General features: G+C 40.9%; 9 protein-coding genes across 17 annotated transcripts in view; 2 read left to right on the top strand and 7 right to left on the bottom strand.

Annotated features, from left to right (window-relative positions):
• LOC133647170 (mRNA (2'-O-methyladenosine-N(6)-)-methyltransferase-like) overlaps window positions 1-17,290 on the bottom strand; it is a 33,907-nt gene extending 16,617 nt beyond the window's left edge. For 2 of the 4 annotated variants that reach the window (XM_062043318.1, XM_062043315.1), the window contains exons 1-9: window positions 17,162-17,290; window positions 15,635-15,786; window positions 15,435-15,559; window positions 15,020-15,360; window positions 14,788-14,942; window positions 767-914; window positions 614-697; window positions 443-542; window positions 196-355 (exon numbers count right to left, since the gene is read on the bottom strand). In XM_062043318.1, coding sequence (XP_061899302.1) covers window positions 196-355; window positions 443-542; window positions 614-697; window positions 767-914; window positions 14,788-14,942; window positions 15,020-15,360; window positions 15,435-15,559; window positions 15,635-15,758 — 1,237 coding nt within the window. In that variant the 5' untranslated portion in view covers window positions 15,759-15,786; window positions 17,162-17,290. The other 2 variants (XM_062043319.1, XM_062043317.1) reach the window with 2 other exon arrangements.
• Window positions 17,291-17,432: 142 nt separating this feature from the next.
• LOC133647213 (haloacid dehalogenase-like hydrolase domain-containing 5) lies at window positions 17,433-23,402 on the bottom strand. The gene is made up of 9 exons (XM_062043320.1): window positions 23,160-23,402; window positions 20,806-21,000; window positions 20,593-20,705; window positions 20,433-20,526; window positions 18,777-18,810; window positions 18,526-18,700; window positions 18,261-18,437; window positions 18,000-18,174; window positions 17,433-17,936 (listed from the first exon to the last, which is right to left on the bottom strand). Exons 1-9 carry the CDS (start codon window positions 23,220-23,222, stop codon window positions 17,736-17,738), a joined length of 1,227 nt encoding a protein of 408 aa, XP_061899304.1. The 5' UTR covers window positions 23,223-23,402; the 3' UTR covers window positions 17,433-17,735.
• An 11,637-nt stretch (window positions 23,403-35,039) lies between these two features.
• Window positions 35,040-42,515, bottom strand: LOC133653822 (pre-mRNA-splicing factor ISY1 homolog). 2 transcript variants are annotated; one of them, XM_062053581.1, is made up of 11 exons: window positions 42,342-42,515; window positions 41,819-41,841; window positions 38,238-38,289; window positions 38,089-38,154; window positions 37,965-38,007; window positions 37,777-37,889; window positions 37,602-37,719; window positions 37,406-37,528; window positions 35,594-35,697; window positions 35,412-35,504; window positions 35,040-35,213 (listed from the first exon to the last, which is right to left on the bottom strand). In XM_062053581.1, exons 1-11 carry the CDS (start codon window positions 42,342-42,344, stop codon window positions 35,106-35,108), a joined length of 846 nt encoding a protein of 281 aa, XP_061909565.1. In that variant the 5' UTR covers window positions 42,345-42,515; the 3' UTR covers window positions 35,040-35,105. The 2 variants fall into 2 exon arrangements, with proteins under 2 accessions (XP_061909565.1, XP_061909653.1); XM_062053669.1 differs by lacking the exon at window positions 42,342-42,515 and adding an exon at window positions 42,158-42,180.
• A 1,765-nt stretch (window positions 42,516-44,280) lies between these two features.
• LOC133647159 (pyruvate dehydrogenase [acetyl-transferring]-phosphatase 1, mitochondrial-like) lies at window positions 44,281-46,600 on the top strand. Its single transcript, XM_062043306.1, has 6 exons — window positions 44,281-44,452; window positions 44,578-44,778; window positions 44,836-45,246; window positions 45,313-45,404; window positions 45,475-46,022; window positions 46,085-46,600. The coding sequence occupies exons 2-6, from the start codon at window positions 44,608-44,610 to the stop codon at window positions 46,357-46,359; spliced, it is 1,497 nt and encodes a 498-aa protein (XP_061899290.1). The 5' UTR covers window positions 44,281-44,452; window positions 44,578-44,607; the 3' UTR covers window positions 46,360-46,600.
• A 150-nt stretch (window positions 46,601-46,750) lies between these two features.
• On the bottom strand, window positions 46,751-78,135 carry LOC133647132 (RNA-binding protein 39-like). 5 transcript variants are annotated; one of them, XM_062043299.1, is made up of 17 exons: window positions 77,963-78,010; window positions 77,450-77,510; window positions 60,093-60,157; window positions 59,254-59,421; window positions 59,106-59,152; window positions 58,846-59,013; window positions 58,695-58,754; window positions 57,203-57,320; window positions 56,971-57,123; window positions 56,687-56,833; window positions 56,541-56,606; window positions 53,528-53,732; window positions 53,381-53,467; window positions 53,199-53,310; window positions 47,275-47,380; window positions 47,127-47,205; window positions 46,752-47,058 (listed from the first exon to the last, which is right to left on the bottom strand). In XM_062043299.1, the coding sequence occupies exons 5-17, from the start codon at window positions 59,141-59,143 to the stop codon at window positions 46,955-46,957; spliced, it is 1,443 nt and encodes a 480-aa protein (XP_061899283.1). In that variant the 5' UTR covers window positions 59,144-59,152; window positions 59,254-59,421; window positions 60,093-60,157; window positions 77,450-77,510; window positions 77,963-78,010; the 3' UTR covers window positions 46,752-46,954. The 5 variants fall into 5 exon arrangements, with proteins under 5 accessions (XP_061899249.1, XP_061899259.1, XP_061899283.1 ...); XM_062043290.1 differs by lacking the exon at window positions 60,093-60,157 and having other exon boundaries at window positions 77,450-77,507; window positions 77,963-78,039; XM_062043283.1 differs by lacking the exon at window positions 60,093-60,157 and having other exon boundaries at window positions 77,963-78,037.
• An 8,394-nt stretch (window positions 78,136-86,529) lies between these two features.
• LOC133653759 (tRNA-splicing endonuclease subunit Sen2-like) lies at window positions 86,530-100,856 on the bottom strand. Its single transcript, XM_062053459.1, has 12 exons — window positions 100,371-100,856; window positions 100,203-100,269; window positions 100,079-100,118; window positions 89,923-90,159; window positions 89,711-89,855; window positions 89,563-89,637; window positions 88,252-88,302; window positions 88,039-88,183; window positions 87,495-87,531; window positions 87,324-87,435; window positions 87,132-87,221; window positions 86,530-86,999 (listed from the first exon to the last, which is right to left on the bottom strand). Exons 1-12 carry the CDS (start codon window positions 100,539-100,541, stop codon window positions 86,940-86,942), a joined length of 1,230 nt encoding a protein of 409 aa, XP_061909443.1. The 5' UTR covers window positions 100,542-100,856; the 3' UTR covers window positions 86,530-86,939.
• A 3,312-nt stretch (window positions 100,857-104,168) lies between these two features.
• On the bottom strand, window positions 104,169-106,938 carry LOC133653705 (MKRN2 opposite strand protein-like). The gene is made up of 4 exons (XM_062053329.1): window positions 106,736-106,938; window positions 104,726-104,775; window positions 104,486-104,654; window positions 104,169-104,405 (listed from the first exon to the last, which is right to left on the bottom strand). The coding sequence occupies exons 1-4, from the start codon at window positions 106,936-106,938 to the stop codon at window positions 104,183-104,185; spliced, it is 645 nt and encodes a 214-aa protein (XP_061909313.1). The 3' UTR covers window positions 104,169-104,182.
• Window positions 106,939-107,861: 923 nt separating this feature from the next.
• On the bottom strand, window positions 107,862-123,648 carry LOC133647123 (MKRN2 opposite strand protein-like). The gene is made up of 4 exons (XM_062043252.1): window positions 123,386-123,648; window positions 108,691-108,737; window positions 108,456-108,624; window positions 107,862-108,383 (listed from the first exon to the last, which is right to left on the bottom strand). Exons 1-4 carry the CDS (start codon window positions 123,595-123,597, stop codon window positions 108,137-108,139), a joined length of 675 nt encoding a protein of 224 aa, XP_061899236.1. The 5' UTR covers window positions 123,598-123,648; the 3' UTR covers window positions 107,862-108,136.
• LOC133647114 (E3 ubiquitin-protein ligase makorin-2-like) lies at window positions 123,515-141,751 on the top strand. Its single transcript, XM_062043241.1, has 10 exons — window positions 123,515-124,050; window positions 130,827-130,955; window positions 131,029-131,156; window positions 131,225-131,401; window positions 131,481-131,656; window positions 135,375-135,440; window positions 135,517-135,665; window positions 135,735-135,845; window positions 141,124-141,268; window positions 141,348-141,751. The coding sequence occupies exons 1-10, from the start codon at window positions 124,025-124,027 to the stop codon at window positions 141,513-141,515; spliced, it is 1,275 nt and encodes a 424-aa protein (XP_061899225.1). The 5' UTR covers window positions 123,515-124,024; the 3' UTR covers window positions 141,516-141,751.
• The last annotated feature ends 1,701 nt before the right edge of the window (window positions 141,752-143,452 follow it).

Here is a 143,452-nt window from a genome sequence, read left to right as displayed (position 1 = left end):
TAGCTGAGGATTTGAGCATAGCTAAAGGTTTGTTTTAAGGAAGATTAAAGATTATACCTTTACTATTTTTATATTAATTTCAAAGATTTTAATCATTTTTATGTGCAGCTTTTAAATAATTTGATGTGCCTAGTAGTGCAAGTATGCCCTCAGTCATTACATAAGTATACTCTATTAATGTGTGTGAGTGTCTACCTGTGGGTGGGTCCGGCAGCAGACTCAGGTGTGTGTGTCTCAGGCGACGACTGTACTCTGAGGACAACTGGTAGATTTTGGAGCAGATACCCTCCACTGAGTCTTTGGCGACAGCGGTTACATGAGGACCACACTGTTGCCTCAGGTGCTCCAGGCGGTCCTGTGCAGTCACATGACCACAAGTCAGGTGTGGAAGTCACTAAAGCAACAGGGACCTTAGCAGAAAGTGTAGAAGGTCAAAGTTTACCATGTAGTCCTCTTTGCTGGCAGAGTGATCCCGGCGCAGCCAACTCATGGTGTCTTCTGCGTTCCACTTCACCACCTTTCTGCTCTCTGGGCTGGCGTTCCTATGAAGGTCAAATATCAAATTGTTAGCCTCCTGTCAGCTCCAGTGGCTGATTGACTCACAGCGGCCTACCTGGAGTCGATCATCTTCTTGGCAGCTTCAGCGTATTTAAACAACAGCTTCCTTGCCTCTTCCTTGTACTTGATACGAGACAACCTGCCAGACACAAGAAATCATCACTATCATCACCATTATTATCATAATCACATACTATGATACACATACCTGATAGGAATGTCGTTCATGACCTCTCTGAACATGGACGGAGATATGATGGGTTCACAGTCACTCGGCAACAAGGGGTCAAGACCTTTATCAATTACTTTTCTCTCCAGCAGCCAACGGTTAAACGACTCTCGGGGCGGATCAATACCTGTCACAGACACAGACGTGACTTTCCCTTTCACCAACATTTGGAAAACCAATTAATGTCAGGTATGCAGCAAGTGAGTCAACAACATTTTGAGATTTGGATGCAGTCATTGTCTAAACTGCATAATTGTCCATGGCGCATGTGCATGTAATTTTTGTAAAAAGGATAAAAACACATATTTAAAAACTAATTGTGTGTTGCTGAATTGGAAACACTGATCCCTCCTGCCATGTACTGTTATTTTCTGACAGACTAGCTGCATATGAGCTGTGTTAAGAATAAAGATGCATCCAGTGTTTACCCTTGATGTATTTATGTATTTGATTGTGGCGGTGCACCACTGCAACATATTAGATGCCCCACCTTAAAAATGAGGGTTTTGTACGTCAAAACAAAATAAAGATATACAACGTATTTTAGCATCCAGAAGCAAACAAACAGTCTGACGGTATTTTTAGCTTTTATTGCCAATTTAGTGCTAACAACAGGCTTAATTCCAACAAGTATTCCCTCTGTGCACACATGTCCGCCTCAGTGTTTCACTCCTAGACCCTTAACACTTTCTCATTCTTCGCCAACACTGTGTTCACAGACCATGGGAAAATGAACATCATGACACACAAACATACACATTAACACCGGCAGGTTGCGCACTACTATATTGACGTACATTTATCACCATAAGAGTGCTGCCGAAACCGGTTGTTGAGATGACGTAAGCCATACGCACAGGGTTGTCTGGATCGGAGATGACACTGGCGGCTTTTAAGGAGAGGAATGTTCTTAGCAGCGTGAGGTAAGTGTGACGTCAGGCTCTCTGCAGCTCGCTTTCGTCGCAGACATGAAGCGACAGAAGTAAAGAGTCTCTAAACATAAGTACAGTCTACAATAACATTAGAAATAGATGCTAGATATGTTTCCAGTCATTTTAATATGGAAAGAGTGACAAAAAAAGATTGGAGAAATCTCTAAATAAAAATACATTTTAAAATAAGCAGCAACAATGGAAAAATAGAGCAACATTATATTTAGGAAAAGATATGTTAATACTATAATCAGTAATTGTTTTAAATGTATATATATACATTTGGTTTGCCTTTTTAAAGAAAATATATGCATCATAGTAGAGCTGAAACGATTCCTCGGGTAACTCGAGTAATTCGATTACAAAATATATTCGAGGAATTTTTGCTGCCTCGAGGCGTCAAGTTTTTGTTTGTTTTTTACGGCATTTTGCCTCGTTTAGTAGTCAAAACTCACGTTTCGCACGGACTGTTTAGGTATTGCACAGCGTGTTTACGTCAGATCATACGCCCCCTGCACTGCACAACACCGCTCCTTTAAATATGCTTGAGTTTAGTAAACTTTTTCGCCGACATAACTCGCAATGGCAGACGTCGCAGAAAGCAGTGGACAAGAGCCATAGCAAAACGAGGGAATTAAGAAGCGACAAAAGTTGTCTAAGGTGTGGGAACACTTCACACTAAAATCGGAGGAAATCGCAGTCATATGCAAACATTGCTAAGTGTAGCTCGCATACCACAATAGCACAAGTTCGATGCTGCAGCATCTGTCGAGAAAGTATCTGATTGAGGGACGTCTAGAGGCGAGGTAAGTCATCTATTATCAAATGTAAACGCAAAAGTTGTGTTAGTAAAATAAATGTTATTCATTATGATAACCAGGATGTGTTCTTTCACTCCCGCAAAGTCATCAAATGCCGCCAAAAGGTGTTGACAACTGCGCTGTCGTCTTCAATTAGCCTTTCATTAGTAACCACGCGAAAGTAGTCGTGCAAAGTTATTCGGGTTATTCAAGTCATGCAGCCACATGCTACTTGGATAGCTTGCACACACTATAGTCTCTATAGCATAGGCGCCAATCTACATTTCTGCCAGTGGGTGCTCGGACGGGCAGTACATTTTTTTTGGTTTTTGCTTGGTGGTGACTCACCACTGGTTGCTCATTTCAAATGCAGTATTAAAGGCACTACATAATCCACTTTTTATGTTTGATATAATGAAAACTGTTATTGTTTTATTTTTGATACTAAGAATATAGTTTTATTTTAACTTTCTCAGGGAATATTAATTTTGAACTAATTTTATATATATGTGTTTTCATCTCAAACATGTTATGATGGCAAAATGAACATTGATTACTATTTTGCATGCAAAGAATGCAATGAATTGTAATGCATTCTTAAAATTTAAAACGGTTGTTGTCATTATTAAGTGGTTTGTCTTTTTATATTGTTTATGTATTGTTGGCAGGTTAAAAACAGCTCAGCGGATTTGCGTGGAGAGACCACCATTTAAACGGCACCATACAATAATCATCAAAAACGCACGACAGACAAGAACTTCGTTTATGCGGTCACACCACACAGGGCTGTGAGCGCACCTGTTTTTATTAGCACACACAAATTGGCACAATCAACCACGGACGCATTTCAGCTGTGCGTGTCAGCCTTCAATAATGAAAACAGGCGTTTAGGAAATAAGACAATTAGGCCAAACGCAATAATTGAGGGCACATCTTAGCACAGACCTGGGCATTCTGCGGCCCGCGGGCCGCATCCGGCCCTTTGTGCGTCCCTGTCCGGCCCGCGTGAGGCCAATTATAAATTACAAAATAAATTTTAAAAAGTATCTATGTCGAGTGTGCAATACAACGGTGCTGCTTTTGTTTTGAAAATCGTTATTTGTATTACTTCCGTGTGGACGTATGCGTGATTGTGAGTGAATGTGAACAACTGCAATTACAAAATAAAGTTGAAAAAACATCTATGTCCTGCGCGCAATACAATTGTGCTGCTTTTATTTTGAAAAGTATTATTTATGGGCGTGTGTCCGTGTGTAACCTGCGAGTGAACGTGCACATGCAGCGACAAGTGATGCACGGTTTACACCCGAGACGCCAAAAAGAGAAAAGTTGATGAGGAATGCCGTGTTTTCAACACATGAACTGCAAAGCAACGTCCCCTCACCTAAGGTGCGTGCCTGCGCAATTGCGCACTGCTCAAGCGTCCGCTGCGCGCAGCAAGTATATGCCGCGCACCAAATCAAATCCCATCTGAATTATAAACAAAATAAACATATTTATTCTATGGAATTTTGCAATGCAACTTTGAGCGACAGTGACAACAAGCAGCCCTAATGGTGTTCGTCAACACCGTTCAATTATTGTAACGTCTATCGAGATGCTTCGAGGACAGGAATTATATCGATCACTTTATTGAACAAAACTGTTTATATTCGGACATAACCACACCAAAAACATGAGTAAAACAATTCTATCTCGAAAAACTAGTCATTTTCTGCCGTACAAACCAGGCCAAAACCAACTTGTCATCTGTCACCAACACGCATAGCACTAAACCACTGGTGCGTTTAAGGCCACACAAAAAGTCGGACAACTCAAACACCACACAAAGTTACACTATGACTCCTCAGTCATACGTGTGCTTATTTTACTGTCATTTATTATTAATGTTAATTTATATATATTAGTCATGGAATGCTGTTACACACACTATGTTGAAGTATTACTATTATTATTATTATTATTATTATTTATCTTACGGTATATATGAAAAATTATATTGAGCAAAATTTAATTGAAATATTGTCGATGTGGCCCTCCAGCAGTGCTCGGGTAGCTCATGCGGCCCCCGGTAAAAATTAATTGCCCACCCCTGTCTTAGCATATATAATTAAACCTTGATTAAGCAAAAATATTGCTCCGGCCCGGCTGCACCAAATAATAATATAAATCCATTTAATAAAGTCAAAATACAAATAAGGCAACAAGAGAAGTATCCCACACTTCTCTTTTGTAGAGTAAATTTGCATAGCCGATATGGGCATCTACATCAACAATATGATTTGCCTGAGAAGCTGGACAGGACAAAAAATAAAATTAAAAATTAAGCAAAAATGATTTATTCGATTACTCAATCGATCGAGATATTCGATAGAATACTCGATTACTAAAATATTCGATAGCTGCAGCCCTACAGCATAGCATATAATGTGGTGACGTCATATTGACCACGCCCCCACTGCCACAGGTATCTTGGACCCTAGAGGAAAAGTCTGCCATTATCTACCAAGTAGCACCAAATCTATATAGGTTAGATATAATTATTGAATAAGTTTAAAATCTAGGGTACGATTATTAATTAAGTGTTAATATTTAAGTGGGCCCAGGGCCCCTCTGTAGTGGAAAAGTTGGGCCCTGAGGTCAAAAACATTAAGAACCCCTGATCTTTAAGACCATAACTGGCTTTTATGACAGAGTGACAATGTTTTTAGATCTCTTTCAACTAAGGATAAAAAGGGCATATTATATGTTATATGCACATTGTACACTTTTCATTAGGGGTGTAACGATTCATTTTAACAATGTTTTGATTCATAATTTAAGGTTGCCAATACGATTCAGGGATGATATTAGTTGATTTAGAACGATACGATCCGAAATGAATCAGTGAGTTGATATCAATTTAGTAACTTTTTAACCAAAATTCTACCAGTGTCACTGAAATACATTCTGAATACTGTATGTAAAGTTTTGTACATTCCTGTTATTTCTTGTAAGTGAATTACAGTAGATTACAGTTGTTAAAATCACCCAAGTTAATTACAGTGGAATCTGGATACATATTTTCATGCCCAGTGGTCATGTCATGTATTTCCTTCAGTGCAGCTTCGTAGCGGAAGGGGGGAATGTACAAGATACGTGCAATAATGCATTGCAGTTCTAAAAATCAGATTGTTCACACTTTTAAAGCAGGAGTTTAAAATCATCTTACGGATGGTGCACAATGCTTGTTTAATGAGGGCAGTCGTTCCTTCTCCTTAAGTTTTGCCGCTGAAGTTGAAGTTTGTCCATCTTATTTACCAGACACTGAAAATGTTCCAGTAATATAACCAAAAGAGTTAGGCTTCCTTTGCCAACCATGTGCCAGAGTCTATGGTGAGCCCCCCCACCCCTGCCGCACGTTCGTTTCAGCTTGTCGTTGTCCGTTTTCCCCGGTCTGCAGCTGTCCGAGCGTCTGGTTAACATGGACTCGAGCATAGCTGGGTCAAAAAGTCAGAAATTGCTGCGCTCTCTCAGCTTTATTGAGGTCGCCCGATCATCACCTTTTCAGAGTATGTCCTTCGAGCTCCGCACAAGACGTTGAGGAAAAGACGTAAAAGCACAAGGTCGACCCGTGGACCTCCGCAACTTCGCCCTCTGGGGAGTGCCATCATGGATCTTTTGCATAATGTTTAACGTCTTTATTTATTTAAAACTGCTAAAAACAACTTTATATAAAGCCTGTCGTTCGAAAAGCCAATGTTTTCTTTTCTAGTATCGATAAAATAGATTAATTACCTTTTAAAACTATGTTAGATCGATAATATCTTACGGCACAGCAACTAGCCGAGCACAGATCAATATTCTTGAATCTTTATCGTTACACCCCTAATTTTCATGTCAGATGGTACAACTAGTGTTTAACTATGCAAAGTTATTACATGTATAAACTTGCTTGCAAGCTATACAGGTGTCCAAACAAAAGACTGTTTAAATTAATTGCAAAGTAAGTTGGCACAACAGGAAGACATTTTACTAAGTCAGTGTTTCTCATACTTACATATAATGGGGCTCCCCAATACGAATACATTTTGGTGCTACCTGTTAAGAATCCTCCATGTTCATGCACATCAATGCAGTATCTTGATTTTTATGTTTTGCATGTATGGAAAATTAGACAAAAAATCTTTTAAGTCTTTTAAGACTTGTGTGACACAAAATGTCACTTTCTGTCTCCAGTTTTGCTTAAGTATCATGTCTTCAAACTCGGCTCCTCATTCCTGCGAGAATATTCTCCATAGACATATGACTAGTGCTGGGCGATATATTGAGTTCGTAAGATATATCGATATATTTTCAAACAATATATGAATTAAGAAAATATCTTAATATGATATAATTTATTTCACATTAAAATGACCAAACACTGCTTATTTGTTGTGTTCTTTGGTTCTCCCCCGCTTCCCACTCCCTTTCAACACTCCATAGGCTACTTAACCCCTCCCTTTCCTCCTTTCAAGACGTGCTTGCACGTATAAGAACATCCATGGTTGGATGGTTGTTTACTATGATGAGTCACGGCAAAACATTAGGGACAGGCCAGTCAGAGGCAAGATAGGGCAGGTCATCGAACCAGGAAGGGAAATCCCAACAGACATCCCAAATGACGACGAGAGAGCCGTAGAAGAGAAGAGGGAATATTCAAGCGGTCGATTTATATATTTAAAAAACTAGTGGAAGATGGCAGAGGGATTCTCTTCTTTAGATTTTTCTTTTAACGATGTAGACGACGTCCAGGAAACCCACAATGCGTATACTTGGCCACATTTGGATAAATGTATGCGTCTGGATAAAACATTAATTTGAATTGTTTTCCATGTAAGCCCAAATCAAAACCGTTCTCGAGTTACCAAGCCGGGCATATTTCGCATGAAAAATGCTGCCAAAAATGTATGGCGAAGTGAAGAAGATCATAGCCGCACAATTAAGTCAAGTCACTTACTTGGCGCTGACCAGAACCATACGTGTGTGACAGTCCATTACATCGTCGACTGGGAATTAAAAAGTGCCTGCAAATATATTTTTTATCTGAATTTAATACATTTTGTATTATTTGCACAGCGACGTTATTTATTTTACGTAGAAATAATATTTTTCTATTTTATTTATGTTATGTAATTCTGTGCTACTGAAACAGTTTATTTTCTGTGCTGTCAATACCCACCTTGACTAACTGGGTTAATAAAAGTGCCACAGACGGTTTACAGTACAGTTGTCATTCACTTCAATTTCAGTGAATCTCGCTCAAAAATGAATATCTTTATATGTATACTTTCACCGGAAAATATATTGAGATGTATATCGAATATGGAGTTTAAGTAAAAATATATCGAGATGTATGTACTTTTTCGTCCATATCGCCCAACCCTACATATGGCGAGCTCCACACAGACGTCAGTGTTTCCCGTATATGAATTTATTTCTGTAACAGGAAAAATATAAAATCTTATTCATAACTAGGAATGTAATGATAAACAGTAAAATGCTAAACCGTGGTACAACTCCCGAAAGTTAGTATTACCGTTTTTAAATTCAAATTATCGCGAAACCGTGATTGATAACACTTTAAGTCACGGACCGGTGATACTACTAATTTGCTGGAGAAGCATGCCAGCCTTAGCTCATTAGCGAGCTTTAAAGGGCAACTATACTTTTTGGGGGGAATTTTGCCTTTTACAATCCTTATGAGAATCAAGAAGACAAACTGATTTGTTTTTGTGTTCTAACTTGTAATAATCGGCTTGTTCCAGGTGGTTAGCAATGCAGCTAATGGGATTAATCCATTCTGCCTCTAAATCACTTTGAAAATGCCTCCAAAAACCGCCAGCAAGACTTCATTTATGTTCCATAACCTGTATTATAACCAAGTTATAGCTATAGCATTGTTATTTTAAGATCAACACCGAGGAACGGTTTTGCTAGCGTAGTAACACATTGCCTTACTGTGTCTCTCCTTCTCCACTGCGGGGCATTACAAGATCATAACTTTCAGCTACAGCACAATTACAAATGCTACAACAAATACAAACGACACAACACAATGACAAAGCTGCAACACAACAGCAAAGGTTTCCTCTTGTTAATTCAACCTAAAGTGTTGGTTGCACTTTATTCAAATAAGATGTACCGTATTTTTCGGACTATAAGTTGCAGTTTTTTTTATAGTTTGGGGTGCGACGTATACTCCGGAGCGACTTATGTGTGAAATTATTAACACATTACCGTAAAATATCCAATAATATTATTTATCTCATTCACGTAAGAGACTAGCCGGATATCAGCACACATCACACACACGTCAACCAATGAAAATTCGGCGCAGGCGGGTCATGGCAGAAGTGCAGTGTGGGAAAAGAAGATGCTACCTGGTACGGTACTACTTCCACCATTTCAACATTGCCGGTAACTTATAAAAACAAAGGGCTGAACAAAAATGGCACCGAAAAGGAAATCATATACTGCAGGTTACAAGCTGGAAGTAGTGAAATATGCAGCAGGAAACAGCAATCGAGCAGCAGAAAGAAAGTTTGGAGTAAACGAGAAACTTGCAAGGGACTGGCGAAAAGCGGAGGCTACTATTACTGAAATGAAGAAAACTAAAAAAGCTAATCGCGGGCTAAAAGCTAGGTGGCCACAGCTCGAGGAACAAATTCACAAATGGGTGCTTGAACAACGTGCTGCCGGGAGAGTCTTGTCAACCGTACAGTTGCGTCTCCACGCCAAGGAGATTAATATAAATGATTTTGCGGGAGGACCTTCTTGGTGTTACCGCTTCATGCAACGCAATCGCCTCTCTACCAGAGCAAGGACAACCATGTGCCAAAAACTGCCAGCAGACTTCCAAACCAAGGTAGACAGTTTCCGCAAGTTCACAAGCACAGCTTCACGGCAACCGGGAGAATGCGCCATGCAACTTTTCTGGATGTCATTGGATGGATCGACAAAGCATGGCTTCAGTGACAACCGAAACCATTCTGTCCAGATTCGAAAAGGCTGGAATAATTGGAACTGCAACTGACGATGACTCTGACGTGAGCGACGTACCGATAAAAGAGAAAGTGGCGCATTGTCTACCTTTGGAGTTTGCAGAGTTATTTAGAAGCGACACAGAGGAAGAAGATTTCATGAGATTTAGCGATCAGGAGTGACAGATTGTTTGGTAAACGTATAGCATGTTCTATATGTTATAGGTATTTGAATGACTCTTACCATAATATGTTATGTTAACATACCAGGCATGTTCTCAGTTAGTTATTTATGTGTCATATAAACGTACACTTATTCAGCCTGTTGTTCACTATTCTTTATTTATTTTAAATTGCCTTTCAAATGTCTATTCTTGCTGTTGGATTTTATCTAATAAATTACCCCCAAAAATGCAACGACGTATATGTTTTTTTCCTTCTTTATTATGCATTTTCGGCAGGTGCGACTTATACTCCCAAAAATACGGTAAATATATTGGCCATTAATTGTATACATGCTTGTTTGTATCCATAATTCATTTAACATAACAAATTCCAGACTATAAACCACTACCTTTTTCCTATGCTTTCAACCCTGCGGCTTATAAAACCATGTGGCTAATTTATGGATTTTTCTTCGCTAACGGCCATGTTATGTGTTTAATAAACCCAAGCAGACACTGAAATGTGTTATTGTTTGTACTATCGCGAAAACTTTTGGAGGATTTTGGTCACTACAAGTAGTCTGGCTTGAAAATGTACTTCCTGTTTTAATGCCTTGAACCAGACGTAAAACGGTCCATAGCGTTTCTGCTCAATAGGATTCTTCATTCATAACTACAATCAATGTTTGTAAGTTGAACAATTTAACTAAAATAATTCTTCCTTACTAAACCGTCCCATGTGTGATGTCTGTAGGAGTGTGTTCATGCATATTTCTACGTGCTATCCTAATTTAATGAAGCTAACGTTGTTAGCATTAGCTAATACACTAACAAATTTACGAGTGTCTGTGTTAGTATAATTAACTTACAATAATGTCACTGTGGAGTTGAGTCTGTTTAACTGATTGGAGAGCTAGCTTCTGCAGCTAGTAGGTCCATGAGGATGACTCCTGTTTTGTTTGATAAGCTGTTTTACTGCCGTGTTACAGGCACATTTTGGAAACAATTAAGGTATGTAAATCTGTGTAAATAACTCATTTCACAACGTATATATCTGTGGCTTATAATCCGGTGCGGCTAATATTGGGAAAATATTTTATCTTATAAAATGTAGTGGATTGTATACCGGTGCACTCTACAGTCCGAAAAATACGGTACTTCCAAGAAATAACAGGACTATGGGAAACTTCACCTATAGTGTCCAATGTATAGTATTTTTTTCCCAACAGTCACACTGGTTGATTTTACTGAATCGTTTCGGATTATTATCGTTCTAAAAAAATTAAGATTGTCCCTGAATTGTATTGTCAATCACAAATATTGAATTGTTAAAATGAATTGTTACACTCCTACTGTCGGATATTAGTTGTGTACATTGAACATACAAACTGTGCTCTCTTAGAACAGAGTGATCAACTATACTTTAAGGAATAATGACAATAGGAAGTTAACTAGCGGGAAGTTAAATAAACCTGAGGGGACGCACACAAAATCTGTTTATCATTAAAAAAGCACTCTCTAACCTTTACAAATTAAAATGGAAGAAGATTAAGATATTTAAATTATCAAATAAGTGGCTCTTAAGAAGCCACAGCAATATTTATTATTTATTCTGCCAATGAACGTATATTGTGTGTCAATCTATTTTATAGTTTGTTTTAAATAAAACATGGTTCAAATATTTCAGAATTTGTGGATAAGTAATTTTTGAGCAGATTCAAAAATTGTTTGTATTCTGTCACGTGAATTCTTCCCGGAAGTGAAAACCAGTGGTGGTCAACCAAGCAAAGATGCAGCACAAATGATCTGAGTACAAAAGAGGCTTAAATCTTCCTGCGAAAAGAAGATACAAGCAAAAAATCAAACTATGCAATTGAATAGATCTCTATACTTTTATCAAAAAACGATTTGTCAGGTGATAAAGGATTAGACGTCAGTCGTGTTCCCAGACATATCGAACTATTGTGCTCCAGATGTCATTCTACACGACAAAACAGATAGAAATTTGGAAACTCATGGACGTCTACAACTTCTTTGTGTGTGGCTGGGTCAAGGAAATTGGTATCAAGACTTTTCTGGATAAATATGCATCGTTTTGGCTCAGGCAAGGTTGCATTTAACTTCGGATCTTCGCCATGTTTACTGCTGTTGCAGGCGCAGTTAATGAGTAGCGTCTTTTCCCCCGTCTTTATCAAAATATAACTAAATGTCAACATTGTGTATGGGCTGAAAGCTTATATTTATGATTGTTGCCTTTGGTAAAACCTTAACTATTTTAGGATTTGCTCAAATTGTATTTCTTTTATTTAGACTTGCCGAGTTGATGCTTTTCGAAACACTCGTAGCGAACGTGTTAAAGAAATACAAATAATATCAAGATAATACTTAAATGAGAAATAACTGTTAAAAGTATATCAAACAAACCTTTAATGAAGTAATCACAGCAAACTCAGGCATTCTTCAACTCTGCTCCATTGGACTGGAGTGTGTTCTGCTTTTATGGTCGTTGTTTGGTAAATGCTTGCAGTATTCCGCCCTTTTTGATTACCTCAAGAGGATATGAACGATTTGTACAGCCGAAAACAAAACAAGCATAGTGCATTTTTTCCTAGAGAAAGGCTAACTGGCGCTTAGTACCTATTGAGAACAGAGCTACCTTGATCACCACTCATATTTAATTGGTTGGACTTGAGCCGGACGTGACGTCAGTAAAATACAAGCAATACTTTGATAATAATAACAACCATGGTAATTTTAGTCACAATAACTGTGATATGAAATTTTCATATGGTTACATCCCTACTCATAACTAATCTCCAATAATGACACAAAGTATCGTCTGTAAATATGATGCTTCTTTAGCCTTTATGTTGGCCTATTACATTACAAACTACATGATGACATCAGCAATAAAACCCTTGTTGTCTCTTCGTACTTTTTAGCCCAAAAATTTAAGTTTTTTCAGAGGGGGTTAGAGAATCTGGAATTTCTTTCCCCAAAATCGCACAGCCCAAGCAAGCACACAGCGTCCATAAAAATTACATGCACATGTGTCATTGTCAATCATGCAGATTGATGTAATTTATCGACAAAAGTAGTTTTATCTGACACCGCCACAGATAAGATTGCAGTCCTGCAGGAAACACTGTACATAAAAACAACAATGTTATTTATAAGTTTAAGATTATAATTTACTAGGGATGTAACGGTATTGTAACTATCAGGGATGTGACCACGCATTGAGAAAAAAAAGAGAAACATTTTTAACAGCGCGATGCGCTGCCACACAAACCCCAAAAGAACATTTTGAAAATCTGGGGCCGTACTTATCAAGCTTCTTAGAATTACTCCTAAGAAGTCTGCTAAGAGTTGACTTAAGAGTAAATAAATTCTTCGCTGAAAGCTGCACTTAAAAGTTAGTTATCAAGCGTCTTACTCACACTTTCAGCGAAGTGTAGGACTGAATCTTAAGTGTCTCACTCAGAGCTGAATTACGACATTACTATGTGCCGTAAACGGAATTTTAGGTGACGTCATTTCTGTGTCCATAGAAATGACCAATCACGGAAGGGAATCCGTTGTCTAAGAATAAAGAAATATCTTGGAAATATTTAAGCGGACAATGGGAGTGTATATTTTGACAATAAACTACAAAATAATACAAAACAAACTAGTCCCCACCGGCACTCACGCTACCGCTCCCTCTCTTCTATCGCCCACACACTCACTGACGTCACTCACCTCACGGCCACACACATACGCTACTGTCATAACATTTTCTTTCCAATTCATTAATTAGGCAACTAATTTGAAACTGGTGTGGGTGGCTCTATATATACTAGCCCACTGCAGACACATGCAGAAATCAACAAGGAATCGAAAAGTATTAAATCTGTGACAAAAATAATATCCGCTCTGTCTAAACGATACCGTTTGATCAGCTGCTCGTCATCAAAAAAAAAAAACATTGTTCCGTTCCCTGAACGTTCGCGCACGTCTCTCTCGCCTCAGTGCCATCCCCTGCTGGCAACTCCTAACCACTTAAGACACCTCTGAAGGTCTCTTAAATATCGTGGAGAGTAGGAGTGATTCTTAGACTTAAGAACGTTGATAAAAAGCTTTTATTCTTAAGTTTGAGAGTAGGACTAAATTTCGCAAATTCTCAGGACTTAAGTGTAAAATGGCACTCTAAGAAGCTTGATAAGTACGGCCCCAGGACTACATTTCCTGCAATTGGGTGCATTTCTATACTATATTTTACCTTTAGATTTATTCTCATCTACCAACCTCTTTTAGCTGTCTTCTTGACACAAGTCTCATGTAATGTACCACAATTTTTTAAAATGTTTTCAGTAGATAATTGACTAACTTTATTATCATTGAAAATGTAATGTAAAATTCTATAACTTGCATGTAAAACTCAGAAAATTCTATAACATGCATGTAAAACTCAGAAAACGATTTCCATTTGGCAACTCCATCCTTTAGCCACAACCCCGCGGGTAATATACTTCCGGTGTTGTAACCTCTATTTACAATCTGCCACGTCAATAACAAACCTTAAAATGATCAAAATAGGTAAATATTAAATGTTATTATAAATGTGCCCGTTACTACATTACATATATACTTACATCATGTACGGTATATAAAACCCTAATGGAGGAGTTTGGATGTTTTTAGGGGCTCTATGGGCAGAATTGAACAGCTCCCATAGCAGACTTTTGATCGAATGTATTTAGTATTTATAACGCGTTAAAAAAAAAATCCATCCGTCGTCATGTCTTTCATAATGATTGCGAACAATAAGCAAAATTCCAAAAAAAGTGCAGTTCCCCTTTAATATTCCTGCCACGTCATTTTACACAATAAGGTATTTTTACCAAGCCTTTTTTGACAATAGCACAACAACATTGTTCCGTGGCCTTAATACTGTGATGATATCATACTGTGAGCGTTTGATATTGTTACATTAATATCATTTACATATTGTAAAGTTAGGAGTATAACTTTTCAAAATACTTATAGACGCCAATATCCGTAAGGAAAAATTTGAACACCGTGAGTGCACACACTTTGTGTATGTGCGTGTGAGTGTACCTTCTCTCTGGTGGCACAGCTCGTGATAGTGCTGTCTCAGTTTGGTGACCAGCTGAGCTCTCTGAAGTTCCACCTCAGGGTGGGGGGGCAAGTGGTTGGCAGGAGGATGCTCACGGATCACAGCGTTGGTCTGGATGTCCAGATCCCAGTAGATACTGTCCAATAAAAACAAATCCGGGATGGGAGGATTAATCCCATACCTGTATAAGTAAAAAACAGCATCATGTCTTACATCGCTGGCTTGTAAGGAGCAGGGGCGGGGCTCGGTGTTGCCGACGTGGCCGATGGGGTTTGTTTATCATCAGGGGCGGTGCTCCAGGGTTTGACTCCCGGGGTGCTGGGAGAAATGGGTGTGGTAGGCTCAACCTGTAAAAACAAACATATTTGTAGAGGACTCATATTCCCACAATGCCATTTCAATTTACCATCCCCTCTTTTATCTTTCACCTTGGCCCGTTTCACACTGTTAGGTGCCCCAGCCTGCTCATCGGAGCTCCGCCTCTTCCTCTGGCCATTACCTAAGTTACTGTCTCCGCCCTCTGCAGACGCCGCATTCAGGCCTAAGGGGTCAGACTGCAAGCACACGAGCCATAAGAAGCGACAATCTTCAGTTAAATATAATAGAGGGTTTCCCCTCTCCAACTTACAATGACATCATGCTGACCCAGCACTGGCACCTCCCACAAGCTCTGATTGGTAAACCTGTTGAAATAATATGGTCGGTTTTCCCGCCGTGACCAGCACTTGGACCAGCCAGCTTGAATGAGCTCATCTGTAGGTGAGACAAGTGGGACACTCAGACAAATAGGTGAAAGACAGAGAGGTGGAAGATGATAGACAGATGTACCTGGCAGCTCAGGTGGTTTTGAGGTGGTGGGAGAAAGGGGCGGTCCTTGCGAGGAGGCGGAGACAGTGGGAGAATGCACTATGGCCGCCTCCCCCTTCACCGTTCCTTGGCTGTCATTGGACATCTCAACTGCTTGTCAGAATGACATGGATCTGCCAGGAAGACACTTCAGTAAAAACATTGTATCAACGAGGGGTTTATTGAAATTGATAGATGTAAAATAAGTCAAGGTTCAAGTTTTTATTCGTCACATCCAGAGTACACCACAGTGAAATGCTTTTTTCCATGCTCTTCAGATATTGCGTACAGTGTGTTCCAAACACTAGTTGCTGAATCTAATACACTAAATACAAAAATTTGAATAGCTCTGATGTACATTAATTACAAGACAATAAGTTGCACAATAAGTCCCAGTAGTTATGGTAGAAGTATCAGTACAAGTAAAAGTACAGTAGTCACATACAGTGCCAGTGCAATGTCAAATAGTATAACAGTATACACAGTATATACAGTATAGGACGTAATAAATATTAAGGTGTCTACAGTTCTTTTGGCAGTCGTTTTAGTGTTTGTTTTCTCAAATGACAATTGAATGATTCAAAGATTTGATGGTACCTACTTATATGTGAACTACTAGCCCAGTAATCATAAACACTTATCGTGAGCTGAGTGTAGTGTGAGATCAACAAATTCCAAAAAACGTACATAGCATTTTGTGTAGACTTGTCAGCATGGAAGGAATAGGCAAATAGTGTAAATGAAGACCTGCGTTCAAACAATGTTATTGAATTAGCATTCGATTGACTAAAAATAGTCAGAGACCAGTAATAATAGTGTATTGAATAGACCATTGTAACCGTAAGTTGAAATGCTATGTGTGTTGGCTTCATCAAGGCAGTAAAACTGAGATCTGCGCTAAGCCAGTCACAACAAGCGGCGGACAGCGGCTCCAAGCGCTATCCACAGTGGACAAACACTCACAATGGCTCCGTGAAAGCTCAGAGGTGGTCATTTCAAACGCCGAGTGAATACATTCGATCAATCTTGCTTGTTTTCCTTCTCGGCTCCAGAAATGAGCGCCATGGTTACACGCATGCGCAGGGCAGAAGCCCTAAACAAACACGGAGGAGGAGGCGAAGGAGGGAAAGGGGGGAGGACAACAAAAGGCTGCGACTGGAGCTCCCGATTTCTGCCGGGAGAGACGGAATCATTGGCAGTCGAAACCAGCCCCCAGCAGAGCCGAAAGAGACAAACGTGACTTTAAAGCACTAAGTGGGAGTCGTGCAACGTTTAAGTGCAGTCATTAACTGCCATCTTGTACGGCCGGAGCTGCTTTTTAGGCGCCACTTCATAGACAAGATGGCGGACACGCCCCTGCCACAGCGCTGTGCGTCCCGCGTACGATTTCAAGTCCTTGCGACAAACTCAGGCATCCCACGAGCCATATGTGTGGTTCAGTTTAAAGCTGGAACCTTCCGCCGCGTTTCTGTTCTGTTAGAGCTGTTCTACTGGTCCGCCTTCCCTTACCTGGACTGTTTGAAATGCAGAGAGTAGCGAGCTCTGCCTGTTCGTTTCGGGTCCTCCGCTCCGCTCCCTCCCCGCCTGCGCAGACATCTTTACAGGGCTAGCAAAGAGCGACTGCGCAGGCGCAAAGTCTGACCCACTTCCTGTTCTAATATGTCACGTTGGCGTCGCCATATTGGGCAGGTCTGGACTTGATGATGACTTTAGAATTAATACGTTAAGAATCACAGCACCCACAATTATATCGTTTATTTCTATAGTATATTTCGTCAATTTTATTGAGATATACTGAAATATAAAATGCACCAAGTATTTTGCATGATTCATTTATATTTGCATTTCCAGACAGATAGTAGAGTACATTTACATATTTTCATTAATTTATTACAATGAGAGCTATTCGGCTTGTAAACGTTAAGTTTTTATAGCTGACATAAATAAAGACTTCAAATAAGTCAACTAATTAACACAAACTAGTTGATTAGTGACACTGTTAATTTCTAAAATGTTTTCTCAAAAATAAGTGAAATTAGTATAAAAAGTCCAAAATAGGATATGAGGTCAGGAGGTTGAATGATTATAGGTCAAACGTTGCAGAGCTCTGCTGCTGGAGCACCAGGTCGACGGCAGCTTCCACATCTTCCACCACGAAGCTCGGCTCCATTAGGTCCGCTTCCATAACGGTGTCCCTGTGACCGTAAAAGTTGGACTGGCCATCATCGTACCTTTCCTGGCCGGGCGCAGACGACCGAGCTGGGCTATAGACACCTGTGCACACCTGTGGACAAGAACCTCGTCAGCACTTGATTCCGTCACAAGGACATGTCGTGTCTCCACTTACTAGTATGGAGCGACACTGAGCAGCCGCGAGCGCTAGGTCCTCCTCCACGGCCGTCGTCACCTGACTTCCTGTGCTCTGAGCAAACATCCTGGCGGGAGGCATCATGGCCGCGTGCTGCTGAGCAAGGCACCGATTGTAAAGGTTGGCGCCGTAAACGTCTGTCATTAGGTTGTCACTGCAAGACACCCAGACAAGTCTACATGTGTTGGACTTTGTGTTTCACTGCAGTTCCCGTTTTGTCAACGCGTCATGACACCCTACCCAATGGCGTAAATGGTGGCCAGTTTGTGGTTCTGGTTTTGCAGTCTCAGTACGTGCTCGGCGTACTGATATGTTAGCAGACCGGGTTTACCCAGAAGCGCCTGGTACTGCAGCTCTCGTCCCGTCAGCTTTTTGTAGACAGACTCCAGACACAGCATGAACATTCCGTGACCGAACCTGTGGCAAGACAAGAAGTCAAAGCGGTCCATTATGATAACATTAGCTGGAACTGGACAGGCATGTATTACTCAATGACACTAATTACCGTGGAGATGGCGCCTCAGCCATCCACACCAGGTCCATGTTACATGCAAGCACCGGCAGCTGGGTCGACAGCTGTGTCTTGTAAGCGAAACCAGGACTTCCATTGGTCAGAAGGACGTCCACTAGCAGCTGCAGGTTGGTCTCCCATCGGACCGGCTCGCCAAACAGGACCACGGCTGCACAGCCACAGGATTTGTTTCCATATTTATTGCCTCATTGGCCACATGTAAACATCATCAATGTGTTTTTTACCTTCAATTTGAGGGAACTTCTGCAGAGGAGTGGCCTGAAACGCAAAACAAGTTTACTCTCTTGCAAAGATATAAACAACAGTCCATAGTCTTAATGTTTTCTGTATTGCAGGGGTCTGCAACCCAAAATGTTGAAAGAGCCAAATTGGACCAAAAAGACAAAAATAAAATCTGTGGTGCCGCAAAAAATTAAAAGCCTTAAATAAGTGTTATAATAAAGGCAACACATGATGTAAGTGTCTATTAGCCTACTATCAAAGGCTGACGCAACTCTCCGTTGACAGAAATGTATTTACATTTTTATTCAACACATTTTTGCAACATTTGAAATCATTAGTAAAATGGAGGCTTCTCACAAGATGATAACTTCTGGAAATTACTGGCTCAGAATGGCCAAAGGTATAGATGTGTGTGTCCATTTTTAAGGAAACGGCAGGCTGTCTTCCTCTAATGGATTTATTACAATCTTTGCAAGCTGGGTAACGTTTGCTGTGGTCTGGAACAACATGGCACACTATCAACTATCAGAAATGCAGGCAATATTACATACAGATGTGTCATGAGACATGCAAATATAAATTAAATACACAGTGGACATAAGTAAAGGAAATTAAATTAGCTCAAATATATCTACAAACGAGGCATAATGACGCAATATGTACATACAGCTAGCCTAATAGCATGTTAGCATTGATTAGCTTGCAGTCATGCAGTGACCAAATATGCCTGATTAGCACTCCAGCAAATCAATAAAATCAACAAAGCTCACCTTTGTGCATTCACGCACAGCATAAAACTTTTGGTGGACAAAATGAGACAAAGAAGGAGTGGCATAAAACACGTCTTTCTGTCGCAGCATCGGAGAAAGTTGTACATGTAAAAAAACTACGATGAGTTTAAGGAACGCTGAAATTAGTAGGACAAACGGTGCTTGCCAAATACTCTCATCAGTGAGCATGTTTAATATAAACAGTGGGATTTCTAACAATTAGGAATGTTTGTGTCCTGTTTGTTTTCCTACAGAAAATATACTAAAACAAAAAATATATATATCTTTTAATCTTTTTCCATTTTCACACATCTCTGGAAGAGGTCCAGGGAGCCACTAGGGCGGCGCTAAAGATGCGGCTCTAGAGCCGCGGGTTACTGACCCCCGCTTCATTGTAACAGAGAGAGACTGAGTGTATACAAAGTAACATTAATAAATAGTGCTGGCTAAATCCGGGCTTTATAGAGAGTTTAGTACTTTATTCAACTTGAATTAGATGCGTGTTTTGTACTAAAATGAACTAATACAACACTATAGCGCAAAATAACAAATGTAACAATCAAATCATATTTTTTTTTGTAAAATGTATGTACGACTGATTACAAGCCCAGTACTGGTAACCCAGGGTGCCTCTGTGGACAATACCAAAATGGGGTTATCAGTGACCGCGCAGGAATGGGCTTGGAATAAGTTTGTGGGGCCGGTCCTGCCCTGCTTCAAAAAGGCCACCATATCAAGGACTATATACTTATAGATTCTAATACTAATATGTTCCCCACTGTATCTACAGCGACCATGTTTATAGCTTGTACTCAGTGCCTTTCTTTCACATTTAATTACAGTTTAAAGTTTGTTGCACATGCAGTTAAAGCTATGGAGCAGACATACGGAGGGTGTGGGTCTCCGGTTGTGGTCCACCATGTCCAACAGGGGGTGATGTTCTCTAAGCTGCTCAATGCTGATGACCTTCTTGAAACCCAAACTGAGCTTAGGTCAGGACAAAAACACCAACGTATAACACCTTCAACAAGTCAAACATTAAGGATACGTGCTGGCGATGTCTACAACAGGTCCTTGTCCCGAGACCAGGACACATTTATCATGGAAGCTCCTCAACATTTCCAAGGGACTGTAGGACAGAACTACCTGTTCTGGGGCAATCTAAAGAGAGACATAGAGAGTGGTCACATGGTGTCACTCTTTGTCCAATCACGAACCAGAAAAAACAGTCATCCAATGAATCCTAGTGTAAGTGTCCCACCTGAACGTCCAGCAGGCGAGACAGCTGATGCGCCTTGTGTTGTCTCTGACAGCTTCCTGCATTGGTGACGAACACTACGGGAAACAGGAAGTTGTTGTTCTGGTCCAGAAGTTTCCTGAAGGCCCGTCTCGCTGCGGGGATGAGAGAACCTCCACGGACCAGAACGCCATCCACATCAAAGAGGAGTCCCGCCCGCTGGACATTGTAGAGCAGGGATGTCAAACTCGTTTTCATTGAGGGCCACATCGCAGTTATGGCTGCCATCAGAGGGCCGTTTGTAACAGCGAATAATGTACAAATTTGCCTCTGGATTTTGCTTTTAACTACTGTATCTAAACTGTTTTAAGTAAACTGTCGATTTTACAGTAAAAACTTTACATTTACAAAATTTTACTGTAAAATATAGTGGTTTTTTTCTCCATTTTTTACAACATTTTACGGTAAATGGAAAAATAGTACCACTGTTTTTTGGGGGGGGTTTCACGGAAAAATCTGGCAGATTAGTTGCCAGAATTTTTGTGTTAAATTTACATTGGTTTTTACAACATTATATTGTTAATGGCAAAACAGTACAAGTTCTTTTTTTATTCTGGCAATTTAGCTGCCAGTTTTTCTACCGTAAAAACAAATGTACCGTTTACGGTAATACACCGTTAAAAACAACAATCGTAGATTCTACAGTCAAAAATTGGCAGCTCAGTCAACAACATTTTTATGCAAAAAACAGTAGTAGTTGTTTTCAATTTACAGTAATATGCTCTAAAGAACAACGTAAAATTTATTGTCATTTGTATTAATTGGATGGGTAGTTTGCTGTAAAGTTAAGTATTTTTATTTAGACAAAAACATGTTCGTAAAGTATGATAATATACTGTAATATTTGTTGCAATATTGGATACTGTTAAAGTTTAAAAGGTATGCACTTTCAAGCAGTACATATATTTTGTCTGTCAAAATGAAAACAATCCATTACATTTAGTGAGAAAATATGAAGTACTTTATTGACACACTTCCAGGTGTTTGCGGGCCAGATAAAATTATGTCGCGGGCCAGATCTGGCCCCCGGGCCTTGAGTTTGACACATGTGTTGTAGAGTGAGGACATGATGAGCACCAGACAGTGAACATTATTCATTAATCATGAAGTGTACAAAAATATGCACTTGGAAGTTACAAGCAGCCTTACAGCAGACCTGCCCAGTTGGCTTCTGTCTTCAAATCAAACTTTTCATAAAAAAAATAAATAAATGCTGATCTCATAAAAAACATGAAGAGGAGTAAAGGATGGACATGAAAATTACAAGCATCCTTTCCGTCTCAGCTTCTGTCTTTTAATCAAATTTGTAATTTGAAAAATGCTCAACTAATAACATAAAGGACAGGGATGGACATGAAAGTCACAATCATCCCAGCAGACCCGTCTAGTCAGAGTTGGCTTCTGTCTTCCAATCAAACTTTTCATTTGAAGAAAATGCTCATCTCTTGGAAACATGAAGGGTGAGGATTAACATTGAAGTCAGATGCATCCTTATAGCAGACCTGTTTATTCTGCTTCGGTCTCCAAATTATACCTTTCATTTAAAAAAGCTCATCTCCTGAAAACATGATGGGTAGAAAAAGATGAGCATGGATGTCACTTGCAGCAGACCCGTCTAGTCGGCTTCTGTCTTCAAATCAAACGTTTTATCTAAAAAAAAATGCTCAACTAATGACAACATGAAGGAAAAAGATCGACATGAAAATCACAAGAATGCCAGCAGACCCGTCTTTTGTCTTTAAATAACATTTTTAATTAGAAAAATTAAGTGGAGAATATGATGCACATGGAATGATGCTTTCAGCATACCCATCTAGTAAGAAGTGTTTCTCCCTCTACGCGACCTCGAGCAGCGGCTTTAAATCCCACTAAAGGTGCCTCAAACACTGACATGAGCTATTTGTTTACATGTGAGGGCCCCCAAGAGGCCCCCAGGTTAAATGCTGCTTAGGGCCCCAAGACATCCAGAACCACTTGTCTTAAAATTCAACCTTTCAGGACTCATTATATATGTATATATTATATAAAAATATAATATCATATAATATATCAATATATCGTATACTGTATATATAATATGTAAATATTACATATATGTTATATTTTATATTGCTACTACGGTACATTTTTAGTCTACTTTATACCTGCATAATCCTTTCCATCCTTACACTTTCCATCCTTAGTAACTGAGCTACTGTGTGGAACCATTTCCCTTGTGGATCATTAAAGTTTGTCTAAGTCTAAGTCTAAGTCTAATTAGTGCGTTAACATCCATGAGATAAAAAGATGAAAGTACAACCAACATGACAAACACTGACCTGTCTGCTGGCGGCACAGCGAGATGAGGACCTGAGCCCCTGCTGCAGACGTGCACACCACATGACATCTGGCTGTCACAATGGCTGCGTGCTGCTCTTATGACAGCTGGAGTGTGACAACATTTGTGGGCGGAGCTTCGAGCGCTTGACCGGTACACGGACGCATGGAAGACGTTGGTATGTTGACGTTCCCGGCCAATTAGCGAGTGGCGAGCAATAGCCACTGGCAAACTATCAAGGGATAGGTCCTGCCCAATGACAGGTGTGTTTCCGTCTGCAGGTCAGTGAGGCCATGCCAGTTAGCAACATGCTATCCCGACTTAGACACAACTTGCAGTCATGAATAACTGTTTTTCATTCTGGCCATCGGCTAACACGAGCTAACGGAAACACAACGTAAAGTCCAAACCGGACTAACAATGCGGCCACCGTGTTTCCAAAGTGTGCTGCCTGACATTCTTAGCGGCGCATCACACAGACACACACTTGTGTGCTGATTAAATACGGCTGAGGGCACTTTGCGCTCACATGAGGTCACATGCGGCGTTCGGCCACTCGTCACATGCTGCAGACTGCTGCAAACAATCAACCAATCAGCTCCCACATTGAAGACACATGATGCACATGCACAGCAAAGAACTTTAGCGTGGACCCAAAACCACACAGAACGATGCCTGGCTGCTCTGTGCTTACTAACACTGAAACTACGCCATGTCTCCCCATCCCTGTGGTAACCACATTTGCATGTGTGATACCCTATATTGCCAAAAGTATTTGGCCACCTGCCTTGACTCACATATGTACTTGAAGATCGATCCCATTCCTAACCCACAGGGTTCAATATGATGTGGGTCCACCTTTTGCAGTTATTACAGCTTCAACTCTTCTGAGAAGGCTGTCCACAAGGTTGCAGAGTGTGTTTATAGGAATTTTCCACCATTCTTCCAAAAGCGCATTAGTGAGGTCACACACTGATGTTGGTCGAGAAGGCCTGGCTCTCAGTCTCCGTTCTAATTCCCGGGGGATCCTGAGGCGTTCTCAGGCCAGCTGGAACACATAGTCCACCAAACGTGTCCTGGGTCTTCCCCATAGCCTCCTACCGGCCGGACAAGCCCCAAACACCTCTCCGGTGAGGCGTCCGGTGGGCATCCTGATCAAATGCCCGAACCACCTCACCTGGCTCCTCTCAATGTGGAAGAGCAGCTGAGCTCCTGTGGAATGACAGAGCTTCCCACCCTATCTCTAAGGGAGAGCCCCGCCGCCCGATGGAGGGACCGCCTTTACCCGTCATCTTTTCCTTTCGGTCAAATCTCAAAGCTTTTTAGTTAATTTGACACAAATCAACTATCAAAAGGAAACTTGACGTGTGTAAAATCATATTTGAGTGAATAATGACAGGTTGCTCATTGTTTGTATGTTCATACAAACCCCATGATGTTTGTATATTGAGACTACATTTTGTATACTTTACATCACGCTCTGAAGACTGCAGCATTACTCTATGATGTATTTGTTTCGCCTCATCTGTGTATTTATTTTTTTGATTGATTGAAACTTTTATTAGTAGATTGCACAGTACAGTACATATTCCGTACAATTGACCACTAAATGGTAACACCCGAATAAGTTTTTCAACTTGTTTAAGTCCACGTTAATCAATTCATGGTCACCTAATAACCTCTCCACGCAGGATTGGGAGGGGCGGGGGGGGCAGAGCAGAAAAGAGACGGCAGATCAACTGGTCTAAAATGTGGGTCTATTTAAAGGCTGGGTATACAAATGAGTTTTAAGATGGGACTTAAAGGCCTACTGAAATGAAATGTTTTTATTTAAACAGGGATAGCAGATCCATTCTATATGTCATACTTGATCATTTCGCGATATTGCCATATTTTTGCTGAAAGGATTTAGTAGAGAACATCGACGATAAAGTTCGCAACTTTTGGTCGCTGATAAAAAAAGCCTTGCCTGTACCGGAAGTAGCGTGACGTCGCAGGTTGAAAGGCTCCTCACATTTCCCCATTGTTTACACCAGCAGCGAGAGCGATTCGGACCGAGAAAGCGACGATTACCCCATTAATTTGAGCGAGGATAAAAGATTCGTGGATGAGGAACGTGAGAGTGAAGGACTAGAGTGCAGTGCAGGACGTATCTTTTTTCGCTCTGACCGTAACTTAGGTAAAAGGGCTCATTGGATTCCACACTTTCTCCTTTTTCTATTGTGGATCACGTATTTGTATTTTAAACCACCTCGGATACTATATCCTCTTGAAAATGAGAGTCGAGAACGCGAAATGGACATTCACAGTGACTTTTATCTCCACGACAATACATCGGTGAAGCACTTTAGCTACGGAGCTAACGGGATAGCATCGTGCTTAAATGCAGATAGTAACAAAATAAATAAGCCCCTGACTGGAAGGATAGACAGAAGATCAACAATACTACTATCAGGATACACCGAACCAAACACTGGACCTGTAACTACACGGTTAATGCTGTGCCGCCTGTCGAAGCCTAGCAATGCTGTTGCTAACGACGCCATTGAAGCTAACTTAGCTACGGGACCTCATCAGAGCTATGCTAAAAACATTAGCGCTCCACCTACGCCAGACCTCATCTGCTCATCAACACCCATGCTCACCTGCTTTCCAGCGATCGACGGCGCGACTAAGGACTTCACCCGATCATCGATGCGGTCGGTGGCTAGCGTCGGATAGCGCGTCTGCTATCCAAGTCAAAGTCCTCCTGGTTGTGTTGCTGCAGCCAGCCGCTAATACACCGATCCCACCTACAGCTTTCTTCTTTGCAGTCTCCATTGTTCATTAAACAAATTGCAAAAGATTCACCAACACAGATGTCCAGAATACTGTGGAATTTTGCGATGAAAACAGAGCTGTTTGTATTGGGATACAATGTGTCCGAATACTTCCGTTTCAACCATCGACGTCACGCACAAACGTCATCATACATAGACGTTTTCAACCGGAAGTTTCCCGGGAAATTTTAAATTGCACTTTATAAGTTAACCCGGCCGTATTGGCATTTGTTGCAATGTTAAGATTTCATCATTGATATATAAACTATCCGACTGCATGGTCGGTAGTAGTGGGTTTCAGTAGGCCTTTAAATGCTTCTACTGAGGTAGCATCTCTAACTGTTACCGGGAGGGCATTCCAGAGTACTGGTGCCTAAATAGAAAACGCTCTAAAGCCTGCAGACTTTTTTTGGGCTCTGGGAATCATTAATAAGCCGGAGTTCTTTGAACGCAGATTTCTAGCCGGTATGGTACAATACAATCAGCAAGATAGGATGGAGCTAGACCGTGTAAAATTTTATACGTAAGTAGTAAAACCTTAAAGTCGCATCTTAAGTGCACAGGAAGCCAGTGCAGGTGAGCCAATATAGGCATAATATGATCAAACTTTCTTGTTCTTGTCAAAAGTCTAGCAGCCACATTTTGTACCAACTGTAATCTTTTAATGCTAAACATAGGGAGGCCCGAAATTAATACTTGACAGTAATCGAGACGAGACGTAACGAATGCATGAATAATGATCTCAGTGTCGGTGGTGGACAAAATGCAACACATTTTAGCGATATTACGGAGATGACAGAAGGCGTTTTAGTAACACTCTTAATATCCCGGGCGCGGCGCCGCTGCTGCCCACTGCTCCCCAAGGGGATGGGTCAAATGCAGAGGACAAATTTCACCACATCTAGTGTGTGTGTGACAATCATTGGTACTTTAATCTTAATCTTAATGTGACTCAAATGAGAGAGTTGGGTCGAAGATAATACCCAGATTCTTTACCGAGTCGCTTGGTGTAATTGTTTGGTTGTCAAATGTTAAGGTGGTTTTATTAAATTGGTGCTGGTGTCTAACAGGACTGATAATCAGCATTTACGTTTTCTTAGCGTTGAGTTGCAAAAAGTTGCTGGACATCCTTTGTTTAATTTCATTTAGACACTCCTCCAGGTGATACAATCTGGCGTGTTGGTCAGCTTTAGGGGCATGTAGAGTTGGTTGTCATCAGCAGAACAGTGAAAGCTAACACCATATTTGTGTATGATGTCACTTAGCGGTAGCATGTAGATGCTGAAGAGTGCAGGGCCAAGAACCGAACCCTGGGGAATTCCACACGTTACCTTAACATACTCCGAGGTCACATTGTTATGGGAAAGTAGTAGTACTAGCAACTAGATGAAATCAAACCAATTAGAATGTGCTGTTCAGTATCGTGGCCATTGGTTGGCTCAGCCGCAGGCAGCATTTCTATATTGGATTAAAGGCATGTAAAGTTCACTAAAGTGTATTATTTAATGTGTAGAGGGCCCTCACAATGTTAGAAATGTATTTAGAAAAACAGGTTTTTAAGCTATAGCTTTGAAAATATTTGATTTCTAATTAATGATTCCTACTTTGGGGAAATGTGGTCACATCGGTCAGGCCTGGAATTAAATAACAGGGATAAACGACGGAGGACTGTACCTGGCTTTTAGCGCTGGAATTGCCATGGAAAACCTGATGTAACATTTTGCAAAAATGGTAATAAGCCACTGAATAAATACAAATTTACCTCGCCACTTTCCATTAAGTACATTTTTCATGATAAAATTACAAAATGCTTCACGTTTTTTAAAATCTAACTTGCAATTGATTTGATATATGAATTGTGCTTTAAAACTTTTGTGGAAAATTGTTCAATCAATTATAATTTTTGTTTAGAGCAAAATAGCCGATGCAACGTAATTAAAACATAAATTTGCAAACCTTCCTGACATGTCTCCGACCAGGAATCAAACATAGTAGGACCAGCACTCACGCTGGTTACGTTTGCTGTAAGATTTTACATAAAGCGCCCTGTCAAACATTGAACATGCACTTTCTCACAGCGCATAATCTGCGGATAAGGAGGGGCGGCCCTGTTTAAGAGGGCATAAGTGTTTGTGTGTGAGAAAGCTGTGTGGAGATTACAAAGACTCTAATTGCATATATCAGTGGTGTCCAAACCACGGCCCACGGACCAAGTGTGGCTCGTCAGCGTCTTCAATTTGACCCACGAGACGTCATGAGTTCAATTAAGCATTGCATGGGTGTGCTTTCAAATCCTAAATACGAGGCGGTTTCTGAATGCTGCAGATTTGTTGCCATCTTGTAGAGCAGGGGTCACCAACCTTTTTGAAACCAAGGGCTACTTCTTGGGTACTGATTAATGCGAAGGGCTACCAGTTAGATACACACTTAAATAAATTGCCAGAAGTAGCCAATTTGCTCAATTGACCTTTAACGCTGTTATTATTAATAATTAATGATATTTATCTTTGTGGAAACACTGATCATCTTAATGATTTCTCACAATAAATATATATAGAAACAGATAAATATCAATATGCAACACTTTATTTTTATATTTTCTCTAAGTGCACATTTTTCAAATTGAACATTTTCAAATGATCACTTCTAAGACAGTCTTGTGAAATCACAATATCCCATTTTAACTAGCTAGCCACTAACATTTTTTAACAAATCATGAATTACTTTGCACCATGTTTGTACAAATAATAACTCATGTAAAATACAAAAGTAAACTCTCTAATTTTTAAATCATGTCACACTTTGAACTGGACACCAAATCTGTTATCTGTTTCTTTGTCAGTTAGTGGGAAGCCTGGCATTGCATGCTGTTAACTAGTGTGTTGTACTCTGGTGTGTAACTTGACACTGCAACTCTGAGTGAGTCTTGCAGATGTGCATCAGTGAGGCGTGTTCTGTGTTTGTTCTTGATGAAGTTCATGTCAGAAAAGGCTGATTCACAAAGATAAGATTTTTCCTCATTTTTTGCGGAACCTTCTTAATCTTTTGGACATATTTTCACAGCAATCTGGCCTTAAGCTTAATTATGATAAATGTAAAATGTTAAGGATCGGAAATCTAAAGGGAACGTCCTTTCGAATGGAATGCAAAATGCCTGTTTTGTGGACAGATGGACCAGTTAACATACTTGGTGTTGTTGTCCCAGAAAATCTGGAAGATCTACGCTCAGTAAATTATGATAATCGACTAAGAAAGCTGGACAAAATTATGCAATTATGGAAAGGGAAACCCCTAAACCTCTAATAAGAAATTCTAGTTGGCAAAAAGGAACTAAAATAAATAGAAAAATATATAATTTTTATTTAATAAATAAATCTTTGAAGGCTGCCTCATACAACACAAATGGAAAATGGGAGGACTTTTTTGACTGCCCGTTGCCATGGGATGCCATATTCAAACTAATCTATAAAACCACTATCGATGTGCAAAATCGTTATTTTCAAATTAAAATTATTTATAACTTCTTACCCACAGGGAAAATGTTAAAATTATGGAATATGACAGAGTCAGATGATTGCCAATTTTGTTGTCAGGAGCCTGAATCCACCCTGCATTTGTTTTGGTATTGTCATATTGTGTCTTTGTTTTGGGTGGAAGTTGAAAAAATGTGTTTAAGGATTGGTTTGTTTATGAAGCTTAATGTGGTTTCTGTTATTTTAGGAGAGTTCATTGACAATCATGATTTAGTCAATTTAATTATAGTACTCGGTAAAATGTTTATTTTTAAGGCCAAAAACAGATATTCACTTAGTATTACTTTCTTTAAAACATTTATTCAGTATTTTCTAACTTTAGAAAGTTACATGGTTGAAAACGATAATGATGCCAAAAAACATTAAAAAAAAGATGAGAAGTCCTCAAAGGCTTATTTTGAAAGTATAATTATGTTTATAGATTATATGATATCTGTTGTTGTGTTCCCTAATTTGAGTGACCTGGACATAATCTGGAATGTACATAAATGCTTATTTTGAAAATGTAATTTTGTTTATAAATTATATGCAATCTGTTGTGTTCCCTAATTTTTTTCTGTGTACATGAATGAAGGTGTGTGTTGCTGAGTCCGACTTGGACATTATCTGGACTGGGCCTGGTTTAAAAAACCCTTTAAACAAATCTAATTTCATTGACAACCTGGTCTGTTGAAGATAAGGCCCTTTTTTTAAAAAATAAAATAAAATAAGATAAATAAATAAATAAAAATCTTGGATAAAAAAGAAAGTAAAACAATATAAAAATAATTACATAAAAAATAGTAATTAATGAAAATGTTAGTGGACCAGCAGCCTATACAATCATGTGTGCTTCAGGGACTGTGTCCCTTGCAGATGTGTTGTCTATGTTGTGGGAACCAGAATATTGGTAGCAGAAAGAAATAACCCCTTTTGTGTGAGTGGGTGTGGATGAGTGTGCATGGGGGAGGTTGTTTGGGTTGATGCACTGATTGAAAGTGTATCTTGTGTCTTTTCTATGTAGATTTAATTTAAAAAATAAAAATAAAAAATAATAATAATTTTTTTTAATTTTTTTTATTTAAAAAAAAAATATTTTTTTTTAGAACAGGCCCGCGGGCGACTCATCTGGTCCTTACGGGTGACCCGCGGGCACCGCGTTGGTGACCCCTGTTGTAGAGAATGTGAGAAAATCAGATCAATGACCCTTGAACGTATTTTGGAACAATAGCACAGCATTTATTTATATGACACAATCCAAACAACCTTCCCTAGTCATGGTACCAAAAATAAAAACATTAAAAGTGCAACTAACATAAAGGTCAATACACACTGTCAAACATAACACAACCTGATCACTGAACTTTGTATATATTATGAAAAACCATTAAAAAATGGTCTACACCTTTTTAAATCCATTCGAGTGCATAATGGGGAAAATGGGAAACACTCTCTCCACACTTATCCAAGTTTGGCACATTTAAGATGCTTGATATTTCTGATTGATTACAAAACTTTAAGAAAATTGTCACAGAAGTAAACAAGGTAGGAGTCGAACTTTCACATACTCTTAATATCCAATTATATTAATTATATATCCATTGTATATATATATATGTATATATATATATATATATATATATATATATATATATATATATATATATATATATATATATATATACATACATATATATATATGTATATATACATATATATATACATATATATGTATGTGTGTGTATATATATATATATATATATATGTATATATATATATATATATATATATATATATATATGTATGTGTGTATGTATATATATATATATATATATATATATATATATATATATATATATATATATATATATATATATATATATATATATATATATATATATATATATATATATATATATATATATATATATACTGTATACAGTGTTTCCCATAAACTGCCAAGATACCTGTGGCGGTGGGGGTGTGGCTATGGGCGTGGTAACCGTGGCATCATCGAGTAATTTGCATAATTTACTACAATGATTTGATTTTCTCTAAAAAGGCTACAAAAATGTATACTTACTAATTAATAATAACAGTTTTGTTTTAAACGTCCATCCATCCATCCATCCATTTTACAATATAATTACAACACTTTATGTACATATTTATATACAGATTTGAACAATAAGTTATTCACTGAAATATATTTATTAATTGTGGTTCTTACAAATATATATATATATACAAATCCGTGATCCACAATAGAAAAAGGAGAGAGTGTGGAATCCAATGAGCCAGCTTGTACCTAAGTTACGGTCAGAGCGAAAAAAGATATGTCTTGCACTGCATTCTAGTCCGTCACTCTAACGTTCCTCATCCACAAATCTTTTATCCTCGCTCAAATTAATGGGGTAATCGTCGCTTTCTCGGTCCGAATCGCTCTCGCTGCTGGTGTAAACAATGGGGAAATGTGAGGAGCCTTTCAACCTGCGACGTCACGCTACTTCCGGTACAGGCAAGGCTTTTTTTATCAGCAACCAAAAGTTGCAACTTTATCGTCGATGTTCTCTACTAAATCCTTTCAGCAAAAATATGGCAATATCGCGAAATGATCAAGTATGACACATAGAATGGATCTGCTATCCCCATTTGAATAAAAACATTTCATTTCAGTAGGCTTTGAAGTGGACAGCCGTGTGTGTGTGTCACTGATTTCTACAGTACTAATAGGTAAGAAAAGTGGATTTTTCACAATAGGGCCCTTTTAAAGGGAATGTACAAACAGAAAATATGCTTGGCATAAGGATAAAGGAAAAAATTGAAACCAGCACATGTACATCTATTTAACATATTTAGAATCCCGATTGTAGCTGAGATAGGCTCCAGCGCCCCCCGCGACCCTGAAGGGAATAAGCTGATGGATGGGTGGAATCATATTCATAGGTTATATCCAGAAGATTTCTGTAATAGAATCATTGATAATAGATGACAGTAAATAAACAGAATGTAGGTCAATGTATGTGTGTACTGTATACGTATCATCATCGGCGGTCACTCGTGGTCGAGTATGACTGTCCTCCTTCCTGGTCCTTGTGGGTCTTCAGGTGGGCATAGAGGCCGATTCTGGACCCGATTATTCTGGGGCAATGTGGACAAGGGAATGTAGAGGTGGTGGGTTTGGGTTGGGCCTGCTTGATGGATGCTCTCTCCTTTCTTAGTCTGCGCTTGTCTTGTGCAGCATGGCGGAGGTCGTCATTATATTGCGCGGCACCCTCACGGACAAGGTTTCTCCACATCGTTCTGTCTGTTGCCTTGATTTCCCAAGACTTAAGGTCTATGCGACACTTTGTCAGGTTTGCCTTGATGTTATCCTTAAATCTCTTCTTTTGACCTCCCGGGGCCCGTTTCCCTTCAACAAGCTGTGAATAAAGAACTTGTTTTGGGAGGCGAGAGTCAGGCATGCGGACTACATGGCCAGTCCATCTAAGTTGGTTTTGGGCAATCGTGGCAGTGATGGTGGGCAAGCCAGCCTCCTCCAGGACGCTGGTGTTGGTGCGTCGGTCCTCCCAGCTGATCCTGAGGATTTTTCTGAGACATCTATGATGGTAGGTCTCGAGTGCCTTTAAGTGCCTGCTGTAGGTGGTCCAGGCTTCTGACCGATACAGAAGGGTGGGGAGCACGACTGCTTTGTAGACCAGGATTTTGGTCTTTGCTTGGAGGTCACGGTTCTCGAAGACTCGCTTCCTCAGCCTTGAGAAGGCCCCACTGGCACAGCTGAGGCGGTGGTGAATTTCATCGTCAATGACAGCTTTAGATGACAGGAGGCTCCCGAGATATTGGAAGTGGTCCACATTTTCCAGTCGGATTTTGTCAATTGAGAGGTTTGGGGGCAGGACAGGCGCACTACTGTTTGGTGGTGATTGGTGGAGGATTTGGGTTTTCTTTATATTGATGGCAAGACCAAGCTGTTTGTATGCCTTCGCAAAAGCAGACAGAGTGCACTGTAGGTCCTCTTCTGAGAGGGCTACGAGGGCATTATCGTCTGCATACTGCAGCTCCATGATGGATATGGTGGTGGTTTGACCTTTAGCCCTGAAACGGTTGATGTTGAGGAGTTGACCGTCGGTTCTGTACATTATTTTGACTCCCTGGGGCAGATGTATGTTTGTGAGATGGAGGATAGCAGCAACAAAGATGGAAAATAGCGTTGGAGCGATGACACATCCCTGTTTTACACCTGTGTCTACCCTAAAGGGTTCCGTTTCATCTCCACTGCCACTGAGCACTGTGGCTGACATGTTATCATGCAGTAGTCTCAGTACCCGGATGTATTTGTCTGGGCAGCCAATCTTGGACAGATCCAGCCAAAGGGCCTGACGGTTAACCGAGTCGAAGGCTTTGGTGAGGTCTATGAAGGCCATGTATAATGATTGGTTTTGTTCCCGGCATTTTTCTTGCAGTTGTCGTGCGATGAAAATCATGTCTGTGGTGCCTCTGCTTGGGCGAAATCCACTCTGAGACTCAGGAAGCACGCTTTCTGACAGGGGGGTGAGTCTGTTGGCCAAAACCCGAGCGAGGGCTTTCCCTATGGTGGACAGGAGAGATTTATAGATTTATAGCCCGATTTTGTTAGCACTAATGGTTTAACAGAACATATACATATATATTTTATATACACTATATATATATTTTTTTCACAATTACCTTAAACAAAAAAGACATGCACCTGGGGATAGGTTGATTGGCAACACTAAATTGGCCCTAGTGTGTGAATGTTGTCTATCTATTTGTGTTGGCCCTGCAAAGAGGTGGCGACTTGTCCAGGGTGTACCCCGCCTTCCGCCTGAGTCCACATGGGATAGGCTGCAGCCTCCCCACAACCACAAGAGGGACAAACGGTAGTAAATGGATGGATGGAAAAAATTGCTTGTCGCTCTGAGTAGTTTGTCAGGCGTACACAAACACAAAAACAGCCCAAGAGAAGCAACTAACAATTGACAGTCATGTTGTTGTTAGGATTAAAATATACATTCAATAAAAGATCACATTAGCAGCTAAACTTTGCTAAATCACAATGAGCTGACCACACACAAAGCTAACGTATGTGTTACGTACAGGTGTAATTTCTGTCATTACGTGCTAAACGGCGGACGACGGCGTGGCGAAGTTGGGAGAGTGGACGTGCCAGCAATCTGAGGTTACTGGTTCAATCCCCACCTTCTACCATCCTAGTCACGTCCGTTGTGTCCTTGAGCAAGACACTTCACCCTTGATCCTGATGGGTCCTGGTTATCGCCTTGCATGGCAGCTCCCGCCATCAGTGTGTGAATGTGTGTGTGAATGGGTGAATGTGGAAATAATGTCAAAGCGCTTTGAGTTCCTTAAAAAAAGGTGGAAAAAGCGCTATACAAGTACAACCCATTTACCATTTAAAAGCTGGAAGTATAACTGGGGTATAACGGTGCAAACAGCCCCTATATTATTGTTACGTCTTATCACATGGATAAATGACAGTTTACATTTCATTTTCAATCACATGACCTGATGAGGATTTCAGACGCTTTTATTGGAAAAACTTTAAAAAAGAACATCAAGACAGACAACAGACACAGTTTAGAGTCCCAGCAGAGTTCGCGCTTCTTGACTCTGAGCTTGCAGAGTTTCACTGGCGTAACGCTGCAACAACTCCATCTTCTTCCTCCTCACCAGAGCCTCCTCCACCTGACACACACACACACACACACACACACACACACACACACACACACACACACACACACACACACACACACACACACACACACACACACACACACACACACACACACACACACACACACACACACACACACACACACACACACTTTCCGTTAAAGCTTGCTCAAGATGGACAAGACTCACAATAGAAGTGTGTGTGACCTCTTTCTGCGATGGAACAGGCACGTGTGCAAAAAAGGCTACGCCTCCTTCCTCGTCGTCCATCTCCTCCGGCTGTCGCTCATCCTCCTCGGGCTGTGAGAACACACGCACACACCACGAGCAGCGGTCAATTGAAGGTCACATGACCACACAGTAAGGCCAAACGAGTCGGGCGGCGTCACCTCGTCGTTTTGGACACGATAGATGCTCTCCTCTTCTTCCTCTTGATGGTTGTCTCCCGAATTACTGTAGTCTGTTCTCCACTTCTGTACTGCCTCCGACACGGCTACATACACACACACACAAACAATAATCCATTTGTGGCGTGACCAGGACGTGGGGGGGCAGTGTTAAAATTATATCAATATTTTATTTGCATTATTGGCTAGGACACTTTTTTTTTTTTTTTTTAAAGGCTAATAAAGTGTGTACGTATATTTAAAGACAAATCCATGTTAAAAGTTATTAGTATCAACATATATTTTTTTACTATACCAACTTTATTTATAAATATCTTTTTTTTTTTTTTCTTGTTACATTATATAGTTTTGCTGTGTTTTTCAATTGCTTATTTTATGACGACAATGTACTGCACTTTGTACACCCTTGCATTATTTGCAGATAGGTGAACAGTCTTTCAGGAAAGTATGTTAATTTACACATGAAGTGCACATACATGTAGAAATCATGTTAAATTGACAATACAGTTTGATATAAATTTAAAAAATGCAATATACAGGATAACAGTTAGCACTAATGCCGCTACCTGAATGCTAACATACAAAGGATAACCCTATTGACAGGCTAAAGAAAATTAGCATTCCAATCGTTTTAAAATTCTACAAACATTTAAAAAATTAGCTTTCATTGGAACACATTGACATTAAACAACAAATAAATTTCTACTTACACATGCAGTCGTGGTCAAAAGTTTACATACACTTGTAAAGAACGTAATGTCATGGCTGTCTTGAGTTTCCAATAATTTCTACAACTCTTATTTTTTTGTGATAGAGTGATTGGAGCACGTACTTGTTGGTCACAGAAAACATTCATGAAGTTTGGTTCTTTTATGAATTTATTATGGCTCTACTGAAAATGTGACCAAATCTGCTGGGTCAAAAGTATACATACAGCAATGTTAATATATGCTTACATGTCCCTTGGCAAGTTTCACTGCAATAAGGCGCTTTTGGTAGCCATCCACAAGCTTCTGCTTGAATTTTTGACCACTCCTCTTGACAAAATTAGTGCAGCTCAGCTAAATTTGTTGGTTTTCTGACATGGACTTGTTTCTTCAGCATTGTCCACACGTCGTTTAAGTCAGGACTTTGGGGAAGGCCAGTCCAAAACCTTAATTCTAGCCTGATTTAGCCATTCCTTTACCACTTTTGACATGTGTTTGGGGTCATTGTCTTTAATGTTTAATCACAAAAAAATAAGAGTTGTAGGAATTATTGGAAACTCAAGACAGCCATGACTTATGTTCTTTACAAGTGTATGTAAACTTTTGACCACGACTGTATATTTACCAAACTGTATGGAAACCAATATCGATGCTCAATTTGTATGACTTGGCCAGTCTGCTGCTTTGTATTGACTAGCTACGGAAGCCTGTTGCTCAATTAAAATTAAAGTTAAAAATTAAAGTACCAATGATTGTCACACACACACTAGGTGTGGTGAAATTTGTCCTCTGCATTTGACCCATCCCCTTGTTCACCCCCTGGGAGGTGAGGGGAGCAGTGGGGAGCATTGGGCAGCAGCGGTGCCGCGCCCGGGAATCATTTTTGGTGATTTAACCCCAAATTCCAACCCTTGATGCTGAGTGCCAAGCAGGGAGGTAATGGGTCCCATTTTTATAGTCTTTGGTATGACTCGGCCGGGGTTTGAACTCACAACCTACCAATCTCAGGGTGGACACTCTAACCACTTGGCCACTGAGTAGCTGGCCTAGTACCTCCAACTCTAATTTTAAAGTAGAAAAACCAAACCTTGCTTCTCGTACTGCATCTCAAGAGGAAGCAGGACGCCGTCGTCTTCATCTCTGTAGCCGTAATACTCGGCGTCCACCTCCTTCATCAGCTCTCCTCTGGTCTTGCGGAGATCCGGGGCGGCTGAGGGTGACATGGATGACACGAAGTGACGAGTGGGCGGCGGACACAAAGTGGAAGCAAACAAAGTACGTACGCTCTTTCTCAAACAGATCTCGGACGCCCGGTAAATCTCTGGCCGCCCCGAAGTATTTATAGCCTCGATTCCCTGGAACCTCCCTCCCCTCTTGGTCCAACATTCTGGGCCCGTAGTGCTGCGAAACAGACACACATTACAATGCGGATCATTAACGTTCCTGATGGCAACTTACCTTATAGTCGAATCCTCCGAGCTCTCGAATCCGATATTGCCAGTGACCTTTTTCTCTCAGCAGCTTGTTAATTTCGTCGTTCAGATCCCGAATCTTGAACTCGCCCAGACCGGCTGTAAGGCAGGCAGGAAGACAGATGGGGTCAGATTCGCACACGGGTAGGAGACGGCCGCACGGTTTGTACTCACCATTTTGGATTTGAGACACTTTTTTGGAGATCTCGCTGATGATCTGAAACACACACACACACTTATTTCAGTGCACATCAACACACACCAGTCAGCGTAGCGTTTGCACGGTGACACAACCAACCTGTCTCCTCCATTTCTCCGCTTTATGAAGATCGTTGCACTCAGACGCCAGGTAGGGTCTCCTTTCCTGCGAGTCATTAACAAACATGAGACAACGTTGAACAGTTTCTGTGCTCTGCCAAACCTAAGAGCATAAACATAACATCCGACCTTGAATTTTCCCTCCTCCAGCTGAGCCTGTCTGAAGCGCGCCAGGGCGGTCCTGAGGCAGCAGGGATACAGTATTACTTGTGGATCAACCGTCACACTCTTGATCACCTTGGACGGATGTGTGTGCGCGTGTGTGTGTGTGTGTGCAGGGGTGGCCCTACCATTAGGCAAACACAGGCAGTTGCCCGACCCCCCCAAACGTCTAATTAAAAACAATTAATAAAGTTTTCTTCTCTTTGAAACAAGTATTTATTCATTTTTGTCTTAATTTGTGTGCTTAAAAATCATCATTTTGACAGCTCCCCCCCTCCTTTCCATGTTGCTGCGCATGTGCACACTTGATCCAGGTAGATGTTACAAAGCAAACTTAATGGCGCGGTTTGGAACGGAGAAGAAGAGAAGGTGCAAAGAAAACGTTTTTAATTGAAAATGACCTATGGTGTCAAAGTGTTTCTGAGTAACAGCAAGTGCAACACCAGAAGAGAAGAGTGACACTTTTCATCTTAATTATGTGAGCATCAAAGCGCTCAAAATGGTGAACTATTGTTATCGATGGTCTGGTAAGAAAAATAAACTTGAGAGAAAAGTATTATTGTCAACAGTCTCTGCTCGTCCCAACACGGCCACCGTCAAGAGCTGTCTTTTTCCCACCAGTCACCCATTTCTGACTATAACAATAATAGCGCTACATTTAGTCCAACTGTACTGTACAAAAAAAGGGTCTCCGGAAAATGGCTTACTTAGACTTAGACAAACTTTATTGATCCACAAGGGGAATTGTTCCACACAGTAGCTCAGTTACAAAGGATGGAAAGGATAATGCAGGTATAAAGTAGACTAAAAATGTACCGCAGTAGCAATATAAAATATAACATATATGTGACATTTACATATTATATATACAGTATATAATATATACTGATATGTTATATTATTGTATTATATTATATTTTTTAAATAATATATAAAATATATAGCAAATCCCATTTACCATGTACAAATATTACAGTATATGTAACAGCTGCAGCAAAAAAAAGGGCAGCATAAAATAAAGAGTAGATGCAGCAGAAAATATACATTATAAACAAAGAGAGGTAGCTAATATAGAAGCGGTCAGGTAAGAGACAAAAATCTATTGCTGTATGGCGAGTGATTATACAGCTGGATGGAGTGCGGAATGAAGGAGTTCTTGAATCGAACACTGTGGGAACAAAGCTGAAGGAGCCTGTTGGAGTATTACACTTTATTAAATGTTGATTAAGGTTCCTATCAATTACAGCAACAACGTTGAGATCAGCAAGCTTTAATGGTAGTGTGAGAGCCATATACTCTTTCTGTCTGTCAAGTTCATGACGTCACTAAGGGGTTGGCTCAAGGCCAAGTGCCAGTCTACTTGGGGAGGGGCTGGGCTCTTGCTCAGGTGTTGATGAGTGGAGGCGCAACAGTTTTTGACTGTGCCAGGCTAGTATTTGTTTGCGCCCGTTTATTTTCCGTTTTGTTACAAAGTGAGTTTTATTTACGTGTAAACATGGACACAATTCTAGACATCGATTATTAGCCGGCTGCACACGTCTAAACTAGCTTCAATTTATATTCCGCAACCAGTGGCAGTAAGAGTTTAGGTAGGCTGACCATACGTCCTCTTTTCCCCGGACATGTCCTCTTTTGCGGGGGTGTCCGGGCGGGGTTTCTGAAATGCCTCAAATGTCCGGCATTTTGAGTTAGGGTTGCGTGTATTTTCAATGTACGTCCAGGGTTAAGTTAAGAAGGGGTTAAACAAAACAAACTGTGAAGGTGTGTGCACGCAGAAATATTCGTGAGGGAGGGGCAGAGACACAGAGCGAGAGAGCTAGTGAGTGGAGAGAGACATGAAAACAAGAAATGCCGAAAAGTAAATGCAACTTCACGGATGATTTGCGGAAAAAGTATTCGTGTTTTCGTCCTGGCCGTGAAACATGGGAAGCAGAATGCACTGTGTGCAAAGCAGCAACGTATGTATATGTGGCAAATAAAGGGGCCAAAGATCTACAAGCCCATATCGACACTACAAAGCACAAAACAGCTGTGCAGGGCGAGAGCTCGTCTGCTGTTTTTTGTTTAAAGGTAATTAACTTGTTTTGAGGCATTATTTATGTTTAGATTATATACAAGAGGTTATTTTGAATATTTCTACCTCTGCACTTTTTTTCCAAAACTGTGAATGTTACAGAATATAAGTGTGACTTATTTTGTTATACTGTCAAGCAGTGTTGGCGTTAACACACTTTTTGTGTCTTTTTAACGCATTGAAATCAGAAAGGACGCAGATTTTTTTTATTTTACCATTTGCGGCCCACAGCATAATGTTTTAAAGGCCCACGGCACATTCTAAAAATACTATTAAAATAAACAAAAACATAACAAAAGTGAAATAAAAAAGCTTACAGGTGAAATGTAATTTAGAAAAAGTTGCAATGTTGAAACAAAAAAGTTTTTTTTTCTTTCAAACTGTCGTTGCTCAAAACATAATAATAATAATCATAATCAACGTTATTATGAATTATTGACCTATCAAAGGTTCCGATTACTTCACATCAAATATTCCACTAAGAAAAATATTTTTGGTGGAAGATTTTGCATATTTTGTGTGTTTGCCATAAAAAACATAGTTTTGTTTGACAAAAAAGGGCGGAAAACAAACAAACAAAAATTACAACATAAAAAAACTAAAACATTTTGAAATGAGGAATAGATGTGAAGTTGATGTAGACTCCAGAGATTTAAGTGTTAAATATAAAATGTATGTATGCCCTGGCACACCATTATCATCATTTCATGACCGAAGCAAAACACTTTTTACACTTTTATACTGAAATAAATACACCTACAACTTATTCAATAAAAACATAGAAAAAACTAGCAGCAGTGGTTAAGTTTAGATCCATGAAGGAAAGAAGAAAGTGAATGAATGTTTATAACTGAATACATTTACATATGTATACACATTTGTTTTCTTTTGTATTATTATTTTTAATAAATTAAGTAACGTTTATGACAACCTTTTTCCAAAACACAATATAGAATGTGAGATATAACTGGATAATGCATACATTTGTCATTTATTTTCAAAACGCTTACAAAAAAGTGGTACCCCAAAAAAGTATTGTGGCACCCCATTTTTATGACTTGATGGGGTCCCTTGGACCCCATTTTGAAAATTCATAGCGCCAACACTGCTTTCAACAGAGGAGAAAAAATGCTTTATTTAAATAAATATATTATTTATGAAGCAAGTTAGAGTATCATTGGCAAATGTTCACCTAGTCCCGGCCTTGGCGTGTTGCCCGCCTTGGCACGCATATATGTGTCCTCTTTTTGGGGTTTCAGAATATGGTCAGCCTAGTTTAGGACTTTACCGCTACAGGTAGTTTCTAACAACAAATTACAAGTTACAATTAAGTGACTAGATTAGCCTTGAGCCCCTAAATGACTACATAACCCCCTGTGTGTGTGTGTGTGTGTGTGTGTGTGTGTGTGTGTGTGTGTGTGTGTGTGTGTGTGTGTTTTAAAATATTCTGAACAAGACATGTTTTAGTACTCACATGGCCTTTTCAGCATTTCGTGCCTGTGGAAACACACAATAAATTGTTAAATCATCATGACATAGTCTGTCTGAGTTTTCAGTTAAGCCATAATTTGCTTTCAATCTTGTACAAAAGCTACAGGCTTTAAAATGTTATTCATGAGCTATGTTTTTTTGTGTTACTTAAGACAACTTATAACCACTGCCTCACACAATCAGACTCGAATATTGCTTGATTCCACTAGAAGGTTACATATTTGATGAAGATTCTAACGAGATATTCACACACTCAATATACCGTGAATTGATTAACGTGGACCCCGACTTAAACAAGTCGAAAAACGTATTCAGGTGTTACCATTTAGTGGTCAAATGTACGGAATATGTACTTCACTGTGCAATCTACTAATAAAAGTCTCAATCAATCAATCAAATCAACCAGTGTTTTTCTTCGGAAGCTAAAGGTGTGCTAGGTTATCTGTGTGCAGAGGGGATATAAATCAAAAATTTTAAAAAACCAAACTAAAAACGTCTTCACTCACCATGGCTGCAGAGGACTTTTAGACCTTGTCAAGAGAAGATCTACAAAATGAATGTTGTGCGGCAGTGCTACGTTCTACACAAGCCACGGACCACAACAGAGGTACTTCCGTGCTAATAACTTCACTTCCGGTTGAGGCTTTGACAAGAAAAGGGACATACCGCCACCTACTGTATCGGAGTATGTAGCTTGGGCACCCTATACTTGACGTGCTTTAAATATGATACGACTAATTAAAAAACATAAACAAAATTGTTATTTTCTATTATGTAATCCTATATCTTTAAGACGTATGATGTCCATTTATCCACCAATTTTTCTACCGCTTATGACATATTACATTGTGGAAAACAATTGTTGCGTTTTGGCCTATCTCGGCCACCGTAGAGAAATGCTGGGACAGGTGCTTGCAGCCAAAGTGTTTTGTTTTTCTTTTTTTCCCTTCGTGACACAAACAAACACAGTTCCACGCATTGTTGTAAAAAACACTCAGCTATTTGTGTAATATGTGAAGATATAGATACAGTTCTTGCAGATATCGAAGAAATACCGATTGTTTGTTCTAGGACCGGAAATAAAATGTGACCAAATCTGCTGGGTCAAAAGTATACATACAGCAATGTTAATATTTGGTGACATATCCCTTGACAAGTTTCACTGCAATTAGGCGCTTTTGGTAGCCATCCACAAGCTTCTGGTTGAGTTTTTGACCACTCCTCTTGACAAAATTGGTGCAGTTCAGCTAAATGTGTTGGTTTTCTGACATGGACTTGTTTCTTCAGCATTGTCCACATGTATAAGTCAGAACTTTGGGAAGACCATTCTAAAACCTTCACTCTAGCCTGATTTAGCCATTCCTTTGCCACTTTTGACGTGTGTTTGGGGTCATTGTCCTGTTGGAACACCCAAATGCGCCCAAGACCCAACCTCCGCTGTCATGATTTTAGGTTGTCCTGAAGAATTTAGAGGTAATCCTCCTTTTACATTGTCCCATTTACTCTCTGAAAAGCACCAGTTCCATTGGCAGGCCCAGAGCATAATACTACTACCACCATGCTTGACGGTAGGAATGGTGTACTGGATTAAAGGCCTCACCTTTTCTCCTCCAACCTAAAATCATCAGCCTGGAGGTTGGGTCTTGGGCACAGTTGGGTGTTCCAACAGGACAATGACTCCAAACACACATCAAAAGTGGTAAAGGAATGGCTAAATCAGGCTAGAATTAAGGTTTTAGAATGGACTTCCCAAAGATCTGACTTAAACGTGTGGACAATGCTGAAAAAACAAGTCCATGTCAGAAAACCAACAAATTCAGCTGAACTGCACCAATTTTGTCAAGAGCAGTGGTCAAAAATTAAAACAGAAGCTTGCCAGAAGCTTGTGGGTGGCTACCAAAAGCACCCTATTGCAGTGAAACTTGCCAAGGAGCATGTAACCAAATATTAACATTGCTGTATGTATACTTTTGACCCAGCAGATTTGGTCACATTTTCAGTACACCCATAATTAATTCATAAAAGAACCAAACTTCATGAATGTTTTTTGTGACCAACAAGTATGTGCTCCAATCACTCTATCACAAAAAAATAAGAGTTGTAGAAATTCTTGGAAACTCAAGACAGCCATGACATTATGTTCTTTACAAGTGTATGTAAACTTTTGACCACGACTGTGTGTATATATATATATATATATACTGTATATGTATTTATTTTTTTGTAGCCGTAATAATGACAATAAGAGCACATTGTGCTCTTTCAGTTTATCAGGAGTGTAGTTCATTTCTAAACTTTTAAGAGCTAAACCTGAAGTGACTTGAAGGAGCGCTTCCGGGTACCTGGGTCCAAAGGTGAGCCTCTAGGTTGAAAGTTGCACTTCAAGAAACCTCATTGTATGCTCTGCTGGAAGTTGATGATTCGTTTGGAGCAGGTGACATGTTGGTGGGTGGGTTTATCATTGACTGATTAACCTTTGAAAGCTGCCAAAGGTCTCAGACAACACACCTGTGCACTACTGAGCTCGAGCTCTAATAGAACAGGGACTTAGACTTAGACAAACTTTATTGATCCACAAGTGAAATTGTTCAAAGGGAGACGCTCGTCAACACACTAGGTGAGTTCACAACCAGGAAGTTCAGACAACTGTAAGCTTTTAGTTTTTTTTGTCAGCAAATGTTTGTAAGTGTGACACAGGTAATATAAATGTACAGTAAAATGTGTTCCGTTTTATCTGAATAGTTTATCTTCCTGCTGCTGCATCAGTCAGTCATGTTGGGAAGAAGAAGAACGTTCAGGCGATGTTGCAGGTTGGGCCTCCAGCAGTGGTCTTCTGCTCCAGCTGAAATCCTTACACTACATTTCCCAGCAGGCAGCAGGAAGACCAGGACGCACCAGGAAGTGTCGCAAATGAACTCTGCTCAGATCCAACAAATCCTAAAGGTGAGACACAGGAATGAGTTCATGTTCTTCAGCGTCATCTTTGTCTTGTGTTGTCAGGCCAACGAATACAGCCACATCCTACCCAGGGGCCCCGCCTCCCACGGGGTCCTTGGATTCCATAGCAACATGTTGCCATCCAATCACCCGGGCGAGGACTATCGCAGCAGCGCCACCTGCCTGTCGGACGGTGGGGGTGTGCTGTTTGGGGTATTCGACGGCCACGGAGGACCGGCCTGTGCCCACGCTGTCAGTCAGAGGCTTTTCTACTACATCACCGTGGCAATGCTGCCGCTAAAGACGCTGGCGGAGCTGGAACGGGCGGTGGAGGAGGAGCGGGCCGTCCCGCCGTTGCTGGAGTGGTTGAAACACCGCCGAGATCACCGCTGCCCTGATGGAGGCGCCACCTCCTTCCATAGCCTGCGCACGTACTGGCAGGAGAGGCTGGACGGGGACGAGGACGACGACGAGGTAAGCGCCACATAGTCATCACCCCAAGCAGCCTCATGTAAAGGAGTCCTATCTGATTAGTTGCAGGACGTCAGTTCAGCGCTGGTCAATGCTTTCCGTCGACTAGACTATGACCTGACAGTGGAGGCTCAGGTGCACATGTCCACGTGCTCTCACAGGTTCTCATTCTGGCCTTGCTATCACTGTGTCATGCATTACTGTAAGTCACTACTTCGCCTCTGTCTTCAGAAGGCTGTCTCTCTCCTCCCCCCTTCGGGTGGCACTGTCGGGATGCACAGCTTGCATCGCGCACGTGTCCAAAGGCGTCTTACACGTGGCCAACTTGGGGGACAGCAGGGCTGTGTTGGGTGTCCAGGAAGCAGATGGATGCTGGTCTGCAGTCAGCCTCACCAATGACCACAACGCGCAGAACCCGGACGAGGTCCAAAGAATTCAGGGGGAACACCCAGGGTCAGAGTGGAGGACGGTGGTCCGCCACGAGCGCCTGCTGGGATTGCTACTGCCTTTCAGGGCTTTTGGCGACATCCGCTTTAAATGGAGCGCTGAGACGCTGAGTCGGATGTACGAGACTCGCGCAGATGTCCTGTCTGTGGTCGGCGAGGGAGCCCGAACGCTGCCGCCACACTACTTGACCCCGCCTTACCTGAGCGCCGAACCGGAGGTCACCCAGCACCTCATCACACCCTCGGACAAATTTGTAGTGTTGGCAAGCGATGGACTCTGGGAGTTGATGCACCGACAGACAGTGGTCCAACTGGTTGGCCAACACATCAAAGGTCAGACCGCAGTAGAGATTTGTGGGTACATTTTTGTGTCGCTAAACCTTGTCATCACTCAGGCCTTCAGCAGCAGAAACCCATAACTCCCACTGTGGGCATGACCCTGGCTGACCTGCAGCGCCTCCTTTTGGAGAGGAAGGGGCGAGTCCAGTCAGTGCTGGAAGACCAGAATGCCGCAACCCACTTGCTTCGCCATGCCCTGGGGGATGACGGCTACGGAGCAGTGGCGCCGAACCGGCTCACCAAGATGCTGAGTCTCCCAGTAGAGCTTGCTAGGAGGTACCGCGATGACATCACCATTACGGTCATCCACCTGAACGAGCCTGACCTTTGACTTGAACGACATGTTACTACTAGCAACACAAAGAAAAGGACACTGAAGGGGAGGTGTGATTCTAAGGGGTGGCATTGGCGAGTGGCCTAAGACAGCATTGAAAACTGCAGCCACACCCTAAGCCAACAAGATGGTGACAAAAAACTGTCAATAGCTACAAGGAACAATGTTAAACTTTGACAATATACTGTTCTTACAAAACAAGTGTACATTATAGCGGATTGGAACCATCAGTGGACAAATAAGGGACATTACATAGAGCAAATTGTCTTTGTATACATGCGTTTGTTAGGGGAGCACACAGTAGCTTTGAAAAGAGGCCTACACAGTTGAGACTTTGAAGACACTAGAAACTAAATTTTAATGATAAATTTAAGGATCGTAAAAAAGAATGTCTCTTTGTGACTTGAAAATAAAGTTTAATCAAGGGTTTTACAAAATCAACATGACTAGAAAACTGCCTCCTCACAGCTCACAGAGCTCACTCATTGGACTGTACAGGTGGAGCTCGATGGAGGCCACACCCACAGCATTTGAACCAAACGCAAACAGGAAGTAGCTTACTGTGTATCCGAACACACTAAAACATGTCCAGTCATCGGCGTGGGGGTGGGGCTAGCAACTGTGTGGCCGTGGCGGCCTCTGGAAACAGGTTGTGGTAGGTTGGCAGAGGGACATACGCCGCAGTGATCATCTTGCCTAGAAAAAAGAGGCAGGTCATTAGGTGCTATCACTGTAAGAAGATGGCTGTTATGTGACAAACCTACCTGCAAAGTATCGTCCATGAAGAGCACTGACAGCCGCCATGGCGGCGGGGAGGGATGGACACTTTACGTACACGTTTCCCTGGAGACGAGATCATTGTCAATAGGGACAACTCCATGTGTACTTTTAAAGATCAGGGGTGAAATGTACCTCCAATGATTTCCTGTCGACGTAGATGTGCACGACTCCACCGTGTTTGTTACACTCCTCTATGACATCATGCTGGATGTCAACTTCCCAACCAGGATGTTCCTCACTGACAAACATGGAACAATGTGTTAAGTTTGGTTCATACTTTGGTGTCAAGGTGGCACCACTTAGGACACCAGCTCATTCCTTACAAAATATTTTTATGTTTTGTTTGTTGTTGTAGGTGATTTAAAAATCTATGTTTCTCCTCTTGCAACAGCACATCTTTTGCCCTAGGAGCTTTCATAGCTTTTTCTCCCCAGGTGACTGCATGTCCCAGTTTGTCTAAAATCCATTGCCAAAAAGGCAGAAACCACAATATTACACACTTTCCACCGCTATGTACAGTACAACCTTGATTTACAAACTTCTCATTGTCCTAATTTTTGAACCTTTTTAGTGTTTTTATTTTGGCCTTTTTACAGCTTTTTTCTTGTTACGCTAGCTCATTATGAGTCAAAAGAATGCAATGGCAAAGAGATGTGCGATTTGAAACATTCAGGAAGTATCCACCGCACTTGTCGGCACTGCATCCCTCCAGGATGCCGCAGTCCATTCCGCTGCACGCCAAGGGAATTAACCGACACGATAAATGGATTATTCCAATCATTGTAACGATCTGGCTGTTACAAGTTAAAAAGTTTGGTGATTTTAAACTGAGTTCACCAGAGGGCTAGTGATTGTGTGTGTGTTATCAAATGAGGACAGTTCAGCTAGTTGTTTTGGCTGTTAGTAAAAAGAAAGTTAATCCATCACCCCCTTGGTATGTTTGATGTACAGTACTGTATATTGGAAGTGGAATTCTTCACGATTTGATTTCGATTCTTTGGGTGACGAATCAATTCAGAATAGATTCTCATAACAAAACCTTTCCAAAAAAATTACAAAAGCTGTTGACATACGACTTATACGCCCGGTATTGGCCTATAAAAAACACTTTTTTTTTTTTTACAATTTATTTTAATTTGCTAAATTGACATTATGTTAAATAAAAAAATCGAGCTACCCCAACTCCAGCTCAAACCCAGATTTACAATACTTAGGATACATTTACAAAGCAACAAAGACAAATACAATACAACAAAAAGGAAAATCAAAACTTAATGCAACAGTATCAATAATAATATAGTTTTTAATCCAAAAATTGGTTCTTGAAAGTGCAAAAAAAAAAAAAAGATTCGCAAACATTAAGGGTCGATTTAAAAGTGAAATATAAATTGTGATTTGGATGTGAATAATTTTTTTGAGCATCACTACTGTATAGAGCTTTACACTGTAAAGTGTACAAACTTACTAAATTCTCAACTTGTTAAGCCTGGAACCCATTACTCATTTTTACATTGTTTCTGATAGAACATGTACTTTAATGGGGTGTAGGGGGGTGGGTAGAGATAGCACCCTTGTTGATTGGCAGCTGCTCCCTACTCGTAGGGAGGCCACGCTTCACCGGTTCTCATCCATCCCCTAAATCTCTCACGTGCTGGCTCCAAGCGCCACACCCCGGTACACTGCCTCAGCTGGCAGACCAAACCACGTGAGGGGGTGGTGTGTACACTGCACCACTAGGCGGAGGAGCTGCACCAGTCAGCCAACGGCTAGGGCGGAGGAAGACCACATAGGACTCAACGGCCAAGTGTAAAGGAGTAAACCTTACAAATCCGGAGTGGAGCCCCGAAGGCGGATAGGTGCTCGCAAGACAACACCCTTCCGGCAACTCCTGCAGCAAAGCTGGTGCCAAACGTCATGCTCCGCATTCCTTTGGATCCCGTCAGCCAAGCCAAGAGGGGGATTCTGACGACTGGGCAACCCAAAGTCCCCATACCTTATGCCCAGGCTTGCGCCATGGAGGTCACAAAAACTGGTCACTCCAGCCTCGCTCGCAAGAGTGAGGACACAACACGGAAGCTGGCAGTTTACGGGTTATAAGTCCCATCTGATTGGCGTAAGTATGGGGCGCCACGGGTCAGCTTCGACGGTGGGAGGGATCATAGTGTCCCAGTGGACGACTACTGCCCGCCTCAAACCGGGCAGCCCCCGGTCAGTAGGGTGTCGGCCCGCCAACGTTTGCCTGCTTCAGTGGGTGCCTGGAGCTTAGTGTACTGTAAAGGCACGATGAGCAGACGGTAAATCTTTGCACCAAACAATAAGAAAATTAAAAAGAAGACTCCAGCTCTTCTATTTGGTAGCTGGAACGTGCGCACTATGCGCACAGGCATCTCAGATGACCTCAGAGTGGTGGAAGACACCAGAAAGACAGCCATCATTGACAGAGAGCTCACCAGACTCAACGTCAGCATAGCTGCCCTCCAAGAAACCCGGCTCCCTTCCAGCGGCTCCCTCAGAGAGGAGAACTACACCTTCTTCTGGAAGGGCAGAGAACCCGAAGAGCCCCGCCAGCATGGTGTTGGCTTTGCCATCAAAAACACCCTCCTGGCTGCAGTGGAGCCTCCCTCAGGTGGCACCGAGCGCCTTTTGTCCATCCGCCTCGCCACTGCTGCTGGTCATGTCAACATCCTCAGTGTGTACGCTCCCACTCTCACCTCATCGGAAGACACAAAAGACCAGTTCTATGGGCAGCTTGATGAACTGATAAAGGGCCTCCCAAAAGATGAGCCCTTATTCCTCCTTGGCGACTTCAATGCCAGAGTAGGTGCAGATCACAAGTCATGGCCCTCCTGCCTTGGACGTCATGGCACAGGGAAGGTAAATGAGAATGGTCAAAGGCTGCTGGAACTGTGCTCCTACCATGACCTCTGCATTACAAACACCTTCTTCGAGTGTAAACCATCACACAGAGTGTCGTGGAGGCATCCGCGGTCCCAACGCTGGCACCAACTCGACCTTGCCATCACCAGGCGCTCTGCCTTAAACAATGTCCTCATCACCAGAAGCTACCATAGTGCAGACTGTGACACTGACCATGCCCTTGTGTGCAGCAAAGTGCGTCTCCAGCCACGCAAGCTACATCACTCCAAACCAAAAGGCCGCCCCCGGATCAACACAGTACACATGTCAGATCCCCTTAAGGTGGACGCATATGTAACCAACCTGGATGAAGCCCTACAGGACCTGCCAGATCATGACGCCACAGGAAAGTGGAATGCCGTGAGGGACAAAATTTACAACACGGCCATGTCCTCGTTTGGCAAGAAAGAACATCCCTGCCAGGATTGGTTCAAAGCCCACCTTCCAAGGATGAAACCAGAAATAGAGGCTAAACGTGCAGCCTTCTTAGCACACAAGGAATGCCCAAATGAACAGACACTCACAGCACTCAGAAGGGCTCGGAACACCACCCAGCGTGTTGCTAGACAGTGTGCCAATGAATATTGGCAACAACTGTGTAAGGAAATACAGAGCTGTGCCGAGTCCGGAAACACACGCGGCATGTACAACGGCATCAAAAAGGCCCTTGGCCCTGCAGTAAAAGGAATTGCCCCCCTGAAATCTCTGTCAGGGGAGAAGATCACTAACCGGGAGGAACAGATGACCAGATGGGTGGAACACTACTCAGAACTGTACTCCCGTGAAACATCAGTTTCCAATGCTGCCCTTAGTGGTACGAAGGATCTGCCCATCATGGAGGAGCTAGATGAAGTGCCCACTATGGAAGAGCTCAGCAAAGCCATTGATGCCCTCCCAAACGACAAAGCACCAGGTAGCGATAACATCCCACCTGAAGCCATCAAGCACGGGAAACCTGCCCTGCTTCAGCCTCTGTATGAGTTGCTCTGCATGTGCTGGGAGGAAGGTGCAGTCCCACAAGACATGCGTGACGCCACCATTGTGACACTGTATAAAAACAAAGGTGACCGCAGTGACTGCAACAACTACAGAGGGATCTCCCTTCTCAGCATTGTCGGCAAAGTGTATGCACGCATCCTCCTCAACAGGCTGCAGAGACTCGCGGATCGTGTCTATCCAGAATCCCAATGTGGCTTCAGAGCAGGCAGGTCGACAACTGACATGATCTTTTCCCTTCGACAGCTCCAGGAAAAGAGTAGAGAGCAAGGCCAGCCACTCTACATGATGTTCATAGACCTCACCAAGGCCTTCGATCTGGTCAGCAGGGAAGGCCTATTCCAGCTCCTTGAGAAGATTGGCTGCCCCCCAAAGCTCGGCAGCATGGTGACCTCCTTCCATGTCAACATGAAGGGCACAGTCCTGTATGACGGATCATCCTCAGAACCATTCTGTATCAACAGTGGTGTCAAGCAGGGCTGTGTACTTGCACCAACCCTTTTCGGGATTTTCTTTTCCCTGCTCCTGTCTTACGCCTTCGACTCCTCCACTGATGGTGTATACCTGCACACCCGGTCTGATGGGAGATTGTTTAACCTGGCGCGACTGCGTTCTAAGACCAAGGTCAGGACAGTTCTCATCAGGGAGATGTTGTTTGCTGATGATGCAGCCCTCATGACTCACACAGAGGATGCCCTTCAGAGTTTGGCTGACCGCTTTGCCGATGCTTGTAAGCAGTTTGGGCTCACAATAAGCCTGAAGAAGACCAACATCAGTGCACAAGACATCAGTACTGCCCCCTCCATCACAGTTGATAACATCAGACTGGACACTGTGGACGAGTTCACCTACTTGGGATCAACAATCAGCAACAACCTCTCACTGGACATCGAACTGGACAGGCGTCTCGGAAAGGCAAATACCATCATGGCTAGACTGACCAAGAGAGTGTGGGAGAACGGAGCGCTGTCAGAACACACCAAGATCCGTGTATATCAGGCCTGCGTTCTCAGCACCCTTCTCTATGGAAGTGAATCCTGGACCACCTATATGAAGCAAGAACGTCGGCTCAACACCTTCCACATGCGGTGCCTCAGGCGCATCCTCAACATCAGCTGGCAGGACCACATCCCATACACCAACATCCTGCAGCGCGCCAAGATCCCCAGCATGTACTCCCTGCTGAGTCAACGCCGTCTCCGCTGGCTCGGCCATGTCCGACGGATGGAGGATGGAAGACTACCTAAGGACATCATGTATGGACAACTGACCATTGGCACCAGACAAGCTGGTCGCCCCCTACTACGCTTCAAGGACGTCTGCAAAAGAGACATGAAAGCATGCAACATCTCTCCTGACAGCTGGGAGGTACAGGCCATGGACAGAAATGCTTGGCGTCAGACTGTCCACAAGGGCAGTGCAGAAGCTGAGGTGGCAAGAGATCGGCTTGCAGCAGAGAAGAGGAGACGCAGGAAGTGCACTGCAGCAACCCCTCAAACCCAGGCCACCTTATTCATTTGCACAAACTGCAATAAAGACTGTCACTCACAGATCGGACTGCGCAGCCATAGCAGACGATGCCAAACAACATGACAAGACTCCAGACGCGCATCAGTATGGTCTCTCGAGACTGAGCTGCCGATGATGATGATGTACTTTAATATACAAGCTTTATTTCATAAACCCTGTTCAAGATCCAATTAAGTTAATAAATTAAGGTTGTAAGTACGGTAAGTTTGAAGCTGGAGACAATTAAAAATGTCTGTAATTTTCATCAGATTCAGTAATGAGAATTCCATGTCAATGTTTTTGAAAATGGTTCAGCTTTCAATGTGAGTGTAACAAAGTCTCTTTTTAAAACCATTAAGTGTATTTTTCAAGCAAAATATCTTCTACAGCTGTAAAGATTTGCCATTTTTAACTAACACAGGGGAAAGCAAAAGAGAAAGCTAAAAAGCAAAATAGTAGTCACGGTTCAGTGAGTTTACTCGCGTGAACTATTGTGTAGAACACACAACCCCCATTGCTGAACTTTAAAAATGTTCATAAAAGTGCTGGAAGAGACCCAATGATGGCTATGCAGAAGCATAAACGTTGGCTTTGGTATGGACCACATTCACCATTAGGTGTGTAAATGTGCGTACCTGTTGGGGTTGAACATGTTGGACAACTGGAAGCAGTGTGTGGCCAAAGGCTGAGAAGGAAGGCTCAGAGCCGGGGGGTTCATGTTGAGGTTGAGACCTGGATTCATGGCAGCTGGGAGACACAAATCTTTATTCACATGACCTTCGACCAGCTAAAAGCAAACTAATTAATGTCGGTGTACCTGAGACGGCTGCCATTGCTCCTATAGCAATGGCTCCACTCATCTGCAGTGCCTGCTGGGCAGCAGGAGGGATCTGCAGGCCCGTACCTATACCAAACAAACAGTCAGAACCAGAACTACAAAACTGTAGCAATTGTGCAGGCTAACCCTCTGCCAGGCGGGCCATGAGCTGCAAGCGTCCGGTTGTTCCGAGGTCGATGCCGCTGCGATCCAGCTCGTCGTTGTCAAGAAACGAGGCAGCGCTAGAGCCATCGCTCCTCTCTGTCACGTGCCCCAACTTCATGGGTCGACCTGCTAGTTCGAAGCCATTGAGCTGCTCCAGCGCTTTCTTAGCGCACTCTGCGTCTGCAAACTGAGTTTGACAAGTGGTCAGCCTCAGGGTTTGTCAAAACTAGGTTGGCCTAGGCCGATTTTCGATAAGTCAATTAACCAGCTATAAATGAAAATTAAAGGCCTACTGAAATGAATTTTTTTTATTTAAACGGGGATAGCAGATCTATTCTATGTGTCATACTTGATCATTTCGCGATATTGCCATATTTTTGCTGAAAGGATTTAGTATAGAACAACGACGATAAAGATTGCAACTTTGGGTATCTGATAAAAAAAAGGCTTGCCCCTACCGGAAGTAGCGTGACGTAGTCAGTTGAACATATACGCAAAGTTCCCTATTGTTTACAATGATGGCCGCATGAAGTGAGAGAGATTCGGACCGAGAAAGCGACAATTTCCCCATTAATTTGAGCGAGGATGAAAGATTTGTGGATGAGTAAAGTGCAAGTGAAGGACTAGTGGGGAGTTGAAGCTATTCTGATAGGGAAGATGCTGTGAGAGCCGGGGGTGACCTGATATTCAGCTGGGAATGACTACAACAGTAAATAAACACAAGACATATATATACTCTATTAGCCACAACACAACCAGGCTTATATTTAATATGCCACAAATTAATCCTGCATAAAAACACCTGCGTGTTTGTTATGCTAGCTCCTAGCTCCTCTGCTAGCTCCTAGCTCCATAGAACACGCCAATACAATTCAAACACCTGATCAACACACACAATCACTCAGCCCAAAAGACCGTTTACCTAACCCAAGGTTCATAAAGCTTATATATTTTTAAAAAGTTACGTACGTGACGCGCACATACGGTCAAGTTATCGAATGTTTAGCAGCCAAGGCTGCATACTCACGGTACCTGATATTCAGCTGGGAATGACTACAACAGTAAATAAACACAAGACATATATATACTCTACTAGCCACAACACAACCAGGCTTATATTTAATATGCCACAAATTAATCCTGCATAATAACACCTGCGTGTTTGTTATGCTAGCTCCTAGCTCCTCTGCTAGCTCCTAGCTCCATAGAACACGCCAATACAATTCAAACATTTGATCAACACACACAATCACTCAGCCCAAAAGACCGTTCACCTAACCCAAGGTTCATAAAGCTTATATATTTTTAAAAAGTTACGTACGTGACGCGCACGTACGGTACGGTACGTGCTATGCTAGCTCCTAGCTCCTCTGCTAGCTCCTAGCTCCATAGAACACGCCAATACAATTCAAACACATGATCAACACACACAACCACTCAGCCCAAAAGACCGTTCACCTAACCCAAGGTTCATAAAGCTTATATATTTTAAAAAAGTTACGTACATACGCAAAAAAAAGCCAAAGCTGCATACTCACAGTAGCACGTCTGCGTCTTTGTCATCCAAATCAAAGTAATCCTGGTAAGAGTCTGTGTTGTCCCAGTTCTCTACAGGCGTCTGTGTATCCAAATCAAAAGTCCTCCTGGTTAGAGTCTCTGTTATCCGAGTTCTTCCATCTTGACTGCATCTTTCGGGAATGTAAACAAAGAAGCGCCGGCTGTGTACTGTTGTGGCTGACTACGTTCGAAAAATACGTCCATTTCGCACCGACAACTTTCTTCTTTGCTTGCTCGGCTTCCTTCTCCATAATGCAATGAACATGATTGAAACAGATTCACGAACACAGATGTCCAGAATACTGTGGAATTATGAAATGAAAACAGAGCTTTTTCGTATCGGCTTCAATGTGGAAGGCATACCCGTGTTCGCCGGGCAACGTCACACGCATACGTCATCCTCAGAGGCGTTTCGAACCGGAAGTTTAGCGGCAAATTTAAAATGTCACTTTATAAGTTAACCCGGCCGTATTGGCATGTGTTATAATGTTAAGATTTCATCATTGATATATAAACTATCAGACTGCGTGGTCGGTAGTAGTGGGTTTCAGTAGGCCTTTAAGTCGGTAAGTTTTCCAGCGTCGATAAATCGACATATGCAAGTTTCCAGAGCATTGACGCTTTTTATCGGTTTAAGTAGCTGCGCACGTTTGTGCACCAGCGGAATGAAAATAAGGGGTGAATTCTCTTGTCCATCAAGTGATTTGACTCTTAGTGATGCAAAGTTTGTGTTTTGTTTAATTAATGTGCGTGTATGGCGAGCGAGACGGTCTGCAAGAGCGGTCACTCCTTTGCATTGGTTTCTGCGGCTGCGGGCGATTGTACTACAAATAAAAGTTAGTAATGATAACCTTTTTAAAACTCCCGACGGTTAATATTACCGTATTAAATTAACATGATCCAAGAACCGTCATTCATAACTGCACTTTGATACACTTTGCGTCTACTTTAGTTATAAGGAAAATACAACTCGGTTAAAAATATTTTAGTATGTGTATAAGTTCTTTTTGAGCACATTAAACAATACCACGATAAGGATAACCGTGATCATTTTGGTCAACATTACTTTATTTAGCCATTTTGTTTATTGTTTTGGTTGTGTATAATTGAGGGTACCCTAGCGCCTTCTTAAACAGAGAGAACTTATTTTATTGATTTTGGTTGTGATTTTTTGTTTAAGTTCAAAATTTTGCTTACAGACAAAGTATATATTTTAGTTTTATTTAACTTGGTATTTAAAAGTTTACAATTCAATTGCAATGTTAAAATATATTATTTACCATTATTTTTATGTATTGTCATTACATCAGTGGTTAATTTGGTCTCAAAAATATAATGGCAATAATATTGTTTATTGACAATAATTTGAAAGTCAATATATCGTCAAACAAAATTTGCTATCAGCCCAGGCTTAGAACTAGGACAAAACACAACTCACTGTGATGAAGCCATATCCTTTGGAACGTCCCGTCTCTGTGTCCATCATCAGCTGGATTCCTTCAATCTGCCAACACAATGACCATCTTAGTAACTATTCTGAAGGGAACTTTGGACTTTTACATGTTCAAGCCAGGTTTAGCTCACCCTGCCAAACGGCTCAAAGATTCCTCTCAGCATCTCCTCTGTGATGTTGAAGTGCAGCGAACCAATGTAAAGCCTCATCGGTCCTGACGATCCTTTCTGCAGGTTGTTGGCTGCTGCGGCTGCAGCGGCCGCTCTGTTCTTCTCAGCCTAGATACACAAGTTTTTAAAGCTGTAAAGCTAATGCCAGCTGGTAACCAAAAATAAATTGCTATGCTACTTTACTAATAGTATGCACATAGTTTAAAAGTAGCAGATGAAGTTAAAAAACATATCTTGTTCCGCACCTGTGAGGCCTGCACAATGATAGGAACTCCCAGCAGCCTTTGCCCAGTCAGACCAATGGCCAGAGGAACAGAACTGGCTTCCACAAACTCGATGTAAGCAATACCCTTTGACCTGCGCGAGTTCCTGTCTGAAATCATCCTGACGTCTCGGACCTGCAGAACATAGGAGGTTATGTCCTGCAGAGTAACACCCAAAGGCAACGCCTGCTTCCTGTTGGTGTGAGCTTCTTACCTTGCCTACAGCAGAGAAAAAGTCTTCCAGGTCTCGAGGTCGAATGCGGGCTGCCAGCTGCATGCAGAACACAGTCCTGGCATCTCGCTCTTCTGGAGTCAAGTTGTCGGTTGGCAACCTGAGTTCGAGTTTAGGTTTATTTAAAAAATACATGCATACAACATGATACATCACATACAACATGATACATCACAATTTCCAGTTTCTCTATTCAACATGTTCAAAAAGGAGTAGGAAGAAACCGATCTTATTTAATCCTAGCCCTTTTTCCTCTACATAGCAGTTGCTAACACTTTTGTTCTTTTCCTGTTCTCAATGTATTCACAATATAAGCAAGTATTAACATTAAAAAATTAAAAATAAATAATTAGTGAAGTTATATTTCATATGGTGAGATAAATACAATTATCTAGAAAATGAATGGATAAATTCTGATAAACTCAGCACGTTTATCATGGTTCTTCTTCTTTGTACTTTGTAAACACTTTAAGTTTGAAGAGTTTCTTGAATTGGATCATAGTACATTGATTTATTTGCTTAATATATTCCAAAATTTAATTCCACACATTGATGTACTAAAGGTCTTAGGTGTTGTACGTGCATACAAATGTTTCAAATTGCATTTTTCTGTAAGATTATATTTATTCTCTTTTGTTAAGAACTGGTGCATATTCTTGGGTAGCAGATAATAGTTTGCTTTGTGCATAATTTTAGAGGTTTGCAAATTTACTGTCGTAGAATTTCAGTATTTCCGATTCAATGAATAAAGGGTTTCAATGTTCTCTATATCTAACATTATGTATTATTCTAACTGATCTTTCTTGTAACACGGTTAATGAATGAAGTGTACTTTTGTAGTTATTTCCCCATATTTCTGCACAATAACTAAGATATGGTAACACTGGCGAGCAGTAGAGAATATGGAGTGATTTTCGGTCTAATGCATGTTTAGCTCTATTCATTATCGATGTGTTTCTTGCCCCCTTATGTTGTATATTTTTTATATGAGATTTACAGTTAATTTTATCATCAATCATTATACCTAGAAATTTGGTTTCATTTACTCCTTCAATTTCTATTCCGTCTATTTGTGTTTGACTTTCCCTTCTACTGTTACCGAATAGCATTATTTTAATTTTACTGAGGCTTAAGGATAGTCTGTTTTTGTCACTCCATCTTTTTAATTTGTTAATTCCTTCGGTTATTATTTGTATTAGCTTTCTGTGTGTTCTCTCTTTGAACAAAACGCTGTTGTATCATCCGCAAATAATACTAACTTTAAATATTTTACAACTTAACAAATGCCATTTAATATAAAGATTGAACAATTCTGGTTCTAGTATTGATCCCTGGGGTGCAACACAGGACACATTTAGCATAGTAGATGTGTGTTCGCCTAGCTTCACGTATTGTTCCATGTTGGTTAAACATGCTCACAAAACAAAAACTTCACAAAAGTTTGTTTATTTTACACATTTTAATAAAGTCTCACCTGTTTGGACTCCTTTCCCTCCTGATGGGACTTCTGCTCTTTGACCGCTTCCTCCCTTGCCTGGACACAGACACAAACCCGTTTCACAAAGTCCTCTTTCTGCTTGTATTGAATTTGTTTATGTGGTCAGCGACTGCAAGCTCATACTTACGATTTGTTATAATCTCTGTAGCGCCCTCCCCTCTCGCGACTGCGGCGGCGCTCTCTGCTACGACTCCGCCGTCTTTCCTTGCTGCGTTTTTGCTCGCGGCTGCGACTTCTCTTTCGTTCTCGACTCTTGCTGCGCCTCCGGTCACGACTGCGGCTGCGCTTCTTCCTGCTGTAGTAGCATCCAATCACAAACACGACAGCATAAATCAGACAGGCATAAAGACAGGTAACATGCTGGAGCAGATAGAATGGTGTTGGTACCTCTTGGAATGTTCCTCCCCGCCATCGGGGCTGCCCATCTTGTCGTCCTAAGCGGGGTTCGACAGAGAACAGCATGAAGAGGCAGATGCAACAATCGAGGTCAGGGAGGGGTGGGGCAAGAGAGAATATAAACAGGTGAATGAGTTACATTAAAACAGACTGCTTTGTGTGCTGGGGGAGGGGGTCAGAGGTCAGGTCAGTCGGGCAGCCGGCTGGAGATCCGGCAGCAGACAGACACGCCACAGTCCAACTCGGACTCTTCTTCCTCAGTGGATGTTGGGCTGATTTTGGGTTGATGGGACTCCTCTGAAGGGCCCTGGAGCAGACAGGAGTCTCAGTCACTCAACTAAGAACCAGAACCAAGCCCTCTACACTAGCCCTCATTGCCGCAACTACCCGGAACCAGAACCACCAGTTTGACACTACCGTCCACACCTTATGATAGATAGCAAACATATCATCTGATCTAGTACTGGCAACTACGGACACCTGTATCCAGCCAATCATGTCCTACACCACTGCTCTGACTACTTCACAACCTAACCAAGTCCCAGTCAGAGTTTTAACAAGCTTTCTTTCTTACTCTGAATCAGCACAAACAAGCCAGGCAGCTTTGAACGACAAACACACACAAGGTCGTGGCAACCTTGCTTCCGTTTCACAGCCTTCTTGGTGGACAGTAACTTCTTAGGCCATTCCGACTTCAACAAACACAAGGCCACACTTCTTGTAGCAGCGTCATCCTTTTGGCCTTCAGTGACGAGAAGCTAAAGCTTTAACAAGGTTGTCCTTACACGAAGAAGCTCGCACCAAACACCAAGCTAACAAATACAATGCTTTGCCATCCCATGATGCTCTCGGGATGAGGGTGCCATCATGTCTATGAGGAAGATCTCGTCCCATCCTCGACTGTTCATCATCAGGGGGTTTGGGCCAGTCTACTATGGGGACCATGGTAGAGCAATGCATGATGGGGCTTTTTACTACCTTCATGTCTGTGATAGATCACACTGGCATTCAGGGGAGTAGAGGTGAGAAATCGTTAGGCAAGTCTACAAAGAAAGATAGATGTGCATTTATTCAAGACAGTTGATCATAATATCACTTTCATCATGCTCAGAAGGACTGTACTGCTCTTTGTCGCAGGAAGGTCAGCACTTTTGCTTTACACACATCTCGATCGTATCATATTTCAACATTAGAAGTGAGTACAAACAGATTTTTGACTGACTATGCCTAAACAAATACACACCAATTATAAGTAATCTGTTGTTGGCACAGTACATTGGATGAACAGCCTCAATATTAGGCACAAACTAGGGCTGGAAAGGTTTATAAACAGATTTGAACAAGCGAAAACAAGTTCTGATCATGTTTTTTCTTTGTGTTACAAATTGGTTTGGAGCATGTAGCAGTAGAGTTGTGCAGGCGCTTGTTTTGAAAGTTGGATACATTGCAAGCGGAAAATAGATTTAGTGTAAGCTACGATGACAGCGGTAAGACAGTAGTGGATGAAACCGTGACTGCAACACGTAGTGGCGGCTGGCCCCTGCCTGGCGCATTTCCTTCAAGGCAATATGCTGTGAGTGGCTTAGAAAGACTAGGGATGAAGGTTTTACAGCATGCCCTGCCTGGATCTTGCCTTCTTTGGGGCCATGGAGAGTGTGCTTGCTATGCTTACTCTCCCCGTAAAGGCGGGACGGCACCTTTCGCTCCCGGTAACACATCCAACATCTCAGGTCATCCACAGAGATCACCCAGGTGTGTCAAATGGACTTTATAAACCATTATAAACGAAGTTCTACTATTAATATCTGGTTACTTTCCGTTGTGACATTGGTTCTATCTACACTTTTATTAAAAAGTAATAAGCACTGATTCTGTTTGGATACTTTACATTAGTTTTGGGCAATACTACAAATTTCTGTATCAACCCAATACCATGTAGTTACAGGGGCAGTCAGTATTGGTCATATCAATGCTGGTATTGACGCTTCAAAATTTCAAGATCTGTGAATGATTCAATTTTTGATCGCAATTATAATCAGACAAAAACACGATGGCGGTGTAATTGTAGCAATTAAATATTTAAATTATTTCCTACAACTGGTTCTGATTTAAACATTTTGTTTTTGTCCTTAATATACCAGTAGAATGGAAAAACAAGTTGCCTCTGTATTAAATCTATTATCATATATATCTTGCAGCTGAGATAGGCTCCAGCACCCCCCGCAACCCCAAAAGGGACAAGCAGTAGAAAATGGATGGACGGATCTGATTTATGACACCAAAAGACTTCCAAAGTTTGTGAATAAATAGACATGACTAGAGATGGGGGAAATAAACAATAATCATCTATTTACTGTAAATAAAGTAATGTAATGCAGACAGTTTGGCTGTCTGCAGCGAGCCACTTCCCTGTGAGATCTGACCAGTTCCTTTATTAAAGGGGACCTCTGTTCAAGGTTTGCACACATTTCCATGAACTTAATAAACATGATGGGGATTTCTTTTTACAAATGGGCCACTTTTAAAAGTACCAAGTGATAAACACTTATTTAGTGAAATGAAAAGAAATGTAAAACTGCATCAATGTACATAAATTAAAGATGCATCAATAATCGATTTTTTATGGAATTGTAGCTCCTGAATCGCAATTGAATCGTGAGTTGGCTAAAGATTCCCACCTCTACATATGACCAAAATAGTATCAATCTCAAGAGATTTCCAAGCTATTTTGAGAGTTAAAGGCCTACTGAAACCCACTACTACCGACCACGCAGTCTGATAGTTTATATATCAATGATGAAATCTTAACATTGCAACACATGCCAATACGGCCGGGTTAACTTGTAAAGTGCAATTTTAAATTTCCCGCTAAACTTCCGGTTAAAAAAGTCTTTCGATGATGACGTATGCGCGTGACGTAACCAGTGAAACAGAAGTATCGGTACCCCATTGAATACAATACAAAATAGCTCTGTTTTCATCTCATAATTCCACAGTATTCTGGACATCTGTGTTGGTGAATCTTTTGCAATTTGTTTAATGAACAATGAAGACTGCAAAGAAGAAAGTTGTAGGTGGGATCGGTGTATTAGCGGCGGACTACAGCAACACAACCAGGAAGACTTTGACTCGGATAGCAGACGCGCTAGCCGACGCTAGCCACCGACCGCACGGATGATCGTGGTGAAGTCCTTCGTCCTTCCGTCGATCGCTGGAACGCAGGTGAGCACGGGTGTTGATGAGCAGATGAGGGCTGGCTGGCGTAGGTGGAGTGCTAATGTTTTTATCATAGCTCTGTGAGGTCCCGTTACTAAGTTAGCTTCAATGGCTTCATTAGCAACAGAATTTTTAAGCTTCGCCAAGCTGGAAAGCATTAACCGTGTATTTACATGTCCCTGGTTTAATAGTATTGTTGATCTTCTGTCTCTTTCCAGTCAGGGATTTATTTATTTTGTTTCTATATGCCGTTAAGCACGGTGCTATCACGTTAGCTCCATAGCTAAGTTAGCTTCAATGGCGTCGTTAGCAACAGCATTTTTAAGCTTCGCCAAGCTGGAAAGCATTAACCGTGTATTTACATGTCCCTGGTTTAATAGTATTGTTGATCTTCTGTCTATCCTTCCAGTCAGGGATTTATTTATTTTGTTTCTATATGCAGTTAAGCACGATGCTATCACGTTAGCTCCGTAGCTAAAGTGTTTCGTCGATGTATTGTCGTGGAGATAAAAGTCACTGTGAATGTCCATTTCGCATTCTCGACTCTCATTTTCAAGAGGATATAGTATCCGAGGTGGTTTAAAATACAAATCCGTGATCCACAATAGAAAAAGGAGAGTGTGGAATCCAATGAGCCAGCTTGTACCTAAGTTGCGGTCAGAGCGAAAAAAGATATGTCTTGCACTGCATTCTAGTCCTTCATTCTAGTGTTCCTCATCCACGAATCTTTCATCCTCGCTCAAATTAATGGGGTAATCGTCGCTTTCTCTGTCCGAATCTCTCTCGCTGCTGGTGTAAACAATAGGAAAATATGAGCAGTCCTTCCTCCGGTGTCGTCACGCTACTTTCGGTAGGGGAAAGCTTTTTTTTTAATCAGAGACCAAAAGTTGCGAACTTTATCGTCGTTGTTCTATACTAAATCCTTTCAGCAAAAATATGGCAATATCGCGAAATGATCAAGTATGACACATAGAATAAATCTGCTATCCCCGTTTAAATAAAAAAATTTCATTTCAGTAGGCCTTTAATGAGAAAGCCAGTCACATGATCCATGACGTAGAAGTAGCAACCACAAATCTCTTATCAATCATAAACAACGCCAATCAAGCAGACTTTGTGAGAGCCAGCAGCTAGTACTTTGGGGAAAAATTATGATCCAAAACCTTATATTTTGGAGCCCGAACACAAGAAGGATGATGAGTAAGTTTTTGAAGCCGAGTGCCTAACGGATGCAGCTTTACTGTAACACTAAAACATCAACAGAATTGTCAGGTGCTAATAAACATGCAAACTAACCGTCGGTCGTATATCCAAACTACAAGTGGTTACCAGGTACAAAGAAGCAAAATGTTAATATCTTGAACTTTATTGAAAATTGTATATAATTCATCTCATTACGAGAATCGGAATTGATTTGAAGACATATAAAGAGAACTGCTGAATTGGACATTCACAATAGAATGTATAACACAACAGGAAGTGAACATACATGTTAGAAATTGATATGAAGTGAAAAAGAGTAAGGTTAAATAAGCCTTGCTTCTTCCTACTTCTTTTTGGACATGTAAAGAAAAATGAGAATCTGCAAGTTATTGATGTATCACATGTAAATGTATGCATGTTCAAAATAAAATGATACCATACCACAATGAAACACAATTATGTATATAACGTCAACTGGTTTTCCACTTTACAGGTACTTTAAAGCCCTCTGTCTCCAGGCCCTTATTTCCGGAGTTTGTAAACAATAAATAAAAATATTTTTTTTATTATTTGAAAAAATAAAAATTCTAACTACTGTAGTATCGACCATATACTGATGTACATGGCATCGTTACTGTCGAGGTTTGTATCTATCCACCAACGGCTCTTAATATTCAAGCACTCTAGCTTAGTTGTTAGCATATCCTCCTATAGGGCTCGAATGGGCACGTGATTTCGCAATGCATTGTGGGGCCACAGTAGCCATTTTTGTTGGCCAAAGCTTTTGTTTCCATGGCTGTAAAGTGGATCGTACAAAATAAAAAATCAGGGCACCGTACCTAGACAAACTGAAAAAGGCTTGTTAACTCGAAAAAAATAAGTAAAACTGCTGGAATTGATCCATATGAATACGTCCAATAGAAACAAGAGATTTTAGGAAGCCGCCGCCCTCGTCTAGCCAGACTTGTCTATATTTTTTCACTAGAGTCAGATTGTGCGCATAACCTATTTCTTTATCTCTTAAGTGTCCGCGATGGAGTGAGGGGGCTCAGCCTCATTTCATAAGCAGGTTTCCCTGATAAACACAAGCCCATTATTACTTTTAAATACTTTGATCACTGCGCTACTTAGATAATACACATTTATTTTTGTGCTTAACCGTGACTAAGGCAGCACGGTGGCAGAGGGGTTAGTGCGTCTGCCTCACAATACGAAGGTCCTGAGTAGTCGTGAGTTCAATCCCGGCCTCGGGATCTTTCTGTGTGGAGTTTGCATGTTCTCCCCGTGACTGCGTGGGTTCCCTCCGGGTACTCCGGCTTCCTCCCACCTCCAAAGACATGCACCTGGGGATAAGTTGATTGGCAACACTAAATGGTCCCTAGTGTGTGAATGTGAGTGTGAATGTTGTCTGTCTATCTGTGTTGGCCCTGCGATGAGGTGGCGACTTGTCCAGGGTGTACACTGCCTTTCGCCCGATTGTAGCTGAGATAGGCTCCAGCGCCCCCCGCGACCCCGAAGGGAATAAGCGGTAGAAAATGGATGGATGGAACCGTGACTAAAAATAAACAGACAAGCCTTTTTACGTGTACGGAAGGGGTTTGTAGGCCGCAGCGAGCTTGGCTAACACCAACAGCCTACTAAATGGTACGTGTAAAACAGAATAAAACATGCATTGATTCAATCTTACCAGTCTGAAAATGTTGTGAACACACTAACATGTAACTATGCCATGCGAAGGGATGTTGGATTGTCTAACAGCTGCTCTCCAGGCTATTCGCCTTCTCTTTATTAGCTCAGTAACCCGAATTTCTCGGCTTTGCTTTCATGCTGGAAATGAGAATATCAACCCAATCTTTTTTTTGCCCCCTGAAGCGATGACCACAATGATTGTGGCAGGTAATGATGCCACACGTTCGCGCTATGTTTTGAACTATTTAAAACAGGGGTCACCAACCTTTTTGAAACCAAGGGCTACTTCTTGGGTACTGATTAATGCGAAGGGCTACCAGTTAGATACACACTTAAATAAATTGCCAGAAGTAGCGAATTTGCTCAATTTACCTTTAACTCTGTTATTATTAATAATTAATGATATTTATCTTTGTGGAAACACTGATCATCTTAATGATTTCTCACAATAAATATATATAAAAACAGATAAATATCAATATGCAACACTTTATTTTTATATTTTCTCTAAGTGCACATTTTTCAAATTGAACATTTTCAAATGATCACTTCTAAGACAGTCTTGTGAAATCACAATATCCCATTTTAACTAGCTAGCCACTAACATTTTTTAACAAATCATGAATTACTTTGCACCATGTTTGTACAAATAATAACTCATGTAAAATACAAAAGTAAACTCTCAAATTTTTAAATAATGTCACACTTTGAACTGGACACCAAATCTGTTATCTGTTTCTTTGTCAGTTAGTGGGAAGCCTGGCATTGCATGCTGTTAACTAGTGTGTTGTACTCTGGTGTGTAACTTGACACTGCAACTCTGAGGGAGTCTTGCAGATGTGCATCAGTGAGGCGTGTTCTGTGTTTGTTCTTGATGAAGTTCATGTCAGAAAAGGCTGATTCACAAAGATAAGATTTTTCCTCATTGTTTGCGGAACCTTCTTAATCTTTTGGACATATTTTCACAGCAATCTGGCCTTAAGCTTAATTATGATAAATGTAAAATGTTAAGGATCGGAAATCTAAAGGGAACGTCCTTTCGAATTGAATGCAAAGTGCCTGTTTTGTGGACAGATGGACCAGTTAACATACTTGGTGTTGTTGTCCCAGAAAATCTGGAAGATCTAGGCTCAGTAAATTATGATAATCGACTAAGAAAGCTGGACAAAATTATGCAATTATGGAAAGGGAAATCCCTAACCTTGTATGGTAAAATGTCTATTGCCAACTTGTTAATTATTCCTCAATTTATTTATTTGTTTTTGTCATTACCAGCTCCATCACAAAACTTTAAGATTTATGAGCAGAGGGTCTTCGATTTTGTCTGGAACGGCAAACCAGAAAAGATTAAAAGAAAGGTTTTGAACAAAGAGTATGAATATGGGGGCCTGAAACTTCTCAACCTTGAAGCTATGTGTCTGTCTTTAAAAGCATCAATTGTTCCAAAGATGTATTTAAACATTGAGTGGTACACAAATGTCCTGTTGGACAAAAAACATGTACTGTATCAAAAGAAATTGTATCCTTTTTTTACAAGTGATCCCCTCCCAGAGAGTCTGCTGGGAAACATGGCGGGGTTCATAAGGAAACAATCCACTCATAGTGGTGTTTTCAATTTTATGTGCCAGAAAAAAGAGACAATATTTTGCAGCAGTTAATATGGATGAACTCTAATATTGTAATAGATGTAAAGCCTTTCTTTTGGAAAAATATGTTTGAAAGAGGAATCATTTTTGTCAATGATATCAATGAGAATGGTAAAATTATGAAGTATGATGAATTTAGAGCTATGTATGGTGATGCTTGCTCAAGCTTTTCATTTTATCAACTAACTGGAGTAATTGGGAAAAGATGTAAACAAATAATTAATTATGGAACTACTAAATTATTAGTTTGTAAACCTCTAATAAGAAATTCTAGTTGGCAAAAAGGAACTAAAATAAATAGAAAAATGTATAATTTTTATTTAATAAAGAAATCTTTGAAGGCTGCCTCATACAACAAATGGAAAATGGGAGGACTTTTTTGACTGCCCGTTGCCATGGGATGCCATATTCAAACTAATCTATAAAACCACTATCGATGTGCAAAATTGTTATTTTCAAATTAAAATTATTTATAACTTCTTACCCACAGGGAAAATGTTAAAATTATGGAATATGACAGAGTCAGATGATTGCCAATTTTGTTGTCAGGAGCCTGAATCCACCCTGCATTTGTTTTGGTATTGTCATATTGTGTCTTTGTTTTGGGTGGAAGTTGAAAAAATGTGTTTAAGGATTGGTTTGTTTATGAAGCTTAATGTGGTTTCTGTTATTTTAGGAGAATTCATTGACAATCATGATTTAGTCAATTTAATTATAGTACTCAGTAAAATGTTTATTTTTAAGGCCAAAAACAGATATTCACTTAGTATTACTTTCTTTAAAACATTTATTCAGTATTTTCTAACTTTAGAAAGTTACATGGTTGAAAATGATAATGATGCCAAAAAACATTTAAAAAATAATGAGAAGTCCTCAAAGGCTTATTTCGAAAGTATAATTATGTTTATAGATTATATGATATCTTTTGTTGTGTTCCCTAATTTGAGTGACCTGGACATAATCTGGACTGTACATAAATGCTTATTTTGAAAATGAAATTTTGTTTATAAATTATATGCAATCTGTTGTGTTCCCTAATTTTTTTCTGTGTACATGAATGAAGGTGTGTGTTGCTGAGTCCGACTTGGACATTATCTGGACTGCCCTGGTTTAAAAAACCCTTTAAACAAATCTAATTTCATTGACAACCTGGTCTGTTGAAGATAAGGCCCTTTTTTAAAAAATAAAATAAAATAAGATAAATAAATAAAAAACATTTTCTTGGATAAAAAAGAAAGTAAAACAATATAAAAATAATTACATAAAAAATAGTAATTAATGAAAATGTTAGTGGACCAGCAGCCTATACAATCATGTGTGCTTCAGGGACTGTGTCCCTTGCAGATGTGTTGTCTATGTTGTGGGAACCAGAATATTGGTAGCAGAAAGAAATAACCCCTTTTGTGTGAGTGGGTGTGGATGAGTGTGCATGGGGGAGGTTTTTTGGGTTGATGCACTGATTGAAAGTGTATCTTGTGTTTTTTTCTATGTAGATTTAATTTAAAAAAAAAAAAAAAATATATATATATATATATATATATATATATATATATATATATATATATATATATATATATTTTTTTTAGAACAGGCCCACGGGCGACTCATCTGGTCCTTACGGGCGACCTGGTGCCCGCGGGCACCGCGTTGGTGACCCCTGATTTAAAAGATAACTTTAGCAGAGTCCTGCATTCAGCAATGTAAATAAGCTATTCATAGGCCAGCTAGACCCACAATACATTGCGTTTACTACGTTACAGTTTCAAGCCCTATGGTGTGTAGTGTAGCATGTTTACCAATTCCCTGTTCTCCAATAATGCTACTTGCAAGAAAGTTTATTTTCCCTAATGGAGGCGAGGATTGCTAATTTAGAAGTGGCTTGCACTGTGGAGGGACATTAGCCGTGAGCAAGGACGCTACATTGCAGAGGTGGGACCAAGTCATTGCTTTGCAAGTCACAAGTAAGTCTCAAGTCTTTGCCCTCAAGTCTCGAGTCAAGTCCCGAGTCAAGACAGGCAAGTCCCGAGTCAAGTCCAAAGTCAAGACTAGAAAGTCTCAAGTCAAGTCCCAAGTCCTGCATTTTGAGTTTTGAGTCTTTTCAAGTCCTTTTAACCACAGACTAATATTTTTTACACAGATTGTGTATGCTTTTAAAACGCTGTATTTATTTATTAAAACAAGTGCATTTGAAATTGCAGGGAAAAAAATAGTGCTGACATTGCAATTCATAATAGCACTATTAACCAGTCATTTTAATAGTTTAAACAATTTTAAACATTTAACTCATTCCTTTACAGAATAAACACATTTGCAAAAACAAACATTAACATACTATTGGTTGTATTTTATGAAAATAATATAACCACAGAGTTGAGAAGGAGCAAAGATCTTCAATATTTGTATGTGAAAATCACAAAGAAATCTTCCGGGGGAGATGACCCCCCCTACAGGGGTTTGGTTTACAAACTTTCAGCCCCACCTAAAACAAAATTCACCAACCGCCACTGATTATGATGCATTCTCATTTTAGGCAAAATATAAGACAATACTTTCTTAACAGTGTAATTGTAACCAGGAATAAGTCTTCAAGTAACAATATTGAAATACTAACATTGTTGGGTAAGACAGCATTTGGTTTTATTCTGAATCCAGTGAAACAGATTGGTGGTTTTAGCTGATATAAAGACTTTCAGGTGTTTATATATGTTTATGTTTAAGTATTTGGCAGACGCTTTTATTCAAAGCGACATACATAAAAAATACATATAAAACAATCACTGTAAACATAATCATTTAAGGGAAGAATGTAATAGAAAATATCAATACAAAGTGTCTAGACAGAATAAACTCTCTGCTGCTGCAGTCTATAGGTCCCTAAGATTTATAGATATCTAATGTATTCATACATTGTTTATGTAGGATATACGCATGTATATATAACCTAATCATATTGTTTCTTCAACTTAAAAATAGCTGACCGTTTTTTTCCCAATTCTGTGGGATTATATTCCCAGTTTTGATCTCGGACGTCTGGCCATTTATAGCGTATAAGAATATTATATTATTGTTAAGCAAACTATGAATAATAAAAACGCCAAAGCATGTGTCCGTTATCATAGCTACACGTTTGACAAAAAAAGTGCGTGAAAATCAGTGGTATTCAGTGAGGTAAGATGAATTAAATTCGCTGACAGTTCATTGCTCCTGCCAAATGAATTGCACTGAGTGGAGCGGATCACCACTCCAAGATGGCGGCGCCGCGTCTCGTCCGTGCCAATAGGCAGTAGCGCTCAATGCTGCGTACCCTTATAAGATGTCTATGGTTATAACGTTAGCAGCGAGTTTACAGCCTCACTGATTTAACTACACAGCAAATAAAAGTCATGTTACTTAGCCAATAAACTTACATTCAAAACTTACCCTTCTTTGTGGAACTTCAAATGTCGAACGAAGTTGGAAGTTGTTGCGTCTCCGTCTGTAATATTCGAACTGCGTGATTTGCATACGGCAATTCGTTTTTTGTTGACCAAGTCGTAGTTTTTATACCCGAACGAAACCAACTTTGGCATAATTGTTTCTCACTGCCGCGTTGTTTGACAACTCATGTTCGGTGGTTGTCCTGCAATTTGATTGGATGAGAGCTGTGGGATGAAAACAACGTAGATCTAATTTGATTGGCTATTGTACTGACAGCACACCAGCTGACTAGCAGCACACACGCTTATAGACACAGACGTAGAAAATGAAAGATACGGAGTGCTCCCAAATAACTTTTTAATCTTTGGGTTTTGGGGAAAGTAGCAAGTCATGTCAAGTCAAAAGCCTCAAGTCCAAGTGAAGTCACAAGTCATTGATGTTAAAGTCTAAGTCGAGTTGCAAGTCTCTTTACATTTTGTCAAGCCGAGTCTAAAGTCATCAAATTCATGACTCGAGTCTGACTCGAGTCCAAGTCATGTGACTCGAGTCCACACCTCTGCTACATTGCGTTGAGGACGCTACATTGCGTTGAGGACGCTAGATTGCATTGGACGCATTTTGTTTGCTTGGAACAGGTCAAATTTGCAAGACAGCTAGAATGTGTCACCAACATGCGTCATCACGATATGACGATAGTATTAAAAGCTCCATCGTCCAAATGGATATAGTTTATAACGCGTAACCCTAATTTGCACCCAACAGCTTGTTCTTACCCGCTACAAATATCCTGCTAACTAGCTTTGCAACCACCAAATACAAAAAAACTATTTCTTGTGTTGATGCTTGGTAAGAGTCACATCAGCACTCTTAGATCTAGGTACTTCACAATCCCCGCATTGCATGGCGGTAAAAACCTGTTACTCTGTGTGCATGTCTGTACAGGAGAGTACTGGGGATTTCCCCCGAAAATGAGGTTTCATCGCTGGCTGTATTTTTTTCTTTAATTGGATTATCTTTATTCAACCGTCCTGTTCAAGTTGGCATCCGACTTACAGGGAGACTTAAGTCATAGCAAATTTAAGTGGACAAAGACAGTGAAGCACAAGTTCAAACTGAAGGATCGCAACATCAGATGTGAATGTACCCAGGACGTTTACTTACGTGAATATGACCATACGAAATATGTTTTTGAACCGAAATTTGCGTAATTTAATATATGTTGTAATTATGATAGATTATGATAACTTCTAATTGAAATATGTATAAGTACATTTTTTTTTTTTTATCATTTCCATGTCCATTCTGGACAGTAATTAATCATCTGAGGAACCAATTTAATCATGTTTATTTTTTCTGTTCAAATTAAATAAGGGTTTAATGTTATTTTATATTATGCAAAAATGTATTTGTTCACTGGTCAGGTTCTTATAACTCAGGAATGTGAGGACCCTTTGAGGAAAAAAAAAAAGCACAAAGTGCTGCCACACAAACCTCAAAATAAGATGTTGAAAATCAAAACTAAATTTCCTGCAATTGGGTGCATTTCAACACTATATATTACTTTTATATTTATTCTCATCTACCAACCTATTTTAAATTGTCTTTTTGACATATGTACCACTTAATGTACCACATGTTTTTGTTTTTCAATAGATAATTAACAATATTATCATAGAAAATGTAAATGTTAAATTCTACACCATGCATGAAAAGAACTCAGAAAACATTTCTCAATTTAGCAACGCCCCCTCGGGTAATAGACTTCTGATGTTGTGACCTCTCTCTGTTTACATCCGTCACCTCAAAAATATACAATCTTGCTGGTTACTAATAAATACTCTAGAATTACAACTGGTTCGGAACTACCAGTGTTTGGATTGTAATCATCCAAACATAATTAGCAGTATAATAGACAGCTGTCAATGTTGTGGCTCGGAGAGCGAACGGAGGCGACAACAAGTAAGCTAGCTAGATGGTTAAGCTAACTAGCCAGCTTGTTTCAGTGTTTCGGACGTCTCCCCTTCCTGCAACTCAGTGCAGCATTACAGTAAGTCAAGAGGAACAGCGAGTAGCTGAGGCAAGGGGTTGAACAAATTTTGTTTAGATCGTATTTTTATTAATATTGCATTAAAAAACTAAGAATTTATATTTTGACTCGACAATTGTTTAAAATTTTAATTTCCGCATTTTCAGATGCCTCAAAGAGCACCTCTGCCAGGGCCTTCATCCCATTAGTAAAAAAGTCCTCAATCTAGATCACTTGTTCGTCACATCATTTCTGACATTTTCTGAAAATGTAATCCAAATCTGCCCTTAACATTTTCAGCTATCTATGGCAGAATGAAAGAAACCGAGTAAAGCCCCTTGCCAGTCATCCACAATCGTTTTTGTGGGCGCAGCACACACGTGCACGCAAACACACAGATGTTGAGGCTCATAAAGTAAACGTAAAGTGACCTGGTAGAAATGATCCGAATCAGCCCCCAAATTTAATGACTTGTTCCTCGTCACATTCAGACATTTTCTGAAAGCTGAGTTAAACTCCGCCCTTAACTTTTTTGAGCAATCTATAGCAGAAAGAAAGAAATGGGAGTGAAGTAGGGCTGGGCGATATATCGATATACTCGATATATCGCGGGTTTGTCTATGTGCGATATAGAAAATGACTATATCGTGATATTCAAGTATACGTTCTCATGCAGTTGCTTTTAGCTGCGGGCATTAAACTGCATGCGTTTCCCACTCTTCCTTGTCTCTCCTTCTCACAGAGACCAAAACAAGCGCACCTTCTTACACACGTCACGTGTGCAACGTCACACGCTCCCGCGGTGCAGAGAGGTAGCGACATGGTAACGTTAGCTGTGATGCTAACGGAGTGGTGCGGGTGGTAATACGAGAGAGAGAGAAGGTGCGAATCTGGTAACAAATGGAGGAAGAAATAATTCCCAAGAAAAACAGCACGGGATCCATCGTCTGGCGGTGGTTTGGCTTCAAGCGGGAATATGTTGAACATTTATGAGGCAAAAGCGTTGCTACAAAAAGTAGCAGCACTGCTAATATGTAGCATCATTTGAAAAATCACCCGCAAGAGAATGAAGAGTACCGTATTTCCTTGAATTGGCGCAGGGAATATAGTATTCGCACGTCTAGAATTACTGCCGGGTCAAACTCGTTTCTCAAAATAATTAACGCATGCTTGGCCTTATCGCCGGTTTATTATTGAAGCTGGATCAAATTCGTTTCGCAAAATATTAATTTTATTATCGCATGTCTATAATTTTCGCCGGGTCAAACTCGTTTCGCAAAATATTTAGCATATGGCTAGAACTTCCACCGGGTCAAATTCGTTACGTCACGAGTGACGCATCTGTCCTCCTTTTCAAAATGGAGGAAGCTGATTTCAGTAGTTTACTATCGCACAAAGGAAAAAAGATAAAGAGCTTTTCAGTAGGATTTAAGGTTCAAGCTATTGAATACCGGTACAGTATGCTAAAGAGAACAGTAAGCAGCTATGTTTTATTAATATACCGTAGCTGCGTGTGTGAAATACTGTATAAGTCATTAAATCACTCCCGCCTCCTGGTGGTAGAGGGCGCTGCCGCGCTAGTGATCCTTCTTGCGACTTCCTGTACTGCAGAAGAAGTGAACACACGCAGCAAGAGATTAATTTTTTCCCTCTGCCTGAACTTCTAACTTGGAGGATCACATACAGGTATCTAAAATAAAACAGTTTTCTAAACTGGACTTTCAATCGAAGCAGGAGGTAATAATTAAAGGAATATCTCCATCGAAACAGAGACTTTTAAAACTGAAGAAAGAAAATAAGGAAGACTTCTATAAACAAGTTATCGATGCTTTTGGTCAGAAGGAGCTGCAAATGGACTCCATTTATAAGTACAGGTAAGACCATAATAACGTTTTTGTTAATTAAATGTGCTTTTCATGATGGTATGCTTACATCACACTCAAAGCGCACGCCTAAATTTTATGGATTCCTTTTGGTAAACGCCGGAGTGAGAAGAGGTTTTAAAATAATTACCGCATGCACGGCCATCCCGCCGGTTTCCGGTAAACGCAGGTGTGACAGGAGGTTTTAAATTAATTAACGCCCCTGCGGCTATTCAAGGAAATACGGTACTTGAAATTTTGCATGTCAACATCTCCGTTCGGTGCCACACCCACAAAATGCCAAAGCAACTATTTCCACATCAACACCGTGGGACATATACTATTTGATATGCAGCTCATTTTTATGTGACAGTTATTGAAATATTTTGTGTGACATCATGCACAAAAGTGCACTTTATTTGTTTTAAACTATTGTAGTGGCGTTCTGTACAAAAAGTGCACTTTAATTTAGTGTTTTGATATGTAATCTTGGTGACATCATGCACAAAAGTGCACAAATAGCTTGTTTTAAAATGTCTCTGACAATCTTGCACGTTCTGTTTTGGAATTTACAAACCCCGTTTCCATATGAGTTGGGAAATTGTGTTAGATGTAAATATAAACGGAATACAATGATTTGCAAATCATTTTCAACCCAGATTCAGTTGAATATGCTACAAAGACAACATATTTGATGTTCAAACTGATAAACTTTTTTTTTTTGTTGCAAATAATCATTAACTTTAGAATTTGATGCCAGCAACACGTGACAAAGAAGTTGGGAAAGGTGGCAATAAATACTGATAAAGTTGAGGAATGCTCATCAAACACCTATTTAGAACATCCCACAGGTGTGCAGGCTAGTTGGGAACAGGTGGGTGCCATGATTGGGTATAAAAACAGCTTCCCAAAAAATGCTCAGTCTTTCACAAGAAAGGATGGGGCGAGGTACATCCCTTTGTCCACAACTGTGTGAGCAAATAGTCAAACAGTTTAAGAATGTTTCTCAAAGTGAAATTGCAAGAAATTTAGGGATTTCAACATCTACGGTCCATAATATCATCAAAAGGTTCAGAGAATCTGGAGAAATCACTCGACGTAAGCGGCATGGCCGGAAACCAACATTGAAAGACCGTGACCTTCGATCCCTCAGACGGCACTGTATCAAAAACCGACATCAATCTCTAAAGGATATCACCACATGGGCTCAGGAACACTTCAGAAAACCACTGTCACTAAATACAGTTTGTCGCTACAACTGTAAGTGCAAGTTAAAGATCTACTATGAAAAGCGAAAGCAATTTATCAACAACATCCAGAAACACCGCCGGCTTCTCTGGGCTCGAGATCATCTAAGATGGACTCATGCAAAGTGGAAAAGTGTTCTGTGGTCTGACGAGTCCACATTTCAAATTGTTTTTGGAAATATTCGACATTGTGTCATCCGGACCAAAGGGGAAGTGAACCTTCCAGACTGTTATCGACGCAAAGTTCAAAAGCCAGCATCTATGATGGTATGGGGGTGTATTAGTGCCCAAGGCATGGTAACTTACACATCTGTGAAGGCACCATTAATGCTGAAAGGTACATACAGGTTTTGGAACAACATATGCTGCCATCTAAGCGCCGTCTTTTTCATGGACGCCCCTGCTTATTTCAGCAAGACAATGCCAAGCCACATTCAGCACGTGTTACAACAGCGTGGCTTCGTAAAAAAAATGCGGGTACTTTCCTGGCCCGCCTGCAGTCCAGACCTGTCTCCCATCGAAAATGTGTGGCGCATTATGAAGCGTAAAATACGACAGCGGAGACCCCGTACTGTTGAACGACTGAAGCGCTACATAAAACAAGAATGGGAAACAATTCCACTTTCAAAGCTTCAACAATTAGTTTCCTCAGTTCCCAATCGTTTATTGAGTGTTGTTAAAAGAAAAGGTGATGTAACACAGTGGTGAACATGCCCTTTCCCAACTACTTTGGCACGTGTTGCAGCCATGAAATTCTTAGTTAATTATTATTTGCAAAAAAAAAAAAAAAGTTTATGAGTTTGAACATCAAATATCTTGTCTTTGTAGTGCATTCAATTGAATATGGGTTGAAACGGATTTGCAAATAATTGTATTCCGTTTATATTTACATCTAACACAATTTCCCAACTCATATGGAAACGGGGTTTGTACATGAAAGTTTGTGCCACTGCTTAATAACTGTTTAATAAATACAGTTTTGGTAAATTGACTTAGTTGTGATTTCCCTCTCTGCATGAAAGTTTAAAATTTGCATATATTAATGCAGTATGAACAAGAATGTTTTGATGTAGACATCATAGAATCATCATACTGGTGTTATTATATGCATTAAGTGTTAATTCAAGGCTAAGGCAAAATATCAAGATATATATCGTGTATCGTGACATGGCCTACAAATATCAAGATATTAATAAAAAGCCATATCGCCCAGCCCTAAACTCCGCCCTTAACTTTTTTGAGCAATCTACAGCAGAAAGAAATGGGAGTGAAGCATTTGCCAGTCATCCACTCTCTTTGCCTCTAAGAGTGGAGGCAGGACTGCTAGCGCGCGCACACACACACTCAGAAGTTGAGGGTCTTATTGTAAACATAGGCACATAACAGTAGGAATGATACTGATCAGGGCCAAAATCTAACCTGTTATTCCATTTCGGACATTTCTTGACAGTTCTGTGAAGATTCGCACATTACTTTGCGTTACGTTGCTAACTGACATACATTGTAAATGATTATGTAACTTTCTGGCAGAGATACATCATTTTTCACTTAAAATTGTTTTCATATTTCTATTCTGGTCTGTAATCAATTATGTTGAATATTATAAAGTCAAGATAAAATAAAGGTTGTAGTACTTTTTAAATGCTGGAATTTACAAGTGTTAAAATGTCAATGAGTTTGGATAAATAAAATGCATTGATTTTCAAAACTTTTAATGATATAATAGGAAGTAACAGAGTCTTGTGAAAAAAGTTACTGTAAATGTCCTAATAAGTTAGGAATATAGATTAAATATAAAATTAAATAGATTTTGATGCTTTGAATATCTAAGTAGTAGGCACACTATTACACATCTCAAAATGTAACGTTCCCCTGAAAGACCCATTGCTGTGGAGCTCATCAGGCTGTCCAGGGTAACTGAACATGTGGCCAGTAAGGTGTACATTTGCTTGGTCATGACTTATTTTTGTAGTGAGTGGAGCAGTATGGTCCGGCTGAGTGTGGCACGGCAACAGCAAGAGACGCTCACCTTTCTGTAAGGAGCCTCTAGCATCGCCTCAATGTCCAGATCATCGGCCATGTTGTTTCTGCTGTGCACACACAAACATTGTATTAACAAGGATTACTGGGACATCAATTATTTACACGGTTGATTATAAGAATAATACATTGACATCGTGAACTTTATTGGAAGAGAAGTTGCAGCTCGTCAACTGCCGTGCTAATCGTGACTTTTTTTTCTTTTACTGAAAACGAAGTTAAAAGGTATGAAGATAACAGTTGAGACTAACGCAAAGTTCGGGTAGAGACAAACATTTGGGGTTCTCGGGAGGAAGAGGTTATGTTTAGAGTACTGGTCCACGTACTAGGACGGCTCAGCAGGCTCGGCTCAGGTATTGCTCAAAGCTCAAGATGCACGAGGCCTCCTTCGGCGCGTTGCTAGCTGTTAGCTCATGATGCTAGCTACTAGCAAGGCCAGCCGCCTTAACCGCCAATTCCTGCCTTTAAAGCCACAACACTGGTGAACAGACGAGAGGTTTACCTCGATGCCAAATTCCTCGTTGGTCGGTAGCAAGTCAAATAAAAGATACAAGTGTCGCCCTGGTTAACTTCGTTCCCTCGACCGTCCGCGCGACGTAACTTCGTCTTGGAATGGCGGAAACAGAGGGGGAACTCTCGCGAGACCATCTCACAAGCGCGAGAACGGGCCCACGTGCAAATTGACAGCGTTGATCAGCTTCAAAGACGTTTCAACGTTAAAAACATTTATGAACATACGTTTATATTATATATTCATCGTGCCGAATGGCTTATTCTATTTTCACCATTGCTCATGCCAATATTATTCAACTTAACATGATTTAGGCTACGGCAGGGGTTGGCAACCCAAAATGTTTTTAATTTTGTTTATTTTTGTATTTTTTGTATTTTGTATTTTTTTTATTGAACAACAAACATACATTTATAATTCACACAAAAGTCAAGGAAAGAAAGCCAAAGCAAATAAAGAGAGTAATAATATTACAAAATAAAAAATAAATGACAAAAAAAGGGCTACCTAAATCACTTTAAATGTTTTTAACAAAGATATCAATTTAAGGGCTTCTGTACTCTTAATCGTTCTCCAAGATTTGATTGATCATTGTAAACCATTAAGCCAATTAGAAAATGTAGGCCTTACTTTCATAAATCGACATTTGTGTAGAATGGTTGGAGTTCAAATCCCAGCCGAGTCATACCAAAGACTATAAAAATGGGACCCATTACCTCCCTGCTTGGCACTCAGCATCAAGGGTTGGAGTTGGGGGTTAAATCACCAAAATGATTCCCGGGCGCGGCGCCGCTGCTGCCCACTGCTCCCAAGGGGATGGGTCAAATGCAGAGGACAAATTTCACCACATCTAGTGTGTGTGTGACAATCATTGGTACTTTAACTTTAATATTTTTTACCTGCAGCATAATAATGTTGACAAACATTTCGATGTTATAGTCATTTATAAAAATACCAAATTTGTTCTCTTCTATAGTGAACGGGGACATCTCCACACCTTTGTTTCTCAGCCAATTTCTGATCTCCTCCCAAAACACATGTACACTGTCACATATTCTACATACAGATGATTGACATCCTCTACAGCTCCACATATATAACAGCCATCAACCTCCATGTTAAATTTAAGATTAAAAAAATCCTTTGAAGGGTATAGTCCATTAATAATTTTAAATAGTATTTCTTTCGGCAACTCAAAATGTTGAAAGAGCCATATTAGACCAAAAATAAAAAATAAAAATCTGTGTGGAGCCGCAAAAAATGTAAAGTCTTATATAAGTGTTATAATTAAGGCAACACATGATGGCCCTGCAATAAGGTGGCGACTTGTCCAGGTTGTACCCCGCCGAGATAGGCTCCAGCACCCCCTGCAACTCCGAACCGGACAAGCGGTAGAAAATGGATGGATGGATGATGTAAGTGTCTATATTAACTATATTAGCCTACTCTCAAAGGCTGACGCAAATCTTCGTTGACAGAAATGTTGTATTTTCTATTTTTATTCTAAACATTTTTGCAATACTGGAAATCATTAGTAAAATGGAGGCTTCTCACAGGATGAGATAACTTCTGAAAAAAAACTCTCTCAGAATGGCCAAAGGTATAGATGTGTGTGTTCAAGTTTAATCTAATGGATTTATTACAATTTTTGCAAGCTGGGTAACGTTTGCTGTGGTCTGGAACAACATGGTGCACAAACAACTATGAGAAATGCAGCCAGTATACAGATAATGTGTCATGAGACAAGCAAATATAAATTAAATAAACAGAGGACATAAAGTAAAGGAAATTCAATGAGCTCAAATTTACCTACAAACAAGGCACGATGATGCAATATGTACATACAGCTAGCCTAAATAGCATGTTAGGATGGATTAGCTTGCAATCATGGATTGGCCAAATATGCCTGATAAGCACTCCAGCAAATTAACAAAGCTCACCTTTCTGCATTCAAGCACAGCATAAAGCGTTTAGTGGACAAAATTAGACAAAGAAGGAGTGGCATAAAACACGTCTTTCTGTGGCAGCATCTGAGAAAGTTGTACATGTAAACAAACTACGATGAATTCAAGGATCGCTGAAATTAGTAGGACAAAACCCCGCCTTCTGCCCGATTGTAGCTGAGATAGGCTCCAGCGACCCCCCTGTGACCCCAAAAGGGACAAGCGGCTGAAAATGGATGGATGGAAAACTGTGCTTCAATCAATCAATCAATCAATGTTTATTTATATAGCCCTAAATCACAAGTGTCTCAAAGGGCTGCACAAGCCACAACGACATCCGCGGTACAGAGCCCACATAAGGGCAAGGAAAAACTCACAACCCCAATGGGATGTAGACGTGAATGACTATGAGAAACCTTGGAGAGGACCGCATATGTGGGTAAACCCCCCCCCCCTCTAGGGGAGACCGGATGCAATGGACGTCGAGTGGGTCTGACATAATATTGTGAAAGTCCAGTCCATAGTAGATCTAACATAATAGTGAGAGTCCAGTCCATAGTGGGGCCAGCAGGAGACCATCCCGAGCGGAGACGGGTCAGCAGCGCAGAGATGTCCCCAACCGATGCACAGGCAAGCGGTCCACCCCGGGTCCCGACTCTGGACAGTCAGCACTTCATCCAAGTCCACCGGACCTGTCCCCCCCCCCCTCCACAAGGGAGAGGGGGGCAGAGGAGAAAAGAAAAGAAACGGCAGATCAACTGGTCTAAATAGGGGGTCTATTTAAAGGCTACAGTATACGAATGAGTTTTAAGATGGGACTTCAATGCTTCTACTGAGGTAGCATCTCTGACTGTTACCGGGAGGGCATTCCATAGTACTGGAGCCCGAATAGAAAACGCTCTATAGCCCGCAGACTTTTTTTGGGCTCTGGGTATCACTAATAAGCCGGAGTTCTTTGAATGCAGATTTCTTGCCGAGACATATGGTACAATACAATCGGCAAGATAGAATGAAACTAGACTGTGTAGTATTTTATACTTAAGTAGTAAAACCTTAAAGTCCCATCTTAAGTGCACAGGAAGCCAGTGCGGGTGAGCCAGTATAGGCGTAATATGATCAAACTTTCTTGTTCTTGTCAAAAGTCTAGCAGCCGCATTTTGTACCAACTGTAATCTTTTAATGCTAGACATAGGGAGACCCGAAAATAATATTTTACAGTAATCGAGACGACACGTAACGAACGCATGAATAATGATCTCAGCGTCGCTAGTGGACAAAATGGAACAAATTTTAGCGATATTACGGAGATGAAAGAAGGCCGTTTTAGTAACACTCTTAATGTGTGAAAGTCGATGTTTGCATTTTTTGTTTATTGCAACATCCATCCATTGGTTGATAAACATTGATTGATTGATTGATTGATTTCCTAACACTTGTCCCTATCGGGATCGCGGGGGGCTGAAGCCTACAGCTTTACAGGGTCCAACCTGGAAAAGTCGACACCTTATCGCAAGGCCAACACTGATTGACAATCATTCACACTTACATAATGTATGGAAGAAGCCACCTTGTGGTACCATGACTTATGAGTATAATTCGTTCTGTGACAGCGCTCATAGCCCAAAATACTATATCCCAAATCACTATTATCCATTGTAATCAATTTAATCTGTGCTTGGCCCCCCAAAACACCACAATTTAAAAATTAACATGCTTTTACCAACAAATATTGTATCAAAAACAATATAATAGCGTAGAACCAAAAATTGTTTTGTGATATTGTGCAGTAGGGGTCTTAAATATTTTTAGACCCCCAAACTGATAAAAAGATAAAGGTGGGGGACCCCTACTCATAAAAGCCCTACTTCTATGTCCTGTATAAAATTGTTAAATCAAACTGGTCCAAAAGGTAACTTGTTGTTGTTGTGCAATACTGAGATATTATTTTATTGTGCCGCGAATTGAGTTGCTGTGAAGAAATATGGGGAAACAACTACAAATGTGCACTTCATTCACTAACGGTGTTCCAAAAAAGAGCAATTAAAATAATACATAATGTTGGATATAGAGAACACTCAAACCCTTAAAAGCCTACTGAAACCCACTACTACCGACCACGCAGTCTGATAGTTTATATATCAATGATGAAATCTTAACATTGCAACACATGCCAATACGGCCGGTTTAACTTATAAAGTGCAATTTTAAATTTCCCGCTAAACTTCCGGTTCAAAACGCCTTTGGAGGTTGACGTATGCGCGTGACGTAGCCAATTTAACAGAGGTATGGCTTCCCCATTGAAGCCAATACGAAATAGCTCTGTTTTCATTTCATAATTCCACAGTATTCTGGTCATCTGTGTTGGTGAATCTGTTGCAATTTGTTCATTGCATTATGGAGAAAGAAGCTGAGCAAGCAAAGAAGAAAGTCGGTGCGAAGCGGAGTATTTTGCGAGGGAAGTCAGCAACACAACACAGTCGGTGTTTCATTGTTTACATTCCCGAAAGATGCAGTCAAGATCGAAGAACTCGGACAACAGAGACTCTTACCAGGAGGACTTTGACTTCGTTAACAGACGCAGACGCGATACCGTGAGTACGCTTTGATCGCTTGCTATAACTAGCTCGAGCTAGTAGCTAGGAGCTAGGAGCTAGCATAACAAACACCTAGGTGTTTTTATGTGGGATTAATTTGTGGCATATTAAATATAAGACTGGTTGTGTTGTGGCTAATAGAGTATATATATGTCTTCTGTTTATTTACTGTTTTAGTCATTCCCAGCTGAATATCAGGTCACCCCCGGCTCTCACAGCATCTTCCCTATCTGAATCGCTTCCACTCCCCACTAGTCCTTCACTTGCACTTTACTCATCCACAAATCTTTCATCCTCGCTCAAAGTAATGGGGAAATCATCGCTTTCTCGGTCCGAATCTCTCTCACTTCATGCGGCCATCATTGTAAACAATAGGGAACTTTGCGTACATGTTCAATTGACTACGTCACGCTACTTCCGGTAGGGGCAAGCCTTTTTTTTATCAGATACCAAAAGTTGCGATCTTTATCGTCGTTGTTCTATACTAAATCCTTTCAGCAAAAATATGGCAATATCGCGAAATGATCAAGTATGACACATAGAATAGATCTGCTATCCCCGTTTAAATAAAAAAATGTCATTTCAGTAGGCCTTTAATTTATTGAAGCAAACACATTGAAATACAACAACTTGATTTATTTGGAAACAGCTAAAATTATGTACAAAGCAAACTATAACCTCCTACTCAAGAATGTACAACAATTCTTCTCAACTAAAGAGAAGAAATATAACCTCCAAGCAAAATCAAATGTAAAACATTTGTATGCACATACAACACTTAAGACCTTTAGAATATCAGTACGTGGATTTAAATTATGAAATAGATTAAGCAAGGAAAGGAAAGCGAGTTCAAACTACAAACCCCGTTTCCATATGAGTTAGGAAATTGTGTTAGATGTAAATATAAACGGAATACAATGATTTGCAAATAATTTTCAACCCATATTCAGTTGAATATGCTACAAAGACAACATATTTGATGTTCAAACTGATAAACTTTTTTTTTTGTGCAAATAATCATTAACTTTAGAATTTCATGCCAGCAACATGTGACAAAGAAGTTGGGAAAGGTGTCAATAAAGACTGATAAAGTTGAGGAATGCTCATCAAACACTTATTTGGAACATCCCACAGGTGAACAGGCAAATTGGGAACAGGTGGGTGCCATGATTGGGTATAAAAGTAGATTCCATGAAATGCTCAGTCATTCACAAACAAGGATGGGGTGAGGGTCACCACTTTGTCAACAAATGCGTGCGCAAATTGTTGAACAGTTTAAGAAAAATCTTTCTCAACCAGCTATTGCAAGGAATTTAGGGATTTCACCATCTACGGTCCGTAATATCAATAAATGGTCCAGAGAATCTGGAGAAATCACTGCACGTAAGCAGCTAAGCCTGTGACCTTCGATCCCTCAGGCTGTACTGTATCAACAAGCGACATCAGTGTGTAAAGCAGTGGTCCCCAACCACCGGTCCGTGGACCGATTGGTACCGGGCCGCGCAAGAAATAAATTAAAATAAATAAATAAAATAAAATACTTTTTTTTTTTTTTTTTTAAATTAAATCAACATAAAAACACTATATATACATATTGTGTATGTGTATGTCAATATAGATCAATACAGTCTGCAGGTATACAGTCCGTAAGCACACATAATTGTATTTCTTTATGAAAAAAAAAAAAAAAAAAAAAATCCCCCCCCCGGTCCGTGGGACAAATTTTCAAGCGTTGACCGGTACCCAGCTACAAAAAGGTTGGGGACCACTGGTGTAAAGGATATCACCACATGGGCTCAGGAACACTTCAGAAACCCACTGTCAGTAACTACAGTTGGTCGCTACATCTGTAAGTGCAAGTTAAAACTCTCCTATGCAAGGCGAAAACCGTTTATCAACAACACCCAGAAACGCCGTCGGCTTCGCTGGGCCTGAGCTCATCTAAGATGGACTGATACAAAGTGGAAAAGTGTTCTGTGGTCTGACGAGTCCACATTTCAAATTGTTTTTGGAAACTGTGGATGTCGTGTCCTCCGGACCAAAGAGGAAAAGAACCATCCGGATTGTTATAGGCGCAAAGTTGAAAAGCCAGCATCTGTGATGGTATGGGGGTGTATTAGTGCCAAAGACATGGGTAACTTACACATCTGTGAAGGCGCCATTAATGCTGAAAGGTACATACAGGTTTTGGAGCAACATATGTTGCCATCCAAGCAACGTTACCATAGACGCCCCTGCTTATTTCAGCAAGACAATGCCAAGCCACGTGTTACATCAACGTGGCTTCATAGTAAAAGAGTGCGGGTACTAGACTGGCCCGCCTGTAGTCCAGACCTGTCTCCCATTGAAATGTGTGGCACATTATGAAGCCTAAAATACCACAACGGAGATCCCCGGACTGTTGAACAACTTAAGCTGTACATCAAGCAAGAATGGGAAAGAATTCCACCTGAGAAGCTTAAAAAATGTGTCTCTTCAATTCCCAAACGTTTACTGAGTGTTGTTAAAAGGAAAGGCCATGTAACACAGTGGTGAACATGCCCTTTCCCAACTACTTTGGCACGTGTTGCAGCCATGAAATTCTAAGTTAATTATTATTTGCAAAATAAAAATAAAGTTTATGAGTTTGAACATCAAATATCTTGTCCCTGTAGTGCTTTCAATTGAATATGGGTTGAAAAGGATTTGCAAATCATTGTATTCCGTTTATATTTACATTTATCACAATTTCCTAACTCATATGGAAACGGGGTTTGTACAAGTGTTCACAACTTACAAAGAAGAATAATGATGGGGGAGGGAGGTTTTTTGGTTTGGTGCACTAATTGTAAGTGTATCTTGTGTTTTTTATGTTGATTTAATAAAAAAAATAAAAAACGATACCGATAATAAAAAAATGATACCGATAATTTCCGATATTACATTTTAAAGCATTTATGGCGATATTATCGGACATCTCTACTTTCAACCTTATTGAAAATAAGATATTCTTCATATCAGTATGTTAATGACTGAATTAATTAATTACATATTACAAAACTGTTGTGTATACTAATTCACAGATGTTATTTTATTATAAAAAGGTCAGTAAATGATTATATATATTTGTAAACGCTCTGAAGTGGGAAAGGGGTAGGATTAAATAAGCTTTGCTTCTTCCTACTCCTTTTCGGACAAGATGTAAAGTGAAATGATATGAAACTGTGCGATGTATTATACTGTAAGTGTGTTCATGTTCGAAATAAATTAAAGAAAGAAAGAAAGAAAGAAAGAAAGAAACATCTTGAACCTTTAAAAAAAAAAAAAAGATCATTCATCTCCTTGGAACGAGGAGATGAAAGAGATTCGACCAAGATCATATGTCTAATATTTATGTATTTAATATTTGTTTACTTACTTATTGTATATTAATTTATGTACTAATTTTTTTATTCATTGTACTGTTAGAAACAGAGAACAAAGAAAAACTAGATAAAAGATAAAACTGCTATGATATGAAAAGAAGTAGGATTAAACAAGCTCTGCTTCTTCCTACTCTTTTTCGGAGGTGCTGCAATGAAACAACTGGAAATATATGTTGCTTAGATTGTCATGTTCGAAATAAACTGAAATCAACCAAATAAATGCTAGTATGAATATAATTATTCATGTTTTATTTTAAACCTGCAAGGTACAGTGAGTAGGCTGGCCTTTCCAATGCCAATTATAAACTACACTACAATGTGTTGGATCAATGTTACATTTCTGCAAATATTGTGGGGAGAATATGAAAAGATATATCAAAAAGAAGTGTAACAAACCTAAAATCTCACAACCCCCCTGCAGTACTACTAAAGATCCCCTAGAGGTTTTGCAGACCTCTTGTTGAAGACCTCTGATGTACAGCATTTATCTTGGAGAGTGGACTTCTACGGTATCTCTGGCAAGCTGCTCTTCTGTCAAACACACCATCAAAAGCTCCTACATATTTTCATGAATAAATGTTTGCCGCTAAAAAAAACAATTGTACGCTTGGTCATGTTTTTAGATTATTTATTTATTTAAATTCAACAAATATCATCCCCTTCTTCTTCTCATCACACTCATGTTCTTTGCTGCCATGGTTGGAAAAACAAAAGGTATACCTTGCTAGCTATTAAGCTAACAAGTGAAAAGCCGAAAGTATTGCTCGGGTTAACTGTGACATTTGCTACGCTAACTAGCAGTGGGGAGGCCCGTAACCCGAAATCTTGCTTGCAAACTATTCATTAATTTTCTACCGTGTGTCCCACTGAGGATTGCGGGGGGCTGGACTAAAGCAAAACAATTGAATTGAAACAGTATGAGGACAACGCAGGGTATAGGACAGATTGTATTCCAAAATCTGTGAAGCTTGTAAACCGAGGCACTTCTGTAATAAAAGTTTCAATAACGACATGCGCCCTCAGCCAATCAGATGTCTTCCTGCTCGGCTCGTTCTTTGGAGGAAACCCACCTGCTGACAATAACCTCCTGCAAGGACGAATGGAAACTTCACATTGACATTAGAGAAAGATTGCTTGTATCTATTAACTGCTCAGAATATAAATCTATTCTATAAATGGACTACCAACACTGTGCTACTTCATGTTGATTTGTGTTTACCTGAACCTTCAGTTTGCCCAGACACGCAGGTGAGTCTAGCTCGGCCTCTGATAGGTCAACTGGGTAGACGATGTAACACAACATGAGCTCCTGTGAGTGGGGAAAGTCTTTTACACACTACACAAATGATAAATATTTAAAAGGAAACTAGAAACACACGCTACTGGAGGAACTGTGAAGCTTGGTTGTTACCTTGGAGACGTTAGCAGTGATGCGGCCGAGAGCTGCCAGAGACCGCCATGAAAACGGCCGTAGTGCCGAGCCGCTGAAACTATCATTCACCTTTTCTACCACCACGGAATAACTGGAAGACAATTTTGGATCGGTTTTCTCATTTCGGCATTATGGCGTTGAGTGCCTTACCTGGCGTGGTAGAAAGGGGGGCCTTTTCTGTACAACACTGAAAAAACAAAATATATACAATAAAATAAATACATTGGAATATTACTGAAAACCACGTTTTCATTTTTTTTTTAACTGCCTTTTAAAAATGTTCACACAGACATATAGAGCAAAATGCAATGCATTGACACTACCCAGTTAGGTTGGACGATACAGAGAATTTTGGTATTGATTTTATACCAAATAAATACAGGGCTAGTATTGCCAATTTGATACCTATACTAATAATATTAATTTTTTACCTCTACAATTGAGAAATGGGAGGGAAAAGCTGGATGACACTAGGTTGGTTGAGCTCAATGTCAGCAACATGGTTTCGTTGAGTGGTTGCAATCAAAAAGTAAGTATTGCAATACTAATTGATTTGAGACAGCACACTTTCATTATTTACACACTCCGAAACTAAGTACACAGTGTATACAAAATACTTATTAAAGTGTACTAACGGAAGAATTCCATTTGAGAGACAGCATGGGAAACAAGGTGACAAAGGTGAGTTTCTTACAGAGATCAACGCCATACTTGGCGCCACTTCCTTCTTTGGGGACCCACCCCCTGCTGCGAAAGTGATGATAGGCTGCGTAGGAGCTGATAAAATCAGGTCGCAGCGACCGTAATTTCTTCCACAGCTGGATGATTGACAGGGGCTCCTGACAAAATCACGGAAGAGGACACGTTGATATCATACTAAGACATGTGTGTCCAATAGCACAGTTACCTTTTGCATGTGGACAGACAGACAGCCCAGGCTGTACACAAGGAAGAAAGCCTGAAGGCACACACACACACACACACACACAAACAAATCATCATGGTCATTGCAGTTTGGACTAGAAATACAGTTGTGCTCTAAGTTTACATAACCTGGGAGAATTTATGATTTCTTGGCCATTCTTCAGAGAATATGAATGATAACACCAAAACCTTTCTTCCACTCATGCTTAATGGTTGTGTGAAGCTATTTATTGGCAAACAACTGTGTTTACTATTTTCAAGTCAAAATGACAAAAGAAAGTACCCAAATGACCCGGATCAATAGTTTATATACCCCAGTGACTTTGATCTGATAACATGCACAAAAGTTTACACAAAAAGGTTTGAATTGCTAATCAAGGTTCCAATCCTCACCTGTGACCTGTTTGTTTGTTTGTAATTAATGTGTGTGTATAAAAGGTCAGTGAGTTTCTGGACTTCTGACAGACCATTGCATCTTTCATCCAGTGCTGCACAGATGTTTCTGTATTCTGAGTTGTGGGGAAGGCAAAATAATTGTCAAAGGATCTGCGAGAAAAGGTAATTGAACTGCATAAAACAGGACAGGGGTACAAAAAGTTATCCAAGGAATTGAGAATGCCAATCAGCAGTGTTCAAACGCTGATTAAGAAGTGGAAAATGAGGGATTCAGGTAGACCGGCAAAGATTTCAGCCACAACTGCCAGGAAAATTGTTCGAGATGCAAAGAAAAATCCACAAATAACTTCAGCTGAAATACAGGACTCTCTGAAAAATTGTGGTGTGGCTGTTTCAAGATGCATAATAAGGAGGCTCTTGAAGAAAAATGGGCTGCATGGTCGAGTCACCAGAAGAAAGCCGTCACTCCAAATTACTTTGTTCGAGAAGTTTTGAGGCTTGTCTCTGTGCTGTTTGGCGTAATGTATTGTGCATCTTGAAACAGCAAACAATTAATAATTACAAACAAACAGGTCACAGGTGAGGATTGGAACCTTGATTAGCCATTCAAACCTGTTTGTGTCAACTTTTGTGCATGTTATCAGATCAAAGTCAATGGGGTATGTAACCTTTTGATCAGGGTCATTTGGGTACTTTCTTTTGTCATTTTGATTTAAAAATAGTAAACACAGTTGTTTGCCAATAAATAGCTTCACACAACCATTAAGCATGAGTGGAAGAAAGGTTTTTGTGTTGTCATTCATATTCTCTGAAGAATGGCCACGAAATCATACATTTTCCCAGGGCATATAAACTTATGAGCATGACTGTACATGCACAAACTTAATAAACCCCTTACCTCCTCCAGGCTGAGTTGTAAATATTCTGTTAGACAGAAAGGATTACGTCGGACCTGCCTGGTCGCGGCATCGCCCTAAGACACACAACACCGCCATCAAGAATGAAAAAAGGTTTGTGTGTGCAAACAACGCATTCCTGTGACTCACATCAGCGTCAGAGACCACAAGGACAAAACCTGGACCTGGAACAAGTGATTCAGGATCTAAATCAGAGTCTTGGTCAGAGTCCAGATCAGGGCTACGTTCACAAAGCTGGTCAGGACTAAGACTGGAGTCTTGTGTGTCTTCCGACCTGAAATGCAAGACCAGAGTCAAGAGCATTCAGGACTGGTGGAAGTCAGGTGACCTGTGCCATGTACCAGCAGCTTGTTCCTGCCTCCAACGTGACTCCTGACATCAGCCGCAGCCTCTTGGCATTGGGGGGTGCTTGACTGTCTGCCCCTGACCCCTCGCCATTCTCTCTGCTTCCTGTTTCCCGCCTCACATCCTCAATCCCTACAGGCAGAGACAGCGGTTGCAGGATCTGACTGACAGCCTCTTTAATCAACCCCTGAGCCAAGAGTGCAGACTCCGCCCATCCGAGCAGCTGGTCATACCTGCAGGAAGATAATGCAAATTTTGGTTGAGATTCGATACCAAGTAAATATGGGGCAGTATCACAGACACCATTTATTGATGGGATCTTCGTCTCTTTTTAGAGAGCCGGATTTTTTGGCTCGGCTCACTAAAAGGAGTGGACTCTATGGGCTCACAAACCGCTCTTTTGTTTTTTTTGTTGCTTTAATCAAATTTATTACCGAAAATATTGTGAAATGATGAGCTAAATTAATTATGAATATAAATAACAAGCATGTTTCTGAATACTATATTGTATAAATGTGCCTTTATTAACTCTACATGCTGCTACAAATAGTTATAACATTGAAAAATAAACTTACCGTATTTTTCGGACTATAATTCGCAGTTTTTTTCATAGTTTGGCCGGGGGTGCGACTTATACTCAGGAGCGACTTATGTGTGAAATTATTAACACATTACCGTAAAATATCTAATAATATTATTTAGCTCATTCACGTAAGAGACTAGACGTATAAGATTTCATCGGATTTAGCGATTAGGAGTGACAGATTGTTTGGTAAACGTATAGCATGTTCTATATGTTATAGTTATTTGAATGACTCTTACCATAACATGTTACGTTAACATACCAGGCACGTTCTCAGTTGGTTATTTATGCGTCATATAATGCAGTGTTTCCCACACATTCATTTATTTGTGGCGGCCCGCCACGAAAGAAATACGTCCGCCACGACTCGGATTTTCTTAATTTTTATTTTCGGGATTTGAATGCATTTATCTTGAAAGGACTGCTGGAGAGAGACTGGGGAAGGGGGAGAGAGGGTGAGAGGGGGGATTGAATACTAATTTGATACTGTAGTAGTTATCTTTTGTGTATTCATAATGTAAAATGGATGGATGGATGGATGGACGTTTAAAACAAAACTGTTATTATTAATTAGTAAGTATACATTTTTTGAGCCTTGTTAGAGAAAATCATATCATTGTAGTAAATTATGCAAATTACTCGATGATGTCATGGTGACCACGCCCATAGCCACGCCCCCACCGCCACAGGTATCTTGGCAGTTTATGGGAAACACTGTAACATACACTTATTCAGCCTGTTGTTCACTATTCTTTATTTATTTTAAATTGCCTTTCAAATGTCTATTCTTGGTGTTGGGTTTTATCAAATACATTTCCATAAAAAATGCGACTTATACTCCAGTGCGACTTATATATGTTTTCTTCCTTCTTTATTATGGATTTTCGGCCGGTGCGACTTATACTCCGGAGCGACTTATACTCCGAAAAATACGGTAACTATTGAACTTCTCACATTTTTAAATTTGACTTTTTCTCCCCAACACATTTTACAGTGAAACAACCAACAAAACAAACAACACAACAAAATGTAAATAAAAAATGTGTAAGAAAAAAAAAAAATCAGCATCGAGACGACATTTCTTTGGATACCTAATCTTTTTTCTTTTTAGACAAAAGTACTCGTTCCGTATTGACTGTAATGGGACGCACTTTGTCCCGTATTTTTATTACCGTAAGAATACAAAACAGTCTGTAAAATATCAATGGATTCCAACAAATAGAGCTTTAACAACAGGTTGCCGCTGGCTAAGGTTAAACCCGTTGATTAGTTTTTCGGCATTTGTTTGTCCTGTCTTGTTTGCTCTCACGCTGCCTCAGTGTGACGGCAGCTAGCTAGAATGATCTGCCGAGCGTCTGGAAATCGGACTACAAATATGACATTTTACCGCAATTACATTTTTCTGTAAAAAAAAAGGAGCAAATTGGGAAATTCGGAGATCTTTTTTTTTTGCACTACATGTGGCTATCACATCTATGTGCTATCTTATTAGTATTGCTAGCTCACTTTTTCTAAGTGTCATTTAGCAACTCTGCTCTCGTTAAAATAATGTCTTGTCCCCAAAAACACTAGTTGTGTATCTAAATTGTTGAACATAGTGTGTCCAGCTTTATGATAGTCACACTACACTTTATTATATTGACTCTACATTTTATGATAGGAACACTAAACTTTATGATAGTCACACTACACTTCATGATAGTCACACTCCACTTCATGATAGTCACACTCCACATCATGATAGTCACACTACACCTCATGATAGTCACACTACACTTCATGATAGTCACACTACACTTCATGATAGTAATGCCACTTCATGAGAGTCACACCAAACTTTATGATAGCGACACTACAATGTATGATAGTCACACTACATTTTATAATAGCCAAACTACACTTTATGGTAGTCACACTACACATTATGATAGTCACACTACACATTATGATAGCCACACTACACTTCATGATAGCCACACTACACTTCATGACAGCCACACTACACTTCATGACAGCCACCCTACACTTTATGGAAGTGACACTACACTTCATGAGAGTCACACCACAATTTATGATAGTCACACTCCACTTTATGATAGTCAAAGTCAAAGTCAAAGTCAAAGTCAGCTTTATTGTCAAACAACTGTTTGTACAGGACATACAGGTGGACGAAATTACGTTCCTCTCACAACCACGGTGTCTATAAATATAAAGTGTAAAAGAAGAATAAAAAAAAGACAACAATTTAAACAGTCGCATGAGGGGGGGGAAAAATATACAGGGGAAGAAGATATTACCAGAATATCTATATTGCAACGTATGTATTCAAGTATTTAGATGGGAGTGCAAAGTGCAATGTAAACAGTGTAAACAGTTAAAACAGTTAGCAGCATTTTGAGTCCGGAGTAAAGTGGCTAAGTGATAGATGGTGTGTGTGTGTGTGTGGGTGAGTGGGGGGGGGGGGGGGGGTGTAGTGTCTCAGTTCACAGTTCAGATCAGATTGCAGGGCAGAGTGAGAAGGGGGGGGGGGGCCGGGAGAGAGTTCAGCTTCCTGACAGCCTGATGGATGAAGCTGTCTCTCAGCCTACAGCTTCGAGCTCGGAGGCTTCTCAGTCGTCTGCCGGATGGCAGCAGTCTGAAGAAGCCGTGTGAGGGGTGTGTGATGTCGCCTGCCACGCGGAGTGCTTTGCGTGACAGGCGTGTGTTGTAAATGTCCTGGAGGGAGGGGAGGGGGGCACCGACGATCTTCTCAGCTGCCCTAACTGTGCGCTGCAGCGTCCTGCGGCAGGACGCAGTGCAGCCTCCGTACCACACAGTTATGCAGCTGGTCAGGATGCTCTCAATGACGCCCCGGTAGAAGGAGTGCATGATGGAGGCTGAGGCTTTTGCTCTTCGCAGTTTGCGGAGGAAGTAGAGGCGCTGTTGAGCCCTCTTGGCCAGTGATGCAGTGTTGGTTTTCCAGGAGAGGTCATCTGTGATGTGCACACCCAGGTATTTGGTGCTGCTCACTCTCTCCACCACCGCACCGTTGATGGTCAGAGGAGGGTGCTGGGTGTGCGCTCTCCTGAAGTCCACAACAATCTCCCTTGTTTTCTCTACATTGAGAGAGAGATTGTTGTCACCGCACCATGTGGCCAGTTGGCTCACCTCGTCTCTGTAGCCGGTCTCATCGTTATTGTGGATGAGACCTACCACAGTTGTGTCGTCCGCAAACTTGACGAAGAGGTTGGTGCTGTGCTTCGGCGTGCAGTCGTGGGTCAGCAGGGTGAAGAGAAGGGGGCTCAGCACACATCCTTGAGGGGCCCCTGTGTTCATGATGATGGTGCTGGATGTGTACCTGCCGACCCGGACTGCCTGTGGTCTCCCAGTCAGGAAGTCCAGCAGCCAGTTGCACAGCGACGTGTTCAGCCCCAGCCGGTCCAGTTTGATAGTCACCTTCCACTTCATGATAGTCACACTCCACTTCATGATAGTCACACTCCACTTCATGATAGTAATGCCACTTCATGAGAGTCACACCAAACTTTATGATAGCGACACTACAATGTATGATAGTCACACTACATTTTATAATAGCCAAACTACACTTTATAGTAGTCACACTACACATTATGGTAGTCACACTAAACATTATGATAGTCACACTACACATTATGACAGCCACACTACACTTCATGACAGCCACACTACACTTTATGGAAGTGACACTACACTTCATGAGTCACACCACAATTTATGATAGTCACACTACACTTTATGATAGTCACACTACACTTTATGATAGTCACACTACACTTCATGACAGTCACACTATACTTTGTGATAGTGACACTACCGGGGTCTCCAACAATTAGCTGAGGATACAGTGATTTACCAAAGGGTCAAATATAGTATATAGTAGTTTTATAATTGTTACATTGTGACATTAGGCTTTTATTTAATGACAAATGATCAAAATATAGAGTAAAGACCATGGCCACAGGTGATTTAATTTAAATGTAGCCTGCCATATAAATAAAAGACATATCTCACCTCTCCTTCCTTTATGTCAAAGTAATTCCAATACCGATGAAAGATGAAGACCCCTTCTCTATCATAAAGCTGTTATGCAGGTGAGATGTCTGTCCAAAAAACATGTTTATTTTTATTCTGTTAGGTTAACCAGAAAATAATTATATTTAGGAAAAAAATATAATTGTATTTTGTTCATTTTGTTGTTTGCACAAAAACATTACAATATATATAATTACCCTTCAACGTATTTGTATAAATCCAAAACATGCACATCTACTTGAAATTCTGGTTGAAGTCAAATAGTATACAAATATGTGTGTGGAGATTGTCAGTCATCAGGTCATATAATCCAAAAAGGTTTAATCGATACAAATGGACTCTTCTGAAAAGAGTCCTGTTGCCTCCATTCGGCTAGTGCAGATAATAATAAACTCATTTCACACAAATAAAAAAAGGGTAAAAAATCAGGTCAATCAGCCCCACAAAGTGTCCCTTAATTTTTTTTCAGGCAGTTGGCAATCCTACTTGGTCATTAAGTAAAATGGTCAGATTTAGATGTTCCTGGACCAGCAGCAACATTCTAATAACCTGACTCTCGCCAGATCCTTGTAGTTCGCTGAGCTCCACACAAGGATCTGGGCTCGACGGCAATGCAAACTCCTTCAAGATAGCAAAAAATAATGAACCAATCAGGATCGCCGGGCGGGATTTAATAGATGTGACGTAGCGCCGAAGCGACTGCTTGATTCAAACAACAATGGCGGCATGCAGCGAGGAGTCGTGTGCTGACATTGATTCTGCTATTGCAACTGTTTTGCGACATCTATCGTCTAGTGACATTCCTGTGTTGTTTCAGTAAAAGTTCTCTAACTTTTCGCTCTGTCGTTATCCGATATGTCGGCTGTTCTGTTATGGATTTCCCAGCGTCACTCCCATCAGCGTCACGGGTTGATTTCGATGTGTTGAAGTAGCACGTCATTCAAAATAACGGACAAGTGGTTTATCCAATCACATACAATTATTTTTTTTATTTTTACAAGGCCCCGCCTTCTGAAATACATATCCTATTGAGAAGTCCCAGATCCTTGCGTGGAGCTCAGCAATCTGGCGTTCTAATGTCTAACCCAGCGATCGGCAAATCGCGGGTCTGGAGCCGCAGAATCTTTAGTGCCGCCCTAGTGACTCCCTGGAGCATTTTCAAAAATGTATGAAAATGGAAAAAGATGGGGGAAAAATATATTTTTTGTTTTAATATGGTTTCTGTAGGAGGACACACATTACATAAACCTCCCTAATTGTTAGAAATCCCACTGTTTAATATGTTTGTATTTATGCTTCACTGATGAGAGGATGTTTCTCTTGTTTTCTCCTATTAATTTTGGTGGTCCTTGAACTCACCGTAGTTGTGTGAACTGTGATGCAACAGTTTGTTTACATGTACAACTTTCTCTGACGCTGCCACAGAAAGACACTCCTTCTTTGTTTCATTTTGTCCACAAATGTTTTATGATGTGCATGTATGCACAAAGGTGAGCTTTGTTAATCAGGCATGTTTGATCAAGTGCATAACTGCAAGCTAATCGATGCTAACATGCTATTTAGGCTAGCCGTTATGTACATATTGCATCATTATGCCTCGTTTGTAGGTATATTTGAGATCATTTAATTTCCTTTAATTGTCTATCTGTTAGTGATGGGTCCGGCAACACCGATGCATCGGCGCATGCGTCGAGCTCATAGAGCAATACACTGTGTCGGTGCGCGTACCGCTTTTAGAAAGTCACGTGACCGATCATGAGCTGTTTTGGTCACGTGACCGATACGCGAACTGTGTCGCACTCCCGCCTCCTCTGTGCCCTTTGAGCGGGTCTTTTCTACAGCCGGAGAAATAATAACTAAGAAGAGACGACTGAAGTGTTGATAACAACCAAACCTAAATCCCCCCCCCCCCTCTATATCCCACACCCGGGATTGTAAATAATGTAAATATTTCAATGTATATACTCTGATGATTAACTTGTGTGATGACTGTATTATGATGATAGTATATATCTGTATCATGAATCAATTTAAGTGGACCCCGACTTAAACAAGTTGAAAAACTTATTCGGGTGTTACTATTTAGTGGGCAATTGTACGGAATATGTACTTCACTGTGCAATCTACTAATAAAAGTATTAATCAATCAATGAAAGAAATCGTCTAAAATTGAATACGTTGGAAAAACTGTTTTTTTAAATAAAAATGTGTAAAAAATTAATTAAAAATAATCCCAGTCCACAAGCATCCTGATTCACAACACGTTCTCTTAGATTTCCATGTTATGATACATGTTCACATTTTTTATTGACTGTATCTAAAAAAGATTAAAATATATTTTTATCTAAATGAAGATATGAAATAATCCTAAATGAAATACAATGACTTGGTTTGTATTATTATATATACTAGGTCATAAAATCAGTGTCAGTTGAGTCGGTCCATAGGTTGCCTGTATGGATTTTTAATTTCCAGCAGATGTCAGTATTTAGTGACACAGTATCGACACAGTATCAATACAGTTTTGCAATGTGTCGAAACGCTTCATGACGCCTCATCAACCCATCACTACTATCTGTATTGGCGACTTGTCAAGGGTGTACCCCGCCTTCCGCCCGAGTGCTGCTAGGATAGGCTCCAGCACCCCTGCTACCCCGAGAGGGATACGTGGTAGAAAAAGAATGGATGGATGGATGGATGTCCTCTGTGTATTTAATTTATATTTGCATGTCTCAAGACACATTATCTATATGTAATATTGGCTGCATTTTTGATAGTTTTTTGTGTTGCCATGTTGTTCCAGGCCACTGCATTTTTGACAGTTTTTTTGTGTTGCCATGTTGTTCCAGGCCACAGCAAACATTACACAGCTTGCAAAGATTGTAATAAATCCCTTAGAAGAAGACAGCCTTTCCTTTTAACTTGGACACACACATCCATACCTTTGACCACTAAGCCAGTAATTTCCAGGAGTTATCTCACCCGCTAAGAAACCTCCGTTTTACTAATGTTTTCCAATATTGTAATAACGTGTGTAATAAATATTACAATTCAACATTTCTATCAACGAAGATTTGCGCCAGCCTGCGACACAGTCATTTTGATAATAGGCTTATATAGCTAATATAGACATTTACATCATGTGTTGCCTTCATTATAAGACTTATTTATATAAGTGTTTAAAGGCCTACTGAAATGAATTTTTTTTATTTAAACGGGGATAGCAGATCTATTCTATGTGTCATACTTGATCATTTCGCGATATTGCCATATTTTTGCTGAAAGGATTTAGTATAGAACAACGACGATAAAGATTGCAACTTTTGGTATCTGATAAAAAAAAGGCTTGCCCCTACCGGAAGTAGCGTGACGTAGTCAGTTGAACATATACGCAAAGTTCCCTATTGTTTACAATGATGGCCGCATGAAGTGAGAGAGATTCGGACCGAGAAAGCGACAATTTCCCCATTAATTTGAGCGAGGATGAAAGATTTGTGGATGAGTAAAGTGCAAGTGAAGGACTAGTGGGGAGTTGAAGCTATTCAGATAGGGAAGATGCTGTGAGAGCCGGGGGTGACCTGATATTCAGCTGGGAATGACTACAACAGTAAATAAACACAAGACATATATATACTCTATTAGCCACAACACAACCAGGCTTATATTTAATATGCTACAAATTAATCCTGCATAAAAACAACTGCGTGTTTGTTACGCTAGCTCCTAGCTCCTCTGCTAGCTCCTAGCTCCATAGAACACGCCAATACAATTCAAACACCTGATCAACACACACAATCACTCAGCCCAAAAGACCGTTCACCTAACCCAAGGTTCATAAAGCTTATATATTTTTAAAAAGTTACGTACGTGACGCGCACATACGGTCAAGCTATCAAATGTTTAGCAGCCAAGGCTGCATACTCACGGTACCTGATATTCAGCTGGGAATGACTACAACAGTAAATAAACACAAGACATATATATACTCTATTAGCCACAAACACAACCAGGCTTATATTTAATATGCCACAAATTAATCCTGCATAAAAACACCTGCGTGTTTGTTACGCTAGCTCCTAGCTCCTCTGCTAGCTCCTAGCTCCATAGAACACGCCAATACAATTCAAACACCTGATCAACACACACAATCACTCAGCCCAAAAGACCGTTCACCTAACCCAAGGTTCATAAAGCTTATATATTTTTAAAAAGTTACGTACGTGACGCGCACATACGGTCAAGCTATCAAATGTTTAGCAGCCAAGGCTGCATACTCACGGTACCTGATATTCAGCTGGGAATGACTACAACAGTAAATAAACACAAGACATATATATACTCTATTAGCCACAACACAACCAGGCTTATATTTAATATGCCACAAATTAATCCTGCATAAAAACACCTGCGTGTTTGTTATGCTAGCTCCTATGCTAGCTCCTAGCTCCATAGAACACACCAATACAATTCAAACACCTGATGAACACACACAATCACTCAGCCCAAAAGACCGTTCACCTAACCCAAGGTTCATAAAGCTTATATATTTTAAAAAAGTTACGTACATACGCAAAAAAAAGTTGCGCACATACGGTCAAGCGATCAAATGTTTAGAAGCCAAAGCTGCATACTCACAGTAGCACGTCTGCGTCTTTGTCATCCAAATCAAAGTAATCCTGGTAAGAGTTGTTGTCCCAGTTCTCTACAGGCGTCTGTGTATCGAAGTCAAAAGTCCTCCTGGTTAGAGTCTCTGTTATCCGAGTTCTTCCATCTTGACTGCATCTTTCGGGAATGTAAACAAAGAAGCGCCGGCTGTGTACTGTTGTTGCTGACTACGTTCGAAAAATACGTCCATTTCGCACCGACAACTTTCTTCTTTGCTTGCTCAGCTTCCTTCTCCATAATGCAATGAACATGATTGCAACAGATTCACGAACACAGATGTCCAGAATACTGTGGAATTATGAAATGAAAACAGAGCTTTTTCGTATTGGCTTCAACGTGGTTCGCCGGGCTACGTCACGCGCATACGTCATCCTCAGAGGCGTTTCGAACCGGAAGTTTAGCAGCAAATTTAAAATGTCACTTTATAAGTTAACCCGGCCGTATTGGCATGTGTTATAATGTTAAGATTTCATCATTGATATATAAACTATCAGACTGCGTGGTCGGTAGTAGTGGGTTTCAGTAGGCCTTTAAGGTGTTTAATTTTTTGCATCTCCAGACAGATTAGTTTTTTGTATTTTTGGTCCAATATGGCTTTCTCAACATTTTGAGTTGCCGACCCTTGGTCGAATCAGTCATCACAGTGCGGTTTACTGTGATTTTTGACAGACATGTAGTGACGTGAATTTAATTTACCATGAATTGATTAACGTGGACCCCGACTTAAACAAGTTGAAAAACTTATTTGGGTGTTACCATTTAGTGGTCAATTGTACGGAATATGTACTGTACTGTGCAATCTACTAATAAAAGTTTCAATCAATCAATCAATCAATCAAAACGTCACTGACCTGGACTGTGTGAGGACAGGAAGTAGCAAACCTTCATGTTCTACAAAAGAACCAAAAAAACAGTTGACCCCAGTGCTTGTAGTCAATATATGTACATCATATGGACTATGCTGTGCAAACTTACTGTCCCACTGGTCTGAAACACTGTGGTCCGGTCTGGCTCTTGAGAGGACACCTTTACCAAAGTACCCCTGAAAAAACACAACTTGTGTCATTTGCGTGGGTTACATGATTGAGATTAAACAAGAAAGTCAATTGCATAATGAATAATTAAGACGTAAAAGATAAAGACCTGTTTGTAAATCTTGTGGATGTGGTCTGGTACGCAAACCAGAACGTGTTGGTTGACGAGCTCCGCCCGGAAAGAGCTCCTCTCCTCCGGGCTGCGGCTCACAGGGAACGGAGCTTCGTACTCCTCATAAACCCGGCAGCGTCGCCGGGGAGCACGAAATTCCGCCTGCATGCTCCCGAATATGCCCAGACCAAACGGTGAGCTGCATTAACTTTTCCAATAAACTCCTTCATTGTTGTTTAGCTTTAGCATGTTTAGCCTGCTATCTTACAAGCAGCGTGAAAGTGAGTGTTACCAAATTAGTGTCCGGCTGGAAATCAGCATTGCCAGATGTGATATTACACATTTTTGTAACAGAAGTTAAAAATGATCGTATTTTAAGTAAAACTGGTTGCACATATTTATATTTTCTGAAGTAAACATTACCACGGATCAGATAATATATTGCTATTATTGCAGTTTCACAAGTTTAAATCAACTAAGAACCGTTAGAAAAAAAACTGCCACAGCGTCCCCAGCTGGCACGGAGGGCAACACACACCATCCAGTGTCGTGCAGGATGTATCCTGTTTGTGTTTGCCAATATCCATCCATCCATTTTCTACCGCTTGTCCCTTTCGGGGTCGCGGGGGGTGCTGGAGCCTATTACCAATATAGTTTTTTTCCATTTGCTTACACACAATTTTACTAACTGTGTGTCTTTTTTCAAATGATATACAGTACACACTTTTCCAAACACCACATTCAATTTTCCTAATTCCTAGATTATTTGCAAAATGACACACTTCGGTCAAAACATATGCCCATTCATCAAAATAAAGCAAGCATTTGTAAAAATGCAGTTTTATTTTCATCTCACTCACGCATACTTCACATGATAAGACACTATTGGAGTGAGTTACCCAGAACAGTGATAAATCCAAAAACATTTGTAAAAAAAACAAATATTTTATTATAAGAAATAAAATTTTTGGGACATTTGGCCCGACCTTTTTAGCATATTTGATGAATGATTACTGTAACTTGACAAAATATATTGGCAAATCCATACCAATCGTCATTGTTTACTTTGAAGTGGGCCTATACGTAAGGACCTAAAGAGAAAGTAAAATAATCCTGTAATCTTTTCAAGAACTGCTCAACAATGATGCTGCAAACTGAAAATATTTATTTTGACCACACAGATAAAGTAACATATCACAGTAGTCAACAATGACATGCAGTACAAATTAAAATCTGAGACAAATAAAAAGGTTTGAAAAAAAATCTGGAGATAAATAAAAAAAACCAGCATAGAGTATAGGCTACATGTGCAGACTTAGGCAACAGCAACTCTATGAAAGAACGTATCTCAAAAGCCTCAATTACTGATTCTAATCATCACCTGCCCGTCTAGCTGGATCAGGCCATAGTATCTCATCCACATCACAGGTGCAAGATGAGAAAGTGTGTGTAAAGCATTGTGTGTAATAGTTCGCAAAAACTGTGAAGTAGAGTCTATGCCTAATATTACGCAAATCTGCACAGTGGTTTTGCTAACTGTGTGTACACTTTGTTAACTGTGTGAAAATTAAACATTTAGCAATGGGAAAAAACTGTAATAGTTGACTCACATTATGAGGGTTTTTAAATTATTTATCCAACAGAGTGATAAATTATTCACAAATTCTATCAGATCGATACGAGCATGATTAGACACATATTTTGTCCAGTTCTCTTGTATGAACTTTGTTTCAAACATGAGTTTTTTCTTGTTGTGTTATTGACATTGTTAAATTTACTGTCATAAAAATAATAATAATAATACCTGGGATTCAATTCCCACCTTCTACCTTCCTAGTCACGTCCGTTGTGTCCTTGGGCAAGACACTTCACCCTTTGCCTCTGATGGCTGCTGGTTAGCGCCTTGCATGGCAGCTCCCGCCATCAGTGTGTGAATGTGTGTGTGAATGGGTAAATGTGGAAATACTGTCAAAGCGCTTTGAGTACCTTGAAGGTAGAAAAGCGCTATACAAGTATAACCCATTTATCATTTATTTATTTATATAGCGCTTTTCTAAGTACCCAAAGTCGCTTTACATGTTAAAAACCCATCATTCATTCACACTTGGGGGTGGTAAGCTACTTTCGTAGCCACAGCTGCCCTGGGGTAGACTGATGGAAGCGTGGCTGCCAATTTTGCGCCTACGGCCCCTCCGACCACCATCTATCATTCATTCAACATTCATTCACCGGTGTGAGCGGCACCGGGGGCAAGGGTGAAGTGTCCTGGCCAAGGACCCAACGGCATGGTATGAGGCGGGGAGCAAACCTGCAACCCTCAGGTTTCTGACACGGGCGCTCTACCCACTACGCCATGCCGCCCCGGCAGTTACTATAACGTCATATCATTTGTTATAGTGTTTACAAACTCATTAATGTCCACTTTTGATTTTATCTTGCTCAAACAATTTGAATATAGTAAAAGGGAATATTTGTATTTAAAAAAAAAAAAAACTGTACATTGAATTATATTGGTGTGTTTTTATACTTTCAAGTAGTGTACAAAACCCAAAACCAATAAAGTTGGCATGTTGTGTAAATGGTAAATAAAAACAGAATGCAATGATTTGCAAATACTTTTCAACCTATATTCAATTGAATAGACTGCAAAGACAGGATACTTAACGTTGGAACTAGTCAACTTTGTTATTTTTTGCAAATACTAGCTAATTTGGAATTTGATGCCTGCAACATGTTTCAAAAAAGCTGGCACAAGTGGCAAAAAAGACTGAGAAAGTTCAGGAATGCTCATCAAACACTTATTTGAAACATCCAAAAGGTGAACAGGCTAATTGAGAACAGGTGGGTGCCATGATTGGGTTTAAAAGCAGCTTCCATGAAATGCTCAGTCATTCACAAACAAGGATGGGGCGAGGACCACCACTTTGTGAACAAATGCGTGACCAAATGGTCCAACAGTTTAAGAACAACATTTCTCAACGAGCTATCGCAAGGAATTTAGGTATTTCACCATCTATGGTCCGTAATATCATCAAAAGGTTCAGAGAATCTGGAAAAAACACGGCATGACCGAAAATTAACAATGAATGCCAGTGACCTTCGATCCCTCAGGCGGTACTGCATCAAAAAGCGACATCAGTGTGTAAAGGATATCACCACATGGGCTCAGGAACACTTCAGAAAACCACTGTCAGTAACTACAGTTTGTCGCTACATTTGTAAGTGCAAGTTAAATCTCTACTATGCAAAGCCAGAGCCATTTATCAACAACACCAAGAAATGCCAAACATTGGTCTCCTCAGTTCCTAAACGTTTACTGAGTGTTATTAACACAGTGGTAAAAATGCCCCTGTGCCAACTTTTTTGCAATGTGTTGCTGCCATTAAATTCTAAGTTAATTATTATTTGCACACAAAAAAAGGAAGTTTCTCAGTTCAAACATTAAATATCTTGTCTTTGCAGTCTATTCAATTGAATATAAGTTGAAAAGGATTTGCAAATCATTGTATTCTGTTTTTATTTACGATTTACACAACGTGCCAACTTCATTGGTTTTGGGTTTTGTAGATTCAAATATTTTTTTGTTTATCCGTCCTGTGTTTTATCCATCCATCACATCCATTTTCTACCGCAAGTTTCTTTCGGGGTCGCGGGGGGTGCTGGAGCCTATCTCAGTTTTAATCAGATTATAATTATAAATATATAGACACATCTGACAACTGCTTTATTGGTAAAACATACAACAATTAACACGGATAAAAAGTTGAAACTGAAAAAAATTATATAAGTCTTGTACATTAGCATCCTACTCAGGCTTCGTCTTGGCCCTCGGCCTGTCTGTCCACCACGTAGAAGTATTCTTTCTCGATATGTCTGCACAGCGTCATGTACTTAGAGACCCTCGCCATTCTCGGCAGGATGAAAGTGCGGGTGAACGTTTCTCTGGTCAGAGGAGGTCGTCCCTCCACCGACAACACGCTGTTGATGAACTGGAGACAAAAACTGAAGCAGTTGTGGTTGTCTTCGTCGAAGCTGACACACAAGTGAAAGAAGACATGAATAAAGACAATAAAGAATGAGTGAAGAAAGTGTGTGTCCTGCTGTGGGTATACCTGTGCCAGGTAGGGTCCCACAAGGGTACGTCTGAGAAGCGGTCCAGGTACTGATCCCATTGAGCCAGGAGGTGGAACCTGTCAGGTCTGACCAGAGGGATGCTTACGCAGTGTTGCCAGCCACTCACATCTCTGCTTACTCCTCTCTCAGTGTAGTTGTACACAACTCCTACACGCACGCACACACACACACACAGTCAAGTGGCGTTCCCCTTCCTGACCTTTGAACCCAGCCCTCACCTGAAGTGCTGGAGATGCCAGTGTGCAGATCTGATGTTCCTTCAAAGTCTCTGTAGAAAGAAACAGTGTGTGAATTTCAAAAACAGGATTTTTTTAAGCATAAATAAATATGCATGTATGTATACAATATACATACATACAGTATGTATATTGTATACAGTATATAACGTCTCAGCACATACATGAGTTGGTTTGAGTCTTTTTACAAAATGAATCTTACCAAAATGGCTTTGAGTGTTCAGTATGTGGCCCTTGGTGCTTGGAAAAAGTATGTTATTAACGGTTTATATGTATTTATATACATTTACTAAAGTCACTTTTTGGATAAATTGTACTTGTCAGAGTAGTTTTAATGTGACATACTTTTCACTCTTACTTGAGTATTTTTGTGAAGAAGAAATGCTATTTTTACTTCGCTACATTTCTTTATATCATCATTATGCTTATTCATAATACTGCTTGCTAAGCCGTATTCACTTGGCTCATAAGAGAGACTTCTGTCACATGGATCTGTTTCACCAATCCAACGTAAGCACCAGTGACCCTTTGACTCCATCTCAACAATCAAACACAGCCTGGCAGCCACATGACTGCACTCAAACTACACACTGTAAAAAGTGACATGACGTCATAACTCTTCAATGTTTACTCACAAAGGGAAAAGCGGTATAAAATGGATGGATGGATGGGACTATGAAAAAGAACAATTCTATCATCTTTTGTAGTACATTTTTTTCTGCCTGGGCCCGCCCTCCTGCCTATATCAAACGCTGTGCAAATGGTTCCTACAACCTTCCTGCTAATATATTGGCAATTTTCCTTATTGCTTCTTATTGTCCCCAGTGTCGTCCAGCTTTAGTAATGGGATGGTAAATAGTTGTACGGAGATCAAATCCCAGCTAGGTAATGTATCAGGGAGATATGCTGTTTCATGTTAAATTTTTAATTTTGCACACACAAAAAAATATTATAGAACAATTTGTTTACCACAAATTAGTTTCAGTACAAAACATGCATCAAGATAAATTCAAGTTTGAATAAAGAAGCATAAACATTTTAAATAAATCACTGGATAAAAAAAGGGTGATTTTTTTTTTGCCTCAAAATAAAATTACAAATTTAGGGCCCCAATTTAGACATGGGTGGCCTTTTGGGGTCTCTCAGTCTCTCACATGAAAACACACACAAACACACAGGGTTGTGCAATTGAAATAATTTTAACAATTTACTAAATAAATCAGAAGTTACTCATAAGTTCAGTATGAGGTGTTTTTTTCACTGAATACCTACTTATAATAAACTATTTAGATGACCATTTTTTTACTTAAGTTATATTATTCTAAAGCAGTGGTTGTCGAACTTTTTTCACAAAGTACCACCTCAGAAGACAATTGGCTCTCCAACTACCACCATAATGACCAATATTCAAATACAGTAGCGTAGTAGGCCTACGTATTCATTAAACACAAGGCAGAGGTTTTATTTAACAAGTAAATTTAATATTTTCGACACTGTAACATTAGACCCAGTTTGAACAGTAAAACTGGGTTTGACTATATGAAAATAGAAACACTGTACTTAAATAATGAATCAAATCGTTGGTGTATCACTGGATGGAGCCTATACCACTAGTGGTACATGTACCACAGTTTGAGAATCACTGCTCTAAAGTATTGGTACTTGAGTACAATGTTTTGGCTACTCTACCCACCTCTAAGTGTATAATATGAACTGTGTCTTCAGTGTCACAAAAGTGTAAAAAGAAGTGAAGCATTTCTTGTATAGGGAAAGTGAGGATGATACATAAGGTGACGCTAAAGTCGTACTGCTTTGAATTTGAGTAAGTTTCCTGTAACTTCAACTTTATCCTTTCAACAACCCTTGTTTGGGTAGAAGTGTACCAATATAAAAAGCTAAACACGCTCAGAGTGAACCCATTGATGTATTTTGGAGAACAGCTGATATTTTTGCTGGAATGGAGTTAGCAGTAAGAGAGGGACATCAGTCTACCTGCGCATGTTGTCATCAGTGGGTGTGATGAGGAGGCAGCAGGAGCTCTTGTGTCCGTCAGCCAGCGGGGAGGGCAGGCTGACTGGCGCCTCCTGAAGCCTGCCTCCCTTCAGTCGTTCCCCACAGGCAGGACACTCCTCCGGTAGTGAGAAGCAGAAGATGTCCTTGTGGCAGTGGCTCAGACGGATGACGCTGCGCTCCATGGCCGCAGCTTCGCTTCTTAATCGCCGGAGTGCCGACTTACAGTGCAGCTGCCGTCACGCAACGTCAGCCTCCCGCCTATCGGGTTGCACGGCCCATTTAGATGGTTCAGGTACACGCAACGCTTCAAATTTCACTCAATTTTGTTCTTATTCCTAGTCTGCCAGAGTAAAAAAAAGCTTACACCATGTCCCACATGCACAGGTCAAAGGTCATTATTTGGTATGGTGCACTGTAAACAAATCTGTAGATTTTACAGTAAGAAATTAGCAGCTCAATTGCCAGCATTTGTGTTGTTTTTACAGTCTATTACTGTAAATGGAAAAACGGTACCACTTATTTTTACAGTAAAATTCTGGCCACTGAGCTAACAGTATTTCATCATAAAATCTACTTTTTTTTAATGTGTAGTTTAATTATTTTAAGATATGCTTTACATTAAGGAACATCACATCCTACCACTTCTCAAATTGGGCCCCGAGTAGAATTTTATATGGTGGCCCGCCCTCTTTAATTATGCAAAACACTTTTTATTAATGAAACTCAAATTAAATTTAATGCATGCTTTGTACTAAAACAAATTGATGGGAAATTGACCCCATTTTTTATTCTTTTGCAAAATGTGTAAATATTCAGGGAAATTTGCCATTATATTCTCATCAGCGAATATACATTTCATATTAAGTGCCCTGTCATTCACTGAACATTTACATGCTCCTCTTCACACAAAACGGACCCCCCCACATATGCGTATAGGGTAGGGAGGGGCACTATAATTCCCTGATTCTCCTATTACTGAAAATTAAAACATGTTGACACTTACCATATTTTTTTGTTTGCTTGCTTTTTGCCATTTAAAGTTTGTTTACGTCATGTGTTTAAGCGTCACCTTTTTGTATTTGAAGAGAAAAGCTGACAAGTACTTTGCCTTCCTCTGGTTCTACTTTTAATGTTGTCAAAAAAAATATAAGTCAGGAAAGTGTTACATCAATGTTATTACTGTAATTATTGTAATGTTTGGACAGTAGCATTATCATCTTCCACGGATGCAGCTTGTAAATCCATGTCGTCTGTCAAAACGTGACCTGACCGACGTGTGAGCCGAGCACAAACTGACACTCTTTGCACGTCACGTGTGAAGCCGTCGCCATGGAAACAGACCTTCTGGTCTAGTCCAAGCTGGCGGTAAGTTCAAAGAACCTAGGAGACAAAAGCGTTCCAGTCTGAAAGTTGTTCAAGGTTCCCTTCAGCACCACAGTATCCATGGCGACGGACGTGATGGAACACTGACAGGTATCGAGAGGCGCTCTCAATCCTGGGGAGCACGTAGTGAGAGGTGAAACACTCTCTGCTGATTGACTGCTTTCCCTGCAACGTCATCACCCGGTTAATGAAGCCCAGAGCGAAACCATAGCAACACGAGCCAAACTCCCTCTCCTCCTGAAACCTGGGGGCGGAGAGTGAGTTATGTGATCACAGACTGCAACACAGGTGAGACGGTTCGAGTTGGGGCAAGAACCTGTCTGGCGTCCAGATGTCCAGGGCGGCAAACTCCCCTAGTTGTGTGTCCCACTTTCTTTTAAAGTCTGAGATGTGGTTGCCGGGGGCGACCAGAGGGATGATGATGCTCTGTTCCCAGCCCTGCACCTGACGCTGAACGCCAAACTCTGTATAACTGAACACCAGTCCTGCGACAGAAATTCTACTGAGGACGTGTCTTTCAAAGAACTACTGAGCACCAAGTCTGACATTACCATCAGAGCTGGAGATGCCAACATGGAGCTCTGAATCTTTCTCTTCACTGCAGACACAACATGTCAGAAAAACAGCAAAATAAACAGTGCATCCAGACATATTGCAAAATGGAATAAACTCATTTTTGTCCTCAGAATTCTACAGGTAGTAAGCAATAATGACAATGTGATTTTTTAAATGTGCAAATAGTTATTTAATTTTTTTAAAACTAAAAATAAATAAATCACATGTTCATAAGTATTCACATCCTTAGTTCAATACTTTGTTAATTAACCTTTGGCAGCAATTACAGCCTCAAGTATTTTTGAATACAATGCCACAAGCTTGACACACTTATCTTTGGGCAGTTTCGCCCATTCATCTTTGCAGCGCCTCTCAAGCTCCATCAGGTTGGATGGGAAGCCTTAGTTTTTCATCCAAGATATTTCTGTACATTGCTGCATTCATCTTTCCCTTTATCCTGACTTGTCTCCCAGTTCCTGTCGCTGAAAACCATCCCCACAGCATGATGCTGCCACCACCATGCTTCACTGTAGTGATGGTATTGGCCTGGTGATGAGCGGTGCCTTACTCCAAACATGATGCCTGGCATTCACGCCAAAGAGTTCAATCTTGGTCTCATCAGACCAGAGAACGTTGTTCCTCGTGGTCCAGTGTTTCCCACACATTCATTTATTTGTGGCGGCCCGCCACGAAAGAATTACGTCCGCCACAAATAGATTTTTTATTTATTTTTATTTTTAAATTTTATTTATTTTTGTCCTCTCCAACTTCTCAGGCAAATCATATACGGTAGTTGATATCGGCTGTTCAGATTTACTTTACAAAAGAGAAGTGTAGGATACTTCTCTTGTTGCCTTATTTGTATTTGACTTTATTACATGTATTTATATTAGAAACACAACATGTGTATATAACAAAGGGTGCAAAGTCTGCAGGCAGTAGGAAACACATGGTTAAGTGTAGGGAGTAAAACTGATGGCAGTCTAAAGTTAAAGATTTTTGGAGTGGATCAGATGTTTGATGAAGCTCTGTGTCTATCTACCACCACTACTGTTTTCTGTTTATTTGTTACTGACTGTGGCAGGACACCTCTGCCTCTGTTTCACTTTATGTTACTGGTAAATAATATGGTTGTAGTAGTAGGCTAAAGTTAAATTATTTAGTATGCACTGATTAAAGGGGCAGAGCTTTATGAGACATTTTAGCTTTTATATTTTATAAGATATATTTTTTGTAAGAACCACAATTAATAAATATATTTTAGTGAATAACTTATTGTTCAAATCTGTATATGCATATGTACATGTAGCCGAGCTAAATTTTATTTTATTTTATTTGAATTTTGGTCAATTATTCACAACATTTTTTGTTGTGAACTTCCCCAAAAGTGTTTCTCATTGTAAATAAGTTCCACTCTATTATTTTCCGTTACATACCTTTTTGTTTCCCTGGGGGGTGATTTGGCGTCGCACCTTTGTGACCAGCTTCAGTGAGCACTGACGCTCGGAGCTGGTAAGTCACGTTTATGTCTCTCTCCTTTTGTTTTTTAATAAACTTTTTGGTTGTCGTTTTTAAAAGTGTTTTGTGGGAATGCACACTGTTTTATGACTTGTTGGTGTGCATGTGTGTTGAATTCCCGAATGGCTGTTGAATTGTTGAAAAAAAAACGAACTTTTGTATGCTAAAGGATGTGTGGATTAGCTTGGTTAGCTTACTGCTAGCTGCAGTTGTTGTGGGGTCTCCTGTCTCATGAGTTTGTGCACGGGTCAGGGGCTCTGCTGTGTGTCTGTGTGGACATCTTGTGTGCCGCTGTAGCATTTATATGAGTGTGTATTTTTTTCTTTATTCTTTAGTGGAGAGAGATTCCGTTTGCCGTGGACTGTGTGTGACGCCCTGTTTTTGTTTTTTCCAAAAAAAGGTATGTCTGTTATGAGTTTTTTTGGCTTAGTTTATTGTATAAAAAATATAAAAAGAATTGATGTGGGTGGGAAAGATGAGGTGTACTGCTGCACATTTAAGGATCCTTTTTCTTAATATATATTGTTATTTGCTGAAGTATATATTTTATATACTGTGTTTTATTTAATTAATTTATTTGAGACTATTATGCTTTTTTTTTAACCTTTATTATTATTATTTCCATTTCCACATTTAAACATGTATAATTGAATTGAGTGAGCACTGACGCTCGGAGCTGTGGAGAGAGATTCCGTTTGCCGTGGACTGTGTGTGACGCCCTGTTTTTGTTTTTTCCAAAAAAAGGTGAATAAATCCCCGTGATTCAACTCCGGTGTGTGTGCCTCACTAAGAAAATACACAACGCAGAACGCTGACTGTTACAAAATGGTGCCGTGACCCGGATTCTTCAGATCAGCTGCTGCAGATCGCCGAGGTTATGCTGTGAGCAAGTAAGCGTATCATACAGCAATCAGAAAGGATCTGTTGATCGTTGAGACTTTTAATAAAAAGTGATTTTGTTTTACTGTGGCTGTGTTTTTCAACAATTTCTCATTACGTTTCCTCACGTACAGTGTCTCTATACAACGTGTCTCTGTATAGTTACATTTTATTTTAACGTCATATTTCCATTGTTATATTCATTGTGTTTGAAATATAATGGACTTTACACCATTTGGGAGGGGTAGAGGGTGGATGCAAGCAGGGAATGCAGAGCAAGCTAGGCAGCCAGGCTGTAGCAGCCCTGATGGTACCCCTGTAGCAAGGCAAATGTTTTCCACTCCCACCGTTGCTAATAATGACACCCTGGCACAATTGCGTGACATTTTAGGGGAGTTGGGAACCCACATTGGTGACACTGTTGTTAGCCGCATATTAGCCAACCAAACACCTTTCCCCACACTAAGTTGCCCACACCCCATGACTCCACCCCCGCTCGAGCCCATGCCCTCCCCAGTTGATTTGTCTCGACTGAACATCACGGTAAATGCAGCTGTCAAGGAACCATCGATGTTTAGGGGGGATGGCTCAGACAAATACACCGTACAGGAGTGGATAGATATGATGGACGCTTACCTGCATAAAAAGAATTGTCCGACTACAGAGCAGACGGATGAAATCCTCAGTCATCTTTTGGGACGAGCTACGAGTATCGTTAAAGTGGGGCTGAAGAGTAGTGCTGATATCAACACACACCCTGAAGTGGTATACGACATACTCAGAAGATACTTCAGTGACTCTCCCATGTCTGGCTTACCGATGGCTGATTTCTATTCTACACAGCCTGACGCAAATGAGAACCCAGTGGATTACTGGGTTCGGCTCAATACAGCAGCTGAGCACGCTGACCAGCATCTGCGGAAAAGTGGAGAGAAGATGGAGAACATGTCAGCGCAAATTGCTATGATGTTCATCAGGAACTGCCCCAACCCCGAACTCTCCAGTGTGTTCCGATGCAAGCCTATCAGCAAATGGTCAGCCGTGGAGGTGCAAGAAGCTATCGATGAGCACCAGAGGGAGCATCAGGCAAGGAAGAGGGCCATTAGAGCAGAGAAGTTCAAAATGGTGACAGCAGCTACCACTACCTGTCAACCTGTAGTTGAGGAGCTGACTGCAACGAGAGCGGGTGTTCAAGAACCTTCCACACAGACAAAGGTGAGAGCGGTCACCACTTCAGAAGCAGGGGCTTTAGAACGAGTACTAAGCATGCTAGAAGGCGTTTTGGCCAGAGCAGCCTCCCCTGTCCAACAGCCAACCCAGTGGACACGCCCCACTTCTTGCCGTGTATGTGGTGACAAAACTCACATTACACGTGAACACTGCATGAAAGAGAAGAGGTGCTTTGGGTGTCTGGAACCTGGCCACACAAGGAGAGATTGCCCACGGGCCGCTCCACGCCAAACCCAAGCAGAGAACCACACACCCAACCAGGGAAACTGAGTCGCTCACATTGTGGAGGGCAAAGTGTGAGTGCGTCATGTCAGACCCTCAAAACTGAAGAAGACATACATGCAATATATGAAGAGAGCTGTAAGACTGCACCGAATGGTAGTGTCATGATTTTCCAGAATATACACAAACTTGAGAAGGCAGATGATCTATTCTACACTGATGTGCTGGTGAATGACCAAGTTGCACTGTATGCTATGCTAGACACTGGTTCAATGGCTTGTACGATGAGTGAAGAAGCAGAAGAGGAGGCAGGGTTGCTGACAGAGGGTGCCCAGTCCACCAAAGACATTTTTCTGGTGGGTTGTGGTGGTGTGCATGTGCGACCCAAGTGCATTCACCAGTTAAAGTTGAAAATCTACGGACAAGAAGCAATCGTGCCCACACTAGTCGTGCCAGGCCAGCGTGACCAAATGATAGTAGGCACCAATTTGCTGAAACACTTGCTACGCCAATTCAAGCAAGATCCCAGCTATTGGCGCGTGATGAGTAAAGCTGACTCTACTGGTGAACCAGGCATCGAGCAGTTCTTGAGCATGCTCTCGGGCATAACAAGATGGAAAGGTGACATTATCCCAGACATCATTGGAACTGTGAAGCTTACTAATGCCGTGACACTGGTACCAAAACAGGAGCACATAGTGTGGGGAAAGCTTCCTGGAAAGGCTCCTATCTCAGAGGGAAGTGGTGGAACCAGCCAAATCACACTCCAACCAGAAGAGCGTCATGGTAGGGAGAACTGTGGCGTCAATGAGCGGAGACAGGTGGGTTCCTGTGAAGGTTGTGAACCCGAGTGACAAGCCTGTGACACTGAGGAGGAACATGAAGTTAGCTGATGTTTCACCATATGTGGCACTTGAAGACTTTGAGCTTTGAGTGGACTATGTCGCCAGCACGGAGCTAAAAGCACAAGGCCAAAGCGTAAGAGTAGACACTGACCATGTCCCTGACACCTCTGTAAGTCTCGCCCTTCAGGATAAGCTTGCTGATCTTGGATTGGACGACATAGACATCCACTCATGTGAAGTGTCCCCTTATTGGAAGAGTCAACTTGTGGAACTCATACAGAGGCATGATCAGGTGTTCTCCAAGGACAAGCTGGACTGTGGCCTAGCCAAAGACTTCGTCCACAGGATCCATCTGACTGATGAGCGCCCCTTCCGACTAGCATACCGCCGTGTCCCACCAAGTCAATACCAGAAACTAAGAGAGGTCCTTTCTGAGATGGAGGAGAAGAACATCATACGCAAGTCGTCAAGTGAGTGGGCCTCGCCATTAGTACTGGTTTGGAAAAAGAGTGGGGAACTACGCATTTGTGTGGACTACCGGTGGCTTAATGCACGCACCGTGAAGGATGCCCATCCAGTACCTCACCAAGCTGACTGTTTGGCTGCGCTAGGGGGGAATGCCATATTTAGCGCCATGGACTTGACATCGGGGTTCTACAATGTCCCCATGCACGAACAGGACAAGAAGTTTACTGCCTTCACTACACCAGTAGGCCTCCATGAGTTCAACCGACTACCCCAAGGCCTGTGCAACAGCCCGGCAAGTTTCATGCGCCTCATGATGAGTGTCTTCGGAGACCAAAACTTTTTGACCCTGCTGTGCTACCTCGACGATGTTTTGGTCTTTGCCTCAAATGAAGAGGAAGCCCTCAAAAGACTCGAAATGGTCTTTAAGCGGTTGAAAGGACATGGGCTTAAGTTGGCTCCGAAGAAGTGTCATTTCCTCTGGCGAAGTGTCAAGTTCTTGGGCCACATCATTGATGAGAATGGGGTTTCCACTGATTCTGAAAAGATACAAGTCATTACAGACATAAGTGAAGCGGACTTGATGATGGAGGATGGAGTCACACCTTCAGCATAAAAGATTAAGTCTTTTCTCGGTATGGTAATGTATTACCAGAGATTCATACAAAACTGTTCCAGTATGGCGAAGCCCCTGTTCTCTCTGACCGCTGCTGCGACTGGAAAGGCCAACGCAAAACGGGCTTCTCACTTTAAAAGGCTCAGCCCAGGGGATTGGGCTCAAGAACAGAGTGACGCATTCAACCAACTAAAGGCTGCTCTGTTGAACTCAGTTGTGTTGGCCCATCCGGACTTTGGTCGCCCTTTCATCCTCTCAACCGACGCTTCATTGGATGGATTGGGCGCTGTCCTCTCTCAAGTCCCTGAAGGAGGGAGCAAAGAACGTCCCATAGCCTTCGCAAGCAAAGCCCTGAGTCGCTCACAAACCAAGTATCCAGCCCATCGTTTGGAGTTCCTCGCTCTCAAGTGATCAGTGTGCGACAAATTCAGCCATTGGCTGAAGGGACACTCCTTCACTGTTTGGACTGATAATAACCCGCTAACCTACATCCTCACAAAGCCAAAGTTGGACGCTTGTGAACAGCGGTGGGTGTCGAAGTTGGCTCCATATGACTTCAGTATCCAATATATCCCAGGCAGTAAGAACATCGTTGCAGATGCCTTGAGCAGGCAACCCTTCATCAAGCCACGGGTCAGCAAGAGACTTATAGCAGAACCATATGAGGCTCTGCTCGAGGAAGCGAAACATATTCGGGATGACAGGATACAGGATGTGTTTCGGCTGAGTACCAACAGCCAAGAGGTAAAACTGGGCGGATCTGAAATGGCATGCAGTTCAATGAGCAGTGAAGAACTGACGGCAGTCCTGGATGGTCAGATTGAGTGGGGTGAGGGACCCAAAGGGAGAGTGATCTCTTGGCTGGTAAATGATGTACATAAGATTGTTCCACCAGGAGAAAGTGCCTTACCCGTCTTCTCCCTTAAAGAGCTTCAAGACAAGCAACAGGAAGACACTATACTGGCAAGAGTCATTCACTATGTGGCACATGGCAGGAGGCCATCGAGGAGAGAAAGAGTTAAAGAGCCTCTCAAAGTCCAGAAGACTCTAAAGCAGTGGGAGAAGCTCAAGATGTTGGATGGCATCCTATATAGAGTGAGCAAAGATTCACTAACTGGGAGAAGGCGGTACCAGTATGTTGTGGCTGCATCACTGGCCAAGCAGGCTCTGCAGGGTGTCCATGACGAGGCTGGGCATCAGGGACAGCATAGGACTCTATACCTGGCGAGGCAGAGGTTCTTTTGGATTGACATGGAACGAGAAGTCCGTGAATATGTCAAGTCGTGCAAGCGCTGTGTGGTGAGCAAGACACCCGAACCCGAAGGGAGAGCGCCTCTCGAGAGCATCAAAACAACAAGCCCTCTCGAGATGGTCTGCATTGACTTTTGGTCAGCTGAAATCCCAAATGGAAATACTGTGGATGTCCTGGTCGTCACTGACCATTTCACAAAAATGGCTCACGCCTTCCCATGTCATGATCAGTCAGCAAAGCAGGTTGCTCGTCAACTCTGGGATCGATACTTCTGTGTCTACGGCTTTCCAGAGAGAATTCACTCCGACCAAGGAGCCAACTTTGAGAGCCAGTTGATCCGAGAGTTGCTGCTGATCTCTGGGGTAAAGAAGTCGATGACAACAGCTTATCATCCCATGGGAAACGGTGTGGTCGAACGCTTTAACCGGACATTGGGAAGCATGATCAGAGCTCTCCCTCCAAGAGCCAAACAAAAATGGCCCCAAATGTTGCAGACATTGACTTTCGCCTACAACTGCACCGCCCATGAGTCGACGGGCTATGCCCCGTTTTATCTAATGTACGGGAGAATTCCCAGACTCCCAGTTGATGTAATGTTCCACAATGTGGAGAGGGACTGTGACATTGCTGACTATGATAAATATGTCCTCAAACTGAGGGAGGAGCTAAAAGAAGCATTATCCTCTGCCCAGGCCAATGCTGTCACCAGTCAGCGTCATCAAACTGAACTGTACAACCAAAGGACCAAAGGTCATGACATCGCTGAGGGAGACCAAGTACTCTTGTCAAACAAATGTGAAAGGGCACGCAAGAAGTTGTCGGACAAATGGGAGGCTGTACCGTATGTGGTTGTCTCAAGAGACCCAATGTGTCATACCTACCGGATAAGGAACACTTGCAGTGGTCACGAAAGGGTTGTCCATCGCAACCGCCTCCTGTGTGTCAACTTTCTTCCACTTAATTTGGAGAATGAAGAGTATGTTGAATCATCATTCACTGAATCATCTGAGTCAAGTCATGTTGAGACACAAAGTCGGGTTTCGGATGTGGTGACGGGAGATGTCACAGAAGACCGAACAGCCAGTTGGATTCTGGACAGTGCTTCTGCCAATTCGCCATCAGAATGTCTGGGTGCTGATGAGGAGCTTGAAGACCCTGATCTGGATGAAAGTGCCAGCCAGAGGCCAAGGAGTGTGTCAAATGTGGTTGATAGGACAGGCCATAGCGACGACCCCCCAAGCACAGCAATCAGTGTTGTCTCCCGTATAAGAACGAGGGTGGGTAGGCTGGTGAAACCTGTAGATAAGCTAATTCAGAACATGACCCAGAAGAAAATATCTGTTTGAGTTACAAACCTTTGTAAACCATCAAGTAGTTGTTTAATCCAATGTTTGGGTTGAACTTGTATTACAGTAGCAGTGATAAATATTAGGTACTCATTGTCTTGTTAAAGGTATATTTTTTTATTACCTTTGTAAAGTAAAGTGTAAGGTGGTGTAAAAGGCACCTCTTTTTGCAAGTGTATCCAGGAGGATTGTGCAGCCCTCCTTGGTCATTTTCTCAATGATATGAGTAACTAATAAGTTGCATAACGTGAATGTATTGGAGTACTGTGCTAAGTCTTGAAGTATTTTGGTGAAGTTCAGAGGGGAGTATGTAGCCGAGCTAAATTTTATTTTATTTTATTTTAATTTTGGTCAATTATTCACAACATTTTTTGTTGTGAACTTCCCCAAAAGTGTTTCTCATTGTAAATAAGTTCCACTCTATTATTTTCCGTTACATACCTTTTTGTTTCCCTGGGGGGTGATTTGGCATGGCACCTTTGTGACCAGCTTCAGTGAGCACTGACGCTCGGAGCTGGTAAGTCACGTTTATGTCTCTCTCCTTTTGTTTTTTTATAAACTTTTTGGTTGTCGTTTTTAAAAGTGTTTTGTGGGAATGCACACTGTTTTGTGACTTGTTGGTGTGCACGTGTGTTGAATTCCCGAATGGCTGTTGAATTGTTGAAAAAAAAACGAACTTTTGTATGCTAAAGGATGTGTGGATTAGCTTGGTTAGCTTACTGCTAGCTGCAGTTGTTGTGGGGTCTCCTGTCTCATGAGTTTGTGCACGGGTCAGGGGCTCTGCTGTGTGTCTGTGTGGACATCTTGTGTGCCGCTGTAGCATTTATATGAGTGTGTATTTTTTTCTTTATTCTTTAGTGGAGAGAGATTCCGTTTGCCGTGGACTGTGTGACGCCCTGTTTTTGTTTTTTCCAAAAAAAGGTATGTCTGTTATGAGTTTTTTTGGCTTAGTTTATTGTATAAAAAATATAAAAATAATTGATGTGGGTAGCAAAATGAGGTGTATTGCTGCACATTTAAGGATCCTTTTTCTTAATCAATCAATCAATCAATCAATCAATCAATGTTTATTTATATAGCCCTAAATCACAAGTGTCTCAAAGGGCTGTACAAGCCACAACGACATCCTCGGTACAGAGCCCACATACGGGCAAGGAAAACTCACCCCAGTGGGACGTCAATGTGAATGACTATGAGAAACCTTGGAGAGGGCCGCATATGTGGGTAACCCCCCCCCTCTAGGGGAGACCGAAAGCAATGGATGTCGAGTGGGTCTGACATAATATTGTGAAAGTCTAACACATCAGCGAGAGTCCAGTCCATAGTGGGGCAAGCAGGAACCATCCCGAGTGGAGACGGGTCAGCAGCGTAGAGATGTCCCCATCTGATGAACAGGCTAGCGGTCCACCCCGGGTTTGGAGCAGAGTAGAAAAGAAAAGAAAAGAAACGGCAGATCAACTGGTCTAAACAGGGAGTCTATTTAAAGGCTAGAGTATACAAATGAGTTTTAAGATGAGACTTAAATGCTTCTACTGAGGTAGCATCTCTAACTTTTACCGGGAGGGCATTCCATAGTATTGGAGCCCGAATAGAAAACGCTCTATAGCCCGCAGACTTTTTTTGGGCTCTGGGAATCACTAATAAGCCGGAGTTCTTTGAACGCAGATTTCTTGCCGGGACATATGGTACAATACAATCGGCAAGATAGGCAGGAGCTTGACCGTGTAGTATTTTATACGTAAGTAGTAAAACCTTAAAGTCGCATCTTAGGTGCACAGGAAGCCAGTGCAAGTGAGCCAGTATAGGCGTAATATGATCAAACTTTCTTGTTTTTGTCAAAAGTCTAGCAGCCGCATTTTGTACCATCTGTAATCTTTTAATGCTAGACATAGGGAGGCCCGAAAATAAAACGTTACAGTAATCGAGACGAGATGTAACGAACGCATGGATAATGATCTCAGCATCGCTTGTGGACAAAATGGGACGAATTTTAGCGATATTACGGAGATGAAAGAAGGCCGTTTTAGTAACACTTTTAATGTGCGACTCAAACGAGAGAGTTGGGTCGAAGATAATACCCAGATTCTTTACAGAGTCACCTTGTTTAATTGTTTGGTTGTCAAATGTTAAGGTGGTATTTTTAAATAGATGTCGGTGTTGAGCAGGACCGATAATCAGCATTTCCGTTTTCTTAGCGTTGAGTTGCAAAAAGTTAGCGGACATCCATTGTTTAATTTCATTAAGACACGCCTCCAGCTGACTACAATCCGGCGTGTTGGTCAGCTTTAGGGGCATGTAGAGTTGGGTGTCATCAGCATAACAGTGAAAGCTAACACCGTATTTGCGTATGATGTCACCTAGCGGCAGCATGTAAATACTAAAGAGTGCAGGGCCAAGAACCGAACCCTGGGGAACTCTGCACGTTACCTTAACATAGTCCGAGGTCACATTGTTATGGGAGACACACTGCATCCTGTCAGTAAGATAAGAGTTAAACCAAGACAAGGCTAAGTCTGTCATCCCAATACGCGTTTTGATACGCTCTAATAAAATATTATGATCAACAGTATCGAAAGCGGCGCTAAGATCAAGAAGCAGCAACATAGATGAAGCATCAGAATCCATCGTTAGCAATAGATCATTAGTCATTTTTGCGAGGGCTGTCTCCGTAGAGTGATTTGCCCTGAAACCGGATTGAAAAGGTTCACAGAGATTGTTAGACGCTAAGTGTTCATTTAGCTGCTGTGCTACAATTTTTTCGAGGATTTTCGAGATAAACGGAAGGTGGGACACCGGCCGGTAGTTTACCAGGAGATCAGGATCGAGGTTAGGTCTTTTGAGTAGAGGATGAATAACCGCTTTTTTGAATGCTAGGGGAACAGTGCCAGAGGAAAGTGATAAATTTATAATATTTAATACTGATGGACCTAATAATACAAAAAGCTCCTTAATAAGTTTCCCAGGAATTGGGTCAAGTAAACATGTTGTTTGTTTTGTCCCATTTACACATTTTGACAATTCCTCCAATGTTATTTCATCAAAGAGAGAGAAACTATTTTGGAGGGCAGTGTCCGTCGTATATACAGTCGTATTTGTGTTAATAGAACCCAGTTGTAGCTGAGATGCATTGTCTTTAATCTCTTTTCTAATGACTTCAATTTTCTTAGTAAAGAAATTCATAAAGTCATCTGCTGAGTGGGTGGAGCTACTGGGAGAAGTCCCTTGTTGGGTTAGCGATGCTACCGTACTAAACAGAAATTTAGGATCATTTTTGTTGAGGTGGATGAGATTTGAGTAATATTTAGCTTTAGCTGAGGTAAGCATGCGTTTATAAGTTATTAAACTATCACACCATGCTTGATGGAAAACCTCAAGTTTAGTCGCACGCCATTTGCGTTCCAGCTTTCTACATGATAATTTCTGGGCTTTAGTTTCTTCTGTAAACCATGGGGTACGCCTTTTAGGGGCCCTTTTTAGCTTTAGCGGTGCTACAATATCAATGGTGTCGCACAGGGCGTCATTAAAGTTGTTAGTGAGGTTATCAATAGAGCCCACATAATTTGGGAATGGTGCCATTACCGAAGGCAGTAGGTCAGTAAGAGTCGTCGTTGTGGCAGCATTAATGTTGCGGGTGCTATAGTAGTTATTATTATTATTATTAGTTTGTTGACAATGAGTCAGAACTTCGAATTTTATAAGGTAATGGTCGGACATTAGTGTACGGGAGTATCGTAACTTTAGAGGTGGTGACACCCCTGACAAGCACTAGATCTATCGTATTACCGTTGCGATGCGTGGGTTCATTTATTATTTGTGTAAGACCACAGCTATCAATTATAGTCTGGAGCGCCACGCATGGAGGGTCCGATGGGGTATTCATATGGATATTAAAGTCCCCCATTATGATTATATTGTCGGCGTGCGTCACTAGATCGGCAACAAACTCTGAGAATTCACTGATGAAGTCCGAATAGGGCCCAGGGGGCGGTAGATAACAGCCAGGTGGAGAGGCAGCAGTGTGACAAACCTCAAAGTGAGCACCTCAAACGAGTTAAATTTATTATTTAGGTTAGGTGTAAGATTATAGTTTTCATTGTATATTAGTGCGACACCCCCTCCCCTTTTAAGAGGTCTGGCAACATGTGTATTGGTATAGCCAGGAGGAGATGCTTCATTTAGCGCAAAAAAATCGTCTGGTTTGAGCCAGGTCTCGGCGAGACCAACGACGTCAAGTTTGTTGTCTCTAATGACTTCATTAACTAATAACGTTTTGGAAGATAATGATCTTATGTTTAAAAAGCCCATATTATAGGTAGTGGGCTGTTTTGAGGATTGTTTGTTGAAATTATCCGAAGTAGCAATATTAATAATGTTGCGTTTATTATGCGTATTGCACTTTAAATAGTTTCGACCATATCTAGGAATTGATACGACGGGGATATTCAGATTGTTTGCTTGATGTTGCGATAAACTGAACGCATCATAGTTAGCTACCTCAGTACAATGTATGTCTGCCTCTGACACGGTCACAAAAGAAAAAACATTATGTGAGTTGTGTTTTATTCTAAGAGAATTGCTATGTGTGCAGGGATTATCCAGCCTGACGCCGGCTAGTTCTAGTTTAAATGGCTTCTTACCCGGAGACTCCATGTTTCTTTGGTTAGCTTTTCTCTTTGTTGTTAGCCCAGCTCGGCATCCCCGCTTCTGCTTCCGCTCGCACCGCCTATGTCGTCTCCATTGGCGGTCACCGCTAGCACTTGACTCCGCTGCTACAAAGGCCGCTCGATGTAGCCCACGAAGTATTCCCATGCTAGCGAGGAGGTCCACCGTACATGCATCTTTCAGTCTATAACGACCCGATCCATCCACATCCAGAATTGTCTGTCGGTCGTATGTGATCACAGAGTGTTCACGCTTTGAGCCAGCCATGAAATTGACAGAAATGACGGGTGTTTTTTGCCAAATCGCTCTACACTCCCAAGAGCGTTAGCAGAGCCGCAGCATCGCCATCGCCATGCGCCGCCGCCATAATAATAATATATATTGTTATTTGCTGAAGTATATATTTTATATACTGTGTTTTATTTAATTAATTTATTTGAGACTATTATGCTTTTTTTTTACCTTTATTATTATTATTTCCATTTCCACATTTAAACATGTATAATTGAATTGAGTGAGCACTGACGCTCGGAGCTGTGGAGAGAGATTCCGTTTGCCGTGGACTGTGTGTGACGCCCTGTTTTTGTTTTTTCCAAAAAAAGGTGAATAAATCCCCGTGATTCAACTCCGGTGTGTGTGCCTCACTAAGAAAATACACAACGCAGAACGCTGACTGTTACATACATAAAGTGTTGCAATTATATTGTAAAATGGATGGATGGATGTTTAAAACAAAACTGTTATTATTAATTAGTAAGTATAAATAATTTTTTGAGCCTTTTTAGAGAAAATCATATCATTGTAGTAAATTATGCAAATTACTTGATGATGTCATGGTGACCACGCCCATAGCCACGCCCCCACCGCCACAGGTATCTTGGCAGTTTATGGGAAACACTGTGGTCTGAGAGTACATTTCAGGTCCATGTTGGCAAACGTTTTACTAAGAAATAACTTCTGTCCGGCCACTCTTAACATACAGGCCTGATTAGTGGATTGCTGCACAGATGGTCATCCTTCTGGAAGGTTCTCTTCTCTTCACAGAGAAATGCCGTAGCCTGACAGAGAGACCATCAGACTTGGTCACCTCCCTGACTTAGACTAAGATGAATGCAGCAATGTACAGAGAAATCCTGGCTGAAAACCAATGTTTCCCACACAATCTGATGGAGCTTGAGAGGTGCTGCAAAGAGGAAAGGGCAAAACTGCCCAAAGATAGGTGTGCCAAGCATGTGGCATCGTATTCAAATATATTTGAGGCTGTAATTGCTTACAAAGATAAATCAACAAAGTATTGAGCAAAGGCTATGTGAATACCTATGCACAAGTGTTTTTAAATGTATAAAATGTTGATACATTTGCAAAAAATACTAAACATTTTTTTTCACATTGTTATTATGGGGTATTTTGTGTAGAAATGTAAAGACAAAAAATGTATGTATTCCTTTATGGAATGAGGCTGTAACAGCTGGGATAGGCTCCAGCATCCCCCTCCACCCCGAGAGGGACAAGCGGTAGAAAATGGGTGGAAGGGCATTACAAAAATGTGGAAAAAGTGAAGCGCTGTAAATACTTTCCGGATGCACTGTACAGCTATATAGGGACAACATGACATAAAAACAACAAAACATTCAGTCGTGTTTGCCAACAATTTACCTGAGGCTGGCTGTACCTCCCTGTGACGTCACAAGGAAGCAGCAGCTCGCGTGGTGCCCGTCTCTAATTGGACTTCGGATTCGGACCGGGGCATCAGACAGGGCGAACCGTACTTTCTGTCCACACACAGGGCACCACAGACCCGCTGCGTCTGCCAGTGTGAACACAGTCTTCCCGCAGTGTGTGAATCGCAGCAGATCTCCGAGCTCCATGAAGGACTGTGGACTGACAACTGGACCGGAAGTGGGGGCGGAGACCAACGCTTTGTTCGCGTTTTAGAAATACAACACCTGGATACATATATTTCAAAAACTGCTCCATGGAACATATTTAAAAATATTTGTAATACAAAATACTTTTTTTTTGACAACGATGACAAAATATGTTCCCACTTTAGCGTCGTCTTTTAAAGATTGCATAAAGGAAATACAATAATTCAAGTAGAAATACACCGACCGTGTGCATTGTTTTTTTTAACCAGAGAAGTTTATTTTTATTTTTTTTTACTTAAAGACGTTTATGAGATGTTCGGAACCTGTATTTGATAAGACAGACGTTGCTTTCCGGACGTGTTTGTGTGAGACGCCGCTGTCAAGACGGTCACAACTCGGAAGCTAACAATATTTTGGTGCTAGGAAGATGAGCACCAAACAGGTGACCTGCAGGTGAGTCAGTCTGTCCGTCTCTTCATAATATCGGGGAATGTTAACCTCGGGCTAATGTTTTTAGGTTGTTTCTTGCGTGACCCTTGTTGTTAGCATACACGCAGCCTGTTTGCTGCCAGTCGGTCCGCGTCCTCACATTAGCCGAGCAGTTAGTCTGGTGCAGACAAAACCATCCACACAGGCAAACTGTATCCACACTTATACTTAACCGCTCATTTTCGTATCAGGCTATTGCGTGGCTAAACCGCTTTTGGAGTTTTAATTTTTTTGTAGTAGCACTTGAAACACTTAAGCCATTCTGTCCCGATGACCTGACACCACCAGTGTAGTGATACCCACAGCGTGTCACTGTTGTTATTTTAGCAATATCATTAGGCTGCTTGGCGTTATATTTACTTATGTTGGCCTCCGTTTAACGTCTACGGTGCTCATAGGAAAGTTGATCTAACATGACCTTTGTCTCGTTTTTGTCCCACCTGATTAACAATATTGTATGACTTTTCTTAATTTGATTACATAGTATAATTTTAATGTTATAATTTTATTGCATTAGCTATAATCTGGTGCAGAACATACACTATATTGCCAAAAGTATTTGGCCACCTGCCTCGACTCACATATGAACTTGAAATGCCATCGCATTCCTAACCCATAGGGTTCAATATGATGTCGTCCACATTTTGAAGCTATTACAGCTTCAACTCTTCTGGGAAGGCTGTCCACAAGGTTGCGGAGTGTGTTTATAGGAATTTCCGACCATTCTTCCAAAAGCGCATTGGTGAGGTCACACACTGATGTTGGTCGAGAAGGAATGGCTCTCTGTCTCCGTTCTAATTCATCCCAAAGGTGTTCTATTGGGTTCAGGTCAGGACTCTGTGCAGGCCAGTCAAGTTCATCCACACCAGACTCTGTCATCCATGTTTTTATGGACCTTGCTCGGAATTGTCCAAAATGTTTTGGTATCCTGGAGTATTCAAAGTTCCTTTCACTGGAACTAAGGGGCCAAGCCCAACTCCAGAAAAACAACCCCACACCATAATTCCTCCTCCACCAAATTTCACACTCGGCACAATGTAGTCCAAAATGTACCGTTATCCTGGCAACCTCCAAACCCAGACTCGTCCATCAGATTGCCAGATGGAAAAGCGTGATTCAGAGAAGGCGTCTCCACTGCTCTAGAGTCCAGTGGCGACGTGCTTTACACCACTGCATCCCACGCTTTGCATTGGACTTGGTGATTTATGGCTTAGATGCAGCTGATCGGCCATGAAAAACCCATTCCATGAAGCTCTCTGCGTACTGTACGTGGGCTAATTGGAAGGTCACATGACATTTGGAGCTCTCTAGCAACTGACTGTGCAGAAAGTCAGCGACCTCTTTGCACTATGCGCTTCAGCATCCGCTGACCCCTTCTGTCAGCTTACGTGGCCTACCACTTCGTGGCTGAGTTGCTGTTGTTCCCAAACTCTTCCATATTCTTATAATAAAGCAGACAGCTGACTTTGGAATATTTAGGAGCGAGGAAATTTCACGACTGGATTTGTTGCACATGTAGCATCCTATGACAGTTCCAAGCTGGAAATCACTGAGCTCCTGAGAGCGACCCATTTTTTCACAAATATTTAGGCTAAGTGATTAGGAAACCTAGGGTTGCAAAGCGGTGGAAAGTTTCCGGTAAATTTCCGGAAACATTCCGGAAATTTATCACGGGAAGTTAAGCTCAGGAAGTTTGGAAATATTGACAATTTTTTGATTATTCAAAGTTGGACACCGTCCATGGGAATTAATGGGAATATATGGGAATAAATGGGGAATTACAATAATTATATATTATTGGGCACTTGTCTATATGCTGCTGCATCTTTGTGGCATTTTTGACGTAGTTCTTTGCACAGTATTTGCAAATGTAAACAGCCTTTCCGCCTACATTGGTTGGGGTGAAATGTCTCCACACATCAGATGGTGTACGTGGCATTATTCTGTTTGTATGTATTTATTCTTGTAAAACACTAATGCAATGCCACACACAGATATAAATAGTCAGCTAAACAATTGGAGTAGTCTTTAAAAATATTTTACTGATGGACAAATTAATATAAATAGGCTAGATGAATAAATGAACACTCAATCAGCATGCTAAATCAAACTATAAATAGTTTGATTTAGCATGCTGAACCTACATTCTTGTATGACAACAGAATGGCTAGCAGAACAGAAGGCAGAGGAAACTACACGTTTTGATTTAGTATTTGCTAGTTGAACTTTACAGATCACAAAAAAGGTACATTTGGATCGCTAACATTGTTAGCATAAATGAATGGGATTTAACATATAGAAAATTAGCATCACGGCTCACAGAGAAATATTTTCGGTTCACTATGAGACTGTGGTGGTACATAAACCTAGCTAGCTAGAGATATTTGCCCCAAAATCATTTAACAAGTACAGGAACAGCTAGCTAGCTTGAGTGGAAGTCTGCTGGAGTATCATCCAGTCATACAGTAACAAGCAATTACACCTATATTAAACTTAAATACCATAGATCAAATATATTTACCCCAGTACTATCATCAAAACTTACCTGACTGGATGAAGTCCTTGGGCTCAAATACTAGTGTGGCCTCAATAGCCCTGCTGTAGTGTGTAGCATGCTGGGAATTATCTGTGTATGTGATGGAAGAATGCACTGCCCATGTGATGGAGGAATGCACAGTGCAGGGTTGAAATTCAACTGAATTTGCATTAAATCAGGTTGTTTTAGCTAATAATCATGCTGCAAGATCTAGCATGTTGCATACAACGTTTATTCCCATTAATTTCCTATTAATTCCCGTTAATTCCCATATATTCTCGTTAATTCCCATGGAAAGTTTCCAACTTTGAATTTTCCCGGAATTTTGCAAACCTAAGGACACCTGATTCTGATCATTTGGATGGGGGGCCAAATGCTTTTGACAATATAGTGTATCTGTCTTTGAGCTTAATGTCTCTGTGCATTGTCCCTTCAAATAAAGACTAAACTAAACTCAACAATGAATTCACTGGGCTGTCACTGATAGTGTAGTAGTGGTTCACTGGGCTGACTTCCATGCAGCCAGCGTTGGGGGTTTGCATACACACTTTTGTCATATTTGGTCAAGTTAAAATAAATCCAAGTGCGTTTGCTCTGCTAGTACGGTTCGTTTGGTCTAAAGTGGACACAGTCTAGGTCCAAACAGGACCCGACCAACCAACAGACTGTCTGAAAGACGGGTCTCCGTCTCCCTGCCAGCGGACTCTATAGTCTTGAGCAGGGGTGTCAAACTCATTTTAGAAAGGGGGCCAAATGGAGAAAAATCTACTCCCAAGTGGGCCGGACCGGTAAAGTCACGGCACGATAACTTAAAAACAAAGACAACTTCAGATTGTTTTCTTTGTTTAAAAATAGAACAAACACATTCTGAAAATGTACAAATCATAATGTTTTTTTTTTTTTTACACTTGCATGTTGCGGTTAATAGTATTCTATCTTTATTTGTCGTTGTTCATACTTTCTGAATAAATTATGTGATAATGTTCATCAGTCAACTCATTGGTGTTCATTTTCAATCTATCGAGATAAAAAAATAATATCAAAATCAAATGACAGGATGTTATTTATGTAGTTTGATCATTGTCCTCGACTGGTGCACTAACATCATGTGGTTTATTTTTTATTTTTTACATATGTAGCATCATCTACAAAGATACAAAGAATTGCTATTGCGAAATCTAGTGGACACATTTAAAACAGCTGTTTCTTTCATTCAAAAAATTTTGGCTCATTTTTATAGTTAGCAAACTCATCCCGCGGGCCGGATAAAACCTGTTCGCAGGCCTGATCTGGCCGTACGTTTGACACCCCTGGTCTTTGAATGAGGCTCGCCTCGCACCTAGAACACTGCATATATTGTGACCAAATTTGTTATTTACTTCTTTCAGCAGCTTTATCGACCCTGAGCAAAATTCCAAAAAGTGTATCTCTCTTTTAATGAGATACGCTTTATAAAAATGTGTTATTGTTCTACAATCTATTGTTGAAGTATAGGATCAGGACTCGAAATCATATTGGAGGCTAAAAATGTTGATCAAGACATCCCTAGTCAGTGTTCTTACGCATGGTTTTTAAGTTTGCCAAAATATATTTAAGTATTAACCGCCCAGGGTGTGCCAGCCAAATTTAGACTAAGCTATGAAGTTACAGTGGGTACGGAAAGTATTTAGACCCTTTTAAAATGTTCACTCTTTGTTTCATTGCAGCCATTTGCTAAAATCTAAAAAGTTTATTTTATTTCTCGTTAATGTGCACTCAGCACACCCGATCTTGATAGAAAAAAACAGAAATGTAGAAATTTTTGCAAATTTATTAAAAAAAGAAAAACTGAAATACCTCATGGTGACAAGTATTCAGACCTTTTGGTGTCACACCCATGCTGTTCATTTCTTCTGATCCACCTTGAGATGGTTCTGCTTCTTCAGTGGTGTCCAGCTTTGTGGAATTCAACTGATTGGACTTGTTTTGGAAAGGCACACACCTGTCTATATTAGACCTTAAAGCTCACAGTGCATGTCAAAGCAAATGCAAATCATGAGGTCGAAAGAACTGCCCAAGGAACTTCGAGACAGAGTTGTGGCAAGGCACAGATCTGGTTACAAAAGCACTCAAGGTTCCGAAGAGCACAGTGGCCTCCATAATCCTTAATGGCGACACTGCACTGTTTTTGGAATTTTTTCTATCGATCACACTCATTATGAAAGACGACGGATGTATATTTTTGTATTCATTCTAAATTGTAAATAAATGCAATCATAAGTCTGCTTATAATGAAGCATAAGGGAGCCACTCTATTCTACCTATAACACCCTTAAAAACATCCAAACACCTCCATTAAGGTTTTATATTCATGATGTAAGTATATATGTAATGTAGTAACAGGCACATTTATAACATTTAATATTTACATATTTTGATCATTTAAGTCATACGCGGCGCATTAATTAAAAAAAAAACGATCACGTTTGCTTTTTTTTTTTTTTACAACTCCATCACTGATCACTACTCAATGCAGACTTTGAGAGCCAACACAAATACGGTAATAAAACAAAACTTACCGTACAATGTCTGCTGACTGCTAGGATGTTCATATATTCCCGTTTAGATGAAGAATGACTCATAACCCTCTCAAAGAATACGGGGGTGGATTCATTCTTGCCATTGGCTGTCAAAGTGTACCAATTTGACGAGCAAGGAAACGAGGAAGCAGCTGATAAGTCAATCATGTCAACATTGGCACACGAGCTCGTGATCTCGGAGTCGCTATAAATATTTTGTCTGCGTTACCGCTTATAATAACAATATCGCTAGTACTTGGTTAATATTCAAGTCACAAAATATAAATGGAGTATTGGTGCCGCATTTCGGATGTTTTTTTATTGGGTTTTATGGGCGGAATAGAGGACCTCCTATTGTCCCAGCAGACTTTTATTTACGTTTATTTACGAGTTAGGATGCAGTAAAAAAATGAATCTGTCATGTATGTCATAATGATTGTGAACGATAAACACAATTCCAAAAAAAGTGCAGTTCCCTTTAAAATGGAAGAAGTTTGGGACGACCACAACTCTTCCTAGACCTGGCCGTCCAGCCAAACTGAGCAATGGTGGTAGAAGAACCCAAAGATTAATGTGTCTGAGCTCCAGAGATGCAGTAGGTAGATGGGAGAAAAGTCCACAAAGTCAACTATCACTGCAGCAATCCACCAGTCGGGGCTTTATGGCAGAGTGAAACAGAGACGGACCTCTCCTCAGTGCAAGACATATGAAAGCCTGCATAGGGTTTGCCAAAAAACACATGAAGGACTCATAGACAATAAGAAATAAGATTCTCTGGTATGATGAGACCAAGATTTTAGTGTTAATTTTAAGCGATGTGTGGAGAAAACCAAGCACTGTTCATCAGCTGTCCAATACACAATCCTAACAGTAAAACATGGTAGTGGCAGCATCATGCCATGGGGGTGTTTTTCAGTTGCAGGGACAGGACTGTTTGCAATTGAAGGAAATATGAATGCGGCCAAGTGTAGAGATATCCTGGAAGAAAACATCTTCCAGAGTGCTCAAGAACTCAGACTAGGCCAAAGGTTAACCTTCCAACAAGTCAAAGCTAAAATAACAATGGAGTGGCTTCGGAACAACTCTGTGACCCTTCTTGACTGGCCCAGCCAAAGCCCTGACCTAAACCCATTTGAGCATCTCTGGAGAGACTCGGAAATTGCTGTCCACCAATGTTCACCATCCAACCTGACAGAACTGGAGAGGATCTGCAAGGAAGAATGGCAGAGAATCCCAAAATCCAGGTGTGAAAAATGGTTGCATCATTCCCAAGAAGACTCATGGCTGTACTAGCTCAAAAGGGTGCTTCTACTTAATACTGAGCAAAGGGTCTGAATACTTATGGCCATGTGATATTTCAGTTTTATTTTTAATAAATTTGCAAACATTTCTACATTTTTGTTTTTTTCTGTCAAGATGGGGTGCTGAGTGTACATTCATGATAAATAAAATGAACTTTTTGCCTTTAGCAAATAGCTGCAATAAAACAAAGCGTGAAACATTTAAAGGGATCTAAATACTTTCCGTACTCACATGACTGTAAGTAGAGGGCAACAAAATATGAGCCTGCGGGCCCTGACTTTGAGACCTCTAGGATAAGTGCTATCAAAAAAGATGTCAGAATGGTGTTGTGTTGTCTGCGGCAGGTACTTTCTGCATGGAGTGTGCAGGGAGGGCAGCCGCTGCATGTTCTCTCATGACCCCTCCAACAGTAAGCCCTCCACCATCTGCAAGTTCTACCAGAGAGGAGTGTGTGCCTACGGAGAACGATGCAGGTAAGTTGTCAACTAAATTATACTTGGCAGGTGAGTTGTACCTTTTTTATAGGGTTCATGTGTGTGTTTGCAGGTACGACCACGTAAAACCGGCGTACAGAGTAGGGGCCGGGCTTTCAGACAACAAGGCGGGAGGAGGCTCAGAAGGCGGAGCTTCAGTCAGATCTGAACCCAGGAAGACGATGGTCCTGAGAGAGAGAGGTGACTCCTCACGTTTATAAGGATGAAAAGGACACAGTTAACATAGTAACATGTCACTTTGTCCTCAGCCGATTTCACTTCCTGCCTACAAACAGACTTGATGGACAAAAGTCTGTCAGTGGGCCAGGTCGACAGCATGTTTGGGGGTCAAGCAGGCGGCCTGGGCTCAGAGGTAACAGCTGCAGCACCCCAGTCATATGTGGACGCCATCAGAACGGGTTTGGAAGCTTCGGCCCCAGAACAAGGTGGGACACAAAACACTGGTTGCTGTTGCTCGACATCTTGCATCCGTTGCCCGATTGAACGTGGTCTCTGTTGCCATAGCGCCTTCTCCGATGGGCGGGGCCTTTCAAGACTTTTCCCAGCTGTGTCCTTATGCCGCTGCCGGTCGCTGTTACTATGAGGACAACTGCCCCTATCTCCATGGTGACCAGTGTGAGGTGTGCAGGCTACAGGTGCTACACCCACATGACCCTGAGCAAAGGAGAGCTCACGAAAAGGTACTGACACTATTTATTTTCAATTCCCCGGCTGACAAGCGGCTAGCAGCTAATTATGTATCTGCATACAGTGTGAAGCTTCTTTCGTAAGCTAATAAGCACTTCCTTTACGGAAAATAAACAGCATTTTTTTAGTATTTTAAGTATCATTGTCAAGTAGCATTATCACTAACCTGTTACACATTGAGAGCAAGCCAGGAGCAGGCATGCTAATTGCTGGGTTGCATATGACGCCACATCCGTTTTTTTTCTTTGCGGCTTAGGCCATGTCCACATGAACACGGAGAGTTTCAAAAACGCATATTTAGGGTTAAAATGATCTCCATCCACACAAGTGTATTTTCAAAGTTGTCTGTCTACACACAAACGCATACACTTGCTGTCTTGCACATTTAGTGCAATCAGAAGCCTGGAAAAGTAGATACAGCTGACTTGGTGGCATTACACCTCTGTTACAATGTTTATTTTGATATACTAGACGTACAATGACGTGTACATTATTTTTAAAACCAGCCTGCACCTCCACAGAGCCCTGGGAACTTTATGCATCTTTTTTTTGGTGTTTAAAGCTCGCATGAACGCCTGTGCTGCTGAAAGCTGAAATTATTACATGTTTAATTAGCATTTAGTCAACAAGGTGATGTATTACATGTGGAGTGAAGTGTACATTATTTCTAAAGTTAGCACGCACTAACGAGCCAAGGAAGCCCTTTTGCATGTTTAAGTGCCTATAAGCGCACGGACGTGCGTATGCCACTGCAAAACTCTCATGGAACTATAACGCATTTAATGATCAATATAAAGATACATGTGCAATGAAGTGTACATTGTCTTTAACATTAACAAGAAGGAAGGATACATCATGTTTTTTTTAGTCGTTCGGGCGCGTTACATGCACGTGCACGGGCGCGCCCGACTCTTTCTACACAAATGGAAGCAACACACATAAGTTAACTTCATGATCTGTCGTTAAACAAAGAATTAAAAACATGAGATATTGTTGCAACTTTCTTATGACACAAAGCAAAACGTCTTGCTTGTCAAAGTTGTTCCATGAGCTGGAGGTTCGACAGCGATCGTATCCAAAACAGCTGACTGTCATTGTCGCTGGCGGGAGTGTCGCAAAGCCCATGGTTTTTTGTCAATGTCGAGTGAAAATAGAAGCATATTTACGTTCAAACTTACAGTAAATCCTCTTATAGTGTGTTTAAAGGCAGCAAGGCAGTGTTGCTGAGCTTTGGAAATGACAGCGCACAACCATGACGTCATTAGAGTAGTACAAGTCTCCGTTTGTGCCGTGTACACTCATACACTGAGCGGAGAGTTTTAGAACTCTACACTTTGGCCAGTGTTTGCAAAAGTCTGCGTTTTTAAAGACAAAAGTATGCGTTTGCGTGTGGACCAGGGGCCTAAACGCAGAGATAAGTGGGCGTTTATTAAGTATCTGTGTTCGTGTGGACATGGCCTTAATTCACATGATGGTCAACAAGCTTGAGCGTAGCATTAAAACAAGTGAGGGTGTGGGTGGAGTTTGAGCAGAAAATGCTGTATTGCTGTTCTGTTCTTGGGTTGTACGATCGTTCAAATAGAGAGATAGGGAAGAACTTTCATGGAGTCCTGAAAGAAGAAGTCCATAAAGGTAATATCAGGGGAAAAAAACGAAAGTGTGTCAAAGTAAATGGCTCTTAAAGAGGATCTGCACTTTTTGGGGGAATTTTGCCCATCGTTCGCAATCATGAGAGACAAGAAAACAAAAGTTAGTTTTTTTTTTGCATTCCAACTTTGAAAAATCGTCTCATTCTTAGTGGCTAGCAATGCATAATTGGAGCCATCAATTCTACCTCTAAATCGCTTTAAAATTACATTCAAAAACTGTCAACAATACTTAATTTATATTCCGTAACCTGTATAACAACCAATAAAGTACTATCTATCTGTAGGACCATTGTTATTCTAAGAGTGAACACTGAGGAACTCCTTTTCTACTGTGGGACGGCGTGGCGAAGTTGGTAGAGTGGCTGTGCCAGCAATCGGAGTGTTGCTGGTTACTGGGGTTCAATCCCCACCTTCTACCATCCTAGTCACGTCCGTTGTGTCCTTGGGCAAGACACTTCACCCTTGCTCCTGATGGCTGCTGGTTAGCGCCTTGCATGGCAGCTCCCGCCATCAGTGTGTGAATTTGTGTGTGAATGGGTGAATGTGGAAATACTGTCAAAGTGCTTTGAGTACCTTGAAAGGTAGAAAAGCGCTATACAAGTATAACCCATTTATCATTTATCATTTATTTACTGTAGTAACACGTCGGCATGCTTCAGTATTCGCCGTCAAAGGTAGCTACGGAAAAAGACAAGATAGCTTCTACATCAGCACGAAACACGTTTGAGTTCGTAATGCACAACACAACGCGATAGGACCCCAATTTGTACTGACTCTAAAAACATGAACAATCATATTACAGTATCTGTAAAATATTAGCCCATATTTCATGTTTTGTTTGTACACAGCTAGCTAGACAGCGTATGTACTGTAGTTGTAATAACACACATGATGTGCTGCGTGTATCATGATCAATATTTAAAATGTGACAATGGGCAGTTGTGCGTTTGGTCCAGCCGGCAGGGGACTTTTTTCCAGTTTATGTGGGTAAGCACTACATTTATTTCGAAATAGCTTGGCTTCAAGTTCCACATTTGCAGCTTTGAGTCAAGCCGACCTCACACTCTCGGCTTCTGTCTGCTCCGTCTCACCCTTCCTTGTGCTGGCTTTTAGAAACAGTAGTTCATCCTTCGTATATTTAGCTTCAAAATATATATATATATACTATATTTATATTCCAGGTTTTCCTCTGAAAATATGTTTGTGACATGATGTAATTTGCATGTTCATGTATTTTTAGTTTTTGTAGCACTACCCCACTCTTCCACAAGTAGGGTCAAAAGCGACACTAAGCAGTTCCTATGAAATCTTCTATGAACCTTTAATTCTTGGCAACTCTGACTGTCCCACTTACACATCTAATGTCATCTTTCACATCTGATGCAACTGGCCAACAAATTGGCAGGAGTGCCATGTCACTAGTTGTGTTTGCTGGCCATGTTGGCAAGAGTGTCAGGTGACTATTTCTGTTTAGTGGCCATGTTGGGAGGCAGCGTGGCGCGGATGGTAAAGCGGCCGTGCCAGCAACTTGAGGGTTCCAAGTTCGATTCCAGCTTCTGCCATTCTAGTCACGTCTGTTGTATCCTTGGGCAAGACACTTGACACTTGCTCCTGATGGGTCCTGGAAAAGAGCTTTACAAGTATAATCCACATTGAAAGATACAACACAAAACTTATGGGCTAAACATAACCAACTTGTTTAATGCACTTGCCATGGTTTTTACAAGAATGTAAAACGATCCAAGTTTTACAGTATTTGGAATGAACTCATTAGCTTTCTGTCATCCTACAGTCTTTAGTGGATCAGATATTGCCTCTTCCTGGGTGGTGAGACTGCTGACAGTCAAAGTTGAATCAGATGTGAGAGATGACATCAGATGTGTAAGTGGGACAGTCATAGTTGCTAAGAATTAATTAAATGTTCATAGAATATTCCACGGGAACATCCATAGTGTCATTTTGTCACGGATGATCGGTATCGGAATCGGCAGCATAAAAACTTGATATAAAGATCCCTACTTTCAATGACTTCCTGTAAACTAGATGGTCATGTGGTCCGCAGATGTGCCTGCTGGCCTTCGAGAGTGACATGGAGAAGGCGTTTGCTGCCCAGCTCAGCCAAGACAAGGTGGGATTACTTAGTAGTCATATGATGATGATGATGATGATGATATTGTTACTAGCTAAACCGCTTGTTGGTTCAGGTGTGTTCCATCTGCATGGAGGTGGTGGTGCAGAAGGTGAACCATTCGGAGCGCAGGTTTGGGATTCTGTCTTCCTGCTCGCATATCTTTTGTCTGGCCTGCATCCGACAGTGGCGCTGCACTCGCAACTTCAGCAACAAGATCATCAAGTATGAGGGTCTTATAACGCCGCCGCATGTCTACGTCCGTGCCTACGTTAATGTCCGCTCTTGTCTCAGGTCATGTCCGGAGTGTCGCGTCATTTCCGAGTTCGTCATACCCTCAGTGTACTGGGTAGAAGACCAGGACGACAAGGACCACCTGATAGAGCTGTTCAAGTCGGGAGTGAGGTGAGTAACCTGTCCTTAGCATCCTCTGGGGCAGGGGTGGGCAATTAATTTTTACCGGGGGCCGCATGAGCAACCCGAGCACTGCTGGAGGGCCACATCGACAATATTTCAATTAAATTTTGCTCAATATTATTTTTGATATATACAGTAAGATAAATAATAATAATAATAATAATAATAATAATAATTAATAATAATAGTAATACTTCAACATAGTGTGTGTAACAGCATTCCATGACTAATATAAATAAATTAACATTAATAATAAATGACAGTAAAATAAGCACACGTATGACTGAGGAGTCATAGTGTAACTTTGTGTGGTGTTTGAGTTGTCCGACTTTTTGTGTGGCCATAAACGCACCAGTGGTTTAGTGGTATGCGTGTTGGTGACAGATGACAAGTTGGTTTTGGCCTGGTTTGTACGGCAGAAAATGACTAGTTTTTCGAGATAGAAGTGTTTTACTCATGTTTTTGGTGTGGTTATGTCCGAATATAAACAGTTTTGCTCAATAAAGTGATCGATATAATTATTTTCCTCGAAGCATCTCGATAGACGTTACAATAATTGAACGGTGTTCAATTGAGCGGTGTTGACGAACACCGTTAGGGCCGCTTGTTGTCACTGTCACTCAAAGTTGCATTGCAAAATTACATAGAATAATATGTTTATTTTGTTTAGAATTCAGATGGGATTTGATTTGGTGCGCGGCATATATTTGCTGTGCACAGCGGACGCTTGAGCAGTGCGCAATTGCGCAGGCACGCACCTTAGAGGGAACGTTGCTTGGCAGTCCATGTCTTGTTGAAAACACGCCATTCCTCATCAACTTTTCTCTTTTTAGCGTCTCGGGTGTAAACCGTGCATCACTTGTCGCTGCATGTGCACCTTCACTCGCAGGTTACACACGGCCACACGCCCGTAAATAATACTTTTCAAAATAAAAGCAGCACAGTTGTATTGCGCGCACGACATAGATGTTTTTTCAACTTTATTTTGTAATTTGTGATTGCAGCTGTTCACATTCATTTACAATCACGCACACGCATACGTCCACACGGAAGTAATACAAATAACGATTTTCAAAACAAAAGCAGCTCCGTTGTATTGCACACTCGACATAGATACTTTTTAAAATTTATTTTGTAATTTATAATTGGCCTCACGCGGGCCGGACAGGGATGCACAAAGGGCCGGATGCGGCCCGCGGGCCGCAGAATGCCCAGGTCTGCTCTGGGGTGTGTGTTGCTGTCATGAAAACATAAAATGTGGAATAAAAGAGCAATCGGGTGTAATGTAACGAGAAAATGTTGCAATATCGACACTAACAACTAGGACTGGGCGATTATATGATCGTGATCGATTGTCGTGATTAGTTTCAGTTCGATCACAGTGATCAGTTGTTACCATAACTACCTCGATCAAACATGGCAGAAATATCTACCAAGGTAGGGAAGCAATGGTGCTTGGAATAATCCTGCACGGGACAATCCGACTTTATTGACCGTTGTCCTGTGCGTGTCTGTGGACGTGTGCATGTGTTTGTGTGAATGTGATTGTGTCGGAGGGTGTGCGCAACAATCCCTGTTCACCGTCGCGAACGTCAGGCTTGTCACAACGTAATTAATGCTCAATCAGCGTTGTGTCTCTTCCACCTTACACAGCTGGAAGTGTAGCCCAGAAGAACAAAATATAGAAATATGGCCAACATGGTCATAGAAGTTCAAACACAACATTTAAAGGGGAACTGCACTTTAGTTGGAATTTTGCCGATCAGTCACAATCTTTATTAGGAACAAGAAGACAATTTCTTTTTTTTTTTTTTTTGCATTCTAATTTGTTATAATTGGCCCGTTCTAGGTGGCTAGCAATACAGTTAATGGGAGCATTCCATTCTGCCTCTAAATCCCTTTAAAAATGCATCCAAAAACCGCCAACAATACTTAATTTATGTTCCGTAACCTGTATAGTAAACAAGCTGTAGCGACATTGTTATTGTAAGAGCGAACACTGAGGAACTCTTATTCTAGCGTCGTAACACATCGTCTAGCGATGGCATGTTACGGTATTAGCCGTAAGCTAGCGCCGGCACGAGGTAAGTTTTTGAGTTTGTAACTCAAAACATAATACGATAGGACACCAATCTGTATTAACTGAAAAACATGAACAATCATATTGCAGTATCTGTAAAGTATTAGCCCCAATTTCATGTTTTGTATGTACACAGCTAACTCGACAGTGTATGTAGTTGTAATAACAAGCATGATGTGCTGCATGTATCATAATCAATATTATAGTGACTCACTTGATGGAAAATTGTGCATTTGGTCCAGCTGGCCGGGAACGTTTTTTTTCCGGTTTATTTTGGGTAAGCCACGCCGACCTCACTCTCTCGTCGTCTTGTCTGCTCCAACGTTTCACCCACTGTTTGTGCTGGCTCCTATAAGCAGCAGTCCATCCTCCGTATATTCAGGTTAAAAAAAATAAGGTTGTGAATCCTCATCGGTCCAAAAATAGTCATCTTTGTTGTCTGTTACCAAGTCTTCCATTATTAGAACACTAGCGTTTGTTGCCTGAAGTCTGAAGAACGTTGCTATAGGAATGGAAATAAATGCACCGAGAATATAAGTTCTGGAAATGCATAAAATGACAAAAATATTACATATTACATATTGTTATGAACATGTCTGTTATTACATTACATACCTGTGTGTGTGTGTGTGTGTGTGTATATATATACTTTCAGTCTGTATCTAAAATGTTGATGGAGGGTTTTGAAGTTGTTTCAGATGGCTTTGAAGGCTACAATGGTGACTCCCATTGGCCACATCTGGCCAACGTTTTTTATCATCTTCGGAATCCTAAAAAAAAAGACATGTGTTATTGTCTCTCATTATATTTGAAAACGATGGGCAAAATTCCCCAAAAAGTGCAGTTCCCCTTTAAAAGGAGCAGCAGCTTCAGTGGAAGACTGTACTCTCACTGACTGCTTGAGCTCATGTCGTGGTGGTGTGATCCTGCCCTGAATGCGGTCTCGCAGGCAGGCACAGAATGTCTCCGTCTATTGGTTCTGACTGGGAGAACAAACACACCTACTAATTCAATCAGGAAAAATACATTTTATCTCTAAATATTTTTGAATGAGAATTTTTGTATCTGTGTTTTCTCTGATTCAATTGTTATAAAATGTACTAAAAAACTCTGCAGACAAGATTTGTTCAAATAATTTTTGAGTTTGTGGATAAAATAATTTTGTTCTTGAAATAATCATTAAACATGTTTTGTGTGTTGGTACACATTATTCTACTGTACCTCAAATTCAAACTGCACTTTAATGTATTTTCATTAATTATAAAAATAAGAATTTGAGTTTTAAAAAAACTCCAAAATCGGGGTCACCGCTTTCCCTTTGCCAAACCGCTGGTGAGAAGCACTGATGTATGCAACTAATTAAAGAATTTAAAAAAATCTAAATAAAATTTGAATGTGTTATTTAGTAAATGTTAACCTAAAAAAAAAGGATTCAGTAAAGGTGGGTATATTTGGGCACCTCACGATTCGATTACGATTATGATTCAGGAGCTACGAATCAATTAAACATTGATTATTGATGCACCTTTAATTTATTTAGCGGTTAGCTAAGCTACAAAATACAAGGGAGAGATAAAGGGACGAGTGCAACTCCACGGGCAGGGGACAAAATATACGAGAATAATCAATGATGATTGGTTGGGTTACGTATTAGAACGTCCATGATTGGTTGGTTTACTATGATGAGTCACGATTGGTTAAGATTAGGCCAAAACATTAGGGACAGGCCAATCAGAGGTCAGATAGGGCGGGTCATCGAACAAGGAAGGGAAATCACAACAGACACGCACATCCCAAATGACGACGAGAGAGTCGGAGAAGAGAAGAGGGAATATTATTTCCCCCCTTGTACCTCCACCAGGGCACCGCCCTGGACTTGGCTGGGGACCTGCGGCCCCCAGACCCCAGGCTAATTTTCAGTCTTTTTCATTAATTTCAAATCACATGCCTGCTAAATAAGCGTTTATCACTTGCAACTTTTAAAACATTGCATTTTCAATAAGAAACTGTTAAATGTATTCCCATTATTTTATTTATAGAAATGTGTAAAAAAACTTGAACATAAGTGCCTTATAATAAAGAAGCGGATCTCTCGGTGAGGTGGCCCGCATTTTGAGTCACCAGGACCTTTAACATTTACTAGAATTGAGGATAGCCCGAAAGGTTACAATAAATATTGTATTAGTTTTGAAAATGAAAAATATCAAAATGGCTCCGCATGCTTTAATTTGTCAGTGTTCAGTCCTCAGTGGAAAACATTTGGACACTCCTGCACTAAACTCAAAATTCACACACTAGTAGTAAACGGCAAATAGTAAGGATGTCCGTTAATATCGGACTGCCGATATTATCGGCCGATAAATGCTTTAAAATGTAATATCGGAAATTATCGGTATCGGTTTCAAAATTATCGGTATCGGTTTCAAAAAGTAAAATGTATTACTTTCTAAAACGCCGCTGTGTACACGGACGTAGGGAGAAGCATAGAGCGCCAATAAACCTTAGAGGCACTGTGACCGTATGAACAACTTTAACACTGTTACAAATATGCGCCACTCTGTGAACCCACACCAAACAAGAATGACAAACACATTTCGGGAGGACATCCGCACCGTAACACAACATAAACACAGAACAAATACCCAGAACCCCTTGCAGCACTAACTCTTCCGGGACGCTACAATATACACCCCCCGCTACCCCCTACACCCCCCCCCCCCCCCCCTCACCTCAACCCCACCCCCCCAACCCCCGCCCACCTCAACCTCCTCTCAGGGAGAGCATGTCCCAAATTCCAAGCTGCTGTTTTGAGGCATGTTAAAAAAAATAATGCACTTTGTGACTTCAATAATAAATATGGCAGTGCCATGTTGGCATTTTTTTCCATAACTTGAGTTGATTTATTTTGGAAAACCTTGTTACATTGTTTAATGCATCCAGCGGGGCATCACAACAAAATTAGGCATATTAATGTGTTAATTCCACGGCTGTATATATCGGTATCGGTTGATATCGGAATCTGTAATTAAGAGTTGGACAATATCGGGATATCGGCAAAAAAGCCATTATCGGACATCTGTGGTAAATAGAGTGCAAAGTATACTAATTGAGGTTTATCAAAGAATAATTTCATTTGCGAGAGTATTTACAGTGGTTGTATATATGTACATGTGTGTGTGTTTGCAGCAAGAAAGCCTGCAGGTACTTTGACCAGGGTCGCGGCATGTGCCCCTTTGGGGGTAAGTGTTTGTATCTCCACGCCTACCCGGACGGAACCCGAGCAGAACCCGAAAAGCCGCGGAAACAGCTGAGCGCCGAGGGAAACATCCGGGTCAGTGCCTGCGACCGCCATGTCGATTGACGGGTGTAGCGCTCGCGACTTAACGACCTCTGCTGTGTCTTCACGTCAGTTCATGAACAACGTCCGGCTGTGGGACTTCATTGAAGAGCGCGAGCAGCACCCTGGCCGACCTTTGCCCTCCCTCGACGATGACATCACAGAGCTGAGGGAGCTCTTCATGCAGCTGTCGGCGCCGAGCCAGGACGGACCCGATGCTCCGCCCGATCCAGAGCAGTAGCGACCAGATAAAGACAGCGTTCCCGCGCAAACAATGTGACGAGTTAGAAAGTGAGTTTTCTTGTGTGTAGAAGTAAAGTCGGCGTCCACACAGCAACACTTCTTTCCTGCCAGCTTGTAAATGAATTCATGTATTTATAGGAGGTCACAACAGTCCAGTGGTTGCTTTACATGACTCTGAGCTGTGTTTTATTCTTGATGTCATCAAGCTAATAAAAGCTGTTGTGTAGAACTGTACGCTATTCATTGCTTTGTTCTCAGACAGGCGAGTGCATTGTCCAACTGAGGCCACCAGGGGGCAGATAGCAGCCACGCCATTGTACTCTACAGCAGTGTTTCTCAACTATAGGGCTGGGGCCAATTGTTGGGTGGCCAGTGCTTCCTCCAGGGTTGCCAAAAAATATCTGTTTCTCAGTTGTAATACACTTTTCCACCACTCCTTGCCGTAATGACAATATCAAAGAGCAGAAGTCTGGAACAAAGTCATAGAGAAGAAACTTTATTCATCTCCAACGAAAAAAATGAAGTTTAAGCACAAAAATTATGGCTAATGGTAAAGCTGTATTTTCATTTCTATTTAAATTGTATTGGCAGTTTAGTTAAATGTTGTATTATATTTAAATTACCAGTAGTTAGAATTTATTTTAAGCACTGCTTAATTGTATGTAAATTTAATTTTTCATCAGTTTTTATGAGTCTCTTCTTTTGCAGTATATTTAATTAGTATTTATTTGTGTAATCAGCCTGACCTAAGAAGGCGGGGTACACCCTGGAACATAGTCACCATTAACGAGTTGCTTGTTAAAGTAACTAAGCGCAGAGACGTCACCAATGGATGCAAAGAGGAGTTGTCCACCCCGGGTCCTGACTTTGAACAGCTAGTGCCTCCTCAGTGGAAACTGATCTGTGGTCAACTGATAACCTCTCCACGCAGGAGAGGGGAGCAGAGCAGAAAAGAGAGACAGCAGATCAACTGGTTTAAAAATGGGTCTATTTAAAGGCTGGAGTATACAAATTAGTTTTAAGATGGGACTTAAATGCTTCTACTGAGGTAGCATCTCTGCTGTATTAAATATTGAGGATTGTTTTTACTGAGGCGGATGAGATTGGAGTAGTAATTAGTTTTAGCTGTGGTAAGAGCGTGTTTATAAGTTATTAGACTATTACTCCATGCTTGATGGAAAACCTCAAGTTTAGTCACACGCCATTTGCGTTCCAGCTTTCTACATGATAGTTTAAGAGCTCTGGTTTCTTTTGTGAACCAGAGGGTACGCCTTTTAGGGGCCTTTTTAAGCTTTAGCGGTGCTGTACTATCAATGGCATTGTGCAGGGCATCGTTAAAGTTGTTAATGAGGTTATCGATAGAGCCCACATAAATTGGGAATGGTGCCATTATTGAAGGCAGTAGGCCAGCAAGAGTCGTAGTTGTGACAGCAATAATGTAGCGGCTGCTAAAGTATTGGTTATTAGTAGTTTGTTGACATTGAGTCAGAACTTCAAATTTTATAAGGTAGTGATCGGACATTACTTTATTGTACGGGAGTACCATAACTTTGGAGGTGGTGACACCCCGGAAAAGGACTAGATCTATCGTATTACTGTTGCAATGCGTGGGTTCATTTATTATTTGTGTCAGACCACAGCTATCAATTATAGTCTGGAGCCTCACGCACGGAGGGTCTGATGGGGTATTCATATGGATATTAAAATCCCTCATTATAATTATATTATCAGCGTGCGTCACAAGATCAGCGACAAACTCTGAAAATTCACTGCTAAATTCTGAATAGGGCCCAGGAGTGCGATAGATAACAGCCAAGTAGAGAGGCAGCGGTGTGACAGACCTCATCGTAAGCACCTTAAATGATTTATACTTTTATTTAGGTTAGGGCTAAGGTTAAGGTTTTCATTGGATATTAGTGCGACCCCTACGCCCCT

The sequence above is a fragment of the Entelurus aequoreus genome, linkage group LG01 (assembly GCF_033978785.1).
Source record: "Entelurus aequoreus isolate RoL-2023_Sb linkage group LG01, RoL_Eaeq_v1.1, whole genome shotgun sequence".
Lineage (NCBI taxonomy): Eukaryota > Metazoa > Chordata > Actinopteri > Syngnathiformes > Syngnathidae > Entelurus > Entelurus aequoreus.
The sequence above is the reverse complement of the archived record's forward strand: the minus strand, read 5'-3'. Positions and strand labels throughout refer to the sequence as shown.

What these genes read in the sequence shown, in the direction of transcription:
- LOC133647213 (XM_062043320.1), bottom strand. Translation starts at nt 23,222, where the DNA reads ATGTGGTGTGCACGTCTGCAGCAGGGGCTCAGGTCCTCATCTCGCTGT. An exon ending in GCTGTGCCGCCAGCAGACAG is followed by an intron (nt 21,001 to 23,159) that starts GTCAGTGTTTGT and finishes TACAATGTCCAG; the next exon opens with CGGGCGGGACTCCTCTTTGA. An exon ending in CTCGCCTGCTGGACGTTCAG is followed by an intron (nt 20,706 to 20,805) that starts GTGGGACACTTA and finishes GTCTCTCTTTAG; the next exon opens with ATTGCCCCAGAACAGGTAGT.
- LOC133653822 (XM_062053581.1), bottom strand. An exon ending in TCGGAGGATTCGACTATAAG is followed by an intron (nt 37,720 to 37,776) that starts GTAAGTTGCCAT and finishes TCTGTTTCGCAG; the next exon opens with CACTACGGGCCCAGAATGTT. An exon ending in ATCGTGTCCAAAACGACGAG is followed by an intron (nt 35,505 to 35,593) that starts GTGACGCCGCCC and finishes GTGTTCTCACAG; the next exon opens with CCCGAGGAGGATGAGCGACA.
- LOC133647159 (XM_062043306.1), top strand. Translation starts at nt 44,608, where the DNA reads ATGTTGGGAAGAAGAAGAACGTTCAGGCGATGTTGCAGGTTGGGCCTC. An exon ending in AGATCCAACAAATCCTAAAG is followed by an intron (nt 44,779 to 44,835) that starts GTGAGACACAGG and finishes TTGTGTTGTCAG; the next exon opens with GCCAACGAATACAGCCACAT. An exon ending in GGTTGGCCAACACATCAAAG is followed by an intron (nt 46,023 to 46,084) that starts GTCAGACCGCAG and finishes GTCATCACTCAG; the next exon opens with GCCTTCAGCAGCAGAAACCC.
- LOC133647132 (XM_062043265.1), bottom strand. Translation starts at nt 78,108, where the DNA reads ATGGTCTCGCGAGAGTTCCCCCTCTGTTTCCGCCATTCCAAGACGAAG. An exon ending in AAGGATATGGCTTCATCACA is followed by an intron (nt 53,733 to 56,540) that starts GTGAGTTGTGTT and finishes TGTCAAACTCAG; the next exon opens with TTTGCAGACGCAGAGTGCGC. An exon ending in AACATGTTCAACCCCAACAG is followed by an intron (nt 47,381 to 53,198) that starts GTACGCACATTT and finishes CATGTTTGTCAG; the next exon opens with TGAGGAACATCCTGGTTGGG.
- LOC133653759 (XM_062053459.1), bottom strand. Translation starts at nt 100,541, where the DNA reads ATGCAGGCGGAATTTCGTGCTCCCCGGCGACGCTGCCGGGTTTATGAG. An exon ending in TGTCTGTCCACATGCAAAAG is followed by an intron (nt 88,184 to 88,251) that starts GTAACTGTGCTA and finishes TGATTTTGTCAG; the next exon opens with GAGCCCCTGTCAATCATCCA. An exon ending in TGGGCAAACTGAAGGTTCAG is followed by an intron (nt 87,000 to 87,131) that starts GTAAACACAAAT and finishes TCGTCCTTGCAG; the next exon opens with GAGGTTATTGTCAGCAGGTG.
- LOC133653705 (XM_062053329.1), bottom strand. Translation starts at nt 106,938, where the DNA reads ATGGAGCGCAGCGTCATCCGTCTGAGCCACTGCCACAAGGACATCTTC. An exon ending in TGGCATCTCCAGCACTTCAG is followed by an intron (nt 104,655 to 104,725) that starts GTGAGGGCTGGG and finishes GCGTGCGTGTAG; the next exon opens with GAGTTGTGTACAACTACACT. An exon ending in TGGGACCCTACCTGGCACAG is followed by an intron (nt 104,406 to 104,485) that starts GTATACCCACAG and finishes CTTGTGTGTCAG; the next exon opens with CTTCGACGAAGACAACCACA.
- LOC133647123 (XM_062043252.1), bottom strand. Translation starts at nt 123,597, where the DNA reads ATGGAGCTCGGAGATCTGCTGCGATTCACACACTGCGGGAAGACTGTG. An exon ending in GGAGGTACAGCCAGCCTCAG is followed by an intron (nt 108,738 to 123,385) that starts GTAAATTGTTGG and finishes TTGTGTCTGCAG; the next exon opens with TGAAGAGAAAGATTCAGAGC. An exon ending in TGGCATCTCCAGCTCTGATG is followed by an intron (nt 108,625 to 108,690) that starts GTAATGTCAGAC and finishes TTTCTGTCGCAG; the next exon opens with GACTGGTGTTCAGTTATACA.
- LOC133647114 (XM_062043241.1), top strand. Translation starts at nt 124,025, where the DNA reads ATGAGCACCAAACAGGTGACCTGCAG. An exon ending in TTCAGCAACAAGATCATCAA is followed by an intron (nt 135,666 to 135,734) that starts GTATGAGGGTCT and finishes CTCTTGTCTCAG; the next exon opens with GTCATGTCCGGAGTGTCGCG. An exon ending in CTGTTCAAGTCGGGAGTGAG is followed by an intron (nt 135,846 to 141,123) that starts GTGAGTAACCTG and finishes GTGTGTTTGCAG; the next exon opens with CAAGAAAGCCTGCAGGTACT.